The 143,345-nt window shown below is 45.8% G+C and overlaps 6 protein-coding genes across 12 annotated transcripts in view; 4 read left to right on the top strand and 2 right to left on the bottom strand.

Moving 5' to 3' along the window:
- Window positions 1-1,137: 1,137 nt before the first annotated feature.
- LOC103184186 (hexose-6-phosphate dehydrogenase (glucose 1-dehydrogenase)) lies at window positions 1,138-9,089 on the bottom strand. The gene is given in 6 exon segments (XM_042343744.1): window positions 1,138-1,372; window positions 1,375-2,586; window positions 2,723-2,992; window positions 5,713-5,830; window positions 6,766-7,458; window positions 8,981-9,089. Coding segments are annotated over 5 exon segments (2,397 nt in total). The 5' UTR covers window positions 7,402-7,458; window positions 8,981-9,089; the 3' UTR covers window positions 1,138-1,211.
- A 40,009-nt stretch (window positions 9,090-49,098) lies between these two features.
- gpr157 (G protein-coupled receptor 157) lies at window positions 49,099-54,270 on the top strand. The gene is made up of 4 exons (XM_007902057.2): window positions 49,099-49,522; window positions 50,751-50,964; window positions 51,901-52,095; window positions 53,295-54,270. Exons 1-4 carry the CDS (start codon window positions 49,149-49,151, stop codon window positions 53,490-53,492), a joined length of 981 nt encoding a protein of 326 aa, XP_007900248.1. The 5' UTR covers window positions 49,099-49,148; the 3' UTR covers window positions 53,493-54,270.
- A 4,563-nt stretch (window positions 54,271-58,833) lies between these two features.
- Window positions 58,834-66,919, top strand: slc2a1a (solute carrier family 2 member 1a). The gene is made up of 12 exons (XM_007902058.2): window positions 58,834-58,886; window positions 59,186-59,284; window positions 60,111-60,274; window positions 60,805-60,929; window positions 61,210-61,362; window positions 62,170-62,295; window positions 62,850-63,037; window positions 63,755-63,865; window positions 64,419-64,520; window positions 64,903-64,978; window positions 65,628-65,755; window positions 66,099-66,919. Exons 1-12 carry the CDS (start codon window positions 58,842-58,844, stop codon window positions 66,291-66,293), a joined length of 1,512 nt encoding a protein of 503 aa, XP_007900249.2. The 5' UTR covers window positions 58,834-58,841; the 3' UTR covers window positions 66,294-66,919.
- A 972-nt stretch (window positions 66,920-67,891) lies between these two features.
- On the bottom strand, window positions 67,892-83,996 carry ca6 (carbonic anhydrase VI). The gene is made up of 9 exons (XM_042343797.1): window positions 83,819-83,996; window positions 77,816-77,998; window positions 76,933-77,081; window positions 75,360-75,455; window positions 74,077-74,143; window positions 73,784-73,941; window positions 70,367-70,490; window positions 69,534-69,626; window positions 67,892-68,527 (listed from the first exon to the last, which is right to left on the bottom strand). The coding sequence occupies exons 1-9, from the start codon at window positions 83,994-83,996 to the stop codon at window positions 67,911-67,913; spliced, it is 1,665 nt and encodes a 554-aa protein (XP_042199731.1). The 3' UTR covers window positions 67,892-67,910.
- A 1,156-nt stretch (window positions 83,997-85,152) lies between these two features.
- On the top strand, window positions 85,153-108,304 carry eno1a (enolase 1a, (alpha)). Of its 6 annotated transcripts, none has more exons than XM_042343677.1 (12): window positions 85,153-85,178; window positions 88,615-88,706; window positions 94,499-94,594; window positions 95,751-95,809; window positions 98,423-98,492; window positions 99,150-99,283; window positions 100,126-100,348; window positions 103,506-103,703; window positions 104,260-104,461; window positions 106,922-107,030; window positions 107,502-107,560; window positions 107,985-108,304. In XM_042343677.1, the coding sequence occupies exons 2-12, from the start codon at window positions 88,622-88,624 to the stop codon at window positions 108,052-108,054; spliced, it is 1,305 nt and encodes a 434-aa protein (XP_042199611.1). In that variant the 5' UTR covers window positions 85,153-85,178; window positions 88,615-88,621; the 3' UTR covers window positions 108,055-108,304. The 6 variants fall into 6 exon arrangements, with proteins under 6 accessions (XP_042199611.1, XP_042199607.1, XP_042199608.1 ...); XM_042343673.1 differs by lacking the exon at window positions 85,153-85,178 and adding an exon at window positions 86,162-86,340; XM_042343674.1 differs by lacking the exon at window positions 85,153-85,178 and adding an exon at window positions 86,162-86,345.
- Window positions 108,305-120,512: 12,208 nt separating this feature from the next.
- rerea (arginine-glutamic acid dipeptide (RE) repeats a) overlaps window positions 120,513-143,345 on the top strand; it is a 167,114-nt gene continuing 144,281 nt past the window's right edge. Inside the window, exon 1 of one of the 2 annotated variants that reach the window (XM_042343579.1) lies at window positions 120,513-120,569. The gene's annotated coding sequence lies outside the window, so the exon portion shown is untranslated. The remainder of the gene's footprint in view (window positions 120,570-143,345) is intronic. The other variant, XM_042343580.1, reaches the window with a different exon arrangement.

Below are 143,345 nucleotides of genomic sequence, written 5' to 3'. Positions count from 1 at the left end.
AATCGTAATCGTGATTTCTGATACAAAATTTGCCACAGAAATCCCCGTTCGCTAACCCGCTTCAGCTTCTTAGAACCGCAGAGATACCGGAATGGAGTAAAAAAATAAATTTATCGATTGTTGAAAAGTATTCGCCTTTCACCTCTGCAGGGAGCGAAAAAAAATACACCTGCGCCTGTAGCCGTTAACAGTAGTTTACGCACCAGTTCCTCCACGAATCACGCAGAGAGTTTAGCGGTGTCAGACGGCAAGGCAGAGGTGTCGGGGCTAAAGGCTCGGCCCCCAAGGTAGTGGGACAGAGGGAGCGAGGACCAGCAGTAGTTTAGAGTCTGAAGAGCCCCGGGCACACACGTTGCAGGAGATTGCACAGTTTGAAGGAGACAAGGTCGTGGAGGGATTTGATGGGTGCTGAAGCCAGCTTGGTTGAGTTTGATTCTGTACGGTAGTTGCCTCTTTTATTTGTAAATGGTGGGGGGTGGGGAAGGGAGAAAGAGTTGAAAAACAATCCCCCCCCCCCACCAGCCCAAAAAAGCCGTGACATTATTATTGCCTGTCTTATTATCCCCCTACTTACCTGCCCGTACCCTCCGTTCCTCTGGCTCCGGTCTGCTCCACACCCCCCCGCCCAAACCGCCCTACCATCGGTGGTCGGGCCTTCAGCCTCTCATCCCCGAGGCTCTGCAACTCCATCCCCAGTGCCTTCGCCGCTTTCTCCCTTTCCTCCTTCAAGGCCGGTCTCAAGACCTTTCTCTTCAACTGTGCCTTCACCTCCCCTCTCAACTCTCTACCCCCTCCTCGCTCCCTCCCTTCCCTCCCCTCCCCCTGACCATCTCTCCCCCCAATGCTCGGGTCCCAACCCAACTGTCCAGGGCCTTGGGACGTCCTCCCGACGTGAAAGGCGCTCTATAAATGCAACCTTGTTGTTGTTGTCGGGCAGGAACATAACCTGCACTTGTTCTGTGCAACAAAAAAAATCTTATTTTCTAGGACCAGATGAAGGGTCTTTAGAGACAGATTGACGTACTTGGGTGGGGTGGGGGGGGGGTGAGAGGAGAGAGTAACGAGCGAGCGAGAGAGAGAGAGCAAGAGAGAGAGAGAGAGAGAGAGAGAGAGAGAAATCATTTGATACAAGGAGAGAGAGAGAGAAAAAAATATATTCCTGAATATTCCTAAATCAAGGCCACAAAAGGATTCCATCTGAACCTCTCGGCTTAACCGAGGAGAGCATCATAGTCAATGAACCAGGTGACCTGGCCCTGGGAAGGCTGGATTCCCGTAATGGGCCATTTCTGAGGCTCCGTCCCCACCCGGTTGATCTCGCTGACGATGGAACGCTTGCCCTTGCCGGTTATTAAGACCGCCACCTGTCTGGCCGGTTGATGACGCTCAGGGAGAGAGTCATCCTCTGGTGGGGTTTGACGGGGCTCTCGGAGAACAGGACCAGCTGGTTCTCGGAGGCCAAGGCCTGGCTGTTGGGGAAAAGCGAGGCTGTGTGCCCGTCCACGCCCGCACCCAGCAGCACAAAGTCAAAGCTGGTGCCGTTGACCATTACCTCGATGTCCTTGGCGTACAGACCAGGACCCCCGTCCTCCTCCACGCACAGTCTCTGGTTCAGCTGGACCGGCATGGGGTGCAGGTTGACATAGGGCACCCTGACCCGCTGGAGCAGGTGGTCGTGCAAGCTTCGGAAGTTTGACTCCGGGTCATCCAGGGGAACACAGCGCTCATCCACCAGCCAAACGTGGGTGCGTTTCCAGGGGAAGTCGGGGTGGTGCCTGGCCAGCCTGCGGAACAAAGCCACCGGGCTCGAGCCCCCTGACAGGGCCAGGTGGAATCGCCCGGTGGAGTCTTCTCCCACGGCGGCCCAGGCCGCCCCCTCCAGCCGAGAGGCCAGCTGGGAGACGAGCACCTCCGCCCTGGCCGACACCAGCTCTCCTCCCCTGAAACCCGCCGGCAGGGCCCGGTAGCTGTTCGCTCCTTGGCCGGCGGGGTGAGCCTCATCGGAAAGGACCAGGGCGGGTTCGGGGGTGATGAAGGACACCTCCCTCCCAGCCACCACGAAGTCCAACGACTCGCCGGACTGCACCCCACCGGGGTAAAGCCGAGGCTGTTCCCCGAAGATTTCCCCCAGCAGCGGGGTCCAGAACTTCCAGGAGGCCAGCAGGCCCTCGGTGTTGACGAAGGAATCCCGTTTGGCCCGCAGGATGTTGGGGATCAACACGGCGTAGGCGTCCTTCTGCACCACCGGCCTGAAGACGTGGAAGTCGGAGAGACGGAGACCGAAGAGGCGGACATCCGGAAGCTCAGTCGCCCGCTTCCAGGCCGCCGGGTCCATCGCCGGTTCGAAGAGGTTCCTGCTGACCAGGACAGCCGGGAAATTCAGGTCTCCGTGGCCCACGTAGAAGACGATCTGCCTGGGCTGACACTGGCTCGATTCGGTCCTCCTCACCGACTCGCTCTGAAGGCAGAAGGCTTGCTTCTTGAACAGGACCCGGGTGTAGCCCACCCTCTCGTCCAGCGCCTTGCCGGCGGTCAATATGAAGGGCACTCCGTCCCACCGCGAGCTCTCCACGTAAACCGCGACACCTGAAATGCACAGGGCTATTAAGAAACTACCAACAGGGGGGGGTCTAGTTTTCACGGTATATCACTTCCTTAATAAGCGGTGGAGGGGGGGGGGGGGGGGGGGGAGAGGAGGGAGTTGCGGGCCGATCTCTCTTACCAGCAAAGGTGGGAGTGGTGCTGACGGAGTGAGCCGGCCTTCCCAGCTCCTCCTGGACCTCGGAATTGTATGCCTGGTACTGCGCGATCACAGCGCTCTCCCTGCCCAGCTGCCCCAGGCTGCCGTACACCTTCATTTTGTTCCTGTGAATCTCCTCGGAGCTGCTGAGGTTCACCGGGGTCTCCATGGCCACGAAGGTCAGGATTTCCGTCAGGTGATTCTGAATGACGTCGCAAATGACTCCGTACTGCTCGTAGAAGCTTGTGCGACCTGGTTGTCGGGGTGGGGGTGGTTAGGGAGGGAGGTGGGGGAGAGGAGAGAAGGACACCATCGTGATTTGAAACAGCGATAATTAAAAAATTAGAAACACTTCCTTTTCACGGCCAGAGGGATCCAGCCTGACAGCTTTCGGTTGCGAATAAAAAACAATAATAATAATAAGTCTTCGAGACGTCTCAAAGCGCTTCACGGGATACACCGTGAAGAGAATTGACTATCGTCGAGACTGCAACAGATTCACAACCAAGTGCTTGGTGCCCACAGTCTGGGCTTACGCTCCAAACCAGTGGGACGCGGGAGAGGAGGGGAGATTGATACACCGACAGAGGTGCCCTCCTTCGGGGTGAGATGCTAACCCAAGAAGCTATCAGCCCATTCATTCGTTCGTTCATTCGTTAGCTGACTCTGGTCGAAAATAGAAATGAGTTTCTTCTGCCGAGCGGGCCAAACTAATCTCCGCATTAATTGGTCATTCAACTGAGAGAGAGCTGTTGATGGGACCTCACAGTACGCAAAATGGCTGTGACATTTTAACCTACAAAAAAAAGCAGACATTACATATACTTGACAGCAATTCCTGTGTGAACACTTGGTGATCTTTCAGATACGATGAGCTGCTATAAAAGTGCAAGTTCTACGCCCTAAACCCGAGGCCTGGAATTGTATTGCATTGCCACCTGCAGGCCCAAGAGCAACATGGCCATCGATGTGGCTGTTCCAAACAACTGGAACAGTTTACGTCGACACACACGCAGCCTTTAACCAATTGGGAGAATGGCTCAAAGCGCTCAATGAAGATGGAGTGGGAGCACAGGGACAGGTAAACAGGTGGATGTTCTGGAGTGGGGATGGGGGTGTTGGGAGGGGAACCACTAAACAAGAGAAACTCCTCTATTTTTCTGCCAATAGATTCCAACTGAACAGGAAGACAGGACCTCAGTTTAACCTCTCGCCTGAAAGACGGCACTCTGATGATGCAGCGTTCCCTCGTTACAGGATGGAGTGACCTTACAGTCTTTGATGTGGGAGCCTGAAACCTTGGGAGAGGGAGGAGGGAGGGAAGGGAGGTGACCGTAAGCATGACCAAAAAAGAAAGGTCTTTAGGTGGGTTTTAGGTGAGGGGTCAAGGCGGGGGGGGATGGGATTGAGGGAGAGAGTTCCAGAGTTTCGGGGCATAAGATCAAAGGGTAACAGACCACTCCGTGTGCACTGCCACTCAGTGCCAGGAATTCCTGTGAAACACTCACCTGGACCGTGAGAAGGTGAAGTGCCGAGATGGGGCTTGAACCCACAACCTCCTGACCAAAGGCAGGAGCGCATCCTGACAGAACCAGTGCCCCTGATACCAACACATTACTCATTTCCTTACACAACCGGTGAAAAATTACAGCGCACCTAAAGACCCATTTATATCTCCTCGCCCGCCCCGAGGTTGGCCATGAGGGCTGGTGCACTTCGCTTTGCGTGGAGCAAGTCCACGGAGCAGTTCATTTGACGGGAGAGCCCAGGGTCTGCAGCGATCTCACCCTGACGATTTACCGTCGCTCCGTCCAGCACAAACCTCTTCAAATTTGGAGTCAAAATCGTTTACTTCTGGCTCCAAGACCCTACCTCGTGTGTTGGTTGCTGCATGAAAGCTGTTGTTATGATCATCTTCGGAACGGAGCGCCTGATCACGTTGTTGAGACGTCCCAAAGGCACTCAATAGTAACAGTATGAGAGAGACTTAAGTAAGTCTCTTGACACAACCCAATACAACAACAGCTTGCATTTATATAGCGCCCTTCACACAGTCACTCCACTTTACAGTATATTCTGTGAAGCGCTTTGAGACGTCTCGGTCACGCGATAAAGGGCTATATCAAATGCAAGGATTACTATTATTTGTGCAGCCACTTCTCTTCGTTTGAAGAGAAGCACGGTGATGGCAGTTTCGAAGGGGTACAGTTGTAGACAGCAACATAGGCAGTGACCGAGGGGGAATCCTTTGCCTGAACCGATGGGACCACTTTCCTTCAGTGACTGAGACACAAAGTTGGACGTCCTCTGAAGGACGTGGCAGGAAACAGCGGGGTAATCAGAATCAATTCTGGTGAAGAGACCAATTACTTTGTTACAGATAATAACCTTGACCAGAAGCAAGCGGGAGGCTGGGGTGGGTGGGGGAGAGGGAGAGAGGAGAAAGGCTCACAGACTCCTGCAGAAAATATGAGTCAGTAAAACCATCTTGTCCCGAGTCCGCAGATTTCCTCGCTAGCGAGCCTGTTAAAGATTCTTTTTCTCTTTCACTGAATAAACAGAAAAAAATGCAGCTACCAAAAAAAAAACGATTTGTGCTGAATGTTTAATCATCTGCAGAGAGAGAGAGAGAGAGAGAGAGAGAGGTACATTGACCCCAGTCAGCATCATAGAGTTACAGCACAGAAGGAGGCCATTCGGCCCATTGTACTTGCGCCAACTCTTTGAAAGAGCTACCAACTATTCCTACTCCCCCGCTCTTACCACATAGTCCTGCAAACGTTTCCCTTTCAAGTAAATCTAGTCATGTAGACTACATTTCAATGCAACGAATATTATTATTATTCATCAAACGGGTCCGATGGCAATCGGTTGGGCCAAATGGCCCGTCTCTGTTACTCTACGACGTCTATTTGCTGAGCCCTGTATTCACCGGCCGCCTTTCTCTCTCTCTCTCTCCCCTCAGTCCATACCTTTAGAGTCGACAGTCTCTTTCATGACTATCTCCACCCTCTCGATGTGGTGCTGGTTCCAGATGGTGTCCAAGTGCTGCCGGTTATCGTGTCGGAACTTCAAGATGTGGCCGATCGCCTGAAACCGCGACAAGGGGGAAAAGAATCAAACATCAGAAGACAGGGAGATGCTTGGAGACTCACTGCTGCCTTGATATCGTTTAGATATTGTTGTTGTTCTTGTTGCTCTTCCCTGTGGCTGAGATGGCGAATGGAACGGGGGATTTCGCTTGTAATGCCAAGACCTGCCCACGGAGGGCGAAGGAGAGCGGCTTGGATTCATTCTCTTTCTCACCCAATGACCCCAAACGAGCCTTGGAATGCACCAACATTCCAAATGCCTCTCCGTTTAAGCTCCCGCTCTCCTGGCCAACAACCCTCCAGGCAAAAAAAATGGGTCATTCAACTAGTTAGCGGGACCTCGCTCCGTGCAAAAACGCCACGGTGCTCACCAGCGAAAACAGTCACTGAGCGAAAGATAATTCCTGCAAATCTCTTCGAGGCGTTTCAACGTTGGGAAAACGCAAGTCCTTTCTCGACACAGGGACAGTGCCCTTCTCAAGAGTCTACCGCACAGAGAGAATGACTTCGCTGTGTGGTAGCCGCTTGAGGTTTCAGGCGGGGACGGGCAGGAGGGCGGTCGTGGTCAAGCGAACTGGAGGAAAGGCTTGAACTGAGGGAGGAGCAAAATATTGAGATGAGCTACCAGCTCCATGGGATAGAGAGAGAGAGCAGCCGGGGGGGGGGGGAGGGGGTGAGTGGCCGAACACTCAGTCCTCTTCGACCGCGCCTTCGACCGAACCCTCCTACCCTTACCCTCCACCCCGCCTGATCCTAACCCCCAGCTCGGGTCCAAATCCCTGACTGTCCAGCGCCTTGGGATGTCCCCCCCGACGTGAAAGGCGTGGTGCGAATGTAACTTGCTGCTGTCGTCCTGGTTTGCGAGTGTACAGCTCCCTCCTCCCAACCCAACTCCCCTCACCCACATCTGTTCCCCCACCCGCCGTTCCTCACCTGCTTGCCGAGGTAGTGGTCGATCCTGTACATCTCGTCCTCCTGCAGGACCCTCTGCAGCTGCTCGGCCAGCTGCTGGGCTGAGGCCAGATCGTGGCCGAAGGGCTTCTCGAAGACCACCCTGAGCCAGGAGCCCGCGGGGGGCCGGGCGGTGCCGTTGATCTTCTCTGCGATGTCGGCGTAGGCGAAGGCGGGGACGGAGAGGTAAAAGAGGCGCCCGCTTTCCTCTAGCCCCTCCTGAGCCATCTCGTCCCGGATGCTCTTGCTCAGTGTCGTGTAGTCCTCCAGGGTGTCGAGCTGCTGGTAACGGGTCAGCTTCGTGAACTGGTCCTTGAGGAGCGAGCACCTGACAGAGGGCACGTTGTCTGGACAGGTCAGGCCTTTGAGGGCCTTGGCTATCACGGGAGTGGCCTCGGCCTTATCAAGCCTGGTCGTCCCGTAGAAGCAGAAACTTTCCTCGCTGCTGTGTTCGGTGTAGAGCTGGAACAAGGCCTGCCACAGGTACTTCCTGGACAGGTCACCCGTGGCCCCCACTAGCACCACCGTAACGTGGCCCTTGGAGCTGCCCACCGCCAGCGACATCATCAGCACAGCCCCGTAGAGAAATAGTCCCATCGCAGCCTGTCCCCGGGTCATTGCTCGCTCACTCTCTCTCGCTCTCTCTCTCTCTCCGCTCCCTGTCTTGTCTTCTTTCTTCAACAAAAAACACAAAGGAACAGTGGAAGTAGTTTCAGAGTCCGGTCACCTAATCAATATTATTCGTCAGTCAGTCAGTCAGCCAGTCAGTCAGTTTCCCTGCCCTCCCCACCATTGGGCCTTGATTAAAATAAACAGTCTCGCCACCCTCAGGGTAAAGAAATTCTTCCTGGTGTCCGTCCTTAACAAACTCCCCCTTCTCTTCTAAGTGACAAAAGCTCAGGCAGGTTTCCTTTCTCCACTGCCTCGGTTTGGCTGGCGATAAGTGGGAATCCGCTTGTTAGTCGATTGGCGGATGGCTTTTTCCCCGGGGGTAATAACCCCTTCGAAAAACAAAAATAATTAATGTGGTCACTCAATCCGCCACAGTTTGTGGGGACGCGGTTGTGCGCAATCGGCTGCCGCATTTCGGCCTCGAATAACAGTCAATCCACTTGACAGTATATTTTGTGAAGCGCTTTGGGACGTCTCAACGGTGTGCTGAGGTGCTGCATCAAATGCGAGGATTATTATTCAACCGTACTCCATTGCTGCATTACCCTCGTCTCCTCAACCTTGGCAGCATCCTGCATCACAAGCCTTGGCTGCTCTGATCAATAATGACCCAGAAATACATATAAATGAGCCACGTGATACCCTGCCAGAACCCGGCTTCTGTACAGTAATAAGCCCGATCTGGTCAGATGGCCCGAGACTGCCTCAACACATCAGGTAAGTTTCACTGTAACCCACACCCCTGCGTTGGTCTCAGACTGCGATGTTGCAAGGAGGTAGCTTCTCTCAGCCATCACCCCCCCCCCCACACCCCACCCCCACCCTACCTCCCCACCTCCCAAAAAAGGACCTTTTTGCAACGCTGTTATTCATAATTATAATTTTCATGTCTTCCGAGACGTCTCAAAGCGCTTCACAGAATAGGCTGGAAAGTGAATCGATCGTATATTTGTGGACGAAACGCGGCGGCCAATTGCGCACAGCAGCGTCCCCACAAACATTCTCTCCGTTGAGTGTGCAAGGGGGGCTTGTGGGTTTGGGTGTGGGGGGGGGGGGGGGGTGGAGGGGAGAAAAGAGGCAGAGGGACAGTTTCAGTTTCATGTCCTGTGGGCCCCTGATCCACAGCAGCAGCTCAGGCTGCAGAGGACCTCTACACCAGAGGACAGAACATTCCCTCTGACATTCCCCAAAACGTTGCACTGATGTTCATTTCAATGTGCCATATCTGCTTTGAACCCTTACTCCCTCCCTCTCTCCCTCCTTCTCTCTCTCTCTCTCTCTATCTCCCCCCCCCCCACCACCCCCAGCTCTCTATTCCCTCCTGTACCACCTCCACCAGCAAACAAGCAAAGCAGTAGCCCATGACTGATGTGGTCCTCAACACACCAGGTTACCCCACTCCATCCATCCATCCATCCATCCAATGCAACGCCAAGTGGCGCAGGGGGAGAGGAACGCGGATGATTTCATTCGAGCCTGAAATGATTATATATATATATATATATATACCCCCACACTCACTGACCTGCTCCAACAACACTGCACTTCCTGAGTCGTGAAATCTACCAGCGATTGGGGTTTCCAAGTCATCTGACTGCAGTTTCCGAAAACGTCCACACAATTTGCTTTGCGCTCCCACATTGCTCTGTGCGTTTTGTCTGCGTCTGTGCGTCTGTGTTACACAGAGCAACTCTCTCTCTCTCTCTCATTTCATTGCTGTACAAATTTATTGTTAGCTTCCTTTCCCCCCCCCCCCCCCCTCCCACCCCATCCCCTCTCCTGTTCTCTCTTGCCTGGGAAGCAAACCTATTAAACCCTGACTTGGGTTTCAAAAAAAGGACCAAAGTTTGTGAGCTCTCTTTATCTTTTCTCTCTCTCTCTCTCTCTCTGCTCACAAGGGCTGACTCTCTGAATCTGGGCAATGGTTTAAAGCTGACACACTCCCCTTTTCGGGGAAGGGGGGGGGGGGGGGGGGGAAGAAAAGACATATTTGTTTTTCTCGAGCGCTGTCCGCTCGCTTTAGTCGATTCCGTGAAGCGCTTTGAGAAGGTCCCCTAAGACGTGACAAGGGGCTATACAAATTTATATTCAAATATATATCAAACGCAAGGATTATTATTATTGTTTTGACGTCCACCTGTTCAGTTCGGATGTTAAAAGATCCCCCCCCACCCCCACCCCCCATCGCTTATGTGAAAATAGACAGGAGTTCCTCGCCGTGTCCTAGCCAACAATCTCGCCACAGGTAAAATTGGGTCGTTCACTTCAAGACTGTGCGCGGGACGTTGCCGTGTGCTGTGCAAATTGCCTGCGTTGTTCGCCTACGAATACTCAAGTTACCGCACGTCCAGAAAACCGTGAAGTGCTTTGAGAAATTTTGACGTCGTCGAAAGGTGCTTCATCGATAATGCACGCATTATTCTTTGACGCTTGTTCCAATTCCCCGCCCTGTCACTCTCTTCGAGGAAACCCGCAGCTGCGAGTAACCAGAATAATAGATCTTGCTATTGCATTGCATCTTATCACATCGAAAGCCCTCAAAGTGCATTAGAGCAATTATTATGACGTGCTCTGGTTTTTTTTTCTTATATAGGCAAACACGGCAGGTCATCATTGCCGGCGATGTCCAATAAATAAAAATGAGAGGAGTAGGCAATTAATTAGAGGGAGATTCGAATGGGGAGAAATGAGCCCTTCTACAGCGCCTGGGCTGAGATAAGTGTCATGGTGACCTTCGTAAGAACACTTTCCATTTGATATGCGACTAATGCACCAATTGTTCAGCCTCTCCGTGGTGACCTCTGGTTTATACCTTGAAAAACTTTTTCAACAAAACTTACAGAAGCTCCCTGCACATTACACTGTAGGTGACCTTATACACTGCATTACTAATCACTCGGATATAGATTCGGTGATTTTCCATCTCCCAACACCACCTTCTCTCGGAAGGACAGCCCTGTTCTGCCCTCAAGCCGTTGGAAGCTTATCCTGTGCTTTTCCATCCTCACGGGGAAGTCAAATCATCTAAACGTCGAAAGTCAAACACGCCAGCCTGGCTCAGGTAGTAGCACCCTTTCCTCTGGGTCAAACGGTTGTGGATTCAAGTCCCCACATGGGATCTTTGTGCTCATAATAGGCTGGAAGTATTGTGTCTTGTCAGAGTTGCCATCCATTGGAACGAGAGGTTAAAGCAAGCTCCCCGTCTGCCTGTTCAGCTGAACGTTAAAGTTCACCCGACACAATGGGAAGAATGGAGGATCTGCCCAAGAGGGCTTTGAAGACAGGGAGAGAAATTGAGAGTGAGAGTAAATTTAAGAAGAGGGTTCCTGTGGCTGAAATCTCGGGACTGAGCAAGGAGCCATAGGCTAGATTTGGAAGGCCTGAGGGCACGGGCAGAAGAATGGGGCTAGAGGAGCCTGCAGTGTATGGCGCAAGTAGGGAGGACGATTTAACAGCAGGACGAGGATTACAAACATAGGAACAGGAGTGGGCCATTCAGCCCCTCGAGCCTATTCCACCATTCTATTAGTTCGTAGCTGAACAGGCTCGAGGGGCTGAAGTTGATCTACTGTGTGTCAGTAAAGCCTGGGGATTTGGCATTACTCCGAGTCTCACGCTCATTTCAGACAAAGTGGGAGTCCTGGTGACCAGGAGAGCCATCCCCTTTGCTCCTTGCAAAACCCGGCGTCAACAGACAGCCCAAACCCTGGGCCTCATCCGCCTTTCCCAATTCGGCGATGTGACCCGCAAACCCAACGGTTTCACCGGGAAACTCGAGGGCGCTCTTCTGGGGTCTATTCATTTCACTGTAAATACTGTACTTCATTCAGCGTCGCGCGCATGGGAACAGGAGGCTATCGAGGCCATCAAACCTGTTCTGCCAATTGATTAGATCACGGCAGATGTTTCAATCCCTTTTAACCGCCATTTCCCCCTTAGCCTTTAACTTCCCGAGTTAGTTGAGCCCCGGTCTAGTATTCTATCCTGGCTGATCTGTACCTCAGCTCACGTTTTCTCCATATCCTTCGTTACCTGTACTCAACAAACATATTGATCTCAGCGGTGAAAATATGCTGCAAAGGACTGATGCACAGTATTTAGGACCGTCACGATATTTCTTGCGTGTGATATGTGTTTTAGGATGACACAATGCAAGTTCTTTCTTTCCTATTCCCTAGCCTGGGGAACCAAAAATCAAACACGGGGCCCCCTAACTACTGGCCAGACTGAGATCAGCTCACTCAGCACAGGGCTGGGATCTAACCTCGGACAATGACTGCTTCTGAAGTAAGAATAGACTGCGTTGCAAACAGGAAATAGACAAACGTTAATTTCTGAGAACAACTGAAATTTAACTGAACTCTCTTTGACATCAAGCGACGAGCTAAAGGTCTTTATCTGCATCGAATTTCTGCCGCAGGAGACTGTCCGTCCTTCAGCTGGGCTGTGCTGAGTTACCTGATCTCAGCGTATAGGGCGATGGCTGCAGTCAGTAGCTGAGGGATTTCAGAGGAGAAAAATCAATCAGGGGGTCTCACACTCCTGGTCACTTTTTACTGCCCCCCCCCCCCCCAAAGCTCACATGTGGGGCAATGCGAGACAAGCACCGTTATCAGTCGGTTTCAAAGCCTTGTGCGTTCTGACTCCGTGTTAGCGCTTGAGCTCATAGTCAAAGCTGACACTCCAGTACTTGGCTGGGGGTGGGCGAGATCGGACACTATATTATGGGGAGGGTGTTCTGCATCTTGAGATGGTTGCTGTCCAACCATCCAAAGATCCCCCGACACTGTTCGGAAAGAGAAAGGAGTTTCTCCTGAATAAGTGCCGGCCGAACAATCCTTCATCTTAATTGGTCAGTCACTCGGATGCAGTGATGGGGTGGGCAGTGCAGGCTGAGATGAAATGTCTCTTGCGATCGTGTGTGTGAGAGTGAATCCCAGCAAATACACAGTCACTACACTTGGCAGTAATTACCCGTGAGGCCTTTCAAGGGTGTATCCGACGCAAGGATGGTTACGGACATAGGCTCTGAGGCGCTTGCACAGGTTGACCTGCTTTTGTGCCTGTTGTGCCCTTCACGCACCCACCCGCTCCGGCGCTGAATCACTGAACAAGTAAAGGACCAGAGAGCCACAGATAACCTCAGCATCTTCAAGATCAGGAACAGAGGACAGGCAGAGGGGGAGATAACACCCACAGCAAACACACATCAACTGTGCATGTGTGTGTGTGTGTGTGTACCAGGAGGGGCTGCAAGTTTATACAGTATATCTAATTGCCAGAATTTGCAACAAAAGGTCGCCTAAGACCAGATTGACTGATTGGCAATGCTCTTTCCTCCCACACACAACCCCCCCACACCCCCACCCCCACCCCCTTGCAGCTCTGGACTTTGTCACAAGTTGCAACTTGTCCGCATTAAGTGGGACCCCCCCCCCCAGTCATTTGCAAAGGGAGAAGTGTGTGTGTGTGTGTGAGAGACTGTGTGTGAGACACAGACAGTGTGTGAGAGACAGACTGACTGTGTGTGAGAGACAGACAGTGTGTGTGTGTGAGAGAGACTGTGTGTGAGAGACAGACAGTGTGTGTGTGTGAGAGAGACTGTGTGTGAGAGATAGACTGAGTGTGTGTGTGAGAGAGAGACTGTGTGTGAGAGACAGACAGTGTGTGTGTGTGAGAGACTGTGTGAGAGACAGACAGACTGTGTGTGTGTGTGTGAGAGAGACTGTGTGTGAGAGACAGACAGACAGTGTGTGTGTGTGAGAGAGAGAGACTGTGTGTGAGAGACAGTGTGTGTGTGTGTGTGAGAGAGAGAGAGAGAAAGAGTGGGTGAGACTGACAGTGTGTGTGTGTGAGAGAGAGAGAGAGAGTCAGACAGACAGACAGACAGAGAGAGGAATCTATCCACATGCCCAGCACTGCAATGTGCTGTGCGTCTCATTCCCCCCTCTGTACTGTACTGTGCACTCGAGTGCGCAAAGATCTCTCTACTTATGAAATTGTTGCTCCGCTGTATATTTTTTTTTGCTGACATGTTAAACGTTCAACTGCCTGGGAGATTGCAGCAGGACTTTTTCTCCTCCCCCCCCTCCCCTCACCCCCCCCTCACCTTCTGTGTCTCTCTCTTTTTTGCCTCTCTGTCTCTCTCTCTCTCTCTCTCTGCTCCAATGTTCAGAATGATATCAGCCTCTTCTGGAGAGAGAGCCCAAGCAGATCCGAAGAGGTTTTATTTTTGTGCCTTGATACCTCTCGCCATCAGAAAGGTAACATATATATATATATATATTTTGGGGGGGGAATAGGGGGGAGGTGAGGGGGTGGTTGGTGTGTGTGTGTGTGAGGGGGGAAGAGGGAGAGAGAAAAAAAAGGAATTAGAAAAATGAATGCATTCTAATAGTGTATATATAAATATAAATATATATATCTGTGTGTGTGTGTGTGTGTGCAAAGGCTGTACAGTAAATAACCTGTGTTCAGATGCAGTGAAAGGTGTGATTTCTTCCCTACTTTTGACATTGTGTATTTTTATACGAACCCCAGAAAGTTGCCCTTTGCGAAGAAGGATTCAGGTCAGAAACGTTTGGTCCCCAACTTATCTGGAGGGGGGGGGGGGAAGCAAGACAGGTGCAATGGGGGGGGGGGGTGGAAGAGAGATATATTTGCAAGAGTTGTGTATTTTTTTCCCCCCCCACACACACACACACAAAAATAATTCCAGTGTGTTGCAGTACCAGGGTTGGCACATGGAATCATTTTATTTTAATTTAACTGGAGTTTATGTATTATTTGTCTTGACCTTTTTTTTTGTACACACAACACACACAACACACACACACACATGTTTGGGTTGGATGGTGATTGGGAAGGGTGGATGGTGCGTTAGAGTGCGAATTAATAGCGGTCGCTGGTAATTAATTGCGTGTTCACTGCGTGAAGAGAGGGGGAGAGAGGGGATGGGAGAAGTTCTCGTTGGTACATGAAGTGTCGTACTGCGAAATCCGGTCGCTTTTTGGGGGTGTTTTTTTTTGGGGGGGGGTGCCTGGGGTCAGGTCTGCACAGAGACACAGACACCATCAGAGGGGGGTACGAGCCACTGACTTGACTTGACTTGACTGACTGACCAAAGCAACAAAGCTAAACTTTGCATTATTTCTCAACTCTGCTTTGCAATTTGCACACAAAAAAAAAGGGGCAAAAAAAATAATTCAGACACTTTGAGCCTTTCTGCACTGACTGACTGATCATTACCTTGACGAAGGGAATGAACGCATGTGAGTATTGATTGATTGATTGATTGATTGATATGGTTACCCCCCAACCAAACAAAAAAAAGTACCACCATTTGATTATTTGATGCTTTGCACTGTGATTGATTTTTTTAAAAAAAAATGTTTGTGTGTGTGTGTGTATCCAAAATAAAATAGTTTATTTATCTTGAACCCCCCCCCCCCACCAACTCCACCACCAAAAAAAAACATTGAGATGTTTGATAACTTGCTCTGATCGTAAAGTTACAGCAGAAGAGGAGGAGGAGGAGACACAGTAAGTACATGGGGTGGACAAGGAATTGGATCCAAATTGACTGGGAAAGCTCTCTTTCAATCCCACTGCACTTCGAGCTCCCATCCATCCTGTCTTGTTTCTCCCCCCCCCTCCCACCTTTTTCTTTCCAAGGGTGTACAGTCCTACAGCATAATTGGCATTCAGCTAATTTGTTTGACTGCAAAAGAGGCAATGCCCCCCACAGTGGAGATTTCATGCAGAACTCCTTTGCAATCGACTAAAATAAGGCAATAGAGATACATATATATATATGTGTGTGTGTGTGTGGATATATATATATATATATATGACTGGAGCTCCCTCTGTTGGCTTGTCCCCTTTAAGATGGGTTTGCTCCTGCTCTGTATCACTGCAGTCCCAAGTCCTCAGCAGTGATCTGGGGATTGCTCACAAAAGGCTGTAAAGTTAACACAATCCTTGGCTGTTGCAATGCATTGCCCCATTTTTTTTAAGTGCGCAGAGTGGTTTGGGACCTGGTGGGCTTCATGATGTGTGTTTTTTTTCCCCCCAACCCCCAACCTCTCCTCTCATCTCTCTCTCTCTTCTCCCCAGATGATGCTGAGCTGGGTAGCAAAAGAGAGAAGGGGTAGGGTGGGGTGGGATAGGGAGGGAATGTGTGAGTACAGCTCCCTAGGTCATCTCAAAGTGATGTTGGTCTTAATGACCTTCAAAGCTTTTCCCCTGCCTTATTTTCCACGTTGCACCTAATTTATGTGCATCCTCTCTCTCTCTCTCTCCCCCCCCCCCCCCCCTCTCTCTCTTCCTCAACCCCCAACATGCGTCAAAATGTCCCCACTTTATTGGAGCAATTGTCATTGATTATTCGTTTAAAAAAAATCTGAATTTCAAACTTCCTAACCCTGCATTCTTTTTCAAGTCTGGTGGAAATTCTCCAAGTCTTTTAAGTCTTTCCCCCCCCCCCCCCTCCCCTCCCCAAAAAAAAACCCACCCATCAAATATAATCAAGTGAAGGTTTATCTTTTTCACAATTTATTTTATTTCAGCGATTTTTATCATTTCAATTATTATCATTTAAATTGTTTATAAAAAAATCAGCACCCAAAAAAATGGTAAGGTCCCGAGTAAACCTGGGTTAAATTAATGCGAAAGGGATCGTTGGTGTCTAACCTACTTCCTTGATTGACGCAGCAAATGCGAATGGTTTTATTGTGAGTTGTAGGAAGTGCCCAGAGCAGGTTGCGACCCAGATATCAGCAACTTGCAGCATATAAGCCCGTGGGCATCAATAGGTATTTATTTGACAGCCTCCACTTGCACTGTCTTAGCACCGCACCGCACCGTTTGATCAATAGGATCCTGAATAACGCCTCCTCGTACCAGGCCAGCAATATTCCTAATAGTCATTGATTAAAGGGTCATTAATATCCGCAAGATGTTGGCGCTAAATCTATATCTGTTTTTGTTGTGTGTGCCTGTTTTCTCCCTTCCTGCTGTTCCCAAAGGAGCTGATTCCCTGTGGGGTGTAAAGTGCGGCAAACAGCGCCCTTCATGTGGGGCAGTGTCCCATTAGCGCTTGACAGTGTCGGAGTCTGACAACGAGCCGCGGGGAGAGGGGAGGGAGGAGGTGACCGTAGATGCGATCGAAAAGGAAGGTCTTTATGCGGGTTTCGAAGGTGGGGAGGGAGGGGGGCACCTTCCCCCCCCCCCCCCCACACCACCCCCCACTACTTAACTTTTGCCCAAACGAGCGATCTCTGTGTGAAGAGTCTGGGCACCAAAAATACACACAAATGTACATACACACACACAGACACACACACACAAGGAAAATCACACTCCCACAGAGCGAAAGACACACACACACACACACACACATACACTTTCCAGCAGAGGACACTTCAAAGCAATCGGCCTCAGACACCCTGACTGACGGACTGGCTGAAATCAGCTGACTCAGCGCAGACCTACACAGACGGCACAGTCGATCGAAACACGTGACCTTGTGGTCTGCAAAATGGCTTTGTGCCGTGCCAGGTGATTCCTCTAACATCTGGCTCAGACGTGCGCGGGTGATAAAAGAGGGCGGTTTGGAAAACAGCGAAGTATTGCGGAGTGGCTCCATGGTGTGTGCACGGGTTTTGAGCGTGTAGGACTGGGTGCCTTTCCTCCTACCTGCAGCCTGACCCCCTCCCCCCCCCCCCACCACTACCATACGCAGCTCAGTCACCCGGCGCATTAATCCAGTGCTGTAATCCAGGCTCAGAGACTGATCAGATCTGCCCAGGTGAAATGCCTGGTGCCTGCAGACAGCACCGCTGACTCCCCCACACTCTCCGAAAACCCTCATACGTGAGATAAATAATCCTCGCATTTGACAGAACGCCCCCTGTACCATCGGAGCATCTCAAAAGTGCTTCACAAGTCGCGTAACTGTGTTTTCGCGGGTTATAGGAGCGCGGAAAGTGTCCCGTGTTTGGTTGGTGGGGGTACAGGAGAAATCGCGATTATTCCCGACAAGATACGTGAGTCCTCGTAATCTCTGAGACATCTTCTGAACCGGGCAGAGCAGGGGGTTTAAATGGTTGAAGGGGAGAGGATTTGTCCTGGCAAACAACCGCAGGCCAGTGTTAAAGAACCGTTCCAAAAGACGGCACCGCCCGGGCATTCGTGAATGCTGTGAAGTGTGGTGACTGTGTACTTTGTTCTCAAACTTAAGCTCAGATTCTGTTCGTTCAGTGCTTCGTTTCCAAGAATTATGAACAGGAAGTTTCAGGTCGATTTCTCTTAGAGTCTAAAAATACCATTGGGTGTCGGGTAGACCACAAGGTCAATTCCCTTCTTCTGTGGCGTTGGATTGGGGGAGGTGCTGGCTTTTGGAAGCGACTTTGAAGCGAGGTCCCATCTACCTGTTCGGGCGGACGTTAAAGATTCCGCGGCGCTGTTCGAAAAAGGAGAAGGGAGGTTCCTCCTGGCCTACACTCCTCCAGATAAAATTAGGTCATGGCTGTTTTGGGGACACTGCTCTGCGCAAATCGGTTGACATCTTCACCCACAAATGCGCAGTCACAACATTTTACAGTGACTCCTGTGAAGCGATTTGAGACGTGCTCCTGACACGAAAAGCGCTTTACGAAACGACACGGATTATTATTATTATTATTATTATTACTGGGGTTAAAAGCTTTCGCAGCAGCAGATCGAAATTCCACCCGAATGCAGCACTTTCGAACGTCCAGAATTTGGCCAACTGTGGAAAATTCAGTCTGAACTTCGAAGCCCTTTTCTCTGCAGCTCTTAAAATAAACTCGAGAGAAAAACGGGCTTCGGAATTAAGGCTGTGGTTTAAGAATTTGCCACATCAGTAGAGCAAATTCAGAGCCAGAAGTCTCTGGGTAGCAACCAGCTACCTCTCTTTGCAGCATAATCCTGCGATTTTTGCGACAATGTGATAAGGTGCTGATAATAAATGCAGTAATTATTGTTATTGCTGTGCGATTTGGACCAGTATGTTTTCGCGGCGAGGAGGGAAGTACTGTACAGGCAAGTGAGGTGAGATGTTTAAGACGATTCGCTAAAGGAATTAAAAGGGGAGGTTCAGACACAAATGTCCTTGCGGAGAGCGTGGATGGAATTTTCTGCCGCAAAATGGAGTGGAGGCGAGTCCGTGAGTTCTTTTGAAAGGGGAATTAGACAGACTCTCGGACTATTGAAGGGTGACGAGGAGCGAGCATTCGGGACTGAAATTCTTACTAGTCTGAGCCCAGCAGAGTATATTTCGCCTCGAAATTTAACATTTAAAATCACGCAGCGTAAAGGAAGTGAAGAAGACGTTTTATCAGGATGCAGAGATTGTTATCATTGTGGCTTTAATTTGGAAGCCCGGTTTTGCGTAGCTCTTAAAAGGAATGCTTGAACCGGCTTGGAGACGTTTCGACTAGCGGGGATATAAAGAGCTGTATCAAATGCACGGATTATTAACCGGCTTTTAAACAATTAAACTGCCTTCCGTGGGTTTAAATCGGATGGGAATCTCAGGCGAGGGAAGTGGGATGAGATGAGGTGGCTCACGTGGAGAGAGAGAGAGAGAGGGAGGGAGAGGGAGAGAGACCAGATGGATTGGTTGGCCTGTTTCTGTGCTGTCGCAGTTCTGTGGTGTGCTCCTGCTTGGTTTCAGCTTTGTTTGACCTTGCCAAATTCATTTCAACAGCAATGCGGCTCACCGTGGAGACACACAGCACAGAAGTACCATTTGCCTGCCAGATACGCAGTCACTACACTTTACAGTGAAGCAGTTTCAGACATTACCTGAAGTGAAAGGTGCTGTATTATTATTTATCATTTGACCCCCATTGTGCCTGTGATGGATCTGAGAGAGTTAAATATTTAGTCCCATTCCCCATACACCCTTTTATATTTCTCTTTATAATTATATTTTACATTTATATTCTATGCAATAAAATATTTACCATTTTTCTTTCCCCTTAAAAGCTTAACACAGACGCTGCCTCAGCCCCAGTCCCAGGTATTAATAGTAATAATAGTCTTCATCGCCGACTTCATTAACGACCGTTCGTGGGACACAGCTGTGTGCCATTGACTGCCGCGTTTCTCCCACAAAATACGCAGTCACTACACTTCTCAGAATATATACTTTGGGACGTCTCAGCGACGTGAATAAGGCGTTACATCAAACGCAATGATTATTATTTTACATTTGGCGTGGGAAAGTTTCAAAGCATAAACCGCAAAAGAGTGTAGTGACTGTGCGTTTTGTGAGGGTGAATGCCGCAGCCGGTTTTCAACAGGACATGCCACGCTCCGCCCCGCCGAGGCTCTTGTCTAACCAGCGCCCGCACTTATTTTGGGAGCCGATCTGGAAACGGCCACTCGAGCCGTGACTTTCGAGCCGCAATATTCAGCGAATATGGCCGGAGAAGAGTTAAAAATGGACGGCTGTAGAATAAAAAACTTTAAGAGGGTCAGATTTGGTCGGTTAACCTTGAGGCCCCCGATTGAATTTGACTCGGCGGTCGGTTTTATGCGACGGCTCGCCTCGATTTGCATTAATTCACCAGTAAATCACTCAGCGAGGCTGGGAAAAGGGGTCAGGTGCTGACGGAATGTGTGGCAGGCACTTTTTTTTTCTCATCAGCAGAAGTGGGTCGCTGCTGTGCGATTCCTGCAGCAAAGCTCAGCCTCGCAGCGTCCTGAACCACCTTCGGCTTCTGCAGCCACACGCCTGGATTGCGGGACAGGCTCGATGGGGCTGAATGGCCTCCTCCTGTTCCTAGGTGGGTGTGAAAAAAGCTCTGGGAGAGCCTCTGGCAGACTGGAATTCCTCTTTCAGCCGTTGTTTTTTTTAAAAAAAAGTCTTTGCAGTTAAAGGGGCAATGACTTTTCTGCAAATCCACCCCACCCCTCCTCTCCCCTTTTTTAATTGTAGGATTTTGCTGATTCAAACAACCGATGCCTTGCCTTGCGCCTTATCACCTCGTAACGCCCGCAAAGCACTTCACGTAATGAATTGCTCTGAAGTGCGGCAGACAGCTGTAAAGTTTTATTGATTGGCCCTTGGTTCCTCTGAAATCTCCTCCCCCAATCCTGCCGTCCTCTCTCTCTTTATTGGTGACTGAGCCTTTCCTTCTGGACCTGTGCTTGAGACTCTCTCTCTCTCTCTCTGGCTTCAGATACCACTTGGCTAACCTCTATTACCCCCCCCCACATCCGTGCTCCGTACACCCCATCACTGTCGTTGACCCTCATTCCACGTGAAAGGAGGCTCTACAAATGACAGATAGTGAATTGGTTGTGCACTTTGTGGCTGTTTGCGGGACACTGCTCTACATGCCCGTGTTTGCCTACAGTCACTACACTATAGCGATTACCTGTGAAGCGCTTTGAGATGTTTCGATGTTCCCGTGGTGCTACTCCCCTTGCTCACTCCCTTTTTCTCGCCAAACGATTGTGAGCTTTCAGCCACTGTAGCCCCCGATTAAAGACCTATCTCTCTTGACAGCGTCTTCAGTATCAGCCCCCATTACCCCCACTCCGTCTCGGCAAACCTCTGTCTCCGAGAAATCTCGATGCGGTGATGAGGATTATTAAAACCGTTCCTAGTCTGCGCCAGTAACATCCCACAAACAGGAAGGAGTTATAGGAAAACAAGTTATCTCACATGTGGGGGAACGGGGGTGGGTGGGTGGGAGGCCGGAGAGGGGGTTGGGGGGTGGGGGGGGGGAAGAGAGAAAACTCTTTTCTGTTCTTTGAAATCTACTCTTCGACTCAGTGTCTCGCGGGATCTTCTAACAGGACGCCGAACGGGAGCCGATTACAAGATGTAAAATCACGGGCGAGGTTTCGATGGAGAAGGGCGTTTCCGTGTAGAGTCCACCTCGGTAATGGAAATGGATTGCAGAGTTGCAGATCTGGTTTGATAGGATATGTGCATTGACTGCTGGAAAGGGCTTTTAGTGCGTAATGCTCAATCAGATAATACAACTGCTGGAGTCAGCTGTCTCCTTTGTTGAAGGGTATGTTGAGTCACTATTTTGTGCAATGCGTCTGAGGCCTTAAAGAAGCTGCATAAATTTCCCTCAAATAGACAGACCCGTTAGACCTGTGTTTCGTCGGCACAATTTGCTGAGTCCCTTTAATCCGTCTTCATGGCGTACACAGGAGCTTTTCACTTCGTTTTTACGGCTGAGCTGTCAGCCAGGCTCAGTCGATAGCACTCGGAGCGGGCGGGGGCTGGGGGGGGGGGGGAAGAAGGTCACTGGTTCAAGACCCCGAGCTGCAATTGAGCTCATATTCTAGGCTGATGCTCCATTGCATTACATTGCACTGCGTTGCCAGAGGTGTCCGAAATTTACTTTGGGTGAGACGTTAAACCGAGATCCTGTCAGGTAGACGTTAAAGAAATCGTCACAACGCTATTTAGAAAGAGTACTTTCTCCCGGTGTCCTGACCAACGATCTTCCAGGTATTGCAGGGAGTGGGAACAATAACCCGAGATCCCTTTATCCCAGGGGAAATGGGATTCGGCAATGTAACACCTGTACTTATTCTACCATTCGGGGTCTCACTGTATCGTTGACTATGTAGTGAATGATGCAGCGAGACCTCGAATGATAGGATGCTGTCGAATATTTGTACAGCAGATCTCTCCTCTCTTGAAGGCTGAAGAGCCTTAGCTTACCAGGTCATATCCCATCCTTCTGGCTGTGGGTATTATTTCGAATTAAGAATCAGCTTAAGAGCTGCTCGCTCCGAAATCGACAACAAACACCACAACAAATCACATCTGTATATCTATCGCCTCTCTCGTCGGGAGGACGTCCCAAGCCACTGGATTTAGATTCGGAAAAGAGTCCAAACTTGGTGGTTTCTCTGCCCCCTCTCCAGGCGCTGAGTAGGAACATCAGAAAACCAGTCTGACCACACGACGGCACAGCTTTTTTAGAAATGATCCACAAGGAAGTCGCAGGCGCAGTGGTTTCCACATGTGAATAGGGCAGAGAGAAGGTTCCAGTCGATTCCTTAAGAGTATGTCTCTCTCTCTCTCTTTCATTCTGCGCCCTGACACTATTAAGTGATGATCTTCGGAAAGGCAAGAAAGCTGCCTGAGTTTATGATGATCCCAGGCCAAAGCCCCGAGGTCACTGATGGGCGGGTTAAAACTATGTAAATTGTTCTGTGTTTTTTTATATGGTAAAAGATTAAAAGATCAGCCGTTGCGAACAATTATGGAGAACTTAAAATCTTGACCTTCACTTCCCTGCTTTTTTGGAAGTTTGTGGGCTTTATGGGTTTGTTTTGGGGGTATTTTTCTCGCACGGAATCTGATAATATCTTCAGAGCGATATCTCGGCTTCGCTGGGAAAGCTGTGTTAACCCCAGGAGCTACTTGTGTCAAGCCACAGTGCTTCCAGTCAGTACCCCGTTCTATTTTAAACATGAACTCAACCCTCAACCCCCCCCCCACCCACTACCCCCAGTGACTCTTACAGATCAGTTCCCCTGCCCCACCCACCCCCAACACTCCTACTGGATTCGTGGTAATTCAGAGATTCTAAGTAAGATACAGCACCTTAGCACACCGTCGAGACGTCTCAAAGCGCTTTGCGGGACATACTATGATGGGATTTGACTGCACTGTTGAAGGGCGAAACACGTGCAGCCAATCGCCCTTAAATTCTAAGGCACAATGGTCGCGCAGGCTAAGATTAGGTAGGACTTCGTTCGCAGCGCCGCAGTGAGGCTTGCGTTGCGGTCGGTTGGGCTGTAGCACTGAGCGCCCTTTCAGCCCGGTCTGTGCGTTGTGTGCTGTTTCGTGGCTCTCAGGGAAGGGACTGTGTGGCTGTGCGCACAACATGTTTCCTCTTCTCAACGCAGATGTGTGCGTTTGCACTCTTGTGTGTGGTCACCCTGTCTGTCAGACTGCACAATGCAGAAGATCAGAGCGGAGGAGATGGGATTCGTTTAGACTTGCCGGGACATGTTCAGGCCTGAGTCAGAGTCTGTCTGCTGGAGGTCAGTCGCTCATTATTCTCAGTGTGTGCCTCGATTTGACAGTAATCCTGTTGTTTTGCTCGTGTGTGTTTGCTGGGCTTGTCGACCACTGAATAAGTGAAGCATTCTACCGGCAGAGTTTCAAGCGGAGAGAGATGGAGTGAGGGGGGGGGGGGGGGGAAAGGTTAGTTTGCAAAACTTTTTCTTTCGCTCCTGCTAAGTGCTTCTTAACGCTGTTAACGCTTAACGAGCGACGGGTCGGGAGGGCACGTTTCGAACGGATTCTCGGGGCGGGGGGTGGGGTGGGGGGGGGGGCGGAATTATTCATTTCAAAAGCTTTTTGTGTATTTTTTTCTGGCGGAAGGGACATGTAAACGGCATCCCTTTTCCCCTAAAATTAATAAGTTTGGGGGCAAAGGTAAGAGGTGGGGTTGAGATGGGGGGGGGGGAGCGGGGGAGGGTGTTGAAATGAACCCTCGATTTCCTGACAGGAGGAATTCTATTTTCTTGCTCTGAGTGTGATTATTACTCTGTGTGTGTGTGTGTGTGCGATTGATTGATTGATTGATGACCGTCTCCCAAATCATGGTCTGAATATTAAACACCTTTGCTGCTGCCTTTATTCTATCCGGATCCACGATCATTATTTAGTTTTTTTTTTAATATAAATGTTGAGTTCAGCTGGTATTCCAGGGGATGAAATGCTGGGATGATAATTGATATTAATATTATAACCCTTGCATTTGACACAGAGCCTTATCGGGTCATTAGAACATCTCAGAGCGCCTCACGGGACAGCAATAATAATAATCCTTGCATTTTGACATAACGCCTTATTCGATCCTTGCCGAGACGTCTCAAAGGCTTCATGGAATATACTGTAGAGTAGTTTCGACTGTGTGTTTTGTGGGTAAAACGCGACATTGCTCAGCAATGTTCTGCAAACAGCCGTGAAGTGAGTGACCAATTTTATTCGAGGGATTTGACGGCGAGGACATCAGGAAAGAGAAACGCCTTTCTCTTTTAGAATAGATAGTGCCGGCGGTAGCTTTAACGTCCACCTGAACGGACAGTCGGGGTTCAGTGTCAAGGGTAGTGACTGCGTCATTTGCAGGCAAACGCAGCAGATTTTTTGGCGGAAGCAAATTTTATGAAGTCTGATGGTGGGGTGGGGGGTGGTGGCTGGGGTGTGCTGAGGGAGGGAGGGAGGGAGGGTGCGGTTGGCTTCTGGCCGGCTCAGCCTCTCAGTCACGAACCCAGATTATTGAAGTCACACAAACCAGCCACTGCTGACGGTTCTCTTCGTGTTCGACGCAGTTTCAAGAGTAACCAACACCTCCACAACATGCGCAGTTCCCCGTTTAGTTTCTTCCACAGAATTTCCTTTTTAAGAGAACAATTTCTTTTTTTAATGATCCCTTCTTTCCCTCTCCTCTTTCCCCCGCGCTCTCTCTCTCTCTCTCTCTCTGTTTCTCTCTGTGCCCTTCTTCTCACCACCCTCCTCCGCCATAAAACAAGCAAGGAAATACTTTACGCGTTTCTAATAATAATCCTTGCATTTGATATGGTGCCTTATCACATCTTCGAGACGTTTATGTGGTTTTATCATAGCGTACTGTCTCAAAGCGCTTTATAGATGAAAATAATAATAATAATCTTCGCACTTGATATCTAGCGCCTTTCATGGTAAAAAAGGCTCTTGTCAAAGCATCTCCCTCCCTACGGGTGCCTGAATCGATGCCTAATTGTGGGCTGTGTTCCAGTTCTGACAGTGTGGGTGTGCGCGTGTGGGCTGAGGGGGACGGGTGGGGGTTGTGGTGGTTGGGAACCAGGGTGGGTCTGAATTCCGAGGGTGCGGGGGAAGAGAGCAGAGTGGGAACAGCTCTCCACACAGCACTTCAAAGGTTGCGCTGTATAACGTACTCAGTGCTGTGGGCAGTATGGGTGACACAAGGTTGTAACGTAGGTTATAACACACACTGCCAACCTTTGGTGCTTTATTTCTGGTGTTTTATTCCAGTGCTCGTAACATTATACAGGCTTATTCCTCTGCTCATTTTTGTTCACTGACTGTATCGTAAAGCATGTTGTTTTACCCCATAATTCAGCAAAAGTCTTTAATTGTAGCCCCATGTTCCTCCTCTCCTTCCCCACCCCCCCCACCACCCCACCGCACCCCAATGAGACCAGGAAAAAGTGCTCAGATGGAAAAACCATAGCGTGAACTTGTCAGTGCTTTGATTTTCTGGGTTGATTTGAGGACTTGTCTCCAGTCTTAAATTGAAGAGTAATTGTTAGTAATAATCCTAGCATTTGGTACAACGCCTATAATGCCAAGATGTCACAAAGCACTTCACAGCTAATCGCTGTTACACAGTGTCTTGTCTAATAATAATAATCCCTCCAAAAACAAAAACAATAATAACTCGGTCATTTTCAATCCACGGCTGTTTGTGGAGGCGCTGCTGTGCGTCATTGGCTGCTGCGTTTCGCCCACAAATATACTGTCAATTCATTTTACAGCATATTCTGTGAAGCGCTTTGAGACGTCGAGAAGAAGTGAAAAGCGTTATATCAAATGCGAGTATTATTATTGTTGTGTATTTAGAGCAAAAAACGCGGCAGTCAATTTGCGTTCAGGAATGTCCCTTGGAGTGACCAATTTTATCTGGAGCATTGTAGGCCAAAACACGGTGGTGTAGCCTCTCTTCTCCTTCCCGGTATTGCAATGGGATCTTTAACGTCCACCTGAATAGCCGGATGTTGTTTCGGTTTAACGTCATCTCCAAACGACGGCGTCTCTGACAATACAGCACTCCCTCTCCCCCCAGTACTGCACTGGACTGTGAGCACTTACGATGTGCCGTGCGATATTTCCACATGTTGTGCGTGTCCCCCGCTCCCCCCCCCCCCCCCTCCACCCCTAACCACCACCACAAACCCTCCTTGAAAGGGTTAAATAAAATTCTGAGCCACCAAAGTCCTGAACTTTGTCATCGGAAAAGCCTTAAAACTGAAAATAGTGGAAAATTTGGGAAGATATTTATGGCATGAACCCACCTCCCTCTGACGAGAGGTAGCAACTGAACCTTCATGTCCACCTGCTTGGGATCAGTGGTGGATGTGAGTATATCGGTGTTAGAGCTGCTCCTGTGCTCCCCTCCCTCCCTCCCCACCGCTTGGCACCTTTCGTACTTACTCCAGTCAGGTGATCCACGTCATAATCGGGACTTGGTCAAGGGATCTGTATGGCAGCTTAGTGCTTCCGAAAATCCCATTTAATGAGCCTTAGCTGGCGCCCAGCCTTCAGTCCTGCAAGCAAAGCCACAAACAACTGGTTTCCACACTCATAATTGGAGCTCTTTTTCCCAAATGCAGCAATAGGGCTGAACTGCTACACCCAAAGCACAGTGTTGTCTGCTGGAGGTGGAGTACATACGGCCCTTGATGGCTTTGATGGGTGTCCGCCTTGGCTCCACTGTCCCAATCCTGTGGAGTCCTCCAGCTCAGGGGTTAAAGCACTCGCCTCGAAAGCGAGAGGACCTGTGTTCGATTCCCAACAGGACGAAACGTTGGGCAGGTTTCCTTACTCCACAAATACGCCCCTGTTGACCAGCAGTAAGTAGGAACCCGGTTGTTAGTCGATTGGCCGATCGCTTTTCCGGGGGGTAACACTTCCTTTTAAAAAAAAATGTAAAAATTGGTCACTCAATCTGCTGTGCGCAGTTGTCTGCCGCATTTCATCCCCAAAATATACAGTCAATTCACCTCACGGCATATTCTGTGAAGCGCTTTGAGACGTCTCGAAAACGTGATCAGGTGCTGTGTCAATCGCAAGTAACATTCTCACCATTTAGTGTCTCCCGTCTCCTGAGCTCACAGTCCAGCCTGACGCTGCAGTGCAGTGCCGGGGGACGTGCTACATTGTCGGGGCTGCTGTCCTTTGGATGAGGTCCACTCTGCCTGCTCAGGTAGACCTTAAGGGTGATCAGGAGCTTATTGTCTCCTCCCTAGCCCAGCAACATTGAGGACAATTGCCAGTGCCTTGGGACGTTCTCCTGGCGTGAAAGGCGTTTTATCACCAATAATAATAATAATAATCCTTGCATTTGATATAGCGCTTTTCACGTCGGGAGGACATCCCAAAGCTCTTCACAGAACACACTGTAAAGTGAATTGACTGTATATTTGTGGGCGAATGGGCAGCCAATTGCGCACAGCAATGTCCCACAAACAGTCGTGGATTGAAAATGACCAATTTATTATTATTGTTTTGGTTTTGGAGGGATTATTATTAGGCTCTGTGTGGAGTAAGGAAACTTGCCCAAGGTTTCGCTCTGTCTGGAATTGAACTCAGGTCTCTCGCTTGCAAAGCGAGTGCCCTAACCACTGAGCTACAGAACTCCATAATGTAATTTTGTTGTTGTCGGTGGTCTTCCCGACATTAAAGGCGTTGTATGCATGTAAATTTGTAATTGTAAGATCACCCAACTCAGCAAAGTCTGGGATTCGAACCCTTAACCAGCTGGTCTGTCTGATTTTATTGCCTCACTGGGTGGTGCTACAGGGCCAACAAAGCAGATTGTACTTTCCAAAGGCCAATGTCATGTTATAACAGAACCAGAAAAAAAGAGTCGAGGGAAATGGAATTAATTCCTCGCGCTCTGATCTTTGGAATCCTTGATGGCTGCACCGTTTAAGCTCTCAATTGGTTTGAGATCTGTGTACGGGAATCAATTAAAAAGGAACTAGAATGGCTTCCCCTGATGTTTGTAGCGGGTTTACTCAATGAGGATCTTGAGACATCCACTTGAGACAAAGAATCAGTAGCATTTTTATGGCATGTTTAACTACGAGATGTTGCAAAGCCCCTTACGGTCATTGCTGTTGGCTGTGCAGATGGTGTGTTTGAAACTAGTGGTTGTTTTGTTCACAGGAAAGTCCCAGGTATAGCCGTGAGATGAATAACAACAATGATAATAATATTATTTCTTGCATTTGATATCGCGCCTTATCACGTCTTCGAAACAGCTAAAAGCACTTCACGGAATAAACTGTAAATTGAATTGACTGCGTATTTTGTGGGCGAAACACGGCAGCCAATTGCGCGCAGCAGCGTCCCCACAAACAGTCGTGGATTAAGTGACCCGATTATTGTTTTATTATTAGATTATTATTATGAACAATGTATAATTGAAAGACTTGGAATGATTTAAGGGCAGAACTCTGCACTGGAGATGGAGTGTCATTGTCACACCAGGAGGTAACAAATCAGTGTGACATGGTGCATTGATCTGTCCACTCACACTCTAGGAAAACCATGAGAATAGATAGACCAAGGCAGGAGATTAAGAGGGCTCAGACTCGGAGGAATTTTAGGACAGGCACCAGGAAGTATTTCTTCTTTTCTTGACCCGTCTGCTGAACAAAACAAACGGGAAGACGTCTGAAATCCCAGTGCGGTCTTCGACATAGCGGTAAACCTTCCAGACATAGTTATTCCGAGGGGGTTCGAACCAGCTGCACACAGTCGCCTTCAGCAAGTCAGACTGATTCAGACTGCGCTGTTGCGGTGCGGAAAGCAGATCCTCTTCTATTAATGAGCAGTTCCCGACATTCCTGCAAGCCTGACTCATCGTTGTCTTGAGCCCTTGTGTTTGGACAGCCTGTGTGTGGATTCCCAATGGAATAGCACACCAGGGGTGTGGTCAGCCACAAAGCCCATTTTCGGGCTGGTCGGAATCTCTTGAGGAATTGAGGATTTTTTTTGTGTTTCTCACACGAACGCGCCGGGGGTCCGAAGATGAGACACGTTGAGGGGATCGCGCCCCGCGCGCCTTGCTCCCACCTTCCCGTTAAGGCATCGAATGCCACCAGCGCCTTTTGGGAGGTCCTCCTGACGTGTTGTTGTGGCTGACGGTTCAGGTGTCAGCCTGGGTCAGTCGGTACCACTCTTGCCTCTGTCTTAGAAGGTTGTGGGTTCAAATCCTCACCTCAAGTGGGATGAGAGACTAATTCTTCTAGGATATCAGCTGATTCCGTGTGAGTCTCGCCTGATCAACAGCACATTCCTTGACTGAGAAGCTTCTCCTGCACGCACTCGATCGCTCAGACTCGGACCGAATTGCCAGATGTGGCTGGAATGGGATTTCAGTCGATGCGTAGGTTTTAAGTGAGCATTAGGGAGCCTGATAGCGGCGGGCGGGCGGGCACACTCTTACGGTCTCGCTTTTTTAAAATTCCCTGGCGCCGAAAGAATTAAAAGCCGACGATGGCAACAAAAAGAACCCACCCTCCCTCCCCTTTTTCTCACGACCACCTGAAAGGAATGGAGAATAAATAGCAGCTCGAGACGCCTTTCGCGTCAGGACATCTCAAAGCACTCCACCGGATTTGCTGCGAATTGTAGTGGCCGTATATTTGCAGGTGAAAGCGACAGCTAATTTACGCACATCAATGCCTCACAGACAGCCGCAAAGTTAATAGCCACTTTTTATCTGGGGGATTGTCGGGGCAGGACACCGGGACAGAGAAACTCCCTTCTCTTTTTCGAACAACGTCGCGGGATCCTGAACAGGCACAGACGGGACCTCGGTTTGTAGCTGAAGGATGAGACGTCGTAAACCAAGAAATGTCCCGGCGTGGGGCTTGAACCCTCAAGAGTCAAAGGTGCGACCGACAGAACCAGGCTGACACCTGGGGTTTGAAGCCATAGCCTCTTGTACTCAGAGGCAAGAGTGCTCTGACTTGTCCAAGCCGACAGTTCTCCAAGGTAGTGCTCTTCAGGATGCGGAGGGGGGGGGGATATGATTTGCTTCACTTACGCTGATGGAGTCACTACTGTTCCTGGTTTGGCCACCAGGAGGTACTGCGTGGAACTCGTCTCCTTTTCTATTTATTTGCCCCCTTTTTACTGCACCTCTCCCAACGCCTCCTTCGCCATTCCCCTCTCTCCCCCACACATAGCCCCCCCCCCCGGGCCCTAGCGCACCACCCCCCCTCCCACCTCCACCCTGCATTACGCTGGTCAGACCTGTGCCGTGTTTTTGTGGCCGAGAAACTGACCTCCAAAGAAACATTTGTGTGGACGGTTAAAAAGAAACAGAAGTTTTGGCACAGTATCAGAGAACAGAGAGTTCCTGCGAGATACACACTCCCTCCGACTGTAACTTATCCCGGGGCCCCCCTTCAGCTGAAGGAATCACTGAATGTGGCCAAATTCCAGCACCGAGTTCATCGTTTCTCAGCGATTTGCTGTGTCAACCCTTTAAAGTCTCAGTCATGGAAATTTGATATGTTCTTTGAGGAGGGGAGTGGTGGTGGGGGGTTGGTGGGGGTGGGGGGGGGGGACGGTCGGTTTTGTGAACCCGAAATTTCTCAGGATCTTCGGCTCAGCTTAAATCACCGTTATCTCAAAGCGTAAAGAGAGCGCAGAAGCTTTGCATCACAGCCTTAAACCCGGTCTTGATTTGGAAGCCGTGCCATTCGTTCCGCAGTTTTTTTTAACTTGGACTTCAGTCAACACTTACCCGCTATAAAATGGAACCCCTCTGCGGTCCACTCTCGGTTCTCGCACAGACGCTTTTCACGCACGCTCGGCTCGCGTGCGAACAGCACCTCGTTTCGTTTGACGGTGACACCTCGGAGCTCCTCGCAAAGCTGCCGTTCATCGCCCGCGAGTTGTTGGGGGGGGGGCAACGAAGACAGGAAGGTCACGGAATAGTAACTGAGTCGAGGCTCAGAAATTTGAAATTTCGATGCAGAATTATCCCTCACTCCCACCCTCTCAACGGATCTGTGTTTTTTTTTGGCAGCGGAAGGAAATTTTGAGGGGAGATTTTCACCCTTGCTTACGGAAATCACGGAGAAACACGGAGCTCTTCAAAACATGAATTCTATTCACAACAGCAACAACAATGGCAACAACAAAATCACATTTGTAGAGCGCCCTTCACGTCGGGAGGATGTCCCAAGGCGTTGGACGGACAGGGGTCAGGACCCGGGCATGTGGGGTGGGTAGGGGTGAGGGAAGGCAGAGAGGTGAGAGGGTGATCGAAGGCACGATGGAAGAGAAGGGTCGTGAGACGAAGGCGAAAGCGAGGCGAAGGGGTCGTGGGATGGAATTCCAGAGTGTGGGGGCAGAGAGGCTGAAGGCCTGGCCACCGATGGTTGGGTGGGAGACATGGAGCAGACTGGAGCCCGCTGAACGGAGGGAGCGGGCAGGTTGGTACAACACAAGTAACCCTGAGATATTTAGTCCGATGGGGGTCGTCAGCCTGGCTCAGTTGGAAGCTTCCTTTGTTGCTGAGTTAGAAGGCCACAGCTTCAAACCCACGTTATGGTGGGGGGGGAGGGGTTGAGCTCATAATCAATACCAACAACAACTTGTACTTACACAGCGCCCTTCACGCGGAGTAGCGTCTCGGAGCGCTTCACGGTGGCGGAGTCTGACAACAAGCTGGGAGGAGGGGAGGGGGGAGGTGGCTGTAAGCACGATCGAAAAGGAAGGTCGTTAGGCGGGGAACGAGGGAGGGAGGAAGGGAGGGATTCAAGGAGAGGGTTCCAGAGTTTCAGGGTGTAGTGACTGAAGGCACGGCCACCAAATCCAGACTGATGCTCCAGTACAATACTTGGCGGAGAGGGGGGGGAAGCTGCATTGTCGGAGGCACCATCCTTTGGGCCTCGCCTTAACCTGCGTAGGTGGCCGTTAAAAGGTCCCACAACACACTGGGAAGGGAGTTTCTCCTGGTACCACAGTCAACAATCTCCTCCTTCACTTGGTTGGGAGAAATTGGCTGCCTACGATAGAACAGTCACTGCACGTTTGCCGGCCAACTCGCTGCGATGCTCCTTGAGGTAATTGGATGTCTTGGGTGTGCATTAAATGAGAGGATTAACACACACGAAAGGAAATAGGGCGGAGGAGTTGGTGTTTACCATCATTACTCATAATCCCTTTCACATTGGATCGTGGAGAGATCAGTGTCTCATCTGAAGGACGGCACCTCCAACACTGTAGCCCTCCCCCAGCACTGCATTGAAGCAGCTATCAGTTAAATCCCGACGTGGGGCTTGAACCCACAGCATCCTGGCTCAGAATGGGTGAGAGTGCTGTGCTCTCCGGCGAGCCAGGCTGGAACCATGAGATGGTGGCACTCTGTTGTGGGACCCACTGGGATCGTCGAGGTCTCATTTCCTTTTTAAGTGTTAAAAAACAAGTATCTGCGAGTAAAACCCCATTCATAATTAATTTGAACAATGTTGTAATGCTTGAGGGTAATAAAGCTCTGTCTCTGCACATCCCCTGCGCTTGTTTGGTAAGTGATCCTTCTCTCTCATCTTTTTTTTTAACCTGCGATGCCAGATCTTTTATAAATCACTTAACCCTGAACATTTAAATCCTCGCTGTTTATTCAAGCTAACGAGTAGGTCGATGTGATCCTGGCAGCCAACACTCTCACACACGTGAACGAGAGATATAATAGCCGATAAATCTACAGGCTTCCATCTGGTGAAATATTAGTAGACTGAGTGGGATACAGTGAAATAATCATACGATGGGATTAGCCTCAGGCAAACAAACTGGTCACCAGAAGGTAGCCAAGAGGCTTGGGAAGGAAGGAATACATCTCTCTTTGCCAAGTGGAACAGAAGGATTTTGTGGGTCCCAGAGAGAGAGAGAGAGAGAGATGGAAATTAGCTTTGTTTTACAATGCGTTCAATGTGGTAATTATTATCTGAATGCCTTGTGAAAATCGCTGATTTCACTCCGTAGCCACTTGGGGCACAGCCTATTTTACACTGATCGTAAAAAGCTAAGGTTTGTTGTAAAAGTTTTTTTTTAACATCGTAAAGAGATAGGCTTAAGAGACTGATATCGGTGTTGGTTACGGACCGACCCCGTGTTCTTTTGCAGCTACTCTCCTCCAAACACACAGTCGCTCCACTTTACTCTAAAATCCTGTGGAAGTGCTTTGGGACGTCCTCCCGACCTGAAAGGCACTGTAGCAAAAGTAAGCATTATTATTATTATTATTGTTATGAACTGCAAAATAGCAGCCTATTTTACACCTGTTGGCCTGTTCAGGTGGACGTTGAGGATTCCGTGGCCGTCAATACCCCATGTAAAATTGGTAATGAATTGTGAGCGACGTTTCGAATGTAGACACAGTACGCGCAAGAGGGAGAAAAGAATAGAACTGTACGGGAGGAGTGTTAAGGTGTACGTGGAAACTCCCGGGCGGTATGTAACGCTGGCGTGGAAAGGTCGGGACGAATGGTCTGTTTCCGCGCTATACATTCGGCGTAATGTAAAGCCGTGTGAATCGAAAGTGAGGATTACTGCTCTCTCCTGTGCTGAAAACTTTGATGTATTTCGTGGGAGCGTTCCCTGAGTGTGTGGGAGTGCATCCTTTCCCTGTAAAAGGTATGCTTTGCCCTTAATGGAGCTGACCCTTCAAGCTGCGTATATCTGTGCGGCGGTGGGTGAGCTGACAGATATGGAAAGCGAAAGACAGTAGCTCTTTCTGCAATGCTGAGATGCAGTTTTATTCAGAGCAGCGCAGTGCATCACACAGCACAGCGCAGCACTGCAAGGCCTTGAGCAAATGTCCTTCTCTCTGAAGATAAAGTGTTGCCCTGACTGCTGCTTCTGGTCCTCCGGCTCCTCCGTCATTGACCCTTTCTGCTGACTCGAGCGGTTTCTGATCAGCTGCCGACCTTGGCTCTATCTGTCGATCCTCTGGGCTCAGCAAAGCGGCCTCACTGTCCTGACCTGCGACCTCTCGCCCATTATACTGGCAGAATACCAGTCAATCACAAGATGCCGCACAGCAGATCTGCACCCGCACTTCACACTGTGCAACGCACTGCAGTGTCCGGGCCCCGCCAAGGGGTTCTCCGTTGCGAACGGCAAAGGGGAACGACTTCAGCCCAGGATCCTGGCGCGATCCACTTTTCAACGGCGGCCAAAAGAAAGCGAGTGAAAGCGAGACGAGGCTTTTGCTGAATCGTGTGGTGTGTATTGGGAGTGTGGGATTTCTGCGATAGTGCTTGGCTTCCAGCAGAATTGCATCGCGGTGATTTCTGAAGCGAAATGACACAGCGAAGGGGTAAGCGGATGATATCTGGCTCTCGGCAATTTTGCTGTGCAATGGAATGAGTGGGCTTTGATGTGCCTTTCTGTGTTCATCGCTTTCACGAAGGTTTTTCTGTCCTGTGCGTCCATTTGCCTTTAAATATAAGAATGGACAGAATTTCAGTAAATTGTAAAATCCATTCTTGGTTCGGAAGCTGTTGTTTGTTTCGTAAAGACACCGAAAGTCTCGACGCAGGAATTTTCCAAAATTCTGCACAGCCTTAAATTTTAAGGCAATGGTTTTAAGGCTAAGACCGTAAGGAGTTTGTGATCTCAAAGATAAGCGAAAGCTATTGTATAGTGAGCAAGCCTGAGAGACAGAGAGACATACATACATACACACACACACACACACACACAGGTACGTACACAGACAGAGATTGAGACTCAGATGCGTAGAGAGACAAAGAGAGGCAAATAGATAAGACACACACGCTGACGGACAGTAACATAGAAACACCAACATACACATACAGAGAGAAAGGAAGACAAGGAGAGAGAGACCGATGGGGGGAAGTTCAGTGAGACGAGACTTTTGTTGAATTGTGAGGTGTGTATTGGGAGCGTGTGATTTCTGTGATATCAGCACTTTTGCAACACTCACGGTGATGGGGAGATGCAGGGCTCGATTTTGAGCGATTTCGAACAGATTTCCTGAACTCGGCACGTGGGAATGAATGCCACTCGGCCACTGTCTATTTTCGGAGCAGGATTCCCTCCGATCGGATCGGTAAGTGAGTGGCAAGGCTGGGGACACACACTAAAAGGAGTCAGTGGAGGGTGCGAACCTGATGCGAAAGATGCTAAATACATGAAATTTGTTGTGATTTCTCGAATAAGAAATGACGCAAAATCGACACACAGACAGACAGACACACTAAACATACGCCAATAGCATTTTGCTGTCGATGAGAAGCACATTGAGAGAGAGAGAGAAAAGTGTGTAAAAAGTCATAGGATCTGAGGGAGTCCATATATTATATATATATATCCTTGAATTTGATACTGCGCCTTATCATGTCGTTGAGACGTCTCAAAGCGCTTCGCAGGGTATAGTGTAAAGTGGAGTGACTGTGTATTTTGTTGGCAAAACTCGGCAGCCAGTTGTGATTTATCTCATGTTGGCGCTGCTGGGTGGGATGACTCAGTCCTTGCCCAGTAACAGTTAGACTGAGGCAGAGTCCCTCAGCTGACGATATGATGTAATGAGAAAAAAGGCTGGGGCGGGGAGGGAGGGAGGGAGGGTTGTGGTAGACACGCACACAGCAGCTGTCACATGCCTGCAAATAGTGGATGAGTGTGCAAGCATCAAGCTTTCCCCTGAAATCCGAGCTGTTGCAATCACCTCTTGAGGTTGACCTGCCCGACAACGAGGCAGACTGCTTCGAAAAGGACAACAGCCACAAACAAATTACTTTTGTATAACCCTCTTTCACGTCAGGAGGACGTCCCAAGACTCTGGACAGTCAGTGGGGCCACTCGAACTCGTGTTTGGGATCAGGAGGGGTGAAGGGTGAAGGAATTTCATCTTAAGGCCCTTCCTTGCCTTAAAATACAGGATAATAACCAGCGTCATCGAGACGCCTCAAAGTGCTTCACAGGATCTACTGTGAAGTGTAGTGACTGTGTGTTTTTGTAGGCAAACCCGGCTGCTAATTTGCACACAAACAGTTGCGATGTGAAAGAGCGATTGTGTCTGGGGGAATTGTTGCCTGGATATATAAAAAACCAGTCACCCCTGGACAGGAATGACTGTAAAAGCACCCTGCGATAAAACAAAGGGGCACGGAGAAACATCTGCCGAGATCGCAAGGGGCCGGCCGAGATTGTCCCCGATATCGTGACCTGATTCCACCTCACGGAAGAGCAGTGAAGGAATGTGTTAAAACGCCTGATGACCTGCTATCGCGTCTTGTCTGCAGTGCGCAAGGGGAGGAATGTCTCCTGCATAATGGGCACAGTCGTCTGCACTTGTCTTGCTTGTTTGTTCGAGCTGGTCTGGCCGGTTTGGATACCTGCAATATTTTGCCGAGGTTACACCTGTAAGTTAAAGGAGGCGTGGTATCATTCAGTGCAAGGTGAAGAGCTACTACATTCTGTTACTCTCACGTCCCCAAAAGTAGTACTCAAGCTGGATGGAGCTGTGATCAGGCCCCATCTGGGGCACTGCGTACAAATATTTTGCCCACCAAATACACAGTCACTACACTTTACAGTGTATCCTGCGAAGCGCTTTGAGACGTCTCGAAGACGTGATAAGGTGCTGCATCAAACGCAAGGATTATTATTATTACAAACATGGATCGCACAACATAAGGGGTGGCGGGGTGGGTGGGGGCTGACCAGTCTCCAGAGGTTATTGCAGAGGAGAGCAAATAGAGAGTGTCCCCGGTCTTTGAGGAATGAGCTGCGAATGACGAATTGGATTATAAATGGGATTGAGAAAGTTAATGGAGGGACTGTGATGCGCAAAGTTTTCTGGTGTGCAAAGTTTGTGCGCGTGTCTGGGTGTGTGTGTGTGAGGTAGTAAAAGCCTGGGTTAGGGAAGGAAAGGGAGACAAAGTGAGAGAAAGAGAGAGAAGGAACTTCTCTTTGTACTTGCTCCTTACAGAGAGCACGTGTCTCATAGAAACTGGTCTTCCTCATATCTGTCTCCTTCTGACATTGTGTGTGTGTGTGTTGGCAAGCGAGTGGAGGAATTAGACCGAGTTCCCAAATGAACAGCACAAAGGGGAATTAACAGCTGATTGATTTGGAGTCTGGTCTTTTCATATTGAGTTCCTTGGCCTTATGCAGGAGACATTCCTCCCCTCCCCCCCCCCCCCGCCCCCCCCTCAGCTCTCTTTGTGGCTCATTATCTGACTCACGCTCTTTCGTTTTTGCAATCTCCTCATCACACACGTTCGCTTCTCTCTTCCTCCCCCCAATTTTTTTAAAAATATTATTTTAATATGAGATTCCAACAGGACTAGGAGGCGGGAGTGGGCAGAGAACACATTCTGCAGTCAATCAGGTTGAGAGGGTGGCAGTGATTCAGTGTTAGGTGTGTCTGTTTATTGCCTGAAGGGAATTGTCGCGAGTACATTAAGTTAGAATGAGGTGGCCACCAGAACATCCATTTCCGGAGCAATCGAATCCAGAGAGCTTCTTGGTACTGCTCAGACCATACAGTCGCAAGTTCCTGTTGGGTCCACAAGCCAACTTTTGTGGTCTCTGAAACCCAAGTCGCTGGGAACCGCGGCGTTCGAAGTTTCAAGCCCAGGTACGGACTGTTCCTCTTCGAGTTGCGTAGTGATAATTGCTTAAAACACTTCACGCCGGAAGCAACTTTTATTCGTGCGTTTGAAATTCTTCTTGAAGGTCTTCCTGCCTGTCTCGGTTGGTAGTTCTCTGGATAAGAAGGGGCTGTCACAGCCACAACCCCTTCTTATCCAGGGTCGGGGTCTTTCGAGCGTGCAATCTAGACTGCGTTAGTGAGTGGGGGTGTGTGCATTGCTATATTGTCAAGAGTTGCTGTTGTTTGGACGAGATGTTAAACTGGCGCTGTGTGAAAAGAGAAGGGTGTGTGTGTGTACGCTTCTTTGCTAATGCCGTCAGTTATGTGAAAAATACCGCAGACTCAGCGAGATTGTTCACTAAGTGGCTGAGCCAGTCCCTGAAGGAAGGACAGTGAGTGGTTCGATCGCTGAGCTCTGTAACTGAAATTGCCTTCGACATCCTCACAAGCGATTGATTTTCATTGGGCCGAGGAAGTCTGTGGAATTCCACCCAAGGAAGGAAGGAAGGAAGGAAGGTTAGGGGAGACAGCCCTCAGGCCCATCCACTGGGATAAACATCTAAATTATATCAAAATGCTTCGAGACATTAGCCTAAGTGAAAGGCGTTTGTATAAGTGCGAATTGTTGTAAATTTACGGTTAAATTGCGGTTAAATTGCGGTTGCAGTTAAAAATCATCCGTGTAATGACTTTGAACTTGGGAAAGGTTCCATCCAGGAACTTATGTTCTATTGCAGAACACGTGTTTGCAGATCTCAGGGCAACCCTGCAATAAGACCAGCCAGAGCGCTGACACTAACCCTCCCTATAACTAAATATACAGTGCGAGTTGCTTCAGTGAAGTGACATACTTGTTCTGCATTGTGGACGTCAAAACGTTTGCAAGGTCAAAAGTTTTTTTTTGTTTCATCCCAAGTAGCTTGTTCTGAAATTCCAGGCAAAAGCCTCCATCCCTTTTCGGACAAACACTCCTTGGGCGGAGGAGCGAAGACCGTTGATCAATTATAAAGTCAAGTTTTAAGGTGAAGATTAAACTGATGGATTATTAGAAGACCTTAAAGATCCACTGTGTTCTGTTAGGCAGTCTGCGAGAGGGAAGACAATTACAGGAAGAATCTTAACAGCTTGCATTTGTACAGCGCACTTCACTTAAGAGTAATGTCTCAGGGGGGTTCATCACAGCCGTGTTCAAAGAGGTAGGACTTGAGCAGGCACTTGAAGACAGACAGAGAAGGAGCGAGATGAAGTGAGGGAGGGAGGGAAAGAGAGAGGGAAGAAAGAAAGAGTGAAAGAAGGAGGATGAGATGATAGGGATCAAAGGGTGTTATTCAGTCGAACCTCTCTTGTGATTGTGTGATTTTTTTTTTCGACATTTTAAGGTGCTCTGAAAATGAAAGCAAATGTCCGTTCTTTCATTCTTTCTTTCAGATTCTACAAAGTGAAGCATTGGTTTTGTTCAGGTGTGGCAGGGCCCCGGCCGTTTTGAACCAATTACAAGACTCTTGTTGGCCCAGTTGAACAAGGTGGCAATTCAAAGGGAATCAGACCCGCTGAACCCCTGGAAGAAAGGCTCGGGGGGGGGGGGGGGAATGAGCAGTGATTCAGATGTTTTTATTTACGGAGGTCTTGATCACGTCTCTAAGATTACCTCTCGCAGTCTTTGCCTCGCTGTTCTGACCTGGAGGCCTTGGGAAGAAAGCCAGCGAGTTACTTCAACAAAGACTGCAGAGGAAAGGAAGAGGAACAAGAGGAAATCCTCCTTTGGAAGTCCTGGCCACCTGTGTGTGTTTCTCTGGCAGTGTCTTAGCTGGTTGTTGTGTGCAGTCAGAAAAAGCAATCAGCAAGTATACTGCCGCAGAAATGCTGCACCTCAACAGGCCTTGCCTTCTCCATCCAGTCCACACGTTCAGCACCATTTGCGGTCAACCGTCCGGACTGACACTCAAAGGGGCGCTGCTTTGTCGAAGGTGCTGGCCTTCGGAAGAGTTGTTAAATTTAGGTCCCTTCTCCCCGTTTAGGTAGACGTTAAAGTTCCCTTGTGACGCTATTCCCGACACTTGACAGCGATCACTTGTGAAGCGCTTTGAGATGTTTCAACTTTATTGGCGCTGCATCAAGTCTAAAGGTTATCATTAAAATATCTGCCGTTGTTGCCGACACCCACAATAAAAAAAACACGTCCGATTTCTGGGATGACAGCAGCAGTAACTCGATGACTCGGGAGGTGGAGGGCGGTCAGTTTGCTGCACCTGGTCAGCACCAGAAATTGGCTGGACTGCACTTTGGGTTTACAGAAGGCCCCTGCGCTGCATGTTAATCCAATCCAATAAATGATCAGTTAGTGGGGACTCTATTCCTGTGTGATGAGCGCCATATATATATATTATATATATATATATATAAGCGCAAGTTATCCTTGTTCGTGCATTAACAGGACATCAGTGTCTCTGGAAGGCTTTAAAACCTGTGACTCCTCTTTGGCTCCAGGATTCGGGGTCTGACTCAAGAATGACAAGGTAAGAGGGGTTGGCATGGAGGTAAGTCCCACTTCTCACTGACATGATCCCAATCCCTCTCGGAGTCGTTCCTTTGACGGTGGGGTCTGTCTGGGAGCTGCCTCCGCCCTGGGCTGGATGATTTTTGTCGCACTGAATCACATTGAAATGAAGACTGCGTTATGTAGTTGTAACGATTACAAGGGGAGTTGTTTGGTGGAGCCTCCTTAAAGAGGGAGGGGAGGATTAATGCATGAGGTATCCGCTTGCATCCTGCCCTTGTTACAGCATCTCAGACTAGCTGAAGGGGTAAATGGAGTTGTTATTTTTCTAGACGAAAGGAATTTGTAAGCTTCAGAACGCCAATGCTGGGGAATTTTCACTGTCAGTCCATTATTTTGCCCACAAAATATGCAGTCAATTCACTTTTATAAGGCATATTCTGTGAAGCGCTTTGAGATGTCTCGAAGACGTGTTAAGGTGCTGTATCAAATACAGTGATTATTAAAATTATTATTATTTATCTTTGGGCAAAAGCTTCTCTCCCATTCCCTCCCTCCCTCCCTCCTTCCCCTAAAAAACAGGTCATAACTTTGTGGATTCCATCTCAGGATTTGAGCTCATCACCTAGCGACCTTACAAGCGGTGTAGGAAATTTTAGGTTGAGGCCATGACACTGGGACTCATTTAAAAAACAGCTTGATGCTGTGACGAGGAGGGTGGGGGGAAATGGAAATGTGGGTGCATCCGCAGACTTATTCCTAGTGTGCTGTAATTGCTAGGATTTTATTGCTCGGACCTCACCAACAAAAAAATGCGCCAACAATGATGGTGTTTACTTATTCCCTGCAGATTCATTTTATACGATTTAAGTTCACGCTGAAAGGTTAGGTCTGAGAATCTGACTGAGAATGTTTTTCCGTCTTCTCCAAGTTCCTGTTTTCAGTACGCAGCCACATTTCTTGTTATTAGTTTGTTCGCCCAGCTGTGTTTGACGGAAGATTCCCACCTGCAGTCTGTGAACGCAATGCAATTTGTATTTATATGAGCGTCTTTCACGTCGGTAGGATGTGTCAAAGTGCCTCGCACTGCTTGTTGGGCATCTGAGCCGGGTTGGGAGACTGGACGTTATTCAAAAGGTGGGCTTTAAAAGTGCGGAGGGAGGGGGTAAGCTTGAGGGAACTCGGGGATGGAGTTCCCTAGGACAGCGTCTTTCAGAGCAGTCAACTTCACTTCCGACCTCTGATCATCTGCATTTAGATAGATGTGCAACCATTTCATACAAAAAAAATTGTTCACGGCAAAGCACTGTGCAAACCAGAGAAATCTGGGTGTCTTTAGCACGGCTAAAGACAGCGCTGGTGACAGCCTGGCTCAGTGGTCATCCTATTGCCTCCAAGCCAGAAAGTTGTGGGTTTAAGCACCACAGACCTCGTGCTTTGGTGGGAGGGGTGGAGAGCCCTGCTTTGTCAGGCGCCATCCAGTTAAACAAAGGTCGTCTTCCTATTCAGATGTTGAGGATCCCGTGGCATTATTCTCCCAGCATCTTGGCCAACAGGGTCAGATGACATTGGTCATTAATTTCATGGCTGTTTGTGGGACTTTGTTATATGCAAATTGGCTGCCGTGTTCGCCCGCCTGTGAAGCACTTTGAGACACGCTCCCGATGTAAAAGGCGCTATATAAAATATAAGGATTGTTATTACTTTACACATGTGGAGTTCTATAGCTCAGTGGTTAGAGCACTCGCTTTGCAAGTGAGAGACCTGAGTTCAATTCCAGGCAGAGAGCGAAACCTTGGGCAAGTTTCCTTACTCCACACAGAGCCTAATAATCCTCCAAAACCAAAAACTATAATAAATTGGTCATTTTCAATCTACGACTGTTTGTGGGACATTGCTGTGCACAATTGGCTGCCGCGTTCACCCACAAATATACAGTCAATTCACTTTACAGTGTGTTCTGTGAAGCGCTTTGGGACGTCCTCCCGACGTGAAAAGCGCTATATCAAATGCAAGGATTATTATTATTTTTATACAATTTACATTTATGAAGCATGTGTCATACTGGGAGGATGTCTAGGTGCTAGGTGTGCCCCTGAGCTGGAGCTGGGAGCCGGGGAGGGGTGGGGCAGTGAAAGTTGACCGTCAAAAAGACGTTTTGAGGTGTATTAGTCAGATGTATTAATTGGAAATGAAGTGAGGCAACGGAGGCGAAAAGGGCAGCTGGTTGATGTTAGGTGAGGACGCGTCGGAGCTCGGCTGTGACGATCCCTCACAGTCGTGCCGCCCTCCAACACTAACTGTCACAGCCCACTCCTGGAGAATGGGCTCGGTCCGGCCAGAGGACAGATGATGATGCTTGTGGAGCCAGAGCCAGCCAGTGTCTGAAAGAAGTTCACATTCCTGCAGAGTCTGCGTAGGTTAACACAGCACAGTGCCCTGTTGTTCCCTGCTTCAAATGGAAAAAATGTTGCATGAAAAAACAGTATTGTTCGCATTCAAACCGCCAGATCTTACCACAATATGGAAATTTGCGCGTTTGATTCTGCGCAGTCTTTTTTTTCATGCGGATCCCTTAACCAGCGTGGCTCCAACTCAACTTATTCTCAGAGCCAGTTCCCTCCACCCAAGAGTGACATTACAGGAAGGAGTCCACACTTGATTCAAGAATCACAATTACCTTTCCCCACCCTCTATGTTATGTTAGAATACATTAGAATATACAGCACAGAAATAGGCCGTTCGGCCCAACTGGTCTATGCCGGTGTTTATGCTCCACATGAGCCTCCTGCCCTTCGTCAACTAAGCCTTCAAGCGTAACCTTCTATTCCTTTCTCCCTCATGTACCTATCTAGCTTCCCCTTAAATACATCTATGCCATTTGCCACAAGAACTCCTTGTGGTAGCAAGTTCCACATTCCCACTACTCTCTGCGTGAAGAAATTTCTTCTAACTTCCCTATTTGCTCTATTTGTGACTATTTTGTATTGATGGCCCCTGGTTTCGGTCTCCCCCACAAGTGGAAACACCTTCCCTATGTCGACCCTATCAAAACCTTTCATCTTTTTAAAGACCTCTATCAGGTCACCCCTTACCCCCCTCGAGAAGAGTCCAAGCATATTCAGCATTTCCTAATAGGTATAACCTCTCAGTTCTGGGACCATCCTTGTGAATCTCCTTTGCACCCTCTCCAGTGCCTCTACATCCCTTCTATAATATGGGGACCAGAACTGCTCATAGTATTCTAAGTGTTCTGATCAAGTTTCCATAGAAGATTACCATAACTTCCCTGCTTTTCATTTCTATTCCTCTATACATTAATCCCAATGCCTAGTTTTTTTTTAATGGTCTTTTTAACCTGGGTTGCTACTGTTGGTGATTTGTGTATGTGTACCCCTAGGTCCGTTTGCTCCTCTACCCCACTTGGGTTTTTATTTTCTGGGATGTATGTGACTTCCTTATTCCTTCTTCCAAAATGTACCACCTCACACTTTTCTACATGTTGTAACACAGTGAGGTACATCTGATATATTTTGCATCAGACGTACATGGACCCCTCTTATCCACAATGTTCTCAATGACAACATCCGTGAAGCTGAAGCGCTAAGTAACTGAACTTCTGGCTCACACAACAGTTGTCCATTACTGGTTAGCAGAATACTGGCTACAACTTGCATTTATACAAGGCCCTTCACGCCGGGTGCTGTTGAGTGCTTATTCATTAACAAAGACCGGCTAACGGGCAGTCTTATCACTACAATCCACATGGGACGTCTTTCCGACCTGAAAAGCACTATGCGAATGTAACTTGTTGTTCACGCTGGTATCGCGAACATTACTGTTAAGAATGTTGTTGCTCTTTGTGTGTGTGTGTGTGTGTGTGTGTGTGGTGGGGGGGGGTGGGGGGTGGAATTCTACAGCATTTCCTGGCACAGATGATCTGCTGAATATCGAGACTGTCATTAAATTGACCTCCGTTAAAACTATGGGAATATCATTTGGAATGCCACCTGCCTCGTTTATGCGAGATGTGTCATGGCATACGGGCAAAGGAGATCGCAAGCAAGTGATGACCATTTATAGGGACTGTGAAAGAATCTTAATGGGAATTCTCCCACCATCACTCCACACACACACACACACACAGGGCGAGCAAACGGTTCTTTCAATGCGGTTTAAACCAGAGGAGTTGCTAATTAATGGCTAAATAAGCGCTGACCAAAAGAAATGCCGTTTGAGGCAGGGGAAGGGGATATAATAGGCTTGGGCTGCAGAAAGAAAAATACATACAGGCGTGCAAATAAAACGATTTATATGACAAACAGTACAGAGCAGCCGCACACCTCGGGTCGCTTCTGCAGCAAAGCAATTACACTCAGCCTTACGGCATATAAATCACTAAACACTGGAGCTGCCAAACATAGCTATAATTAGCATCGAGAGACCTTCCTATCCTAATACCCACACACACACACACACCCAACGAGAACGTAGGAATAGGAGGCCATTCAGTTCCACCATTTTATTATATCATGGCAGAGATCTTTCAATCCCATTTCCCTATCTTTTCACCTCCCTCCTTAACACTCTTGCTTCCCAGGTATCTTATTAGTCCTCCGTTTTGAAATATCACAACCGATTCTGTATCTACAACCTCCTGCAGCAGATAGAGAGACATTCGGAGTCACTACCACCATTTAAAGAGGTAAGAAAAAAGGGCAAATGTGCAAAAAAAAGCAAGACATCCCATTCTTCTAAGCGACCGAGTAAACCCAGGCTTTTCAGTCTCGATAAGAGACAACAAATTACATTTGTATTGCGCCTTTCATGTCAGGAGGGCCTTATACCGGTGTACAAAGGATATGGGGTAAGAGCGGGTAATTGGAGTTGAGGTACAGATCAGCCACAATCTTGTAGAATGGCAGAACAGGCTCGAGGGGCTGAATGGCCTCCTCCTGTTTCTATGTTTCTGCAACAAACTAAATGGGATGGAGAAAGGAAACTGAAAAAAACATTACTCATATACTCCCCGGCAGCGGGTGGGATGAGGGCACCGGTCGGTTTAAGGGTGGCGAACGGGCAATTTCAGGACAAACACAACATCCAGAAAGAACTGCAATTGGGTTACCAGAAAGAGTGTTTGAGGTCAGGAAGCTCAACTTGATTGTGCGATAACAACAACAAATTGCATTCATGTAGCGCCTCTCACGCAGAGTAGCGTCCCAGAGCTAGGAGGTGGGTAGGGTAGGTGTCCCGGAAGGTTGAGATCAAATGGGCCAAAGGTCCTCTTTGCACCTCGCATGACCTGCTCATTAATGATAAGTAGTGCCCCCAATAGGGGAAATCTTGGCTGTGCAGTCTCTCTCTCTCACCGTCTGAGCTGGAATTATATGGGAATCAGCAGTTCCATATCACCCTCTGCAGGTCAGTCATATTCCTGATAGTCTGATTGGGAAAGTATTCGGGCAGTTTCCTTCTGCTCCGAATGAACAATATAATAATAACAATCCTCGCATTTGATGTAGCGCCTTATCACGTCTCCTGGACGTCTCAAAGCACCTCACAGAATACACTGTAAAGTGAGTTGACTGTTTTGTGGGCGAATAATGCAGCAAGGTCCTGTACGCTTCCTTCAACAATGTGGTGTTTTATAACAAATTTAGTGATTTGGCGTCACTATTCCCCGGCCACCTCACTCTCTCTCTCTCTCTCTCTCTCATTCACCCACACCTGCACAGAGGATAATTAATGAAGAGGAAGAGTAGTAGAGGCGAGAGCACTGGACTCGTGCAAGAATCAGTTTGTTGTTGAAGTGGGTTATGAAATATCGCATTTTTCCATGTATTTTCTGGAGTCCTGTAGCTCAGTGGTTAGAGCACTCACTTTGCAAGTGAGAGACCTGAGTTCAATTCCAGGCAGAGGGCGAAACCTCGGGCAAGTTTCCGTACTCCACACAGAGCCTAATAATAATCCCTCCAAAAAAACAAAAAAAAACAATAATAAATTGGTCATTTTCAATCTACGACTGTTTGTGGGACATTGCTGTGCGCAATTGGCTGCCGCGTTCGCCCACAAATATACAGTCAATTCACTTTACAGTGTTCTGTGAAGCGCTTTGGGACGTTCTCCCGACGTGAAAAGCGCTATATCAAATGCAAGGATTATTATTATTATTAAAGCCTGGAATGTGAGGGTGATGTCTCTCTGGATTTGTTGATTTGTTGCATTTCGGTCAGCGCCACAACCGTCCAGCTTTAAATCCCGTCAGCATAAGCGACTTCAAGCCCTTGAAGACTCTACCCCACCGTAAAGGGGCGTGAAATAAAATGCAAGTTGTTGTTTCCCATGTTGTGGCAGAAACACCGGTTCCGGAACTCAAACTTCGGAACAGTAGCAGTAATAAATAAAATAATAACAACAATAATCCTCCCATTTCCTTACTCCACACAGAGCCTAATAATAATCCCTCCAAAACCAAAAAAAACAATAATAAATTGGTCATTTTCAATCTATGACTGTTTGTGGGACATTGCTGTGCGCAATTGGCTGCCGCGTTCGCCCACGAATATACAGTCAATTCACTTTACAGTGTGTTCTGTGAAGCGCTTTGGGACGTCTCGAAGACGTGAAAAGCGGTATATCAAATGCAAGGATTATTATTATTATTAATATCTTCGAGACGTCTCGAATGGATTGACTTGACTGTATTTTGGGGGCGAAAACAAAGGCAGCCAATTGCGCACAGCAGCGTCCCACAGACAGTCGTGGATTGAGTGACCAAATTATTATTAGTTATTTATTATAGAGAGAGAGATAAGAGAGGGAGATGCCGACCAGTAAAGATTTTTTCAGCGGTAAGGATGGAAAATACAAATTTCTGTACATTTTAACATTTTTTTAAAAAAAATGAACAAAGAAAGAACTTTTTTTTGTTCTTTATTGTTCCGGGTCCGGTACCGGGATTGTGCCAAAAAGAGCCAACCAGCCATCCCGGAAAAGAGGGGGGAGAAAGAGAGGAGAGAGGAAAAGAAAAAGAAGGGGGAAGGGGGAAAAGAAAAGAAAAAGAGGGGGAAAGAGGGGAGAGAAAGAAAGGAGAGGAAAAGAGAGAAGAGAAGAGGGAGGGAAGGGGGGAGAGAAAGAGAGGAGAGAGGAAAAGAGGGGGAGGGAGGGGAAAAGAGGGGAGAAAAGAGAAAAGGGGGCGAAGGGAGGGAGAGGAGTCGCGTCGCAGCGACGAAGAAAGGAGCTGAGATTTTGCCCTGGGGGGGGGGGTGGGGGGAGGGAGGGGGGGAACCCGGGGGATACATGTTTCCTTTTAGGGGGTGGGGGGGAAGGGGGGGGGAGAGACAGAGAGGGGGAGAGGTGCGACTTTGTAACACTCCCCATTACGACCAGAGAAGGGTTTCGTTTCCCCCAAAGAATTGGTTACATTCGCGGTGTCAGTGCAACGATGTATCGAGTCTTACGTTCCCCCTTTTCCCCCCTCCACCTCCTCCCTCTTTCTCTTTCTTTCCTTCCTCTCTCTCTCTCTCTCTCTCTCTCTTTCCCTCCCTCCCCTCCGATAATTTGCACGACAGCGCTTTGACAAGAATTCCCCGACTTCTATGTGCAATAAGTAATAATAAGAAGAAGAATATAAGATTGTGGCGTCTCGAACTGCGCCCCTATTTGGTCTCTGAACAAGTAAGTCATTGAGCAAAGTTTGGAGGGTTTCTTCAGAACTTTAGGGTCAACACAAACACACACTCACACTCACTCTCACAAACACACTCACTCTCACACACTCACTGACTCTCTCACACACTCTCACTCACACACACTCATTCACTCTCACAAACACACTCACTCACTGACTCTCTCACACACTCTCACTCACACACACTCACTCTCACTCACACATACACTCACACACACTCACTCTCACACACACTCACACACACTCACACTCACTCACACACTCACACAAAAAAAAGAAGTTACAGAGAGAGAGCGAGAGGAGACTACCTTCTGTTTTTGTGGTCAGGACAGCTGGTGGGTTTGTTTTAAGTTTTCTCTATTTTTTTAAATTAAAAAAAGTTTTTTAAACCCCAGAGACTTAGCCAGAAACTTGCTGCGTTTTGTAATTTATTTCCACACCCCCCCTCCCCCCCCCCCCCCCCCCCCCCCAAAGCGTTGTTGATCTTCTAAGGAATTTGGAGGGTGAATGTTTCCTCCCGACCTGAAAGGCGCTCTGCAAATGTAATTTTGTTGTTGTTGTTTCCAACCCCTCCCCTCTCCCCCCCCCCCCCCCCCCTCCTCCCCTCCCCCCCAACTCCCTTCCCTTTCCTCCTACTTTCAAATTTGTTTCTGCGTTTCGAACTTTGTGTCTCGGTTCCCCATTTTAAATCAAAGTGCCTGAGTCGCAGTCTTTTTTTTTAAGAGACAGAGACAGAGTTAAGAGAACATAGAGAAGGAGAGAGAGAGAGAGTTAAGAGAAGAGACAGAGTTAAGAGAACATAGAGAAGGAGAGAGAGAGAGTTAAGAGAAGAGACAGAATTAAGAGAACATAGAGGAGAGAGAGAGAGTTAAGAGAAGAGACAGAGAGAGTGAGTTAAGAACAGAGAGAGAGAGTTAAGAGAGTTAGATTTGGAGAATCTACTTAGTTAAATGTGCTCTTGAGAATTGTGTGTTATTTTTTTTCTCTCATCATTTTACTTTAAGGCGGGGGGGTGGGGTGGGGAGGGGAGGGGGGGTGAAAGAAGATTGCAATCGTCATGCCAGTCCCAGAGACCGAGGTCTACTTGTACGAGAAGGTGATCATATCCATTTCTTGCTGCTGCTCGTTCCTGGGCTCGACCCTGATCATCGCCACTCACGGTCTGTGGCCTGATTTAAGGACCAAACCTCGGCAGCTACTCGTTTATCTCTCGGTGGCTGACTTGCTCTCGGCGGTGTCCTATCTGTACGGGGTGTTGAGGGACTTTGACAGCTCCTCTTGGGACTGCGTCTTGCAAGGCGCCTTGTCCACCTTCGCCAACACCAGCTCCTTTTTCTGGACTGTGGCCATCGCCATTTACTTGTACATCATCATTGTGAGGTCTGACCAGCACCTGGCCGGGAGCTTGTGTGTGTTGTTCCACGCCGTTAGGTAAGCTTTCTTTTAAGAAGCGACGCTTGCTTTTTGACCCGAGTGTTGTTACGTACGAGTCGTCTTGCCGCCGTTTGTGTCGCTACGTTTTTACTTTCATTTAACCCCACGTCGCAATAATAATCCTCGCATTTGATACAGCGCCTTATCACGTCTTCGAGATGTCTCAAAGCGCTTCACAGGATACAGTGTAAAGTGAATTGACTGTACATTTTGTGGGCGAAACTGTATAAGCGTTCACAGGAAGGGTGTGAAGGCCGTTCACCCTAGCCAGGATTCGAACCTGCACTTGTCGAGGTGTCTGATGACCAATTTGTGACTATCCTAGGGGCTGGGGATGCCTGGCTATGGAATATCAATCTTCAGTAGTCGCGGTTCCTGAGCTAAGGCAGGTCTGCAGGACACCAAGGCTTTGCTAATGACAGGCCAACTAGTTAGGTCACTGGAACTAATGACTCTTCCCACTCAGCTCCTGTCGGTCCTGTAAGCAAAAGCCCTAACAGCGAGGGTGGGCCAAGTTGGACAAGCAAAAAGTAGCTCGTCAGACAGTGCTCTCAATGGGAAGCTATTTGGTTTTAGCTGGTCTTATGTAAGCAAGGTGTTTCCCTCTGAGGAGAGTAAAGCGCTCTGAGACGCCGTCCGGCGTGGAGGGCGCTATATAAATCCAAGTTGTTGTTGTTGTTGAGAGTGCGCATTCCATTTCAGACAACTCGAAACTTCCATGCATAGGTGACATTTGTGCGAAACTCCAGTCTTGTTTGGATTCCCAGTGTGAAGGGTTTCTACACATGAATAATTGAATAAATATTAAAGGATATGGGGGAGTGGGTTCGGTTAGTGTGAAGAAAAACACCAGCGCAGGCTTAATGAGCCGTATCAATCAAAGATAGCTGTGGACAGTTGGAATTGCTCAGATGAAACTTTTCTGCTCCGTCATTGCCTCTCTCTCTGAAGGCAGTGATATGGTGGGGGATGGGTTGACAGGGCCTGCAGGGAAATTTCACAACCTCTTCCCACACACACTGTGCCAACCTCAGCTCCATCCTGAGAATCCCCTTTGAAGTCAGGGTCAATCGAGTTTGTGTGACTCAGTGGGATTCCCTGCAGGAAAGGCAAATCGCCAAACTTGTTCTATTAGCCAGACACCAGCAATGCCATCACTTTGCTAGAAAAACTATTTTGTCAACCCAAATAACTGATGAACGTCAACCTTTTTGTGTGTTGGCAGTTGGTCGGTGCCTCTCGTCATCACTGTTGCTGCCGTCAGCCTGAGGAAGATAGGTTACGATGCATCCGATGTGTCCGTGGGCTGGTGTTGGGTCAGTATCCTGGCAGAAGACCACTTCTTGTGGATGTTGCTGACAGGCAAAATCTGGGAGTTCATTGCCTACATCACCCTGCCAATTCTATACATCCGCATTAAGAAACACATCAACCGAGCGGTAAGGGAAAATCTCTCGTGATCAAGGCCTATTGTGATTGACGAGGTTGAGCTCATACAAGTCAGTGTCACAGGAGCGTTCCATGAGACAAGCTGTTTCCTGTCTGTTCAAGTGGATATTTAATAATAATAATACTTACATTTGATATAGCGTCTTATCACGTCTTCGAGACGTCTCAAAGGCCTTGAAAGAGAAGGGTGTTGATCCAGGTGTCCTGGCCAACAATCCTCCAGATGCATCAGTCGTTCACTTCATGGCTGTTTGTGCATGTCAAGTGCAAGGATTATTGGTGTTACCTGTGGAGTCCTGTAGCTCAGTGGTTAGAGCACTCGCTTTGCAAGCGAGAGACCTGAGTTCAATTCCAGGAAGGGCGAAACCTTGGGCAAGTTTCCTTACTCCACACGCCTAATAATAATCCCTCCAAAACCCAAAACAATAATAAATTGGTCATTTTCAATCTACGACTGTTTGTGGGACATTGCTGTGCGCAATTGGCTGCCGCGTTCGCCCACAAATATACAGTCAATTCACTTTACAGTATATTCTGTGAAGCGCTTTGGGACGTCCTCCCGACGTGAAAAGCGCTATATCAAATGCAAGGATTATTATTATTATTATTATTAATTTGCTTGCTGGGCTTGCTTATAAGTAGTTGTGCTAACTAACCCATGGGAACACACTTAATGAAGAGTAGAGTTCCCACATGGTTGACATCATGTGCCATTCGAGATCTCTCTTGACCGTGGGAAGCAGAATGGCTTTTCAAAGCAATCTGAATAGTTGGGAAAATAAAATATAAGATGCGAGGGAGGGTGAAAGGGGGGTGGAACTAAACAGAGATCTTTCAGGCACAGACACCTCGGACTGAATGGCCCGCTAACGTGCTGAAAAAAATCATTTGATTGTATAATTGTGTGAATATTTTTTCTCATCCAGCACGAAGCTTTATCGGAGTATCGCCCCATCTTATCCAGCAGTTCCAGCTACCACAGCAGATCTTCAAGCGCAGACCTTAAGCTCACCCTCATCCCCATCATATTCATCTTGCTGCGGATATGGAGTACTGTGAGGTTCATCCTGACCTTGTGTGGCTCTCCTGTCGTGGAGAATAGATTGCTGGTGACGCTACACGTGAGTACACTGATTTTACCAATTGGAATGGGAAAAGACGCAAGAAAACAGATCTGTAGCTCAGTAGTTAGAGCACACACCTTGCAAGCGAGAGACCTGGGTTCGATTCCCAGGCAGGGCGAAACGTTGTGCAAGTTTCCTTACTCCACAGTGGGAACCAGGTTGTTAATCGATTGGCGAATCACTTATAATAATTTCTTTTAAAAATATATATAATTGGTCACTCAATCCACGACTGTGTAGGACACTGCTGTGCGCAATTGTCTGCTGCGTTTCACCCACAAAATATAGCCAATTCACTTTACAGTATATTCTGTGAAGCCCTTTGAGACGTCTGAAAGACCCGATAAGGCGCTGTATCAAATGCAAGGATCATTATCATTATTGATGGGAACTCACCCACTCGTGAATGAGTAGTATCTAGCAGCCAGTGCAAGACACTCACTCAATCCATTTGCCCAAGGTTATATTTCACCACATGTTGTTTGTTTGAATGCACCTTCAGTTATGGTGAAGTATCAGTCGTGTCTAATTTTAGATACTTTAGAGAGTTACTGCTCACAGAAAGGAATGGAAACAAAGTGTGCTTAATAGATAAGCACAAGGCTTTCTTGTGTTTACAAACAATAAATGTTAGTTTGTTATTTTGTGTTAGCTTTGGCTATTTACAGGAAAACACGAGCTCTAATAGCCATGTTTTGGCAGGGAAATAAATATTATTGTACAGTGTCTATTTTGTGTTTATAACTTTTTCTACTCTCCCTCAAGTTCTTGAATGTCTATTGCCTGCATTTCTGCCACCGTTTCAGGGTAACCCACAGGTTCATCAGTTCTTAGGCATTATGATGTTCGATGTTGTCAGCTTGGCTCAGTTTGTAATACTTTACGCTTATTATTCCCTCCTCATTCAAATTGATTTCCAAATTCTAATAATTTTGACCAATCATTGCTGTTTGCAAGTTAGCTGCCATGTTGGCCTTCATAATATGTTCATCTCTAATTTTCTCTCATTCTGTAACATGCCCCAATACATTTCTTTCATGCGAAGGGTGTTAAATAAATGCAAGTTGCTGCTGAAATGGCACAAGGGATTAGTGCAGTGCAAAGATCTGGGGCAGATAAACGCTTTATTACTTCAGGCTAACATCCTTTCTGCAGTTAGCTTATTGATGTTTAATTTTTTTGCTGTAACTTCACAGGGAGTCGGAAACACCTTCCAAGGAGCTGCAAACTGTATCATGTTCATACTTTGCACCAAGCCCATTCGCCTGCGCCTGATCTCCTCTCTGTGCAGCTTCTGCAGGAACGAGGATGACAAGAGCATGGAAAGCGAGTCTAAGATCACCAGCCGTCAGGCGAGCACCTCACTGCCTTCACCCTTTGTAACTGAAGAATAACTAGTCCTTGAACCACAGAGAGACAGCTTCAAACCAGTGTCAAGTGATATGAACGTGCCTGAAGCAGCAGTTCTTGAACTTTGTTTTTTGTTTGGTAATCGAAACTTGTTTTATTGAGTGGTTGGTTCTGGTATAAAGTGAAGATAAGGGAGTTTCAGCGATTTTGATCCCATCCCGCTTTCTGCTGTACCACCTGGAGAGCAATTTAAATGAACATCCTTTTACAGCCAAAGTCGGGGACGGAGGGAGGCGGATGTTTCTAAGATGTGTGTTCTGTAATGTATTGCTACACGTAGTGCCTTCTATAAATGGTGCAGCTGTTTCTTTCCTGATGGGGTGCAAATCACAACGCAGTGTGAAATTTGGATCATGGTCAATCCAGGTCTTTATTTCTTGACTGGTCCACGCGTATGAGCCCTCCCTCAACACACTATATATTGTTACAGTGACTGGTCCCACACCTGCTATGTTACCCATTAGTTTTGCCAACTCAGCTGTGCGAGTTAGTAGGATACATGGTACTCTTATTTGTTTCTTTAGCTAATCAGCTTTTCTGCTAACCAGCCTGAGGGCCAGAAGGCTAACTAACGGGGATGTCAGACCTAACCATGATAAGTGGCCCAATCAGACAAATGTATTTGAAAGTCTGCATTTTTCTTTTAACATCAACAGGTTGGAATTTTCACCTTGTATTCCATTCTGTTTAGAAACCTCTTCCAAAAGACACAGAATTTTAATAATAATAATCCTTGGATTTAGTATAGTGCCTTATCACGACGGAAAGATGTCTCAAAGCGCTTCACAGGAATTACTGTAATGTGGAGTTATGGAGTGACTGTGTATTTTGTAGGCAAATGCAGCACCACAATTGCACACAGCAATGTCCCACAAACTACCATGAGCCGAATGAACAATTTTATTTAGGGGATTATTGGCCAGGACACCGGGAGAAACTCTTCTCTTTTCGAATAGTGTCACGGGATCTTTAACTTCCACCTGAACAGGCAGGCGGGACCTCAATTTAACGTCTCATCCGAAAGGCGGCATTCCTGACCGTGCAATACCACCCCAGCACTGCAATGGAGTGTTACCTTTACCCCCTGAAATGAATGTAGTTAAAAGGTTCATGAATTTTTTTTTAAAAAAAAATCCTTTTACCTTTTTGTTTACAAAATCGCTGTGAGGTACAAATTGTGAATATGTTCTGCCTTTTACTCTTCAGGTGAGAGCAGGTGGCTCTTAGTAGCATTTTATTTATAACGTGGAAACATTGCAGCGTCCTGAAACTGTAATAAAGTATATTTTGCTTTATTAATTTTATTTGAGGCCGAGCCGGAGGGACGGGGGGAGGTGACCTGACCGTAGGGCACGGTCGAAGAGGAAGGTCTTCAGGTGTGGCCTGATGATGGGGAAGGAGAGCAGGTGGTGGGGGGGGGGGGGGCGGGGTCGTGGGCAAAGGTGAGAGATGATAAGAGTGTTGCAGAGCTTCGAGGCGCAGTGGCTGAAAGCGCGACCGCCGACGGTGGAACGGAGGGCACGAGGGACGAGTAGAGAGACAGTCGAGCGGAAGCGACGGACGGGTTGTGGGTTGGTGAGTTAGCAGGTCGGGGAGGGGGAGGGGGGGGGTCGGTGTCAGTCAGGGCCTGACCAGATTTGAAGACGAGCGCGAAGATCTTGAAAACATCTCCTTCGCTCCCTCCCTCCTTTCTTTCCCTCTCTCCTTTCCCTCCTTCCTTCCTTCCTTCCTTTCCCTCCCTCTCCTGTCCCCCCCCCTTTTCCCTCCCTCCATTACCTTCAGAGGGACGGACGTCGGTCTTCGAATCACTGTGGACTGAACCCAGTTGAACCGCAGTGGGTTACCCCCCCCCCCAAAAAAAGCAGCCGCCGCCATTTTGTTGGGGTTACTTTTCCCGCGCTTTTCCTGCACTTCCTCCACCGCCGCCACGCGGACGGCAACGGCGCCATTTCCGGTCACGTGACGCCCCTGTGACGCTCCCCGCACGTGCTCACCCACCCTGCTGTGATGACGACGATGGCCGCCGCCGCCATCCCTCTTGTGTGGGCCACGAAACGTGAGGCTCAGGTGATGTCGGCTCCGCCGCTGGTCTCCAAACCAACCCCCGGCCTCCTCCTCCTGCACGTGATGGTCCCGCTCTTCCGCCGCCGCCATGTGGATAACGAGGAACCCGATGAACCAACCGGTGAGGGGGCGAGCGAGCGAGCGCCCGCGCGCGGCGACTTCCGGTGACGTCGGTCGAACCCCGCCCCCTGCTCGCGCCGCGCATGCGCATTCCCTCCCCCTCCCCTTCAACCCCCTCCATGTGGTTCCCCAGCACGTGCACGTGGTCCACCCACCACGTGGTCCACCCACCACGTGGTCTGCCCTTTAAATCCCATCAAAACACAAATAGACATATTTTAATGGCAGTAATTTGGTGACGTCCGTCGGCGGCTGCTTTGTTTGTGGCGAGGACGGGGGGGGGGGGGGGGGCGGGGGGTGACGCCGCCGCCTCTCGCGCTCCCACACAACGCGCGCGCGCACAGTCACTACGCTTCAGCGGCCCAGCCCCGCCATGAATTATTGTTGTTGTGGTGGTGGTGGTGGTGGTGGCGGCTCTTCGACTGATGACGTGGGGGCTGTTAAAAGTCCCGGCGTTTTCTAAGGGGCTCCTTGTGTGTCAAATCAATCCAAAAGGGACGTCGTTACGGACCGCCACAAGATTTCATTCCTTAATTTCGGACGCTGGCCTGAGACGCCGTCCGGCGTGGAGGGCGCTACATAAATCCAAGTTGTTGTTGTTGTTGGTGGTTTAGTGCCGTTCGCTGTCAAGCCCCCACCCCCCTCCCACCCCCACCCCAGCACAACCTTGAATATTCGCCAACCTCCTATCTCCCCCGCCGTGTGCCGCTGTTGAAGCACGTCTTCAGTGAAAAGAATATTTCGGGGGGGGGGAACTTATTTCATTTGTTCGGTCTCCTGATCTGCATTTGAAATGACAAATTGAGGTCTTCAAAAAAAAAACGAATCGAAATTGTCCATTCACTTGGACTCCACCATCGTGCCGACCTGCTAACTAACTCACCAACCCGCTGGCGAGGGAGGAACTCTCCTCTTAATCTTTCCCTCTTAACTCGCCGAATGACAACCCTTGAGTTTACAGCCCCCTCTCTGAAGGGAGTGCGAACTCAGTCCCACTGTTTCACCGACCAGTGGGAATAATCCGTTTCTGTTTGATCTCTGAAGACCTTGTGCAAACCTCATTCCAGATTCCATTATTGTTTTCTCTTGTTCCTTGGTAACTCATTAAAGGTGATAGGAGGTATCTAAATTGCAATAGTATGTTAATCAGGAGCAATTTATTCTCAGCAATAACTAAGTCACGTGGATGGGCAGCAATTTATATTTCAATAGCTCCTTTCACATTAAAGAAACATCTCAAGGCACTTAACAGGATGAGATTAATTAGAAATAACTCTGATTAATTTGTGCCAACACTATCCGACAAATAACAATGACGTGAATAGGAAATTAGTTCGATTTTTGTTTGGGGGGAGAAACTGGATGACGAGGAAATATAACCAGAAAAGGTTACTTTTCTTTGAAATAACAGCAGCAGGAAGGAATTTTCATATGGATCACGAGGTAAGTTGGACCAAATTAATGACTCAATTAAAATAGGAATAGTGATCTGGAAATAAATGCAAAAGTTTGCTGTTAAATATTGTTATGCAGGCAAACGCGGCAGCCAAAGACAATTTTATTTACAGCACACAAGACAGCCATTCGGCCCATCGTGTCAAACAACAAGATACACAGTCAGGTTAAATTGATGTTTTTTGCCAGTGATTTAGGGAGGAACATTGGCCAAGAAATGACATAGATAACACTTGATATTTCAGGGAAGAAAAAGGCAGTTTCGAAAATTGAAAGGGAGGGGGAAGCAAAGAGTGAAAGTGAAGGGGAAAAAATAGACGTAAAATGAATGCCTTTCAGCTACATTGGCTATACTGCAGTTGTATTGATTTCTTTAAAAATGCCTGCAACGGTAGCCTCCAAAAACGCTTCAAAATTGTTGAGAAACGTATAAGCACGCAATGAGGCATCACATCCAAGTTGGGGCTGAAACTGCAGTGTCTGCAATCACTGCACTGATAGCATATTTCACTTTATGAATGAAATTACCGCATCTGCTGCAAATAATACATGCTCCGCATCACAGGACAAAGTTGGGTCTGTGTCTGCAACACATTTTTGAGCGGCAAACAAAGGAAACTTATCAAGTAATAATAATAATAATCCTTGCATTAGATAGAGCGCCTTTCACGTCTTCTAGACGTCTCAAAACGCTTCACAGAATATACTGTAAAGTGAATTGACTGTGAAACGTGGCAGTCAATTGCGCGCAGCAGCGTCCCCACCCAATTATTATTATTTTTTTTGTTTGGTATTATTATCATCCCCGGAAAAGCGATCGACCGAACGACTAACAAGCAGGTTATCTAATACTCAGTAAACAGGGGCGTGTGGAGTAAGGAAACTTTCACAACATTTTGCATTGCCGGGAATAGAACCCAGATCTCTCACTTGCGAGGCGAGTGCTCTAACCACTGAGCTACAGGACTCCGATGCGTTCAAATTCTCATTTTTATATTAAAATATGTGTTTTGTATATGACCCTGTATCAGAACTCAAAAGAAAAAAAACACTTGAAAGCGATTGTAGATTAGGCCAAGTTTTACAAATTACAAATGGATCCTCAGGCAATTTGGCACCACTTTTAGAGGCTGAACAAGACATCTTGTCCTTTCCAGTCCTGAAACATGCAAATTTATTTCTAAATGCCTTCCTAGCTATTAAGAACAATTTCTGCTGGCAGATTGTGTTCACTGGCAGGACACAGGAAAAGATAAAGTCCGTAAAACAAAAATCATAATCTACTATAATTGTTAATCTGTCATAAATTTGAGCTCAACTTTGAAAAAGGCCCTTCTCTGCCTTACACAACATTTCATTGCGCACACAAGCCATCCCCTCTAATGTGATCAAATTTGCAGTATTCCTTAATGGGATTCCTTAACGAAGAAATAATTGTGTCCAGTTAAGCAAAGGAGTCCTCTATTCGTATAATTCAGATTGCATATTAAGGAATATTGTTAAGAAATACTGCAAATTTTACCCGAGGTACAGTATTTGTTCTTAAACGCAATGTTATCGGATGAGTACAAGGATTGGAATCGCTTATCAAAAGGGTCTAAGAGTAATAGTCCTGCCTTTTTGGTAATGGGTCCAAAGTACAAAGTCCCGAATCTCAGTCCTTTTTGGATTTCCCACAACACCAGCAAGAAATCATGGCAATCACACAGGTGCTCGAACATTTCGCTGAAGTTAAGAAGGTGAGTTTAGCTATTCCATGCTGATCACCAATGTTGATGCATCAGAAATAATAATAATAATAATCCTTGCATTTGATACAGCACCTTATCAAGCCTTCAAAGTGCTTCACAGAATACTCTGTAAAGTGAATTGACTGGATGTTTTACACTGTGTTGCTAGTGATGCCTGAATTTTAACATCGTGGGTTGCTATTTCACCCCATGACTTTACAATGTCACCTTGTCCCAAAAGCCCACATTGGTCTCTGTGGACTAGTTTTAACTCGCAAATGGAAACCTGTTTTTATTGTTCTCCGCAGGGTTTGACCGTTGTACTTGTTTCAGCGACTCTTATATCTGCATTTGGCTCTTCTTTCCAGTATGGGTACAACGTCGCTGTTGTCAACCCTCCGTCTAAGGTAAGTTGCTAAAATACTTAACGTTCATTACACTGTAGTTTCCTGGCTGTGCAGATGCAACAGGAGAGACAAATACATTCCTTCTGCCTCTCTTAAAAAAAGTTATTCATTAGTGAATAATAATAATACAGTAAACTGATAACTCGACCCTGGCTTAACTTGTCACGACTACTTAAGTCATCATCATCATCATTCTTGCATTTGCATTTGATACAGCACTTTATCAAGTCTTTGAGACGTCTCAAAGCGCTTCACAGAATATACTGTAAAGTGAATTGACTGTATATTTTGTGGGCGAAATGCGGCAGCCAATTGCGCACAGCAGCGTCCCACAAAAAGTCGTGGATTAAAGTGACCAATTTTTTTTTTGAAGGGATTATTACCACCGGAAAAGCGATCTACCAATCGACTTACATCCGGGTTCCTACTTACTGCTAGGTAAGCAGAGGCATGTGGAGTAAGGAAACTTGCCCGAACTTTCGCCCTGCCCAGGAATCAAAACCCAGTCTCCCGCTCGTGAGGGGAGCGCTCTAACCACTGAGCTACAGGACTCCACACACGTATTTATACATGTGCCTAACCTGCCACCCCTTATAACTCATCAGTGAGCCAATTTCCCTCGGAGCGACAAGTGATCAGGAACTTACTATATTTCCAGAATCTTTTAATAAAGAAATTGTCTTCAGATTAAAAAAGATTGGTTTCTCAGTGAATATTCAAGTGGAAATGTAATGTATAGAATGTAAAGAGTCGCAGAATAAAGATGTCATTATAAAGTAGAATGTTCTTTTAACTATGTGATGAATGTTTGTTTTGTATCTCACAGTTCATGCAGAGTTTTTACAACCAGACCTACATAGATCGTAATAATCAGCCCATGAATGAAAATTTACTCACTGTGTCATGGTCCCTGACTGTGTCCCTGTTTCCATTGGGTGGCCTGTTTGGATCACTTCTGATTGTTCCTCTCTTGGTAGATAAATTGGGCAGGTGAGTCGATTGAACTTAATAGATGTAAGGGGTGAATCTTTGGGGAGGATACATTTGCAGGGCTAAGGGGAGAGAGCGGAGGAGTGGGATTAATTTGGATAGCTCTTTCAAAGAGCCAGCACAGACACGATGAGCCGAGTGATCTCCTTCTGTGCTGTATAATTCTATGATTCTATGAAGTCAGTAAATGTACTGACCTTGTTTGGAGTGCTTAGCAGTGGTGGAGTCTGACCCCCAACATTAGCACATGAACTTTGAGAGAAAAGGCCTCTGGAGGGCATTTGTATTAGGGAGGAGGAGAGTGGGGGGTGAAATGAAAGAAGGTTTGCAATGGAATCTTCATGGAAACAAGCAGTGCATCATGGCGGTGGGATCATTGATCCAAAGTGAAGATCTTTAACACTCACATCAGGTCCATTCAATTTGCACGTTATCAGATGTAACGGTAAATTCACTTAATTACATGAAAGCTGTGTAACCAATGCATTTTCTGGCCTAAACGTAAGACAATCAACGATCCCTTGTTGCAGGAAGGGCATTCTGCTGGTGAACAATATATTCTCCATCGTGCCAGCTATACTGATGGGAACCAGCAAACAATCAAAATCTTTTGAAATCATTATGATCAGTCGATTTATTGTTGGGTTATGTGCAGGTACGTAAACCCAGGCAGTCTGAACTAAACGTTACCCTGTCATTCCCACACTCCACTACTGTGCTATGCCTGACCAATCTCCCTTTATAAATTGGTCTCTTCAATCCATGACACTGCTGTGCGCAATTTACAGCCATGTTTCACCCACAAATATACAGTCAATTCATTTTACAATCTATTTTGTGAAGCACTTTGAGACCTCTCAAAGACGTGATGAGGCGCTGTATCAAATGCAAGGATTATTGTTATTTATTATAATTTCTGTCTTTTATGCGTCTAGGCGTCGCTGCCAATGTTGTCCCAATGTACGTGGGGGAAATTGCACCAAAGAGGCTTCGAGGAGGAATTGGTGTGGTTCCTCAGTTGTTCATTACAATTGGAATTCTGTTTGCTCAGATCCTCGGATTAAGATTCTTGCTCGCCAACGATGATGGTATGGAATATTCTCAGTATATTTAGACTGTGTGTCAGCCTAGTTCAATTGGTGGCAGTATGATCAACTCCTTCCTCTCCCTTGCTCGGATCCAACTGTGCAGCATTCCAAGCCTATTTTTCCTTTCCCGGGTGGGGCAAAATCTTAAGGAAATCTCCTGACTCCACACGCCTCTGTTTACCTAGCAGTAAGTAGGAACAGGAGTCAATTGGCGGATAGCTTTTCCGGGAATAATAATCCCTCAAAGAAAAATGTTGGTCACTCAATCCGCAACTGTTTGTGGGACACTGCTGTGTGCAATTGGCCACAAAATATACAGTGAGTTCGCTTTACAATATTTTCTGTGAAGCGCTTTGAGACGTCTCAACGACGTGATAAGGCACTATATCAAATGCAAGGATTATTATTATTATATAAATGCAAGCTGTTGTCATTTAACCCCATCCAGGGCAGTGACAGGAATATACGATTGATCTCACTGACTCTGTTTTAATGTTAAAGCCTCTATATCATAGGGAATGATTGGGATCAGATTAATTATAATTCACTTTCTTCGCCCCCCCCACCCACCGCATTGCTTCACTGTCAAACAAGTTGCTTGACAGTCACCCACACAACCCCGTGCAAAAACAGAACGGCTGCTTGGGGTGAGGTGTATTTTCTATGACCGTAAATACTAATATTTGACCGTAAATCCTAATACCAGAATATTAACTCTCCCGCCACCTTCCTCCCCTCCCAATTCAGATGTTTGAGAATGACTCAGTTTCCCACAAAGGATTCTTAATGCTTCTGTTTTGTTGGCAGGTTGGCCGCTGATGCTGGCAATGACAGGGATTCCTGCCATCCTGCAGGTCATCCTATTGCCTCTTTTGCCTGAGAGTCCAAGATTCCTGTTGATTCAGAAAGGCAGCGTAGATAAAGCCAGGGCAGGTAAACCACACGGAGGGTTTAAATGAAAGGATCGCTGCAGGTGATTGCAAGGAACCTGCTGAATTCTCTGCCACCAACCGTTGCGGAAGCAACAATAACAGCAACAACAACCACAACAACACATTACATTTACACACAGCGCCTTTCACGTCAGGAGGACGTCCCAAGATGCTGGACAGGCAGGGATCCACACCTGAGCTGGTGGTTGGGATCTACGGTTGGGATTTAAGGAGAAACCTCACACTTATTTTAAAAGGGAATTGGATAGATGATTGAAATAGAGGAATATTAGAGGGTTTAGGGTGCAAGCAGGTGGATGGGGGGACTATTTAGATTATTTGGCCACCTGGAATCCTGGCCAACAATCGCCCAGACAAATTGTTTGTGAATTCTCGCTGTTCGCAAAATGTCTGCTGTGTTTCCCCTGCAAACGCACAGTCACCGCACTTGAAAGCAATTTGCTGCGAAGCGCTTTTGCGACGTTATAGTGCGTCGGGTCAAAGGCAAAGTGAGCAATATTATAACCAGCGTTGTTTGATTTTATCGCCGTGAAGCCTTACAAAGACTGAGAGGCTACGACAATGTGGAGAATGAAATAGAGGAAATGCAATTGGAAGATCAATCTGAGAAGGCAGACGGGCTTTTGACAGTGAAGAATCTGTTCACACTTAAGGCATTGCGTTGGCAGCTGATTACAGTCATTATGCTGAACATGGGACAGCAGCTTTCGGGCGTCAATGCGGTAAGTCACGAAAATGACGCAAAGATACAGGGCAAGAGAATGAGGCACTCATTCCTCATGGGTGGGTAAAGAATACACCAGTAACTGTTGATGCTCCTTTTGAGTCACTCCTCGCAAGAGCAATCTTTGTTCCTTCGAGTCATTGTCTCATCTGTCCAGTCAAAACTCTTAGTCGATTCGCTGTATTTTCAAAGACGGTCTAAAGAAAGAGCGAGAGAGAGAGAGAGAAAGTATTTTTATACAACATCAAAGCATCTCACGGCATTTCACCTGGTCGTAAGGCGTTTCGCCCACAAAACACACAGTCAATCCACTTCGCAGTACTTTGTGTGAAGCGCTTTGAGACGTCTCAATGACGTGATAAGGTGCTGTATCAAATGCAAGGGTTATTCATCTTCTTGTAGACATAAACGGGGAGCTGGTTTGGCCACAGCAAGGTTCCACAAACAGCCACAAACGGGAGGACTATTGACCATTGACCGAGACGCTAGGTGATGCTCCATTCACAGTTTGCAGGCAGTTGGGTTCTTATTTAATGCCATTCAAAAGATGGTACCTTTGACAGTGAAGTGCACCACCACGCTACCACCGATAAATTCTGCACGGCTAATTTATCAAGGTAGCGAAAATAATAACCTTGCAAAATCTTGCGGGAGTGAAAGGCCTTTCTCTCTATTAGTTTTTCATCTGCCGTTGATACTGCGATTGTGTTCCTAGATATATTACTACGCAGACTCTATATTTCGAACAGCTGGAGTCTACGAAAATAGCATTCAGTTTATCACTGTCGGAACGGGCACCATCAATGTCATCATGACCATAGCAGCAGTAAGTTGTCAAATATACAGTCAATTCACTTTACAGTATATTCTGTGAAGCGCTTTGGGACATCCTCCCGACGTGAAAAGCGCTATAACAAATGCAAGGATTATTATTATTATTATTATTATGTTAGCGTTATTATTAATAAGAATAAAACAATAGTAGTAATGGTAAATGTTTAATCATAGATTATTGTAGCTCAGAAGGAGGCCATTCGGCCCATCGTGCTGGTGTTGGCTCTATGGAAGAACTACCCAATCAGTCCCTCTCCCCGACTCTTTCCCCATTATCCTTGCAAATTTTTCCTTGTCAAGTAACTCTCCAATTCCCTTTTGAAAGTTGTTATTGAATCCGTTTCCACCGCCTTTTCAGACAGTGCATTCCAGAGGCCTTAGGGGTTCATTTTCCCCCTATTTCTTAACTAATTTAATTAAGAAATCCACTACAGCAAATACCGTACTGGAAACGTGACTCTGCTTTTTTGTGCATTCACTTGCTATTCCGGGTTGAGTCTTGCGCGAATTTCACCAAGATATACCTCAATCTTTGTTGTACGCAGATCTTCATTGTGGATGCAGCCGGCCGTAAGATTCTTCTGCTGATTGGGTTCGCTATTTGCGGCTTGTTTTCTGCAGTACTGACAGTGGCTCTAAAACTTCAGGTTCGTATTTTTCCGCTATTGAAAGACAGAACTCGGGTTGTCACAGAAACCCGATTGTGTCACGATGTCACACGGAGCTTTAGGGAAATTACTCCCGTAGGTGACTATCTTTGCCGTGAATGCAGCAGTCATTTTGCTTATAGCAAAGTTCCACAAAAAGCCATGAGGCAAACGATCTGTTAATATCGAGGCTGTTTTTTTTGTACAATACTCTGTCTAAATTGCCTGCCGTGTTTGCCTACAAATACACAGTCACTACATCTTGCATTAAATCACTGTGACGCGCTTTGAGACATTTTGACGACTTGATCAGGCGCTAGATGAAATGCAAGGATTATTATTATTGTCATGAAATAACTTTTTTTTTCTCTTTTCTCTTTAGAATATGATTCACTGGATGCCTGCTATAAGCATACTCAGCATTATCGTTTATATCATTGGACACGCGATAGGACCCAGTAAGTGTATTTTATTGGCAGAATTTATGTTCCCCTTTCAAACCAAGAACGTACACCCCGAAGTTAACTTGTAATATCGCGGCTCTCGAAGATGCGTGAGGCGCTGTATCAAATGCAAGGTTATTATTATTATTGCTGCCGATTTTGGGGGAGTTCAACTCGTTCAAGAACCGATCCTTTGGCAAGAGTGAGTTCTGGAATAGAGGATATGTGCCGTGAGGGGAAGCTGGTTTGCTGAGGTTGGACAAACAGGACAGTTAGCAGAAGTCTGAGCCCAAATTGGTTGTATGTCAAGGCAGAATCAATCGGAGCCTTTAAAAGTAGGTACGTATGTATGTAAATAATTAGCAAATGCCATATGGAAGCATAGGTGTCCAACACAGCAACAACAACTTGCCCTTCACGTGGGGTAGCGTCCCAGAGTGCTTGACAGCGGCGAGGGAGGGGGTGGGGGGGGGTGCACGGAGGTGACCGTAAGCATGATCGAAAAGCAAGGTCTTTAGGGAGGGAGGGGGCAAGGCGGAGGGATTGAGGGAGAGAGAGCTCCAGAGCTTTAGTACAATTGTTTGTCTCCTTAATGAACAACTTCACCAAGTGGGTTGATTTTTTTTTGCAATGGACTAACTTGTTGTCTTTCTCTGCGTTCGAGGTCCGATACCTTACGTGGTGACCACAGAGCTGTTTCGTCAGAGTTCCAGACCAGCAGCCTTCATGGTGGCAGGATCAGTGCACTGGTTCTGTAACTTTCTTGTGGGCATCATCTTTCCTTTCCTGGTGGTGGGTGGCCTTTTGATTTCTGAGTTTGCTTTAAATGTTTGACTTATTGATACCAAGAAAAGGATGTGGGGAAACGGCGGGGAACGAACACATAGCTCTTTCTACACTACACTTGACGACAATTCACCTATATTACACGATAAGCGTTGTAATAAACACAGTTAATTACTATTATTACTCTTATCTTAATAATAACTGGTGATAATGATCACGTGCAAATTTTGATTCCAGTAATGGTTCAAGGTGGATTTTGCAGTGAAATCTTAAGAGTTTGGCAAAATTGATGCTCACCTATTGAAGACATTTGTTAGATTTTGTTTTTTTGTTTGTATTTTACTTTCAGCAAGGATTCGGCCCCTACTGTTTCGTCATTTTCAGCAGCATCTGCTTCCTGACATTCGCTTACATCTTCATCTTCGTTCCCGAGACAAAGAATAAAACATTCCAGGAAATCAGTCAGACTATGGCAAAGAGGAACAAAGTTGAGGTTGAGGAGGAATTGGATATGAGTCAAGCGGAGGTCAAGGAAAAACAATAGGAGCAGAAAAGCACCGAGACTTAACATCCTTTGTGGTACAATGGGTGAAAGTTGGGAGGTTTGATGGAATAGTTAGGATCAATAATAATTATCACTTTATTGTAAATTGTGGACAGGGTCAGGGTGTATGTAATCACTGTTGTGCTCACGTGATCACACAGCCCTCTCCTGGCTTGTCAGTAATTATTGACTTGCTCCGAATGCAATTTTTGACAATGTGCTAGCATTACTGGACCCCACTGTTTTCACCCCAACAGTCTGGCTCCATTGAAAGTCTAGGCTTGCGGCCTGGGCAAGAGTGGAACTGTTAAATCTGCTGGTCCATACAATTTGACAAAGCCAACCCTATACTGATAAGATAAAGCCTACAATAAAAAAAACTGATTTTTGTCAATTCTTTTGGGTTAGGTGAACTTCACATCCTTCAAAGCTTGCTTTGGCCTTGAGAAAATTCTCCTGAAATTTGAGAAGGAACTTGTGGTTCTATCTGCCTGTTAAGTTGGGTGTCAAAGATCTCATGGCATCACACAGAAGGAGAAGGGAAGTCTCTCACCTTGCCTACCTTGTTGGTCTTTCAGTCGGTTGTGCGACATTGTTATGCACAAATTGGCTGCTGCATTTGCTTATAAATATACAGTCACAACAATCAAATAATAATAAGACTTACATTTGATAAAGCGCCTTATCAAGTCTTCGAGACGTCTCAGAGACCTCCATGGAACAGACTGTAAAGTGAATTGACTGTATATTTGTGGGCGAAACGCAGCAGCCAATTGCCCACAGTAACGTCCCCACAAACAGCCGTGGATTAAATCCAAGGATTATTATTTATAACCTGTGCCTCATAATAATGTAGCCCATCCAAAGATACATTGCTGTACATTGCTTTTTATTGGCATTTTCCATCAGTGAAACCTATTTTATTCAGAGACTTTAGAAATCATTTAGAACCACAGAAATTTAGGGCACAGAAGAAGGCCATTTGGCCCTGTGCCAACTCCAAGAACAATCCTTTATTTGTTAAATAAAGATATAGATTACTATAGCGCGGGGCTAAGCATATGTTTGGGACTGTTTGGGTGAATCGAATCAATGGTTTAGATAAACTACAACTCTTTTATTCAATGTGTTATCAATGGAATCATTGTTAATCAGTATTGAGGTCAGCTTCACACTGATGCAGAATGGCTGGCAGAAATTGTACCATAAACTGAACTGAGATTTTTTTTGCCTAGATTAATACGCAGTACATGCTGTTGGAAAAAAAAAGAAGTGCTTTGAGACATTGTGATGAGGCATTCTACATGAAACGCAACGATTGTAATGATCGTTCATAAAATGTGTAGGTTTTTGACACCCGAAGGAGTTGATTTTATGGCATTTCTTACGTAAGGAAATTTCCTTACAATTCCCGTCCGGGTTTGTTGGGCCTTGTGGAATGTTGCTGCTCTACATGTATGTGTGTGTGTATATATATAAAAGAAAGATTACTAGCGAAGAAGTTGCAAAATATCAGTCTGCCCCCCCCCACCCACTCCTCTCTCTCTCTCTCCCCCCCTCACCTCCTTCAATCCTGGTAGATATCCAATACTGCTCTGCGCACTGGGTGTGAATAGATCACCCAAGACAACTGTTATCATCTTCAACCCTCACTCCACCGAAAAGGGTCACAGCACTCTTCCCCCAAGCTATAACATTCCCCTTTTTCCACCGGTGTTTACACTCCATTAACTCTCGGATCTCTGCGGGGCGGAGTACATAATCCCACATGTTAACGGCAGTCATGTCGCCGACAAAGACGTCGGAGAAAATGCCCTCGAAACCATCCTGGTCTTTACCAAGTAAGAGCGTCCCACCCTTCCTGAGGACGTGCCCTCTCTTGATCCGCTTCTCCTTTCCCGACAATCCGTTAATCCACATTTCCGCAGATCCGGATTGAGATCTCCAGGTCAGGCAGTAGTGGACCCAGTCTTTGGAGTTGAAGTGAAACCCGATGTTCACAAAGTGGCCTCCGATCCATAGCCCCCAATCCAGACCCACAGAGATCACCAGTTCATTGTCACTGCCCTTGGTGGCGTAGGACAGAAGTATCTTTGACCGGGAATCCTTTATCCTGATCCACATGCACACGCTGAAGGAACGCAGATCCATACTGCGAAGGGCTCGGATTTCAACGTAGCTTTCTCGTCTGCCCTCCGAGAAGTGGAAGGCGGGGTGCGAAGCCAACTCGATGCCTTTCGGAAACCATCAAGAAAATACATCATCAATGGCCAACTTGTAACCGATTTGTTCTCTTTTCAAAAAAAATGTACAAGTCAATTCACTTTACCGCGTATTCTGCGAAGCGCTTTGAGACGTCTCGAAGAGGTCTCAAAGGCACTATATCAAATGCAAGAATTATTGCTATTATTTACCGTAAAGTGTAGTGACTGTATTTGGTAGGGGGAACGTGGCAGCCAATTTGTGCATAGCAACTTGCCCCAAACAGCTGCGACGCATATGACCAACAACAAGAACTTCTACCGCTGGGTAGATTCCAGGACAATTTTTACTTGAGGGGAAAACTTTTACATGCGGTGAATGTGGATGATTTTCCTGATGAAGGGTGACTTGTTTGACTGCCACCTTAAGGAGGAAGCAAGGAACGGCATTAAATTACACCAACGGCCGCCAGGTCTGATTTGTCTCTCTCTCTCTCTCTCTCTAGCTCTCTCCTATGAGTTACATCACAGGCTAATTCTAGTGGCTGACTGGTTCCCGGAGTGTGCATTTCAATAATAATAATAATAATAATAATAGCACTTGCATTTGATAGAGCGCCTTACCATGTCGCCGAGATGTCTCGAAGCGCTTCGCGGGATACATACAACGCCTTAAGCCCTCCGAGACCCCGTCCGGCATGAAGGTTTGCTAGCGCCACCTACATATATATGGATCTAAATGCAAGTTGTTGCTGTTGATTTAGTAGATTTCAGTGCGGGTGTCCTTTACGTCAGTTGTGGCACTTTCTGCTTTGGGCACTGACCACACAACTTCCCATGCGAAAATAGTGGCTGATTTCCAGCTCAGCAGCTTCACTACTGAGGTCACTTACTGTGGATCACAAGCTGCCTGCATAAAGTATCACTACCTTAAACCTAGTATGGTGAAGCCAGTCCACGACCTTCTGCAGAGAAACCTTGAGACCTCTGGCTGCGAAAATCGTCTGAGATGGTTAGGAAATCCTGCCGTATATCTCACCTGCCTGGCCAGCTTCCGCGTTTAGTTGGAACTTGTGCAAAATCGTTTCAATTTTTTCCAGCTTCTCATTGATTTCGTCCAGGTGGCAGGAACCTAAGTCACGGAATTGGAGGACACAGAGGCACATTCTAAATGAGTCCATTTCACACTGACAAGAAGCAATTTCAGGACAGACACCAGGAAGTTTTTCTTGACACGGAAGGTAACGACCGGAACAGAGTTGCCAGGAAGGGTGGCTGAGTCCACGACATTGGGACTCATGTAAGCAAAATATCTTGACGCCGTGATGGGAGAATGGTTGGGTGGGTATCCTGGAAGGATGAGATCAGATGTGTCGAAGGATTTCCTTCATCTAAACTAATTCTTTTGTTCTTATTATAGAATTTGGGACACCCCATGTGCAAGCGACTGCCAGGATAGTGAAAGGTGAACTGGATGGACCTTGGTCTTCTTTCGCCTAGCTAATTCTTATGTTCTCATGAGACCTGCATGGCAGCAGGTTTGCTAGCGCCACGTACTGGCCCAATGGATCCCAATATTTTGGGGGCAAAACTGTTTCAGCAACAGCAGCAAGTTGTATTTATGTTGCGCCATTCACAAGGGACGGCATCTCAGAGCGCTGGAGTTGGAAGCTCAGCAAAGGAGATGTCAAACCCAGTAGGTCTCCCCCTCATTAGCCCACCTCCCAGCCCCCCAACCCCAGCCCCCTGCCCCCCCCATCTCACTACTATAATCAAATAGGACATCTCCACGATACCAACTCTGTCTCGCAATGTGTCAGCACATCATACAGTACATTTTTCACTCTGCAGTATTATATGTTATTACCGCACCTCTCACCAGATCTGTTTGGAAACTTGCTTCTATGGTTCTGTCGTTCACGAGCTGGGCATGACGGTAATCGTTTCTCAGAGTCTTGTTCTCCCAATCCAGCACAGAGTTTTCCAACAGTCGGATCTGTAAAACACAACAAGAAAAAGGAAATGCACTTTACCGATCAATATCGGCCACCGACGGCTCGTTTGGTGGACATACGGACATGTGAACATTTCACCCACAAAATATACAGGTAATAAATTCTGTGAAGCACTTTGAGACGTCTCAATGACGCAATAAGATGGTATATCAATTATTATTATTATCATACAGCCTGGTGCGTGACCGAGTCACACAAACCAGAACTGATCCTAGGCTTGAGCTCTGCTTTACTCTAGGGTGACCATACGTCCCTGATTTTTGGGGCAATGAGGTATTGTGTTACTGGGGCCAAATTTGCCCCGTCTTGAGTTCAGCCACAAACTGACCAAGAACAACAACAGCATTCTAAAGCACATACACTTATTAATCAGAGAAACACAGGCATTAATCCAACACACTTCTCCAAGTAACTGTACTGCCAGCATCAGGAATTGTGGTGAGTTAAATTTTTTGTATGTCTCTGCGTCCCCGGATTTGGTTTACAAAATCTAGTCACCCGAGTCTACACTGAGTTGAAACTAGGGTTGTTCCAAAGCTTCTCTCAGTCTCCCGAACTGCAACGTGTGCAAGTTGTTGTAATAATGTAGGAGAGTCCGAACTGGCACTGTGGAAGGCAACTACATTGGATCCATGTACCGGAGAGGGGAGGTGTAGGTTTCTTGTTCTGGGATGGCATCACTAGGAGGTTCTGCTTCCTGGAGGGGAGGTAAGATAAGCCGCCTGGTGCAAAGTAGACAGGCCGATTGAGAGCAGGAATGAGTACTGTGGGCCTGAGCTGGATGGAAGAATTGAGGGTTCGAGAGTATGATAATAATCTTCGCATTAAACCGACTATAGACAGGGTCCAACACTGGTAAACGCTCCCAAGACTCTGCCCTGTGTGAAGCGAGCTATACAACCGCAAGTGGTTGTCGTTGCAGTGGTAAAATCAAACCTAAGCAAAAATGTTTCACGGGCAATTACTGACGTGTGTAGTGACTGTATTTCTAGGCAAACACGGGAACTTTACACACGGCACAGTCTCACAAATAGTGAAAAGACCCAATTATTCTGGAAGATTGACAGACCCCACTCTCTGGGACTCCATCCCTGAGTCCCGTCAACTCATCTCTTCCCTCACCTTCAAGGTCTACCTCTTTGAACGTGGCTTCAGTCATCCTTCCACCCCTACACCGCCACCCCTCCCGAATCCAGCCGCCAGCACCTCAAGACATCCTCCTGATGTTAGAGGCGCTATAGAAATACGATTTGTTGTTGTTGTGACCCCGGTCACTGTGGAAAACTTAGATAGTTAAATAGTGTTGTAGGATTGGTAACAGGAACTGGCAGGCAGGGGGGAATCTTACAGGTGGTTGCAGAGAACACTCCATTCAAAAGAATTTTGTTCTGCTTTGCGTGCATGCAACCACTTAAGAGGGGCACAGAGAGAGGGGTGGGGGGAAACAGAGCCTAGAAACTATTTGCATTCTTTATGTAATTCCGTTTAAGTGCATTTAAAAAAAAAGAAACCAACATTAAATTATAGTATTTATACCAGTTTAAAAAAAGGCCACACTTTTTTTTAACCTGAAACACTGAGTGTTTTTTTTATGCAATCGTTACCACCAGTGGAGTAAATTGCTCTGTGGAAAACGGAAGAGATTTGTGGCCATTGCTAACTCCGCCTGTTGTCTGGTGCTAAATCTGGGCCAAGATCTCCCGGTTTCCCGGCCAACAATCCTCCAGAAAAAAATTGATTCCCTTCATGGCTGTTTGTGGGACATTGCTGCGTGTAGTAAACTGGCTGCCACACTCGCCCTCAAAAGCACAGTCGCTACCCTTTAGAGTAATAATAATCCTTGCATTTGATATAGCGTCTTATCGCGTTGTTGAGACGTCTCAAATCGCTTCGCAGGATATACTGTAAAGTCGACTGACTGTATATTTGTTGGGTGAAATGCAGCAGCCGGTTGCACGCAGCAACGTCCAACGAACAGCCGTGGAGTGTGTGCGACCAATCTATTTGGGGGGATCGTTGGCCCTGACACCGGGAGAGAGAAAAAACTCCCTTCTCTTTACGCCACGGGATCTTTAACATCCACCTGAACGGGCAGATGGGGCTTCGATTTAACGTCTCACCCGAGACATGTCAGCTTAGACGACGTGATTGCAAATCCCGACGTGGGGGCTTGAACCCAACAACAACAACAACAACAGCCACAGCAACTTGGATTTTTATAGCGCCCCTCCACGCCGGATAGCGTCTCGGAGCGCTCCGACTCAGAGGCGAGCGGCCTGACGCTGCGGCCGGGCTGACGCACGGAGTAAGATCCTGTGAAGCGATGGAGGACAACTCAACCGTATCGGGCCCATCCCTTGTCATGACGTGACTTGCTCAAGATGGTCAGAACTGCTCAATGTCCACCTGGCGGCGCTGTAAGCAACACTGACCGCTGACAACGGGCAACAGCTGGGAGCTCAGCTCGGCAGCGCCTCCAGCAGCGAGGCAACGGTATTACAATTCATTTCAACGCCTGCTGTCGTAAAGCGGGTCAACAGCCGATTCCCTCTTATCTCCTGAGGACCTTATCTTTCATTTTATTTTTTTTTGCGAAAAAAACAGACAAAGAGAGGCGGAGAACGGCCATAGCTTTTCCCACCGTTGGAGTCATCCACTGTAATTCCCACTCAACTTTGCTCCAGGTGTCTCCTGGTCGGAAGGTAGTGGGTTGTGAAAATTCTATTAAAATATATATATATATGTGTATGTATGTGGGAATTTGAATATATAACACGTATAACATTAAAAAAGGCCTTCAGAGGTCATTTCCGGTATTTGAAGCAACCATTTTGCTCATAGCAAGAGCCCACGACAGCATTGAAATAAATGATCAGTTGCATTGGGGGAGATTTAGAAGACAAGAGAGGAATTCCCTTCTCTTTTCAAGCAGCTTCACGGGATCTTTAACTTCCACCTGAACAGGCAGATGGGGATCTTAGTTCATTCTCTCGTCTGAAGGCCCCGTCCTCCAAGAGCGCGATGTTTTCCCCCAGTACTGCACTGAAGTATCAGACTGAACTTTGAACGAAAGCCAACTTTCTAACCCATATTTCGCCCACAAAATATACAGTCAATTCACTTTGCAGTGTGTCCTGCAAAGCGCTTTGAGACGACTCGAAGACATGATAAGGCGTTGTATCAAACGCAAGGATTATTATTGTTATTATTGGTAAGACTGCTACCAACTGAGATTTTACAGATTTTACATACAAACAATTCAGATCATATTTACCTGATTATGGGATAGCTTGATCGGCGTGTCAAAGACTGTCCAAGTTATAGACTCAAAGCAAGGCGGTGTGGTTAAAGATCCCTTGTATCTGTAGAACTGCGAGAGGTCATCCGAGAGCATGGTGCTGATATCTAAGTGATGCATTTGAGTCGTCTGCCCTGAAATGGAAGAGGAAAAGAGACACAGTGCTTCTGAATTCTACGGTTGCAGGAAAATAAAGCACCCTGGGACATTACCCAACACAATATATATATATATATATGTGTGTGTGTGTAAGTTGTTGTTTCACCTACCTGCGTATCGGACTTTGCCTAAGCTGGAGATAAAGTCGCTGTAGTAGGTATTTTCAAAATGACCATCCTGCAACAAAGCCACCCAAGAATCAGTCCGAAAGTATCATCAGGTTTCCACAGCACAGAGAGATGGTAAGTACACACCATGAACTCTTTGTCGCCCGTCTCAATAATAATAATCCTTGCATTTGATATAGCGCTTTTCACGTCGGGAGGACGTCCCAAAGTGCTTCACAGAATATACTGTAAAGTGAATTGACTGTATATTTGTGGGCGAACGCGGCAGCCAATTGCGCACAGCAATGTCCCACAAACAGTCATGGATTGAAAATGACCAATTTATTATTGTTTTTGGTTTTGGAGGGAATATTATTAGGCTCTGTGTGGAGTAAGGAAACTTGCCCAAGGTTTCGCCCTCTGCCGGGAATTGAACTCAAGTCTCTCACTTACAAAGCGAGTGCTCTAACCACTGAGCTACAGGACTCCTCAATGATCGTTGTCCCAATTTGCTGTGTAGCTAAGCTGGATTCCTTCACGCGTGATCCCTTTAGAATCCCCTTCGACCACTCTGCTCTGGGTGTGAACTGCGTTTGGAGTGGAAGGGCAGACTAACCACTGGGGGGTGGGTGGGGGCGGGGGTGGTGTCACAGGGATCTTTCCCAATCGACTCCTGTTAACTCTTCAGCAGGTTCAGAATCTAATTGTACCATGAGCCAGGGATCAGCTTGTCCCGAAATGACTTCATTGTAATCCATATCAAACCCGTGTGGAATCTTGATCCAGATTCCATGCAGGAATTACTGACCCATGATCCATCTTGTAAATTGCAAGCGAGGCCCACAATGCTTTACAATGCGACGTACAGACACATCCCCGTGGGTCTCTCCTAATCAGACTTAACTGTTTGGTGTAATGTGCAGGTCAATGAAATATGTCAGTTCAGATTTCAATCCAAATGCAGTCCCAGCTTGGCTTTAAATGGGAAGATTATTTTTTTTCCTTATGCCCTCATCATTTCCGATGCTCTGTATTACACACTGTGTTTTCTTGTAAAACATGATACCAGCCAGAGGAGGACAGTTTGGCCGAGTGGGAACTCCCAGTGAGCAACTGGCTGGCAGGAAGAATACTCATTAGTGGGGTTAAGGAGCCATGTTAATTGATGTGCCAAGGTTGGTCTTTGTGAAGGACGCTGTGTAAATGCTAGTCGTTGTTGCTTTGGGTCAGATCACCGTCTCATCATCGGAGACTTTTATATCACTCCTGGACGCCTGGAGACCCACCTCATAGAAAAATGCAAGGACAGCCAATCCATCTTCTTTGTCATGCGCTTCCTCAAAGGTCTTGTACTTCTCCGAATTATAGTGAACAATGTGCAGCTGAGAAGACAACCAAAGAGAAAGTGTCAGGGAATGATTTTATTACCTGGGCTTGTGAGCTACCCTTTTAGGTAAAGCGCCCATGTTTCCTGCATCTTACTTTGGCGAAAGGGGATGGAAGCATCCAGGGAACCTGCTCCTGATCACTATCCGTGTTTTCGAACCGTTCGAGTTGTGGGGGTTGGGTGAGAATGATCTTTGTGGTGACTATCTGGTCACAGACCGGAATAATGGCCATTGAGCAAAGTCGTTACTGCTTGGGCAAAAACATGAGCTGCTGCCTTCAAGAAAACATGGGCGTAAAATTGGAGGAGAAATGTTTTGAATACAACTAGCAGTGTGCTAACCCGGTAAAATACTAATGCCTTTAGGAAAATAAATGATTTATTCCTTGCACTCTAGCATTGCTGCCCGTCGAGGTTTATTGATGAAGGTCACAGATTGCCTGTTCCAAACAGGGAGCAGTCAATTAACTCGCAATTTCTATTCGTCTATAGACAATAATAATGCCAGCAGCGATGTAACCAAAATGGGTGGTTGGTAAAGGTCAGGGGAGAAGGAGTCATGTAATGTCAAGGACAAACTAAGGCTCGCTCTCTTTCATTAAATGGCCCGGTGATGTTATTTCATTCCTTAGTGATGATGGGCTGACTACCTTCGCTGATGACAAGTGCTGACAATCCATCAGGCGACATTGATAACAAGTTATCGAGAGGAGTGTTCATTCCCCCACAGTGGTACCTTTTCCCTTTGAGAAACACAAGGTAACTTCCTCGATGGTGAGTAATTCCTTACTGTTGGAATCGGAACTGGCTTGTGGTTCATAATCCAAGCTCAATGGGGTTAAACCTCCGCAAAACAGTAGCATCCTGTGCAATCCTGGAGGAAGACATTGCGTTTCGGTCTGGGTTTAGCCTTTTTTTTGTTCTCGTGTATCAGAGCAGGCAAGTTTGGGGCTATTCCTACAATGCTGTCTGTCTGGGTCTTGACACTCAATCCAGGGTCTTTTAAGAACTACGGAAAATCCCAGTTTTGAAAATTAAGACCGGGTTTAAGAACTCTCTGAAGCTTGTACGCTCTAAACGTTTCAAGTCTAGACCCAGATGGAATTTCTCCCCTCCACAACAACAACAACTTGCTTTTACACCGCGCCCCTCATGCAGGGTAACGTCCTAGAGCACTTGACCGTGGCGGAGCACGACTCAGCCTTGGGGGAGGAGAAGGAGGAGGAGAGGTGGGGGAGGTGACCGAAGGCACGGTCAAAGAGGAAGGTCTTCAGCTGTGACCTGAAGATGAGGAAGGTTGGTGGGGGTGGGGGGTGGGATAGGGATAGCAAAGTGGAGGGATAGAGGAAGAGTGTTCCAGAGTTTCGGGGCTTAGTGGCTCAAAGCCCGACTGCGATGGTGGAACGGAGGTTATTATTTAAAATTACAATATAATTCTCCTCCCGGGTAGGCATTGAAGGGGTTTCTGTTACCTCTGCAATATATCGCATCCCATCCACTGTGTGCTCAGAACCACTGCTCTCCAGGTCCAGACCACCCCAGTGAAAGTGCATTTGAACCGCTGTGAATTTATTCTGTAGCCCGTGGCTGATAAAGAGATTGGGCGGCACACCTAAAGCAACTGCGAGAGCAAAACACACACACAAACAGTTAATGGTTAAGAGCAAAAATACTGTAACATCGTTTTCACTTAGATATCCACGTGTCATTTTAATACTAAACAATTTCTGAATGGGTAACAGCTCGTATCAACTCCCCCACCCCCCCCCCCGCCTTTGGAAATATAGGACACCTAGAAATGTTCGACATCAACAGCAACAACTTGTATTTACGCAGAGCCCCTCAGGCAGGGTTGCATCCCAGAGGGTGGAGCACGACACCGGTCCGGGAGGGGTGGTGGGGGGGTAGGGGGTGGAAGTGGCCATAGGCACGGTCGAAGAAGAAGGTCTTCCGACGCGACCTGAAAATGGGTTTTCAAAAAAATATATATGTCAGCCCCAAAACAGGCCATTTTAATATTTAATAATCATCATTTCCTCCCTACTTCCACCCATGTTTAAAAAAAATTGCCCCTCAATTATACTCCCACTTTCCCTTTATTATCCTTTTAATGTCGGCTCAGTTCCCTTCGACTCAATTCCCTTTTGAACGATTTCTGTTCAAAGAGACACTTGTGGGAGTGAATTCCTCAACGCCTCTGAATGAAAACATTCCTTCTCTCTCGTTTGTTCTGTGAACAATCCTCAGACTGTGCCCTCCTCCTCGTCACCAATTTCCCAAGTAAAAGAAATATTTTTTCCCCCTTTTTTTTACCTTATGTTTTCCCTTAAGAATTTCAGAGACCAGATACAGTACCTGAATGTCCGTTGTTGGTTAATCTCAAGGGTTCCTCATAATGTGCATCGTAACCACTTAGTTGTATTTGGGGAAGATGAGGGTTGTACTTGGTTTTTTTCCTCTGGATATCGATGGGAGACTGATGCTTACCAGCACAGGCTGGGTACTGTGATTCCCAATGTTCTTCATCCATGTCGCCCTCTAATAAACAATAACACTCAGGAGAACATGTTGGCAATGGTTAAGTGAAAGCAGGTCAGAACCATTTAGTTGTGACAATCTTCATTTGCCCGCCACATTCTTTCACCCGTTCTCACAGCGAAATGTTGAAATTCATTTTCCAAAGCACAATGATTCCTCCTGATTAATACTGATTATTACAGTAACAAAATTAATGCTGAAACACTACTTCAGTGAGTGAGTCGTAAATGTATGGAACGGGCTCCCTCGGGAGACGATGAAAGCAGAAAGTGTGGATTCTTTCAAGAACAAATTAGATAGATTTCTGTTAGATAGAAATAATATCTCGGGATTCAATATATAGTTTCGGATATAACGTGCAATGCGACTGCAAGGATGGTGGAAGACAAACTGGATGGACCTTGGTTTTCTTTTGCCCAGCAAATTCTTCTGTTCTTATGATTAGCATGTTAAAGAATGCCCAGACAATTTGCGTGAAGGCTCGGGCACGTTTTGACTTTTATCGTCATTATTATAGTATTATTTTACTACTATTAATAATTTTGATTTTAAAAACAATACCCGCATTTGATACTTGCAACTTTCACGTCGAGAGGACGTCTCGAAGTGCAGCGATTGAGTATTTTTGTAGGCGATTCTTAAGCCGCTTTAAAAATGCAAGTTTGCTCATCTCTTCCAACTAAGCTTTTGTACAGAATTAAATCATTAAAATAAAATGAACAGTTGTTTTACCTTGGTAAGTCCAGTGTCCTTGTGTGAACTGGAACATGCAGAGGAGAATTAACGCTCTTCCCGCAAGTGATTTCAAACACAAACGTTCCATATTAACAGAATAAAGGGATTAGCACACGCCAGACTGTTTTTGTTGCTGTACACTGACTGACAGTGAGCAGGAAGGGTATGAGTCCCAGATAGAGTATAGGATTGATAGGTCAATTAAAGTAACAGTATCTACTCTCGGGTGTGGCAGATTGTTTATTCAAGTACTACTTTTGCTCCCGCAAATTCGATAGAAATGGTTATGGAAACTGTCATTTCTGGATTTTTTTTAGCTGCGCTAACCAAATTACAGCTTTGCCTAAAAAGAGTAAGAATTCAAATGCGTAAGTGTTATTTCGCGACGCTCTGTGGGATACAGTTTCAAGGTGAGTGGAGTGTAGATTTAAGCCTTTATCGCCGCAAAGCCAGGATGCCATTATTAGATTAATAATAATATTAATCCTTGCATTTCATTATTGGGGCCTCATCGCGTTGTCAAAATGTCTCAAAGCGCTTCACAAGGATAGCATCAGGTCCATGTATTTGTAGGTGAAAGTGGCAGTCAGTTTGCACAGCCAGGTTTTCTCTCTGGGGGATTGTTGGCCAAGACATTGGTCGGAACTCCTTTCTCTTTTCGAAGATTGACAAGGGATCTTTAACGTCCACCCGACCAGGCAGACGGGACCTCGGTTTAATGTCTGGTCCGAAAGGTGGTACCTCCAACAATGCAGCGCTCCCCCAGTGTCAACCTGCAGTCTGAGTTCAAAGACCCAAAAATTGAGTTGGCTGCAGAAAGTCAAGGTCAGTGAGGCTCTTGAGGTTCCAAAATTCCTCATGGTCTTAGCCCTAGCCTTAAGACTATTGTCTTCAAATGTAAGATCATGCAGAAATTCGGATAATTTGTTTGAAGAACAGCGGAAATAATACTTCCAAATCGAGAATGAACTTCCCCCAATTTTTACACTTAAAGACAATGGCCTCAAGACCCCTGAGAAATTTCGGGCACCGGTTTCTTACAGTTTTTAATCCAGGTGGTTAAAGTGTAATAATTGACTCAGGTTATCGAACAGGTATTTTATTCAGCGTTCCCTCAAATGGTCACAAGCCCCCAAATGTTTGGGAAATAGCAAATGTGTGTTTTTCAGTTGAGTACCTACAGAAAGGCCTGAAACTCATATTGTCACCAAAGTGGAAAAGAGTTGTGCAGAAACCGTACACCAGTTGTCCAGGCCAGTTGGCAGCGCTCTCGCCTCTGGGTCTGGAGGCTATGGACTCTTACTAGACATTGAGACAAGAATTTGTGTCCAGGCTGACATTACCAGTATAATACTGGGGGAACGCTGCTTTGTCAGAGGTGCCGTGCTTTGGATGAGATAACAAACTGGAGGTTCTGTGTCCTTCACTTCAGGCAGACGCTAAAGATCCCGTGACATGATTTGGAAATAGAAGCGAGTTTCTCCTTGGCATCCTGGCCAGCAATCTTCCAACATCATGGTTGTTCAGGGGAACCTTGCTGCCTCAAGTGGCTGCCAGATTTGCCGAGAAACAAAATTATCACTGCACGTAACAAGCAAGTCCCTACGAAGACTTTGAGATGTTTTGACATGTTAAAGTGGAGTTAAAATGCATGTTCTTCCTTCCTATACTTTTTGATATAGGCCCAGAGAGAAGGCATTACAGGTTTAAATAGAGATTATTCATTCTTGTGAAACCGAGGACAATAGCACAGTGATTTACAGTCAGTCAATCCATTCCTGCCCTCTGCGCCTCTGTTTTGTGCAGAAAATCAATACCGTTTCTCACTGCTGTGAGGCTGTTTACCCCAGGGCTGGAACGTACTGTCTGTGGAGATAATGATTTGTAAGTGTAAAATTCCATCGCAGAGAAAACAACCTTGGATAAAAGGCATTCAATACCAGGGCGGAACTTATTGTGTAAATGCAAAGTGTATCAAACCACAGAAGGCATGAAATTCCATCTAGTTTCGAGTAAAAAATGACTATTTTGCCTCAAAATGTAAGATGCCCAGGATTGTACAAAATTCTTAACTTTACTGTTCATTGTAGGAACATCGAGACTGTTCCTCCATTCTATTGGATCATAATTAGTCTGTACTTCAACTCCAATTATTATTAAATATTAAGTTATTAAAAATGGAAGCGATTCTCTTTACGAACTGCAATGTCCAAATTAACACTACATTTGAAAATCTTCCAGAATTCTGTGTGATCTACATTTTAAGATAAAATGCCTTACAGGCTGAGAATAGCTGGAATTTTTGTGCTTATTATATTCTCGGAATATAATGACTGCTTGTCTTAAAACACAATCTATTTTTTATCAGTTTGAACAGTAGGGAAAGAACTTGCATTGAAATATCTCAAAGCACATGACAGAAACCATTGCCAAGTGTAGTGACTATTTGTTGTTAGGCAAACACGGTGACCATTTTGCATACAGCAATGTCCCACAATCAGCCATGAGGTGAATAATCTGGCGGATTTTCAGACAAGAGGAAATTGCTTTCTCTTTCCAAAGACTGTCACAGGGTCACTGACATCCACCTGCACAGGTAAATAGGACCTTGGATAATTGTCTCATCTGAGTCATAGCAAACCTCTGATACTACAGTGTGTTCCTTCCCCCCCAGTACTGTATTGGTGAATCAGCTTGGATTGTGAGCTCAAGTCCCAATGATGACCTTGAACTCACAACCCTACCAACAGGGTCATGATAGCCCACACATAACATCAATTCTCTGCATTTCTAATGGCACAAATAACAATTGGCAGATGGTTGTGCAATTGATTACCTTGGATTATTGATGCCATATAAATGAAAGCTGTTGTTTCAAGTCAGCAATTTTTATTGTTTTAATTTATCAACCAAGCTGGAGACTATTTGACAGGTTCCGTGATCCGGGTGATTAATCAGCCGCAAATCACTCTCTGATTGTATAATGCAATTCATTCAAATAAATGGTGGAGACAAACAATCTCGTTTGTACTGATTCAGGCAAGTTTCAGCAACTTCACTGAAAATGCTCGCAAATAATTGAGCAGCTGATTAAACTGCTGTGTGAAACTCAGTAATTGCTGTAAGGCTGGAGAAAAATCACACAAGGAAGCATTTATTATTATAATAATAATAATCCTAGTGTTTGATATAATGCCTTATCGTGTCGTTGAGACGGCTCATAGAGCTTCACAGAATAAATATATTGTTGAGTGAATTGACTGTGGTAGAGGACATCTGGAACAGGCTCCCAGGTGACTCTGTTTGTGCAGATAACATCCACTCAATCAGGAGAAAGCTGGGCAGATTTATTAAGGAAGAGAGGTTTCAGCAGTGACAGACTGGGAAGCCTAATCTGCCGTGTGACATGAACAGCAGTGCAGCAAGGTATTAAGCAGGAGATATTGAGCAATGCTTTTCTGTTAGTGGTATCTTGGTAATCTCCTGGAGCTTACTTGACTGCTGTCGGAAGTTGGAGGAATTTTCCCATTTTCCAGTTAACTCTTTCCCCCTTCCCTCCCCAAGTGGCCTTGAGGTTTTTATTGCGTGGGGGGGGGGGGAAGGGGTTTCTCTGTCTTTTTTTCCCTACGAGTAGACTGAGTAGCTGGCACCAAGAGAGATGATCAGGTGAATGTTATAACAACAATAATCCTTGCATTTGATGTAGTGCCTTATCATGTCATCTCAAAGTGCTTTGCAGAATATATTATTGAAGTGAATTGACTGGACTGTATATTTTGGGGGACATTCTCAGGCGGTAATGGTCAGAGAACGCTCGGAGGTCAGTTTGTGGCTGGACCAGACAGGGGCGAGCACCTTCCTACAGACCGATTGGACAAATGTAGTCGAGTGGATTCTGTTCCTTCTTGCTCTATCGGTGTGGAGAGCGAAGGGTTACTTTGTGCCTTTCGGAGGTGTTTCTTCCTGATGTGCAGATCGATGCACGCGCCCCCCCCCCCCCGCAACCTGCCGTGGGTGAAACGCGGCAGCCAATTGCGCACAGAGGCATCCCACAAACAGTTGTGGATTGAGTGACCAAATTACATTCTGTATCCCACTGTATTATTTTCTAAAATAAATCTATCTCATGTAGCCTCCTGACTCCGGGATGGCTCACTGCCCAGCAGGTGTGGTGGGGCGGTCTTGACCAGTTGCTGATGATACACAGTACATGTCTATATCCTCGGGGTGCATAAGGGAGGCAGGTGGTGGGGTCCTGTAGCTTGGAGGTTAGAGAGAAGACCCAGGCTCGATTCCCGGCCGGGTGAAACATTAGGCAAGTCTCCTCGCTTCTCACACCTCAACCCCTTGGGACGTCCTCCCGACGTGAAAGGCGCTTTACTAATGTAACGTTGTTGTATTCTCTTTGACCGTGCCTTCAGCTCCCCTCTCGACTCTCTTCCCCCTCCTCGCTCCCTCCCTTCCCTCCCCTCACCATTTCCCCCCTCCTCGCTCCCTCCCTTCCCTCCCCTCACCATTTCCCCACTCCTCGCTCCCTCCCTTCCCTCCCCCTGACCATTTCCCCCCCCTCGCTCCCTCCCTTCCCTCACCCTGACCATTTCCCCCCTCCTCGCTCACTCCCTCCCTTCCCTCACCCTGACCATTTCCCCCCTCCTCACTCCCTCCCTTCCCTCCCCTCGACCATTTCCCCCCTGCTCGGGTCATGACCCAACTGTGCAGCGCCTTGGGACGTCCTCCTGACGTGAAAGGCGCTTTATAAATGGAATCTTGTTGTTGTTGTTGTTGTTGTTTGCCTTGCAGTAAGGAGGAACCCGGTCGTTAGTCGATTGGCGGATTGCTTTCCGGGTGGATAATAATAATAATTGTTTTTGTTTGTTTGGCGCGTTCGCGGGCGCGAAGTCGCTCAAATCCATGACCGTTTGCCGTGGGGGGTTGGGGGGGGGGGGAGACGCCGCCGCCTCACGGCAATCGGCTGCCGGGTTTCGTCCACGGGGGGGAAAAAAAAAAGCACGGTCACTCCGCTTTACAGTGCAGCTCCCTCTCCTTCTCTCCCCCCACCCCCCCACTGAGAAGCGCTTCGGGAACGTCTGGAAGACCCGGCGAGACGGACGGCTGTATCAAATGCTGCCGCCACCACCGTCATCACCACCATCATCACCACCATCATCATCACCACCGTCATCACCACCGTCATCACCACCGTCATCACCACCATCATCACCACCGTCATCACCACCGTCATCACCACCGTCATCACCACCATCATCACCACCACCATCACCACCGTCATCACCACCACCATCACCACCGTCATCACCACCATCATCACCACCGTCATCATCACCACCATTATAATAGTAATAATAATTATAATAATAATAATTATTATTATGATGGGAAGTGGTCTTTGGGGGTGTGAGCCAATGATGTCCCGCCAGGTTGGCCCCGCCCCCAGGAAGTAGGTGTCAGTGTATCACAAGCGTGTCCATGGCGACCAACTGCTACATGTCCGGTCCCGACCAATAAGAGCCCGAGCTCGGCCTGACCGCCTGGACAGCGGAGTGTTGGTTCCCGCGCCGACCGGTCCAGAGGTTCAGGTCCTGTCTCTCCCCCCCACCACCATCACCACCATCACCCCCACCACCATCATCATCATCACCACCACCACCCCCTCCCCGCTCTGCACACAGGTAAGCATCACCCTCAGACCTGTGCTCCCTCTCTCTCACCTGTGCAATATATTCCCCCCCTCCTCTCTCACCTGTGTAATATATTCCCCCCCTCCTCTCTCACCTGTGTAATATATTCCCCCCCTCCTCGCTCACCTGTGCAATATATCCCCCCCCCTCCTCTCTCACCTGTGTAATATATTCCCCCCCTCCTCTCTCACCTGTGTAATATATTCCCCCCCCCCTCTGCTCCAACTAACTTCACCTGCGCCTCGCCCCTCTTGACCTGCACTCCCCTTCCCCCCCCCCCCCCCCCCAGTGCAGTAAGGCGTTGCATTAAAAGCCGGAGACAGTGACCTCACCTGTGCACACACTTCCCCGGCGCTCTCTCCTCCACCTGTGCACACGACATCTCCTCGCCCCCTCCCCCTCCCCACCCCAAACTACCACAGACACCTGTGCGCATCCCTCGAGCTCCTCGTCTGACCTGTGCGCAATTCTAAGCGCTTCTTCCAAAAGGCGAGTTATTTGTTTTATTTGTTGGGAGTGAGTGAGTGTGTGTGTGTGGGGGGGGGGGGGACAAGTGTTTCCTTAAAGCTTCTCTGATCTGTGGACACCCCCCCCCCCCCCCACACACACACACACACTGTTCCTTACCTGTGCACATTCCCTCCCCCCCAGACTCTCCCTCTCACCTGTGTGCAGCCCTCCTCTACAGGTTAGACTCCCCCCTCCCCAAAGGCAGTCAGTTGGCAGCTGTGATACCCAACGCACAGGTTCCTCTCTTCCACCGGATCACCTCCTGCTGTGCCCCCCCCCCTCCTGCTGTGCCCCCCCCCCTCCTGCTGTGCCCCCCCTCCTGCTGTGCCCCCCCCCCCTCCTGCTGTGCCCCCCCCTCCTGCTGTGCCCCCCCTCCTGCTGTGCCCCCCCCCTCCTGCTGTGCCCCCCCCCTCCTGCTGTGCCCCCCCCTCCTGCTGTGCCCCCCCCCTCCTGCTGTGCCCCCCCCCTCCTGCTGTGCCCCCCCCTCCTGCTGTGCCCCCCCCCCCCCTCTGCTGGTGTACGGTTCGGTTTGTATTAGGGTTAACGTTCCGTTGCCACCGTTTTGCGGCGTGAAGTCATTTGTAATTATTCTTAAAAGCGTCTCGAAACGCAGCGTTTTATTTGCGTGTGTGTGTGTGTGTGGGGGGGGGGGTGTTTGGGGAGGGGGGTGTTTGGGGGGGGTGTTTGGGGGGGGGGTGTGTGTGGGGTGTTTGGGGGTGGGGGGGTGTTGCCTTTAAACGCATCTCTAGGGGGAATTTGCAAAGCTTAGGGTTGTTTTATTTTGCAGGGGGTGGGGGGTGGGGGGGGAGGTCGGTGTTTGCTTTGAGACTGAATCCCGTATATTGTGCAATTTATTAAAAAACTGTGACGTTGTATATTATATATATTAAACACTGCACACGGTGATCAGACCCCCCCCCCCACCCACCCATTTTTGTAATCCTTAACCTGGATTTATATACTTTATTTTGTTTTTAAAAGCAAATCCACCAAAATACGTTTGTGATATATATATCATATATAATGTACAAAATATGTATATTATATATAATATACAATATATGTATATTATATATAATATATCTAATTTCTCTCTCCCCCTCTCTTGCTTTTAATATGTCGACCCGGAATAGAAGAAGTTTAGGAGTTGTACCCAATATGGATTTGGAAGGGTCGGTGCAAATATAGCCCCGGGGGCTAAAAATAGGGAAATTTTCTCTGCCAACCACCGGCTGGACAGTGATCTCTCCACTTTCCTGTGGTTTGTGTCGCCCTTCTTTGTCAGAAGTATGGAACCGTTTGCATCCCACGTCTGTGTGTTTCTTCTGGAGGATCAAATCAATCGCTGTGGCTCGTTTTGAACTGGAATCCTTTGTGGCTTTACTTCGTTAAACCTGTGTTAAGTAATACATTAAGTGGGGAGGGGGGGGGGTGGGGTGGGGTGGGCTGGGGGGTGGATGAGATGGGGTGGGGGGGGGGGGAAACAGGAGAACTCATTTGTTGGATCTCAAATGGCTCAAGAACTTGAATTCGAAGTCGATTGATTTATTTTAATCTTTAATATTTAATCTGGCTGTGGTGTTGGAGTGACTTGATGTGATGAGTTAGTTAGTGAATGGAACCAGCTAATCAGGCAAGGTGACTTAACCCCCTCTTAACCCCCTTTTACCCCCCCCCCCCCCACCTGTCACACACGCGCTTCGGAATGACTGAAAAGGTTTTGTGATTTCTTTTCTTTTTTTAAAAAAAAGTGAAGGTTAAAATCGATGCATTCACTGAAACCTTAAAGTTGAAATGAAGTTCACGATTGAATCTCCCGCCGCGCCGAATTTCGTCGTAAATGCGCGTCTTTGATTAGATGACGCTGATAAGAATCCTTCTGATAGAGCGCCTCGTCACATTGTTGAGACGTCTCCAAGCGCTTCGCAGAATATACTGTAAAGTGAATTGACTGTGCATTTTGTGGGTGAAACGCGGCAGCCAATTGCATGCAGCAGCGTCCCCACAAACATCCTGCGGATTGAGTGACCAAATTATTATTTTTTTGCTCTGCTGTGTCTACTCTTAGTTGATCTACGCGGTGCATTATTTTGTTTCCTCAGTGAAAATGGAAGTTTCACAATCCTCTCTTTTATATTAAAACAAACTGGCACTTTCTAGTCTTGAAATTTTACAGTTGGGGACAGATGCCACAGTAGCGTATTATGTAATACGTGAGTGTATTATGTAAAGTGTGTGTGTATTTCACAAGGAAATGTAGAGAGAGAGAGAGGCTGTGTTAATAATGTGTGTCATTTTCTTTTGGAAGAAAAAGTAATCTGAACTTGTTTTTTTAACCTTAAAATTTCAAAGCCATCCAACTACAGTAATGTATTGGACTGAAGAAATATAACTCTGGGTTATAATCTCTGAACGCTGGGGTTCAATTCAATGCTACTGTATTATTGAATCATCATTCATTCAGCACAGGTACCTGGAAGTGATTCTAAATATATCCAAGGAGGTTCAGATGGCATCGCGGCCCGGCAATCTGAGCCTTCGTCAGATCACTTCCTAATTGCTCTGCTTTATTTGTTTTAAAATAGCTTTAGAGTGTTTGGAGGTAGGAGTACTTGCTCTCTCTGCTTTCGATGAAGTCGGTGACTTGTCAAGTTTGAGTTGCGTGTTTCATGGGATGGGTCAGCAAAAGAATTAACGGTTTGATTGTTGGTGCGTTTAAGCTCTCAAATGCTGTTCCACACACATGTAGGGTACAATATAGTTGCTGCCTAAAGCATGTTGTTGTGGTACTGCCACACTAATTCATAAATGTGTGGTTGATGGTGATCAAAATTGTCTGGTGTCGTAAAACTGCATGTGGGTGTTTCGAGTCCAAAACGAGACGTTGCCAGATTCCGTCAATATACCTTACAATATGCCTAGAAACCGAACCAGGAGAGGCTATATTTTTCAGTTTCTGACGTTTTATTAATTGTGGCCAATTTTTTTTCTCAACAATCCCCCCCCATTACTTTGCTTCCAAGTATCCGTCTCCTCTGAAAATATATGCTCAACCCCTTTAAATATCCCAGTTTATTTCTGGGGACAGGGCATTCCGCGTGCTCGTGCTGTTGTGTGAAGACATTTTCTGATCACGCTTGACCGGCTTATCTCTATTTGATGACCGCCCCTCTTACCAGAGTTAAGAATCCTCCTCTGTTTAACTTAATCATAGCTGTGTGCAGGACATTGCTAAGTGCAAATTGGCTGTCGTATTGCCAAGTCCTGACGTGAAAGGTGCTGTATCAAACGCGAGATATTTTGGTATTTAACAGTTCTCTTTCCCGCACCACAATTATTTAAAATTCCTCGGTCAGATTATCCTTTACCTTCCTCAGACGGAGAATATAGTGCAATTTCACCTAGCCTCCCATCATTGCTAAACCAAGTCACTCCATTAATTTAATCCATCAATGCTGCATTCCTTCCCAGGACAGCATATGCTTCAGGCTGGTATCTGGTGGGGGGGGGAATCAATAAATCTCTTAATGTGCGCTTTTAGGATATTGATTAATTTTGTGGGGATTTTCTGGGTTATCGATCCCAGCTGTGTTCTTTTTAAGGCTGTGTGTTTAGCAGGTGAGAGAGAGGAATAGGAATATTAACTCGAACGCTTGTTTTCTTCCTTCACAGAAGCATCATGTCTATCCTGAGGATCCATGCCCGTGAAATTCTGGATTCACGTGGGAACCCCACTGTGGAAGTAGACTTGTACACTGGTAAAGGTCAGTTGTTTTACTTTTACTTTATACTGCGGAGTCCTGTAGCTCAGTGGTCAGAGCACTCGCCTCGCAAACGAGAAACCTGGGTTTGATTCCTGGCAGGGTGAAATGTTGGGTGAGGTTTCTTACTCCACACATATACCTCGGTTTACCCAGCAATAAGTAGGAACCCGGTTGTTAGTCGATTGGCGGATCGCTTTTCCAGGGGTAATAATCCCTTCAAAAAAAAATAATAATGATAAACTGGTCACTCAATCCATATCTGCCTGTGGGACGCTGCTGTGTGCAATTGGCTGCCACGTTTTGCCCACCAAACATTCTGTCAATTCACTTTACAGTATATTCTGAAGCGCTTTGAGTCGTCTCGTAGACATGAAAAGGCACTACATGAAATGCAAAAAGTATTATTTCCTGTAAGTGTGGTGATGATTTGATGGCAAATGCAGTTGCAAGCTTGCACAGCAAGGTTCCACAAACAGCCATTGAAGTAAATTGCTATTTTTTCCGTGGAATTTTGGCCAGGAAGCCGGGAGCAACTCCCTTCTCTTAATGAATAGTATCAAAGGTTTGGTAGCTTTAATGCTCACTTGAGGGGAACCTTGAAGTCTCACCTGACAAACGGGGACTCTAACTCAGGTCGTGCCCTGGGGTGTTGGCTAAGGTTTTGGGCTTGGAGTCTCAATTTGGGACTGGAACCCACAACCTTCTGACCTAAGAGTTGAGCGGGCTACCAACTGAGCCAATCTGCCAGATGGATGTATTATGCAACGTACCAGACTTTATAACCTTTGCACAAATGTGTGGAGCAATTGCTTAATCTGCAAGTAGAGTAGTCATTTTTTTAAGGCATGGATTTGCTCGCAAACCTCCCAGCTTTGAATGGAATTTCGGACTTCTCATTTGAATAAGTCGTTCCTTCGACATATTATCCACTCTCGAGAGTTGAGAGCGAACACAGTTTGACAAGTGCTGTCCCTCTGAAGCACAACCTCCCACCATTCGTTTATAGCAATTGCGTTCCCTGGGTCCACACTCCCACCTGCCCGTAAGTGAGTGTAGGAATCTAAATGAGGCATGTTTATTTTTATTGCAGCTGATTAATACATTTGCTCGGACTGATGTCAACGCCGGGGAATGAATGCACAGGCTTGTAGCTTGGTTATGGAGATAAGTATAGCTAGCTGCCTGTCCTAGAACATGACCTGCTTTACTGGAGGTCCCGGAGGGTGGCCTTCGACATTTTTAATTCTCTGGGTATACTGTAACGTTTGGTTAGTGCTAACCAGCACTTGGAATTTTTTCTTTGTCCTCCAAAAGAAATTCTGTGGCTGAGTTTCTTAATAAAACAACGACAATGCAAGTTGTTTAAGAAACTCCACTGCAGTGTATGTCCTACCTCTGCTCAATGAAACAAACACATCCTTGTTTGTTGAGAATTGGATCCAAATCAGCCCCGAGCAATCCACTCTCTTTACAAATCCCTGCTCTGGGATTAATTTGTGGGTTTTGAACTGTGATATTACCTCAGGATAATGCGGTGTTTTCAAAACGCAGAGATTGTGCGCAGATGGCTCAGGGTAGGCCCTCTCACCTTCTGAGACCCAGTTTCATTTTGAATGCAGTGCAAACAGGCTGACAGCTGATGTAAGAAGCCCTTCGCAGGAAAGGGCCAAATGCAACAGCGGGAACGCTCTCAAAGTCCTTCACCTGCTAACTTTATCACAAATCCAGCTGTGGAGTTAGTTAGGTCGAGCTGAAACCAGCAAGTGACTGCGATGAAAATTAGATCGAATGCCAGTGTGAAGCATCAATTTGCTTATGCAAATTAGTTAAATCCTTGCATTTTGATAGCACGTCGAATGTTGAAACCGACTCAAAGTGCTTCCCAAGTAATTCCTGTGAATTGACTGTGAAACACAGCAACCACTTTGCACAAAAGGAGCCGTGAGTCAATGACCAATTAATCTGGATGATTTGGGCCAGGAGAAACTCCCTTCTCTTGTTGATTATCGTGAGCATCTACCTGAAGTGGCAGATTGGTTTAACATCTTGTACCAAGTACATGTCTATTGCTCCCCCAGCACAACTGATTGATTGGGCTGGAGTATGAACCAGTCCCAATAGGAGACTGGAACTCACAACCTTTAGATATTGAGATGAAAGCTACCAACTGAGGAACATTTATGCCCAATTGAGGATCAGCCAATTTGTGTTAACCCAACATCTGCATGTGGGTTTTATTGGGCAAATTACATTATTTAGTCTTTAGACTGCCGGTGTTGCATTCATTGATTGTGTGGACTTGCTGCTCCAGAAAGTTCTGCTCCTTAAACTTGGGCATGTCATGAACTTGGAGTAGCAGAGGTTGTAAACCTTTTTCGTCTGGGGAAAAATGTATGCAAGGGGGAAAGAGCGGGCGAGTAGGACTAATTGGAAAGCTCTTTCAAAGAGCCAACATAGGCACAATGGACCGAATGATCTCCTTCTTTCATTGCTGTAGGATTCGATGATTCAACCTAGAGTGCTATTAAGAAGCACCAATACATTGAAGACAAGGTCGTGTTCTCGCAAACTTTGTTGCTTCATTTCATTTTAATTTTGCTGGAACTGTTTGACTAGGACAAGAGAGGTAGTCTATCAGCTCGTAGGAATTAGTTTGCTTCAATGTTCCACTCGAGGCAACCTCGTACTTGTCGAGAGAAAAATTGGCGGCTGGATTCGCAGTGTTCCTGTTGATTGCACTTATGAAAAGATTGAATTATTTGGGCCACTAGTTCACTTAATGCACCTAATTTGGTATTGTGCTTGTCCAGTCATATTCCTTTTGCCCATGGAAGTTGGCTGGAGATCTTAGGAAAGAATCTGCATGTCCACATGGGAACATTAAATGTGAAATTTTATGAATGTAGCATTTGTTGAGCTGCTAATAGTGAGTTTCCTGCCCCCGATTATTCAGACCCACTTTGCACAATCAGCAAAAAAATCATTATCTTGTTCTTGTATTACTGGGAACTGGCAACGTTCTTGGAAACGGCAACTGCTCAATTTGCCTAAATTTGCCTTAATTAAAAAAAATCAAAACATTAAGGTTTCCTGAGAAGATTTGCGTAGTGATTTTTTTTGTAGATTACTGTAGCAGTACTGTGTGCCAGACAGTAAGGTCCTACGATTGATCTGGTGTTTGTTTCCTAGGACACTGGGAGAACCTTTCTTTTCGAGTAGTGTCATGGGATCTTTAACAACCTACAAAAACTTCTGACCCAGAGGATAGGTAGGCGCGGAGGGAGACGTATGATCTTTGCCATACCTTGGGGCGTCCTCCTGACTTGAAAGGTGTTATACAAATGTAATTTGTTGTTCCTTGTCTCCCTTTTCAATGGTTGTTCAGGGAAGCACTTGTGAAAATTAACTTTAAAAGATGCCAGGAAAGTAACGCTACAGACTTTTTAGACTGGGATGTGACATATCTGTAGCTTAACAGAGCTGGTATGATTGGGGCTAAATGCTCGATGGAATTGGGAGGGGTGGGGTGGAGAGAAGAAAAGGCCCGAGTGGTTGAATTGCATTGCAAGTCAGTTAGCATCCAAAAGAGAAAGATGGGTTAGTAATCTGCAAGGCAAACCCTGTGTCGTGAGAGGTTAGAACCTGTTTTGCTCTTTCAAATCTTGATTGACCTGCTGCTCTGCTCATCTCAGTGTTTTACCTTATTCTGGACTAAATTGCACACTTTTTCAAGCATTTCACTCGATCAGCAGTTTTGTGCGGAACACGTGCGGTGGTTACAATGCAAGTTTGTCTTGGCAGGTTCCTGCGCATTTTTGCAGTGAATTGCTTTCTGAAACTGGAGGGCAACCAGCATGGACAGATGAGTCGCTTGATGGGTTTTATTCAATTGACCCGTTTGATGTGGACTCTGCCTTGAAAGAGCTTGCTGAACTTTCTGAAAGACTTCAGAAAAGGGCAATGATGCACATTGACGGGTTATTGTCTAACCGTCGTAGCAGAGGAAATGGGTTGAGTGGGTAATGGAGGTTCAGCTGTTTCCACAATGGAAATTGGGTGATGCAAGACTTGGCAATATTTTTACGCAATTAGCACTTGTGGTGTCTTAATGGGGCTGCAGGCACCAAGGCACGGTTTGCATGAATGGACCCGGGATTGTTAGGAATCAAACTTGATGTGGAGCAGTAAATAGGGCAAATGTGAGCAGTATTTGATTGCAATCTTTAGTGGAAGGAAGAACCAAAAGAGCTGACATTTGGATACAGTGCTTCCCAGTATTGTTCAATTTGTCTTGCGCTCAAGCAATCAGACTCGTGAGGTTTTATTTTTTTGCTCAGGGCTACGTCCGCCAAAAACTTGAGTGTTTGTTTTTCTCTCTCTGTTAAATCCAAATTCTCTAAGCATAGTGTAGTGTCTCGCAAGCAAGAGGACCTGGGTTCAATTCCCCAGGCAAGGCGAAACGAGTACCGAGTTTCTTTACTCCACACTCATAACCAAATGTAGGAACACAATAGTTAGTTGATTGGCGGATCGCTTTCTGGGAGTAATAATCCCTCCAAAAGCAAATCTGGTCACTCAAGCCACGAATGTTTGTGGACACTGATGTGTGCAATTGGTTGCCACGTTTCGCCCACAACATACAGTCAATCCGCTTTACAATCTATTCTGTGAAGCGCTTTGAGACGTCTCAATGACGTGACAAGGGGCTGTATCAAATGCAAGGATTATTATTTGTAACTTTGAAAAAGGAGGTGAAGTGCACACTTGAAGGAAACATTTAAAAAAAACTCCAGCAAAGATGTGCTTAAGCTGGTGTCCTAGGGGTAGCTTGCATAAGTAGGTCCCTTAAGCACTTCAGTTGTGGATTCAAGCTGATGAAAACCTTCCTGCTTGGGTTTCAAGACTTTCTGTCTCCTCTTCAGCGTTTCCACTTGATATAGTACCTCATGTTGATGTCTCAAAAGTGCTTAACAGTATTTTACTGTAACGTGTAGTGACTATTTTAGGCAGACATCCATTATACTGTAGTATCTTAGTGGCCTTATATCAAACAGCTTTAAACACAGTCGGATATCTTGCCAGCAATTAACTGAATCGCTTTGAGACATTTTGACTTTAAAGTTTTAATATCAATTGCTATGTTTTTACAGTGCCTTTCTTAAGGCAATTTCCAGATTAATTGGAAAGAATGAAATGGAACAGAGACAAGTGCAGCAGCTAATCTGCACCCATCAATGTCCCAGATACAGTAATGGAATGAGTAGTTAATTTGGATTGGGTGATGGAGGGGGCAAGTTTGGACAAGGAGGGAATATAAAGTAAGATTACTTTTTTCCCTCCCCCCCCTTGGGAGGAGGTGTCAAAGAGGCCCATGTCCACCTGAATCAAGGTTGAAAGGCCCTGAATTAATTATTCAAATCAAAAATCTGGAAATGAGCTGAAATGACCCAGAACTAGTTTTAGAATTCTTCGTACAGTAGGTTTTGATGTTCACTGCCCTAAATCCACTTCCTCTGGAGTGCAGAGTCTAGTCTGAGCTTATAATTCCTAACGTGACTGTCAGTTATGTGTCATTTCAGCCTAGTTCTAGATTTTTGATTTAAATTATTACCTTGAATTATCTACCTTGATGCCACTTAAAGTCTTTGTGGAATAAATTTGTAACGGTAAGATGTACAAGACAAAAATCTCGTATTTTCCAAACCCTGCAATTTTCCAACCTTTCCCTCCGCCCAACCCCTGCTAATAGTAGTTATGTTGCATTTTTGCAAACTTGTTCTTTTTTTCTTTAGGGCTCTTCAGAGCGGCCGTTCCTAGTGGTGCCTCCACAGGCATTTACGAAGCTTTGGAACTTCGTGATGGTGACAAGACCCGTTACTTGGGCAAAGGTAAGCAACTTTTTTTTTCTCTCTCTCTCTCCCTACCTCCTATCTCGTATAAACCTGGGTCCTTTGGTTCATTTTATTCAGCAAAGTTTGCAGTAGAAGTTTCTGAAGAAAGTTCATGCCTGAAACTTTAACTCGTTTCTTTCAGATATTCATTGGAACTCCGCAATTTGTCACTTGCAGAACTTTGAGTAATGGATCGACTATAGATGTATCATACAACAACAATTTACATTTATATAGCGCCCTTCGCCCTGGAGTGCTTAACAGTAGCAGAGTCTGTCCCCAAGCCAGAGGGAAGGGGTAGGGTGGCCATAAGCAGGATCAAAAAGGAAGGTCTTTAGGTGGGTTTTGAAAGTGGGAAGGGGGCAAGGCGGAGGGATTGGGGGCGAGAGAGTTCCAGAGGTTCAGGGTGCAGTGACTGAAATCATATTGTGATCGCTCTTCATCTGTGCTTTGGGCTCCTGCTATTTCCTTTCTTTAACTCTAGACTGTTGGTATTCTGTGTTATTTTACCTTTTTCCCCCCCAATGTTTCTTCTATTTAATTCAACCACCTGTCTCGTTTCCCTTTCTGGCAGGTGTGTCGAGGGCTGTTAAGTATATTAACATGTTCATTGGACCTGCTTTATGTAATCAGGTAACGAGTGCATCTGTGGTGACCTTAACCTGCAGAGCATGTGTTTTACAGACTAATTTGTGGAGTTGGGTATCAGTAGACTTTGTTCATTCCCAATGTGATCTTTCAAATATTGCTTTTTTTTCCTATTGATAACGCCAAATGCATTTATCTCACCCACAAGCCTATTGGGCCAAACACACTTTCTGAATTGGTTGACCTCAGCTGAGGATAAAAGTTGGGGCACTATATTGGAGTTGGTTTAGTGGAAGAAATTGGCTCATTGCTATCTCCACTGGAAGTTTGGATGCATCAGGACAGGATCTTTTTGTTACCTCCACTTGTGAATCATGGCCAATTTGGGACCTTCACTGAAGACTGCTTGGCCTTCTGTACCCAAGCTGGATGGAAAAATTAATAACTCAAGCAATATGGGAAAAATTGGCAAAGATAATTGCAACAATTTGGGCCGGATGTCTACTGGTGCCTACAGAGCATGTGTGTGAGAATGCACAATGATTGGTTTGCTCGTTTGTTCCAGGTGTGTTAAAAGCTGTTGACCACATCAATACAACGATAGCACCTGGCCTGTTAAAGAAGGTAGGTGTTTCAAAGCCTCAAATTAGTTTGTCCACATTGAGGCCTTGATGTAGAAACTAGCCTTACGGAACTGGAATGTACTCCTCCGGGTGTGCAATTGGTAGTCCCTCAATACAGAGCGTTTTCACTTGCTTCTTAGAGACTTTTAACCGTTCCTGTTGACTTTGAAGAAATAACTCAGTCCAGGTAACAATGTGGATGATAGCACCTGACCCAGGGTGCTGTTTGGCAGCCAGTCAACTTGTGATGGGATACGGAGCGGGTGGGTGTTTTCGGCAGAAAAGTATCGTCACTCCCTCTCGTGGTTGCTCCAAAAGTTTTTCTCTGGAGGCCGACACAAGTCGGAGATGCAACTTTGAAACCGCAGCTCACACCTCGAGCTCGCACCTCGAATTCCAGTCTGGAAAGCAAGCGTGTCGAATTCCAGGCACCAGCTGCCTCGGGCGACTTGCCTCTCGAGTAGTTTGTAAGTTAAATGCAGCATTAATATTACAGCGTTACACTCGACTGTGTCAGAATCTGTATTGTCAAAAGACGAGCCCCAGATTAATTTGCCCAATGTGGATATGTAAAGCAGGCAATATATATTTTTTAAAAAAATTTCATTGTTCAGTTTGGGGAATTTTTGGGGAGGAGGGTGGGGGAAGAGATTTGGGTGGGTGAGTTAATAAGATTAATTCAGTAGGGAAACTGAGCCCAGGGTTATTTTGGCACCTGTGGTACTTGGGAATGGAGATTCAATTGCATCCAATCTTGGCTCTAATCTGCCGCAGTTTATCAGGGTCACTGAACACAGCAGAACCCAAAGGACTCCCAGCTGTGCAAAGTAGCTCTGAGCGTCAAGATAAATTGGTGATTGAAACAACTTTCTTCAGGATAGTTTAGTTCACAATATTAACACGTCAAGTGCATTAGCTCATCTCAAATGTACAGAGCCAATTGCATAGCTATTCTGAAGAGAGGCTGCATTTAGCTGTACTAAATTCTTTTTCTGACCCAACATTGTGTTGCTGTAGAATAAGGTAAAGGCATGCTAATGCGTTTTCAATGTCTTTGACCCACATGGGCCATGTTCATTAATTCCTGCTTGTGAATGCTCTCGAGTCGCCTGACCTTTCCCGAGTGAACATGCTTGTCTGACTTCAGTCATGGGTATACTCAGCAGGCAGCTGCCCGGAAGGAATAAGATCTGCCCATCATTGAGGGATTCATGTTTGCCCAGAGACGTTAATGACTAAACATAACCCTTGAGTTGGGGGGGTGGGGGAGGGAAGAGAAGAAAAGGCATTGTCAAGCCACTATCTCTAAATCTTGTCAACCTCTTCAAATATTCTAACGCACTTGAAATATTTTTGCTGCCAGATTCTCGCTGCTAAAAGAGAAAACAAAAATTGTCATTAGCTCAGTTGGGTGCTAAAGATCCTTTCGAGGAGCGTTTTCTACACAAGCACATTCCTGGCCGCTTAATGTAATGGAATTTGCTTTGGCGGTCTTACTTTGCTCCGCTCCCCAATCCGTCAATTGTTTGAGTTCTATTTTTGGTTGTGGCCTCTTGCAGACTCATTCCTCTCTGGAACTAAACCGAGTTTGTATATTTGCAGCAGGGAATGCTTGCTCCCTTCCCCTCCCTCGTCCCGAATCGCCTACCCTTCATGTTAATGCATGGCTTTCTATTCGGATTTATTCTTGGCTTGTTTTGATGAGTTACAGAAGTGATGCACTTGTGCAGCGTCTTTTGTGAATGGCAATGTTTCAGAAGTGGTTTACACGGATGATTGTAGATGGAACGGGTGCTTAACTATTGCCATAAATCTGTTCAATCAACTATGATTGGGACATTTTGTTGCGACATCTGCGAAAGTTTGCCTACCTCCCAGCTGCAGGCTGTTACCACTGTGAAATTGGGCATCATGAGGGTCCAAATTCCTCAGAGTAAAATTGAGGCTATATTTTTTAAAAAAAGTTGGTTGGAACGATGCATTCTCTGACACAAACTGTTGTTGAGGCAGCCCATAAATTCTTAAAGGGAATTTGACAGATATATATATGAGAGGAATGTCAAGGATAGGGTGAGGGCGAAGTGGAGCCAGCATGAGTTGAATTACATTGGACGGCTGGTGGAGAGGACAAAATACCATCGTAAAATTAATGGGCTGGGTGCCCTTTCTTCTGGATTGTAATATTATGTGATCCAGCTGATAAAATTTGTCGGCGACTGAACTTTTAAGTACTTTTAGTTGATTAAAACTGCACAAAGTGTGGTCCAAATTGGACAGATCCAAACAGCAAATGAGGTTGCTGAGTATTGGAATTCAGCACTTTGCACGTGCTTTAAGATAATTAATAACAAAACAATAATAAATTGGTCACTTCAAACCATGACTGTTTGTGGGGACGCTGCTGTGCGCAATTGGCTGCCGCGTTTTGCCCACAAAATACACAGTCAATTCACTTTACAGTCTGTTCTGTGAACTGCTTTGAGACGTCGAGAAGACATGAAAAGCGCTCTATCAAATGCAAGGATTATTATTATAATTGGGCTGTTTAAGCTGTCACGGACTATGTACTTTGTAGTTGTGTTTCATGTGCTTGATGTCATCTCTTTCCTCGTAGAATGTAAATGTCGTCGAACAGCAGAAGATTGACAACCTGATGTTGTGTATGGATGCAACTCCAAACAAATGTAGGTGTGCGGTCTTATCTATCTCCCCTCACTGATATTCTCCCCTCCCCCAATGGGTTTTGACAACTTCATCTGCATAGCGTTGATTTGCGAGTGACTGCTACAAAGCTATGAGGCTACAGGTCACTTCACTTTACAGTACATTCTGTGAAGCGCTTTGAGACGTCTCGAAGACGTGATAAGGCGCTATATGAAATGCGAGGATTATTATTTTATTATAGCTGAGCCCAATTCAGTCATCAGAATACCAGGGGTTCAGTTTGGCTTGCTGGGTGGAGTGTGATCATCTGGTTGTGCCAGCAATTTTTTTAATATACATTATAAGCACTTTACCATGTTGAATATCTCCATGCACTTCACAGTAATGTCATGGGTAGTGCCTTTTTGTAAACTGAACATTAGAAAAAAATCTCTAACAGACCCTGCGTTTAGATAGAATACAGAATTACATTTTTATAGCGCCTTTCATGTTGGGAGGACGTCCTAAGGCGCTGGACAGTCAGGGATTTGGATATCAATTTTAAATGGAAATATTCTTAATGAGCACGTTATTCTCTCTCTCTCTCTCTCTCTCTCTCTCTCTCTCATTCTCTCCTTTTTCTCCTTCCCCGCAGTTTTAAGGTGAGAATTAATTTATTGTTTTTATTTGCGTTCCAGCTAAGTACGGCGCCAATGCGATTCTTGGCGTTTCCCTGGCTGTTTGTAAGGCTGGTGCTGCAGAGAAAGGGGTCCCTCTCTATCGTCATATTGCTGATCTGGCTGAGAATCAAGAACTCATCTTGCCAGTCCCCGTAAGCTTTTATTCCAAGCGAGCTTCATTATACCCATGAGCGTAATCCAGGGCATTGATGTTCAGCTGGGGCTTTGTCAATAGCGGTTGTTGGTTTCTTGCCTCAATGATGTCTCTCGCTGAAAGTTTGCTTCACTGTGTTTGTTCGACTGCCAGCTGCAGATTGCGGTGTGAATTAGTGGCGGGGGGTGGTGGTAAGGGGAGAAATGAGCAACGAAGAAACAGCTGAGGCTGCAAAGAACAAGATCTGTAACTCGTTAATCTGCCTCTTGCTGTTGAAGAAATCATTTCAAAAGGAAATGCCTTTCAATTTGTTTTGAGTTTCTCCCAATCAAATTGTCTGACTCTTTCCATGCAAAACAAATACACTAAATTTGGTCACTTCGATCCACGACTGTTTGTGGGACACCTGCTGTGCGCAATTGGCTGCCGGGTTTTGCCCACAAAATAGTCAACTCACTTTACAGTGTAATCCTGTGAAGCGCTTTGAGACATCTCAATGAGGTGATCAGGGGCTACATCAAACACGGGGATTATTATTGTTTTACTTCGGAAGTGCGTGCGCTCTTGTTAGGTCCTCAGTAACTTCTCACAGGCGGTTGGGACCTTGGTCTCATCTGAAGGACTGCACCTACAACAACCTCAGGACTGCAGTGGAGTGTCTGCCTGGACTGAGATTAGTTGAGTGATGCAAATGGGACGAGTTGGTTGGTTGGCAGTGTCCCTGTGCGAGAGAGACGTTTCGCACAACGAACAAGCTTTTAACATCTTAGAATACGAGGTTTGCAGTCATGAATCTGAGCTGTGGGTTGGCAGTCACTGAAACATTCTTTTCATGTTTAGGCCTTCAACGTGATTAACGGTGGCTCTCACGCTGGGAACAAGTTAGCTATGCAGGAGTTCATGATCCTGCCTGTTGGTGCTGCCAACTTCAAGGATGCCCTCCGCATTGGTGCTGAGGTGTACCACAACCTGAAAGCTGTCATCAAGGATAAATACGGGCAGGATGCCATCAATGTCGGTGACGAAGGGGGATTTGCACCCAATATTTTGGAGAACCACGAAGGTAATTTGGGGGTTCAAGGGCGTCTCCCGCAAACCGACGTGAAATGTGTGTGTGTGTGGTCAATTTTATCTGGAGGATTGTCGGCTAGGATCTTTAACATCTCATCTGAGCAGACAGACGTAACCTTGGTTTAAGTTCTAATCTTCTTTTAAATTTTTTTTTAAAAAAATGCAAAGATTCCCCAGCATTGCATTGGTGTGTCAATCTAGGCTGAGCTCAGAGTCCTGACGTGGGGCTTGAACCCAACTCCTGTCTCAGAGGAGGGAGTGTTACAAACTGACCCAGGCTGGTGCCTACAATATTGCTCTTATGTATTGAAACTCAGATTCATAGAAAAATTGATTTCCCTTTTTTTGGGATCCTAAATCCCACGGTTCGCTTTTAGAAATGCCAGTGCAGTATTTGCCTTCCGCTGGTTAAGAGTTTAACATGTTTAAAGCTTCACTAAGCTTGCCTGGGTTACATTTTATTGAGGTCTTGTTCTGCGTACCATGTTTAGGGGTCACTTTGTTGAGCCATTAGATCGTAACGCAAAGTGGCCCTTTTTTCACATCTCCGGATTTGGTATTTTATGGTCGACATCCTTCAAAAAGATTAGTGCGAAGCCTTTTTAATAGACTGGACGTGCTGCTGTGAAGCTGCCATGGTGGCAGGGCACTGAACCTTGTTGTCTCAGTTGCTTCTCTTAAAATGCTGAATCTACAAAACTAGAAAAACAGCTGTCAGACTAATTCTAGCTGACTGCAGCTCTCCATTTTTCAGATCACGCCTGAAGACTTTCCTATTTGACTGTCCTTACGGTCACCTCTCTTTCCACACACACCCCCCCACCCCCCACCACCACCCCCGTCTCAAACTCCCCCAGCTCGGTATCAGGCTCCACCACTGTTCAGCACTCGGACTCTACCCTGAGTGAAGGGCGCTATGTAAATGCAAATTGTTGCCGCTGCTTGGGACATAGGACGCGTAGCAAATGCAATTTGTTTCCCGGGCTGTGGAGTGCGATTCTTTTGAGTTTTATCTGCACTAAATCGAGTGTCCCATTTTAGGAAAGAGGGCAAGTTCGTTCATGTGGGTGAGACCAGGGATGTAGGTTATACAGTGGAGCTCGCTTTTGTTATAAGGCATGCGTGGATCCTATATAGTGGAGTCTGATAAAGTGTGTACAATCCTGCCTCCTGCACCGGGGGGAGGGGGGAGAAAAACCTCACGATCAGGACACTTGTCATGTTGCTTCCCGTGTGCTGTGAATAGGCGACACAGCCAGTGACATTGGAGGGCAATCTGGTGACCTGCAAGTCAGCTATTAATAGCATTAGCACCAACCAGCTGGGTGCATGCACACAGGAGAGATCTTCTCCCATTTCCCCCCCCACCCCCACCCTCAGCCCTGTGGTTTCTCTGCTGAATATAGTGTCGGCGGAGATGACTGCTGCCAGCCAATTAAAGCCCATTCCATACACTAACGTAAAATTTGAGAAAAATGCAATGGTGAATTTTGTGAGGTGCTCCCTTGCCTCCTTCAAGGCACGTCTCAAGATCCTCCACTTTGACCACACCTTTCCGGGACTCTCCCACACCTACCCTCCCCACCCTCCACCCTTCCTCATCTCAACCCCCAGCTCGGGTCCAAATCCCTTACTGTCCAGCGCCTTGGGACGTCCTCCCCGATGTGAAAGGCATTTATTGTTGTTAGCGCAACATGGTTAGAAGAAGGAAATCCTGGAGTGGGGTAAGCAAGGTCGCAGGCAACTTGGGTGCTTTATTGCAGACTAGTTTGAAGCAAATACCCTGCCAAAATGCTACATAGTACGAGAGTAAACTCGAGAATTAATGTCAAGCTGCCAATGGGAGCTCCTCGCCAATGGAGGGGAACAAGAACGCATAATCGCGGGCCACTTGCCAACTAGGGAATTGTCCCCCTTTTTCCTTCACCCTGTCTACATTTGTTTTGATATGCATCAGACGTCGTTCTCCCTTTTTACACTGTTTACCGTTCATTTAAACGGGGCTGAATCTTGTAGGTAGTAATCCTTGCATTTGATGCAGCGCCTTATCACGTTTTTGAGACGTCTCAAAGCGCTTCACAGAATATACTGTGAAGTGGATTGACTGTATATTTTGTGGATGAAATGGGGCAACCAATTTCGCACAGCAGCGTCCCACAAATAATTGTGGACTGAGCGATTATTTTTTTTTGAAGTGTAAGGGATGATTCATGCAAACGTGACCTTGTTCTTGTCCAACTCCGTCATACAGATTGCATTATGATCTCCGTGTCATGTGCTTCTTCCTGCTTAAAAATTCTCTCTCTTTGTCTACGCCTACCTCATTTCTAGATTTTTAAAAACTCTAACGATGAAATGAATGGTTCGGAAAAGCCTGTGTCCTTTTTTTAGGCTCTGAATTTTTAGCTCAGCATTGATTTGCATAAAATGCAGTTGGATTGATTTTTAAAATTAAGCTTCGATATTTATCATGAACTCATTCATAAGAGGCTTATCTCTGCACAAGGCAAATCATGTCACGTTCAGCTTAGTGCGCAAGGCAAGTGGTGTTGTGTGTTGAGCTTTGCGTGTTTGCCTAAAATTGAAAAGTGGGAGGTCGGTTATGAAATTGATCTGATTTTATATTAAATGTGGGTGTAGAAGTTTGGTGCAAGACGTAGTGAGTAATTCCTCTGACTGGCATTTTTAATGCGACATGTAATCCATTTATTTTGCTATCTCTCTCTCTCTCTCTCTCTCCCCTCCTCCTCCCTCCCTCCCCCCTTTGTATCCTTGTGCTGCTGCATCTACTCTGCATAATTGCATCCAATAAAATTAGCTGACGTTGTATTCATTAACTGATTCTGTTTGTGGACAGCTTCCAAGAGTATTCTCTGAGCATCATGATTAACGTTGAGCTCATGTACCCCCGTCCACACACACATTTGAAGGGGGAAAAAAAACTTTTTTTTGGTGGCGGTGGGGTGGGCTATCTCCTCTCCAGCTCAAATATTCTGCCTGTTTTAGTGTCCTAACTCAGGAGCTTGAGCTGCACTCGACAACCCAAATTGGATTCTGAAACCCTAACGATGAATGCAAGAGCTCAGGACTGCCTACGCTTTGACAATACCTGTCTTATCGATGCAACCTTTTTTGTTTTAAATCTGTAGCTTTGGATTTATTGAAGAACGCCATCAGCAAGGCTGGCTACACCGACAAGGTTGTCATCGGTATGGATATAGCCGCTTCCGAGTTCTTCCGCAGTGGGAAATACGATCTGGATTTCAAGTCCCCGGACGATCCCAGCCGCTACATCAATGCCCATGAGCTGGGTGAACTCTACATGGGTTTTATTCAGGATTGCCCTGGTGTGTAAATCCTCGTATTCTTTGGTTGTCTCCGAGCCCCTTTGGTTTGAAGAATCCCTGACTGTCCCGCACCTATGACTCGATTCTCTGCATTGAGCACGGTCCATTCGATAGCGCATTAAAACCGTAAACTCGTCAAACTCACCGGCTTTCGGAGAAAATCGAATCGCTCACCAAAAATGAACCATCCGTAAACGGTTCAAACGTCACGTGCTTCAAATGGGCATTTGTAAAAAAAAAAAAATGCTTTTTAGCACCCATCATGTCCTGAGTCGATCTCCTCTGCTGGGTGAGTTGGCTGACGACAACTCTTTGCACAAGTTCATGGCGCAAGAGGGGCTTTGCAGAAAGCTCTTGGGACAGGGTGGCAAGGAGGGTCGTAAGAGCCCAGTGATGGAGAAGGACTTCAATTCTGGCATGTCCTCATGCATGTCTGACTCTCTCCTTTCCCCCCCCGCACCACCACCACCCCTCGAGTTGCATCAAGTTATATTAAGCAAACTATGGCGAATGGGCGGGGGGGGAAGTTGCTCTTATGTGTGCTCTTACTTTCCAGTGGTCTCCATTGAGGATCCTTTTGACCAGGATGACTGGCCAGCCTGGGCAGCATTCACAGCTCAAGCGGGAATCCAGGTGGTTGGAGATGATTTGACCGTGACCAACCCCAAGCGCATTGCTCAAGCCATAGAGAAGAAGGCCTGCAACTGCCTGTTGCTGAAAGTGAACCAGATTGGCAGCGTTACCGAGTCGCTTCAGGCGTAAGTCTTTATTTCTCCCCCACTCCCAGTTGTCCACGTTCACATCTCTCTTCAACTACACCCCCTCACTGTTTCTGCGACCGTCTCGGCCGTTGCTTCCGTTCAGCAAACTCAATCCACAATTGTCTGGGGTGGGGGAACGCTGCTGTGCGCAATTGGCTGCTGCATTTCACTCACAAAATATGCAGTCAATTCACTTGACACTGCGTCCTGTGAAGCGCTTTGAGACGTCTCGAAGACGTGATAAGGCACTGTATCAAATGCGAGGATTATTATTAATATTGACCTGCTTCATGTCCCCAACCTTGTCTGCCCCCCTGCTTCAGTGGGTGAGCTTTCAGTCATTCTGCCCCCACTTTGGAACTCTCACAGACTCCCTTACTTTCAAAGCTTGCCTTAAGACTGCACTTTCGATATATAGTCTCTCCCCACTCTCTTCCGCTCCCCCTTCTCCCTTAAACTGCATTTTTTTTGTCCGAATTGTCATTTAACTCCCCTATACGGTAGTAACTAATAATAATCTTTGCATTTGATAGAATGCCTTATCGCGTATCAAAACGTTTCCAATTTTCGCTGGGTTTGCTGTGAAGTCTAGTGACTGTTTGTTTGGAGGCAGACCTAAACCATGCATAACAAGTCAGCCGTGGACATCTGACTTGAACAAAAGTCCTTGAGTTAAACAGGAATGTCCCCTTGTGCCTGCTCGGTGGACCAGTTATGTGTTTGCCAGATGGATTTTAAATGAATATACAAAGGGAAGCCATCAATGATGCCCTTCAGGCAAGTTCAGCATTTCAGCTTCTTAATAAAATGCACGTGGATTTGCAGTGTGACTCCTGTACAGTCCACATGGCAAGTATCTCAATCATTGTGCTAATTCACGTGACGGTGATCAAAAGTTGAGCAATTTCAGTGCCTTTATTTGGCACGTTAGTCCCAGAAAGAGAAGGCAAAAAATATATTGAACCTTTTCTCTTGAAAAGAGGGGGGGGTAAGGGGTGACCTGACAGAGGTCTTCAAAATGATGAAAGGTTTTGATAGGGTCGACATAGGGAAGATGTTTCCACTTGTGGGGGAGACCGAAACCAGGGGCCATCAATACAAAATAGTCACAGATAGATCAAATCGGGAAGCTGGAAGAAATTTCATCGCACACCGAGTAGTGGGAATGTGGAACTTGCTACCACAAGGAGTTGTTGAGGCAAATAGCATAGATGTATTTAAGGGGAAGATAGAGAGGTACATGAGGGAGAAAGGAATAGAAGGTTACGCTTGAAGGCTTAGTTGAGGAAGGGCAGGAGGAGGCTCATGTGGAGCATAAACACTGGCATAGACCAGTTGGGCCGAATGGCCTGCTTCTGTGCTATATATTCTAATGTAATATACTTCATGTGCTCCTTGTAAGTTGTGCTTACCATTACAACTTCAAATATTTATTATGAAATATTGTATTCTAGTAAGATGCAACTTTTATACATAGACCATTTTTAATTTCATTTTAATGAGGGGGCGGGAATTGGATGGTCTCTCCCTCAGCTCCAATCTAAAGCATTTAAGCCCATAATAATAATTTGGTCACTTCAATCCACCACTGGTTGTCGGACACTACTGTGCGCAATTGGCTGCCGTGTTTCGTCCACAAAACATGCAGTCAATTCACTTTACAGTATATTCTGTGAAGCGCTTTGAGACGTCTAGAAGACGTGATAACGCGCTATATCAAATGCGAGTATTATTATTAAACATGTTTTTTTAAATCAAACTGCAGTTTTGCGGTGCAAAATTTTGATCTCTAGCGCTGTTAATGCATTGTCCATTACATATTTGAACTGACATCATTTACTCAGCCTATTCGCTTACCGTTCCTCAAGGGGGGCTATGTTACAATTTAAAGATATGCATAGTGTGAGGCTGCTTTACCTCTATTGCTATCATGGCTGGAAATAAACCTTTCAGGCATGATCCAGAGAGATTAGATGTTAAGTATTAAATAGACTGTCAGAGTTCTGTCTGCTCCATAAATTGCTACACTATTTAAATCAGAAAGCAGTGCATCGGTAGGAGATGCAAAGATATATTGAGATTAGTTTAATGTCTATCTAATCAACTGGCTGGGTTGGTCACCCTCCTGCCCCTACCCTCCCTGCACTCCACCCCTCCTGATTCCAACCCTCAGCTCGGGTCCAAATCCCTAACTTTCCAGCGCCTTGGGACGTCCTCCTGATGTTAGAGCCTCTATACAAATGTAAGTTGTATGGTTTTCTCAATTTTTCGTCTCGTGAAAACCAGTATGAACTGCAATGCGATCAATCTCTGGTCTGATCTACCATTGGGGATGACTTTACTTGCCTAACTTAATCAAAGTGACACCACAATTGGTGTCGACCTCCTACACCAAGAGAGGGACCGACCAGAGGCTGAACCTTTGTTCTGACAATGGCTTATGATTTGACTTTCCAGCTGCAAATTGGCCCAGAGCAATGGATGGGGTGTGATGGTCAGCCACAGGTCTGGAGAAACTGAAGATACCTTCATCGCTGACCTCGTTGTTGGCCTTTGCACTGGTCAGGTGAGTGGCTGATGTTTGCCTAGATTGTGCATTGCAAATTCTTCACGGGCATATTGGTGCTCAACTTCATTTGGGTTTGATGGTTGAAATAGCGTCTAAATTGCTCAGAATAAAAAGGAGCAGAATAAGTGTTTATTCTTTGGGACTCTTTGGGACTTTATTCTTTCCCACGCTTTGGGAATTGCTTCTCCGATTCCCTGCATTTAAAACTCTGAAAGTACATCTCGTTGACCTTTTGTCTTTCGGCTAAATTCCTCGCAATTTCCCCCAAAGTCATTTTCGTGAAGCGCTTCGAGAAATTCATCTGAGACATGAAAGGTACAACTTTTTATATTGAGGACACTCGATAATCCGACCCTTTGGGAGCCCAATGCAATGACGTCCTAATTTTTAGGAGCAAAGAAGAATCCAACTCAACGGTGATCAGCACCCAACCAATGCTCTGAGATGATCCTTCTTGTTTGCTTTCAGATTAAGACTGGAGCTCCATGTAGATCAGAACGTCTGGCTAAATACAACCAGCTCCTGAGGTAAGCAATCAACGCTACTTTTCAACTCTCCCCCCCCCCCCCCATGGAAATCTATTAAAATCTAAATACTCAAGTGGGGACTCTTGTTCCAATACTAGAATCCTACATGGTCAGTAGCTAATCAATTGAATGATCTATAATTCATAAGATCCAGGAGATGGGGGCAAGACAAATGCTCAGAGTTAATAATGGAACTGACGAGGCCCAAGAGGAGTCCTTGTTCAATGTAGAAAATGGATAGTTTAGATGCACAAAAATACCAAATGTAGAAAATGTAAGTTTTAATAGTGAGCACGGAATTCTCTGAAAATCTGGAACGAAGAGATCAACTGGGCTTATTAATCTCTTTACATGACCAGCTGACTACGTGGAATCTACCTTTCTTCTTAATGTCTTTTCCCCTCTAATTGAATCTTTTCAACAGGATTGAAGAGGAACTTGGGGACAAGGCTAAATTTGCGGGGAGAAACTTCCGGAACCCACGTGCCAAGTAAACTACACAAAAAAAAAAAAGTTTTTTCTTCTTCTCTCAACAAACCCATTCTTTAGAGAACTTCACCTTAAATTGGTCAGGACGCTTGGCTTTTCCCTCCCTCGAGTACAGGGAAAATTAGATTTCACCATTGGCGTCTTTGTACGGTGATGTTTGAATTTGCGGTTCTTGTTGAGATGCAAATGTGTAGCTCCAAGCCTGTGATGCATGCTGTCGATTTCCGGGAAAATAAAAGGAACACTGAAACAAGCCATCACACGCCAGCGGTATCTTGTGTTTCAACCGTCTTAAGTGTCTCCCACCTCACCTTCCAATCCCACCGAAAGACCTTCCCTTTTAATCGCACTCACGGTCAACCTCCCCCTGGACACTACCCTGCGAGATGGGCGCTATATAAATGCAATTTGCTGTTGTCTATTGCTGCAGCAACGCCGCATGGACCTCTGGTTCTACATGGAACACAGTTGAACAAGACCAGAGGAGAGCAGCCACCCCCCCCCCCCCCAATCCTCGAATTGGATTCCACTTTGCAGTTGACTCAAGTGTCGACTACTGTAATTGGTGTGAGAGTGCCCTCCAGTGGCTGCAGACTGTTCATTAGCAAGCCGTGTGCAATTGGCGACGAGGGCCGAGGCATTCATAGTTGATTCGTATTAATTAATCCGTTGAGTTATTCGGCATTGCAGAAATATAGATCAAATTTGTTTCTTGCATAGAGAGAGGAAGAACAAGCACTCTGCAGTGTGGAGTAAAACTTGCTTCACGTGTAGCGTGTGCGTGTGTTGTAACTTGAATGATTTTAGTGGTGTCAGCCCCTTTTTTTTTCTCTTCTTCCCCCCCCCTCCCTCCCCAACCCCAAGCCAGTCTTTCTCCAGTACTGACCTACATCCTGACTGGTGCGACGTCTCTGTGCAAACTTGATTCTTGGGGCACAATTCTTTTTATATCCCAAAAAAATTTAAAATGCAAATTTAATCCATCTCGTGCCAACCACGACTCTGTAGCATTGGAGGAACCTCAATTTGAATTTCGTGTCTCGACTTTCCCTGAAGTCTCGCCTCTCGGCGGTTAAGTCACCACCCAGTTTAGCACTAATTTTTTCCTCCCTGCTCAGTGACTTTCCTTTTTTTTTTCTCCGCGCCCCCCCCATTGTCTTTGTGAAGCCCTTTTGAGACGTTCTGTGCAATGGATTAATTTGCGTTTTGAATTTTAATATTCATGCCCAGAGAAATGCATGTTTGCACAGTGTCTACACGAAGGTGTTATGCCAACACTGACTTTTCGATTGCTTGAACCAATTGCACTGGCAATAACCACGATAGAATTTGACTGTTCCACTCAACTTCTTTAACTGAATGACACATAATTTGTGAGCCTCAAAAAAAAATCGGTGCAGATTAACTGACCTCAATATGGGCAACCAGTTGTATTTTGTGGGGGGCTTTTTGTAAGTGAGATAATGAATTTTGTGCAGATATTTACTTACTACAGCTTGGTTTAAAGTCCAGTATTGAAAGGACGCACTTTCAACAAATAGCAAGCGATAACTTGTACTTCTAGAGTGCAAGACCACTTGTGGTGGTGCTTGACAGACGTAAGAGAACGCCAAGCAGGGAAACGGGAGATTCATGGATATTGACCAAAAGCGTGGCTGAAGAGGTAAGTTGGGAGTGTTTTGAAATTGAGGGAGGAAGGTGACATGTTAACGCTAGTACAGTAATAACCTCATCATCTTTGCATTTGATAAAACACCTTAACACGTCATTGAGACTTCTCAAAGAGCTTCATAGAATAAAGTGAGTTGACTGTGGATTGTGTGGGTGCAGCCAATTGCGACAGCAGTGTCCCATGGCAGTCAGAGATTGAAGTGAACAATTTATTTTTTTTTTTTGAAAGAACTATTACCCCTGGAAAAGTGATCCATCAATTGACTACTTACTGCTAGGTAAACCGAGGCGTGTGGAGTAAGGAAACTTGCCCAACGTTTCGCCCTGCCGGGAATGAAACCCAGATCTCTCGCTTGCGAGGCGAGTGCTCTAACCACTAAGCTACAGGACTCGACGACATTAATTAAATCAAAGTGGTTTGTATTAGCATCTTTTCTGCGCACCCAAATGGCACGAGGCTGGCAGCTGGTTCCGACATGCCACTTCTCAGCGAGAACTGATTGAAGCCAGAAAAAAACAAAACGGTGGGTTTGTCAAAAAGTAGCAGCAAGTTGTTTAAAATAGAGGCTGTGAGCAGCCTGCACCCAGTGGAATTTTACAGCGACGGAACTGGCATTTTTATGGCTCATTTTTATCATCCGTCTCCAAGCACTCTACAATATTCAGGGTAGGGTGATTTTTTTTCTTGTGCGAGCGTGAAAGCAAACGTTGCAGCTATTCTGCACTCAAAATTCTCACAAACGGCCGTGGGCTGAGGAACCAATCTGAACGCTTTTGGTTCAGACTCTGGGAGAAATGCCCTTCTCTTTTCTAAATGCTAGTTGTGTCACCCAATCCACCCAAATGAGCCCTTAGTTTGATGTCTTGTCCAAGTGATAACACCTCTGTTGATGTAGTGGAAGCTCCCTCCAGTACTGTACGGTATTGTTGGCCTGGCCTGTGAACTCAAGTCCTGACGTGAGGCTTGAACCTACAACCTTGTGGCCTGAGGCAAGTGTTGTGAACTAAGATGGCCTGAGGATGATTTAGACAGTGGTGGCCAACCTTGGCCGTGGCCCATAAGGCCATCAAGAAGTGCCCCTTCTTCCCCTGTTCCCTCCCCGCTGAATATTCGCACGAGTCTAGGTAAGTGGTGTGTTTTCATTTTCTTTGAGTATTGGTTGATTTATGCCATAAATCAAGAAAAATGTATTTTGTTGGTTGACCATAAAGGTTGGAGACCATTGATTTTGGCATTTGCTTGTTACACGTTTCAGATTTTTTTTTGATTTTTTTTTTGCAGTGTTCAGTTATCAGCCGAGTCCCCACAATAAAATACACTGATAACCAACCGCAATATCTGTGATCGAAACAAAAATAAATTAATTGGAAAAAAAAAACTGAACCTTGTAACCAAGGAGGCTTCAGAGGTGGTGTGTGGTGCTGATATTCCAATGGTGACTCCTGCAAACAACTGTGCTCGTAAACGCTGAGAATTTGATCGAGATTTTAACCCTTAAGTTTTTAAAAAGCCTTAAAACAAAATAAAATGTGAAAGGCCGTGTTCATTCAGGAATTCTTGTTTTCATAGCTGAAGTGATTGGGAGTTTTGTTATGGTGTTTTGAGTGCACCTCAGCGATGGTTCAGATTGCTTTAAACTTTCCAGTGAGTGTAATCCACGTGCAGGAAGCACAGCGAACCGTCCAAAGCAAAGCTCAACCGCACAGCTCTAATGATATCAATCATTGTGCTTGCCTTGGCACGTCAATATCACAGAATTGTTGCACAGTCGCCCTCTTTGTAGCTGAGGGTTCAAATGATTTTATTCACAATGTTTTTAGTTTTTTATTTATTCAGTGTTTTTAGTTTTTTCTTCAGAGAGCAATCGAATGAGTGTGGAGAATTTAGTTGCAATGCAACAAGTTAATGTCCAGTTTCTTCCACCACCGCCTCCACATTTTAAAAAAAAATTGAAGTGAAAAATTATGTGATAATTATCACAGATGATCGTTGCAAGGTTAACACTTTTGAGGTTGAAACTGACTTATTTATTTAAGAATTTTTTTTAAGTGCAGTTTATAAATCTTTCTCTCTCTCTCCCCCCCCCTCTTGTAACATTTCTAAGCAAAATCATTAAGAGTTCACCATTATATAGTGGTACTGTTACCTGCTACAGTTTGGTTTGCTTTTCTTGAGTTTGTGCCTCAAGGCTGATTGCTTTACGCTACGAGTTAAGAGTGGGTGGAGGCGAGGGTTCAATGATTCACAACGAGACCTATCAATAACTGCCACCATGGGAACACAGATTGTATAGTAAACTTAGAAGGTGGTCTTTTAAATGCTCTGGATCGTCAAAAAGCTTTGAGCCCTTGTCGTCAAGACAGCATCACTACAGACCGAGATGTCTCGCTACATTAGGTGGTCGTCGGGATGAGATTGACTGTAACGTTCGATTAAAACTATGCTCATTGAGGAGGTACTTTTCTCCGCTTTAACACGGCCCCCCTGTCATTTTGTTGCATTGGTTTATTACAAATAATGGTTTGGATCACAAAATAAAGAGGGGTCGGGGGGGCTCAGCTGCGCTGTGTGCAATGATCCTGGAGTCCTGTTGCTCAGTGGTTAGCGCACTCGCTCTGCAAGTGAGAGACCTGAGTTCAATTCCAGGCAGAGGGCGAAACCTCGGGCAAGTTTCCTAACTCCACACAGAGCCTAATAATAATCCCTCCAAAAAAAACAATAATAAATTGGTCATTTTCAATCCACGACTGTCTGTGGGACATTGCTGTGCGCAATTGGCTGCTGCGTTCGCCCACAAATATACAGTCAATTCACTTTACAGCGTATTCTGTGAAGCGCTTTGGGACGTCTAGAAGACGTGAAAAGCGCTATATCAAATGCAACGATTATTATTATTATCCTAGTGGGGAAAACTAATCTACCTCGTTGCAAATGAATCAGTAGTTTGTTAATTCTTATTTAATTGAAAATGCCTGCCACGTGAAAACTCTTAGAGGGACTAAAGACAGCCAAACCAGCGCAGCGATGCCCTAAGATGCTGCTGTGATGAAGGATGTCTGCGTAAAATAACAACAACTAATCCTTGTGCTTGATCTAGCTCCTTGGTACGTCGAAACACCTCAAAGCACTCAAGAGTTGTAGCTTTTTTTTCTTCTCCTTCTTCGGTGAAGCGTAGTGACTGTGCGTTTCCGTGGGCGAGCGCTGCAGCCGATTTGAAAAGCTCCTCAAACAAGGGGACACGCATTGGGACAGGTCGATACTTTCATTCGGAGAGGATTGCTAAATTCAATGATTTATTTATTTTTTTTAATTTCAGTGTTGATTGGCACATCGCAAACGGTGCAATCTTCACCCCATCGCTCGGAGTCGAGGGCTGGCGTTTCAAATTATTGACCTGTGATTTGCGGGGAGCCCCAGAGATTTGGCTGCAGGCATTAACGTACACCAGAGAATACTTGTGCAGCCCGAGTCAAATTTACCAATTCCAGCTAAAATACATTTAATATTTGTTCTATTACAGCTTCAGACTGAACTTATTTAAAGCCGTGTAACCTTGTGCAACGTGATATCGGTGCAAAGTGTGATCCCTGGTCAATTTGTTGTCAGTAGTTGTCAGTCGTTGACTATAGTTTTTATATATTTAAAAAAAAGAAACACAATGTCATAATTCAAGAGCATTCTTCAGCCAATTATATGGGTCTAATGCACACTGTTCACTGACTTTTTTTTGTTCTGGGCTTATCATGGGATTTCCTATTCCAAGCACAGAATGAAGCAGTTTGGTAAATTTAGTAAACAGCATGTGTCGAACCACAATGTTAGTGTTTCAGTCAAGGGTATCACTTTCTTTTAAAACAACAGCTACTGAGTCTCCAATAAGCATAATCAACCACATTAAGACCTTTCAGAAATGATTGCCGTAATGAGAATAAATAAACGCCCAGCAAACAAACAGTTTCAATTTTACAGTCCTGATTAAACAAATCAACTGAATTTTTAATTTTTTTAAAAAAAAAACATTTGAAACTAAAGCTAGAGCCTGATATTAGCTTTTTAATGAGCTTTCACCAGCTGAGCAACTTCTGTCTCCAGACATCCTCAGCACCCCGCAGCGTGCAATGTTGCCGCCTTTGTTAGCAATTGATTTTATCGTTTTATGTGCTTAAGAAAAACCATAGTTGTGTAGTGATGTGAGGAGAGTATGTCCAAGAATATCAGTGAATGTAACGGTCTCTCAAATTGTTTTTTTTTCACATTTACTACATTATGTCGATGAAGGATTTTCTTCTTTGCCTTTCCTGTGGGAACACGTTGTCTGCAGGTTGCTAAAGGTGCCTTAAGGCCAACTCGCTCAATTGTGCTCATTGTAAGCCTCCCAAGTGAATAATGTTTAACTGCTATCGCTGTTTGGTCTAAGTAGAAAGCTTGACACTGTACTCGATGTGTTTGATACAGCACCTTATCATGTCGTCGAGACGTCTCAAAACACTTCACTGGTATTCAACCACAGCAACTCTTATTGCTGAAATGGTACAACATTTAGTCTGTGATGATCAAGTGAGGTTTAAGTTCAAGGATGGCTTTGCAGTGGCCTGTAATTGGAAATTAATACACTCTACTGTATTAATTGTCCTGTTGTACTCTGGTTGATGGATCAATTGGTGACAGTATTTCCCGGTGTACAATTATTTAGAACTTAACTATTCAGATTAGGTTCCGGGTTGGATCCCTGGTTTGCGACCCCGCAACAAATAACTTGCATTTATTTACACAGCGACTGTCACGAAGAGGAAATGCCGCAAAGCGTTTTCAGGGAGATGGTGCGGTCAGCAAGCAGCGACAACCACAACAACAAAAAATTACATTTGAATAGCGCCTTTCAGGTGGGAGGACATCCAAAGAGGGGAAGGGGAGGTGACCGCAGGCACGGTTGAAAAGGTAGTATTTTTAGGTGGCACTTGAAGATGAATTGAGAGGGAAGATGAGATGAAGGGCTTGAGGGAGGAGTTCCAAAGGTTGGGGGTGGGAGAGGGTAAATGCTCGTACACCCATGAGGGGGCACACCTCAATGTAGTGAATTTGTCGCTTGTCGCTTTTAGGAATTTGCACCCCCCGCTGCTGCCGCCGCTGCCCCCGGTGCACTTGGAAGTCACTATCATGTCATCTTAAATTATTAATAACTTGACATTATAAATGCAAAACTAAATGATGCATACAAAATTGTGCAGCGGGTTCATCTGTTCGGTTGCTAAGTTGAGCAGAATATTTTTTTCTGTTCCGCACAGCAGTAAGGTTGTGCTTTTCTTTCACCTTTTAGTGAGAAGGGAATTTTTCTCCTGGTGTCTTGGCCGAAGTTTCCTCCCACCCCCCCCCCCCTCCCCTCCCCCCGATAAAACTGGTCATTCACTGCATGGCTGTTTGGTGGGATGTGGTGTGAGGCGCCATCCTTCGGATGAGATGACTGTTCCGATGAGCACTACTCTCAAAGTTTCTCCCTGTCGTTCCTGGCCAACAGCCCCCCAGTTTACAAATTGGTCATTTATTTCATGGATGTTTGCGGAGAAAAAATGCTGTGTGGGGTTTGGCTGCCACTTTTGCCTACGATTACAGTCGCTACATGACTGAATCCTGTAAAACACTGATGCTACATCAAATTGAAATTATTAGCACCGTTAAGAATTTTTATAAATATTTATCAATTCCAGAAAATTCTTCCGTCGCAATCATTCTGAATCCAATGCCAAAAAATAATTTGTGTCAACCAAAATGAGCTAGAATGATCTATATGGACATAAAATAAAGGCACTGAGTTATTTTAAGAAGTGGTTTTACTTTATATTTTTTCATTTCATACCATCTGGAACAAAGCTGTCACATTAAATAAAACGCAATGTTCTCAACTATTCGTACCATCCTGTCTCGATCACCGCGAAAATAATAGGAAAATGAATAAGAAGTAATAAACACGCAACTGATTGCAGACTTTTTGTTGCTAAGATTTCACTTGAATTTGCTGAAGGATTCGGATGGTCAGTGTCTCATTCACGGTGGGGGAAGAAACAGACTGAGGAAATAATAAGGATTTAATTTTACGTTTCAACAAAAAAATATCTAATTGAAGCAAAATTCACGAGATTATTTTAAAAGGGAATTGGATGGATGCTTGACGAGAACTGATTTTAAGAGCTAGTGGGAGATCAGATAAAATGGTATACTGTATGCGGAGAAAACCACGAGCGCACACTTGACAAGTCAAATGACCAGTATCTGTACAGTAGCAAAAGAAAGTGCAATATATTGCTGTCTTGGTACACTTATATTGCTGTATAGGTGAGGATCTTCAGTTTTTTTTAAATAAAAAACATTTTCACCATTAATTCTCCTTTTTTTGGTGAGTTGAACAGAATTTTTTTAAAATCCTGTCTCCCAAATTTGCTTTTATGAAAATTAAAGCATCTTTTGGTCTTTTTGGGATGCGTGCATTGCAGATTGTTGCAAATCGTATTATCCCAGATGTCCTCTGAACCTGTCAAATAACCTCCAACAATGCACGGACGACCTCTGACAGTGCACAGATGAGTGCGAAGAAAGTTCTGCACTCTAACAAAAATAAAATGTATTAATAATAATCATCATAATCCTAGCATTTGAATATAGTGCCTTATCGGGTCTCTAGACGTCTCAAAGCGCTTCGCAGAATATACTATGCAGTGAATTGACTTATCTGTCTTATTTTTCAGCCAAGACTGTGAAAAAGCCATCACATTTTTATTTGATAACGGTCAGATTTAGAATTTTCACAGAATCTATCTGTCCCCCTGTCCCAAAGATGGATGTGTGGAAGTTTAAATCTGAAAGGGATAATTCAGTACTCAAAGGAGTCGGGATAAAATTCCAGTCTTATTTAAGAAATATATAATCGTAATTCTTACAGACCTCAAAACATTGCATGTTAATCCCTCAAGATGAGAAACTGCTGAATATATTGCAACACTCCCAGAATGTACTGTAAGGATTAGCGAGATGAAGAAAAGGCAAATATGGCAACGTGGGAGCAAAAGAAAGCCTGAAAAGGGAAATCATAAATAAAGTAGGATTTTTTTTTCTTATTGAAAGAGAAATGCCATTCAAATCATCAAACCCACTTAATGTCAGCTGTGCATTTTATCAACGTGAAGCGCTGGTAAGGTTCATGCTGCTTTGTTCGAACCATCCTACCTATTAGGACTGTTGCACAGCGTTGAGAACATGTCCACCCTTCATATCTTATTGATTGGCCAAGACAGGCTGGTCAACCATGAACAACACCTTGCATTACTATGGATCTGTCTAGCGTTGACTTGCGCGTCTTATCAAAACCATTCCAACCCCAGAGAGAATGCTCACTCTGCTCAAGAATGCTTTTTTTTTTCAAAAAAAAATATGATTCGACCTCGAGAGAGTGCGCCCGAGGATCGGCATCCAGTGGATTCCGTCCCACGTCTGCGTAAAAACCTCCAACCTTCATACCCAGAAGCGAGCACTCTTGGGTCTGTGACTGAAGGTCATGGGTTGAAAGCCATTGTTGGGACATGAACACATAGTCCAAGCTCACACCCTGATGCGGTACTGGGGGTGTGTGCTGTGTATCTCTCTCTGGGGGGGTGTGCTGTGTGTCTGTCAGTGTATCTCTCTCTGGGGGTGTGTGTACAGGTGGGGGGGTGGTCTCTTTTTCTCTCGTTCCCTCTGTGTGTGAGTCTCTGTCTCCTCTCCCTGCATCTTTGTGTGGAGATAAGTGTGTGCGAGGCTCCATCTCCTCTCCCTGTGTGTGAAGACGTGTGTGTGTGTGTATGACAGTGTCTGTGTGACAGTGACTCTGTGTGTGTGTGTGTATGACAATGTCTCTGAGTGTGTGTGTCCCCTGTGTGTGTGTGTGTGTGTCTCTTGTAAGTGTGAATGTGTGTGTGTGTGTTCACTGTAAGTGTGACTGTGTGTGTGTGTCCCCCCTGCGTGTGTGTCCCGTGTGTGTGTATGTGTCCCGTGTGTGTCCGTCCCCTGTGTATGTGTCCCGTGTGTGTGTTTCCCTTGTGTGCGTGTCCGTCTCCCCCGTGTGTGTGTGTGTGCGTCCCCCGTGTGTGTGTGTCCCGTGTGTGTGTGTCCCCTGTGTGTGTGTGTGTGTGTCCCCTGTGTGTGTGTGTCCGTGTCCCCTGTGTGTGTGTGTGTGTGTGTCCCCTGTGTGTGTGTCCGTCCCCCCTGTGTGTGTGTCCGTGTCCCCTGTGTGTGTGTGTGTGTCCCATGTGTGTGTGTCCGTCCCCCCTGTGTGTGTGTGCGTCCCCCCTGTGTGTGTGCGTCCCCTGTGTGTGTGTCCGTCCCCTGTGTGTGTGTGTGTGTCCCCTGTGGTGTGTGTGTGTGTGTCCCCTGTGGTGTGTGTGTGTGTGTGTCCCCTGTGTGTGTGTGTGTGTATATGAGGGGGCGGGGCTGAGGTGTTTAAATCAATGCAGACCCCGCCCTCTCCCTCTCCTTGCCGCGGATTGGTGGGCGAGGGTGAAGGGGCGGGGCTAAGAGGATGGGCGGGGCTGGTGTGTGGGGGCGGGGCTGTCGGGGACCAATGGGAGCGCGGCTTGTTGCGCGGTGCCGTGTCCTGTGGTTACCTCAGTTGTGTTGGCGGCTCCGATCCTCTGTGTGTCCCCATTCCCCCCTCACACACACCCTCACACACACCCTCACACAGACACCCCCACCCCCCCTCACACACTCTCACACAGACACCCCCACACCCCCTCACACACACTCACACAGACACCCCCCCACTCACACACACCTCACACAGACACCCCCACCCCCTCACACACACACTCACACAGACACCCCCACCCCCCCTCACACACTCTCACACAGACACCCTCACACACACCCTCACACAGACACCCCCACCCCCCCTCACACCCCCCCTCACACACACCCTCACACAGACACCCCCACCCCCTCACACACACCCTCACACAGACCCTAACACCCCCCCTCACACACACCCTCACACAGACAGCCCACCCCTCACACACACTCTCACACAGATACCCCCACACCCTCACACACACCCTCACACAGACACCCCCACCCCCTCACCACACCCTCACACAGACACCCCCCCCCCCTCACACACTCTCACACAGACACCCCCACACCCACACCCTCACACAGACACCCCACCCCCCTCACACACACCCTCACACAGACATCCCTACCCCCCCCTCACACACTCTCACACAGACACCCCCCTCACACACACCCTCACACACACCCTCACACACACAGCCCACCCCTCACACACACCCTCACACAGACAGCCCACCCCTCACACACACCCTCACACAGACAGCCCACCCCTCACACACACCCTCACACAGACAGCCCACCCCTCACACACACCCTCACACAGACAGCCCACCCCTCACACACACCCTCACACAGACAGTCCACCCCTCACACACACCCTCACACAGATACCCCACACACCCTCACACACACCCTCACACAGATAGCCCCACACCCTCACACACACCCTCACACAGATACCCCCACACACACCCTCACACAGACCCCCACCCCTCACACACACCCTCACACAGATACCCTCACACACACCCTCACACAGATACCCCCACCCCCCTCACACAGACTCCCCCACCTTCCCTCACACACACCCTCACACAGACACCCCCACCTTCCCTCACACACACCCTCACACAGCACCCCCTCACACACCCCTCACACACACCTCACACAGACACCCCTCACACCCCTCACACAGACACCCCCACACCCCCTCACACAGACACCCCCTCACACAGACACCCCCACACCCCCTCACACAGACACGCCCCCCACACACACCCTCACAGACAAGTCCCCCCTCACACACACCCTCAGACACCCCCCTCACACACACCCACACAGACACCCCTACCCCCCCTCACACACACTCTCACACAGATACCCCCTCACACAGACCCCCCACACACACATACAGACCCCCCCATTCACAGACGCAACCCCCACATACACACCCTCCCCCCACACATACAAACACAGACCCCCCCTACACACACAGAACCCCCCTCACACACACATACACACACAGACCCCCCGACACACACATCTACACAGACTCCCCCCCCCCACACACACAGATACACACCCTCCCCACACACATACAAACACACAGACGCCCCCCCCCCCTACACACACAGAACCCCCCTCACACACACATACACACACAGAAACCCCCTCAAACACACATACACACACAGAACCCCCCCCTCACACACACACAGACTCCCCCCCCCACACACACAGACTCCCCCCCCCCCCACACACAGACTCCCCCCCCCCACACACACACACTCCCCCCCCCCACACACACATACTCCCCCCCCCCCAACACACAGACTCCCCCCCCCCCCACACACACAGACCCCCCCTCCCCCCCCCACACACACATAGTCCCCCCCCCCCCCCCCCCCCCCCACACCGCCCCCCCCCACACACACATAGTCCCCCCCACACACAGACCCCCCCCAAACAACAACACTCTTTGTCCTCACCTTTTATCTTCCCGAACATCCCAAATAATAATTTTTATTTCTAACAACATCCCCCCCCTCCCCTCCCTCTCCCCCCCCCCCCCACCCCAACTATTTCATTGACTCTCTCTCCTCCCCCTCCCCTCCCCCTACACCCCCCCCCCCCCCACACACACACACATTCTTTCCTCTCCTTCCCCTATTCTCCTCCCCCACCAAACACACACAACAGACAGACACACACACACACACACAGAGGCGCTCATGAGGTGAAAGGGGAAGGCAGGTAAGGTTCCTTGAGGCTTGGGCAGAGAGTGTTGATGGGGGGGGGGGGGGGTGGTCTTTGTGTGTGTGTGTGTATGGGGGGGGGAGAGAGGGGGGGCTTTGTTTGTGTTTTATTCTGGAGAGGGGGAAATGTTGGTGGTGTTTTGTGTGTGTATTTTCTCCCCCCCCCCTCTCTCTCTCTCTCTCTCGTTTGACCAAGACTCCAGGACACACGCACACACACACACTCTCACTCTTATTTTCATATCTTTTTTTCTCTCTCTCTCTCTGTGTGTCTCTTTCTGTCTCCCTTTCCCCTATTCCCCTTCTCCTTCTTCCCAACCCCCCCCCCCCCCCCACACACACACACACACACCCCCACCCCCACACACACACACACACTTTCAGACAGGCCCTCTTGCAAGAGAGATTTCCTTGTCTCTTTCTTTCTCTCTCTCTCTCTCTCACACACACACCTTCCCTCCTTCTTCCACCATCAGCTCCTTTCATTTCTCTCTCTCTCTCTCTCTCTTTGTTAATATTGATCACCAGCATCAGTGTTGCTGTTATGTCTCTCTCTCTCTCTCTCTGTGGGTCTCTCTCTCTCTCTCTCTCTGTGTGTGTGTATGTGTCTCTGTCTGTGTGTAAGTGTCTGTATGTTTAAAAAAAATGGGATACATGTGAGTGAGAAGATTTTTTTTTGTTCCCACCTTCACTCGTGCACCACGCTGACGATTTATTATTTTGTAATTCTCTTATTTCCTCTGATATATATATCTCCCCCCAACCCAATACCCTCAATCAACACCACCCCTCTTCTCTCCCCCCCCCCCCCCCACCACCACCAACCCACCCTTTCATTGCCTGAGAAAGTCCTATTTCGTGTTCTTTCTCAGCAGAGTCGTGTTTTAAAATGTTTTATTCAATATTCTTTATTACAGTCGAGCAATGAGTAGGTGTGTGTGTGTGTGTGGGGGGGGGGGGGTTGGTACGTGTGGTTTGTTGGGGGTGGGCAGCAGATCTGCTGTGTTTGGGTGAAAAAAAAGGTCTTAAATGGATTGTTGGAAACCCCTCCACTCATTATGTTTTGAACTTTTTTTAAAAAAAAAGTAGAGCCCGATGTTTGAGTTGCTTTAACATGTAATGTTGTGAACGCGACATGTGTTTTTCATTAGAGAACGATCATGTATTTTTTTGTGGTGTGTGTGGGTTGGAATTTAAATGGTATTGTTTTCAAGCTGCAGTAAAGGACAGGAGCTTTGATATATATATATATATATATGTGTGTGTGTGTGTGTGTAGAGAGAGAGAGAGGGAGAATATACAAAAACACAAAAAGACTTTTTCTAAATAAAGTGATTGGGCAAAGTCTTGGGAAAAAAAGGGATTGGGCACTGTAGTTTCTCCCACTCTCCAAATCAAGTCAATCAATCAATAAATAAATACATGTTTTAAATGGCAGAAATCCCTCGGTGTGTGTTGCTGTGGTTCTTTGTTACAGTTCTGATCTTAATTAGATCTTCACCAGGCGCAGCCTCTGATTACATTATTCTGCATTTATATATATATGTATGTGTGTGTGTGTGTGTGTGTGTATATAAAGAGAACAATTAGTCTTTCGTGCAGTGTGGGTTTACACAGAGCAACGATTTAAACGAAATATGGGCGCAAAACTGCCTGCCTTTTGAAAAGGGGGTCATCGAACAGGTTTTTTTCTCTCTCTCTCTCTCTCTCTCTTTATTGTTACAATGCAAATGTGCTTGTTTACTAAGATGGAGGTTTTGATCCTCGTGTATCGGGGGGAGGATTTGCATACATCAAAGTGGCAGCGACCTGTGCTGTGGCACATATGCACCAAAATGCAAGTTAAACAAAAACGACCGAAAGGGCCAAACCTGCTGTAAAGTTGTACGCCTCACATTGCTTTGCTTCTTTCAAGTGACTAAACCGAATGGGCTGCAGCACCTTCTTTTATTTTTGGGTGATTAACATTTTTTTAAATTTAAACCAACCCCCAGCCCCCACCCAAGCCCCCTCCCTCCTGCCCTACTGAATAAATAGAAATGGCATATGGCAACAGTGACCAAACACTGTGGCGAGTGCTTTTGAGATTTAATGCTGAAATTGAATGCTATCAATTTGGGTAAACAAAGGGTTTTACATATTTCAAGATGTGGACTGGAAGGGAGGGGGTGGGGGTGGTGGTGGGGGGTGGGGGGTGGTGGGGGGGAGCTGCAAAAAAACACTGTTGGTGTGGTACTGGGATGTAATACAATCAAAGGGTTCAGATTTCATGAACTGGGAGAGCAAAGCTTGAGTGGTTTGTAAACGTCAATTGAGCTCTCTCTCTCTCTCTCTCTCCTCCCCCCCCTCCCCCCTAAAAGATTGTGTTACCTCCTGTAACTTACTCAAACACAGCTGTTGTAGTGATGGTTATGTTCTTTTCTTCTCTGCCCCACACACTGGCTAGTGGTTACAGCGCTCGATGCGGGTTTATTCTCCACCGTGCGAAATAAAGTCCGGAAAAATTGCTGTGAGATGGGGGCTTACAACAGTTGGTATGGTCTGGTATGGTTAGGAGCAGCTAACTCATGTCCCTCCCACACCAAAAACAATCATAAATTGGTCATTTTCAATCCACGTCTGTTTGTGGGACACTGCTGTGCGCAATTGGCTGCCGCGTTCGCCCACAAATATACAGTCAATTCACTTTACAGTGTGTTCCGTGAAGCGCTTTGGGGACGTCCTCCCGACGTGAAAAGCGCTACATCAAATGCAAGGATTATTATTGTTATTATTATTATTATGCGTATATATTTCCTGTTATGCGGTAGGAAGGCAGAGTGATTCTTTGATGTGTTCGGTAGTGTTGCCATTGCATGGCCGATGTATATCAAGAGTAAATCACTTCAGTGGGATTGGAGTGCACAACTCGGCGTGTGAGAAGTTTGAATTGCAGAAAGTACCCACAATTAGACCAAGGTGTTGGATACTTTTTGAGGACGTGGTCAGAACTGTGGGATGTCATTGCCAATGAAACACACTTGCTTGTGCAAGCGTATTTATAAGTAAACAAGTAACGTTTTGTTTAGAAAACATTTTTTTTAAATAAAAAATATGTGGATTTAGAGGAAGTTACGATGAGCAATTATTACAGATTTGTTATTTAAACATCGTATCGATACAGTTGGGATTTCAAAGTGAAATAATCGGAGGCGGTGTTTGTCGTCTGCACCAATGTACGAGTTCGGTGCTATTCCAGATCTTAACAAGACACATGTTTAACAAGTCTTGTGAATGTTTTCTCAGCTGATGATTGCTATGTAGCGTTTTCTCTCATCACCCTGTTGCTAAGTTTTGTTATACTTTCAGGGTAGGAAGCATTGCTGTTTTAAGGCACTTTTAATAGTGCAGTGGGGCTTGTGAAGCTGAGCTAGTCAGCGTGACCACTGACTGTTGGTGGGGTTTTTTAAAAAAAAAATTATCTTGGAAGTATAAAATCGTAAAAATCTGACGAACGGAAAACGAGTTTGCATTCCAAAAATAGAACGTTTATGGTACAGAAGGAAGCCATTGAGTTTATCCCCTGCTGGAGCGATCTGTTCCAATTCCCCCTTTCCCACACCCTTTCATAGTATTTATCCAATTCCCTTTTAAAGGCCACAACGAACTTTTGGATGAACTACTGGATCTCTACTAAACCAACCTGGACCCTCTCCATGGCTGTGATGCCCTTTCTTCTACGAGGAGCCCAACTTGGATGCAATACTCCAGCTGTGGCCTATCCGGTGTCTTTTACAAATGTAGCTTTGCTTCCTTGCTCTTTTATTCAGTGCTCCTACGTATTTAAAATCTAGTCTTTCATTTGCTTTTTCAATGGTCGTCTATGTATTTTGACTTTTGGTCAGCGATCTTAAGTTGCCATTCGCTGTACAGGGAGGAGATGAAACGGAAGGTTAAGGATGTCAACCAGGATCGGTTATGCCTGAAGACTTTCCTCTTGGAACGTGGCTACTGTCCCCTCCTCCTGGAATGGCAATGTGCTCTGCCACTGTCAAGCGCTCTGGGCTTCTACCTTGCGTTAGGGGCACTATATAAATGCCGTTGTTGAGATGCAGGAAATGGATGTTGGGAGAGAGTTCCAGGATCCAGGGTACAGCTAGCAATGGTTGGATGGACGGGCGTAGGGAGAAATGAATAGTTAACCATAATCAGAAGAGAGTTAACGTACAATCCTCCGTGTTCATCAGACTTTTGAAACTTTAAACTGAAAACTCACTAGCAGGCGTGATTATTTCGGGTGAACATTCTGTCCTTCCATATCTTGTTCAGTTTACAATTCCCATCCAAGGCCAATGCCTTTTTGTTTTTACATTTAATAAACCTTGGCAGCCTGAAGTGATAATGAAACCCAAGTTTTTATAGCACTCTACTTGTTCCAAATCGATGCCATTTAATTTAATCTCTACAAGGTTTTCGATACAGTTAGAAGTGCAGAGTGGGTATATAAGCATGTTTTAGTCTTTGCAGCGATATCCACATTGAGTTCTTTGCAGGATTGGTTTAGTTTTTGGCAGCAAATTCCGCCGTTTGTACAATTCATCCACTGGCACAATATCGTAAGAAAATCTCAAGTATGTCAACAGATGAACATTAATTCCTCTAAGGTAGCTGCTGCCTCAAGCACAATGTGTTCTTGGAATAAAGTTGAAATGTAAAGGAGCCAAACATGCCACAGACCAAAGTATGTTCTTAGCCTTATCCATCAGCTCGCCATTGAACTTTGCAGCATTGCAAGGCTTAATTATTGATCGTTTCAGGTTCTATTGATTTAAATTTATGAAGCGATGACACCGTTAGAGCACCAAAGTTTTAAAGAGGCCTTTTGGGTCAGATGTAGAAACGTGTGGACGTAGATGGGCTCCATCTACCCCCTGCAGTGTAGTATCTACATTTATGGACAATGCAAATGTTTAAAAGTAAGACACCAATGTAGTTGATTGTAGAGCATTCAACAACAACACATTACATTTGTATAGCGCCTTTCGCGTCAAGGGGGCGTCTCGAGGTGCTGGACAGTCAGGAATCTGCACCCGAGCTGGTGGTTGGGATTCAGATCACTTACAACCGGTCAGTCTACGAATGCAGCGGTTTGGGCTGAACTGGTAGAGAGATGTGCCAGGAAAGGTCTGGTCTGGAGGAAGAATCTCAATGTGATCATTTCGCCACTTCTTCATTCTTGACTCTGAGCCGCATTAGACTTTGAGGTGGAAGCATACTTTCTCAATTAAAGTTGCAAGACACCAGGGAAAAAGGGAAAGTGGTAAGATGAGACTGGTCCGTTCTCTGGTGCCTACCAGATGAAACCATTTCCCTCAATTTCATGCATTTTAGTTGTAATAGATTACCATTCGTGTGGATGAAATATAGTGTCAGAGAGGTAACAGGAATGTCTGTTAACCGTGTGCTCTTAAGAGCAATATAACCCACTTTGTATTGAAATCCAAGGATGCATAAAAGCTGCCGAAGTTGATTCTCCAGCTTGTTTTCTCTCTCTCTCTCTCTCTCTCTCTCTCTCTCTCTCTTTCTAAAAGAGCATATCTCCTAATCAAGATGGTAAACAGACATGGCGGTGGGCACCTAGAAATCCTGGATTCCATCGCTTTGAGGCACACTTGAGTTTTGACGATTGGTGTGTGTATGTGCCCGTGTGTGTATATATGTACATTTGTGTGGGTAGGTGTTGCAAGTGTGAATTTTTTGAGTGTTGTGTTGGCAAGACCGTATTTGGAAAATCTTACCTTCAAAGAGATGTAGATGCATTACAAAAAGTCAGATTCTAATGATTATTCCTGGACTTTGACCACAATGCAGTGAGGGGAATCTCAAAATACTCAGATTATTTTGTTTAGCAAACAGAAGATTAAGGAGATATGCGTCATGTTAGTCTTGAATTGACATCTGTGTATGTTTTCTTTGAACTGCTTCAAGAAAGTTTAATGAAGATCTGCTTTCAACAAATTACCGACCAAAAAGTTTAGAAGGAACTTCTTGCTTACGGTGATAAGAAGTTGCCGATTCGTCCCACAATAGATAGTCTGAATGTCAACAATCCCTAAATCAACATTGGTCATTAAGCGCTCCGAGACGCTGCCTGGCGTGAAGGGCGTTATATAAATGGAAGTTGTTGTTGTCATTCACTTCATGACTGTTTGTAGGATTTCGCTGGGCGCAGATTGGCTGCTGTTTGTCTAAATTATTATTGCCACTGCTGAACGGGCTGTATGGTTTATTTTGTTTGTTACATCCGTGTTCTGAAGATAATTTTGGGGCATTTGTTCTTTCCCGTTTTCATTAACTTCTCAGTACGCCTTTTCAAGTTTTTCATTTTGAAGGTGTGTGTTTTCATCCTAATTAGGGCGAATGGTTAAGTGTGTTGCTTTGCATTGCTGTTTTATTCTTAAAGGGAAATCGCTTGATGATGATGTTGAGACTAAGTGTAAAGCAGCTAAGAATCTTATACTACTCTGACAGTGCTAATGAAGGTTCACAGGGGGTTATATTCTCATTATTACCAGTATTGCCTCTATCATAGCTTTGTACTTATACTATATGATAGAAGTGTAACTACGGTGAACATGGTATACAGTAAATAAAGCCTTTGATGAAAATCTCAAATGGGGAAATGGCTTTCAACACGTTTTTAAATCTATAAATATAATGAAAGGTGCATCAGTTTTATGAAGGGTGAGACTTGGATCTAGATTAATTGGCTTTTTGGTAGCCACCTGGCATAACACTGAAACCTGTTGTGTGACGAAAACACGTGCATTTATCAGAAACTGAGGAGACCAGGCTAGTTTTTTTTTATCATGCTATAAGTATGAGAACTTGGTATTTCTTTTCTATTTATTACAAAAATTACAATTTATTTCAATTTGGAAAGTTTTTCAGCTGTGGCACCCGTTCAGAAATCTGGCTTTGTGCAGTATGACTAGTATCTAAACTTCTCTTTATTTTTAAAGGGATGAGCTCATGCCTCTTATTCCCTGCCCCGCACCATCTCAGAGCCTCCTGGTTATTATCTGAAAGAGGTTTATGGATCAGCCAGGTGATATATATTGACTATTTTCTCAATTGTGCCTTTTCCCAAGTGTGATTTGAGAGTACCTTTTCCTTTTCTCTGCATGTGAACAATTTTCTCTTTTCATTTTCTCAGTGAAGATAAAACGCTGAATAATTTATGTTTGGACGAAGCACGACAGTGTTGTATGTGTCCCGTGTTGTTGTTTTTTCAAGCTGAGGTGTGTGCATGAGTTGCTGTGGCGTTTGTGTACAAGCCTAAAGCCAATCTGGGACCACACACATTGTAGGAATCTGTTCCTGACCATCTGTTATTTCATATAAAATATATCTTGACTTCAAGTCTTGCTCGAGTGTGCAGACAAGGTTTGAAATTCCTATTGTTTATGCGCCCAAAGGCATGCAGATAATATGTAGGGTACATAAAATCAAATGTACCTGCTGTGAGGCTTGTAAAAAGAATGAATAAGTAAAGCTGCAGCTGCCTGGATAATATTTTTTATATTAGGAATCCTGGATTGTTTGCGAATGAGGTTTCGTAATGCTGACTAGTCTTTTAAAGCTTCTAAAGTACAAAACTGTTTTGTTGTTCCAATAACACCAGCACACATCAGTCGCCAATTGAATGTTCTGTTCACATGTAGTACGTGGTTCGGGACGTAGAAATAAAAGACTTTTGTTGAAGTGCCCAGGATATTTTTAAACTAAGTACAAGAGGCCACTTGCCCATTGAGCTGCGGGTAACTTTTAAGTTTCATCAACCAAGATGACAGATATAAATTGAGTCATTTGATGCAGTGATTGCGGCCTTTTGTTGGTTTTCCTGATATGCATGGATCTAAAAGAACACAACAACAACTTGCATTTATATAGCGCCCTTCATACCACACGACATCTCAGAGACTGATCTCTTGCAAACAGATCCCTTTATTTAGTGATTATAGTCCAATTGCAAGACTCATTCATGTCAACTTTATGCATTAAATGTTTACAAGAGAAGCATTTATTATTTTTTATTTTGTACTTTATGTACTGTTTAAAAATGAGACTTTGCCCACAGCAGTGATGGCACCTTTGCTGTGCACTTGACTTCACTGGCACTAAAGCTATCTTACGTGTTGCTAACACTGTTATGTTCAGACCCAAAGCTGGAATTTGGAAGCACTGCCTCTTGTTTGTGTAACTGCTCATTTTCTATGCTGTGCAGATGAAAGGAAATCCTGGCTTGCAATCCAGCCCACCTCAATGATTTGTATTATATTACCATTTGTCAGGCTTCTTGTGTTATAGTTAGTTGGCACGCTGTGCTTTTTTTTTAAAAAAAGAAGAGAAATCTGTGTTTGTGCCAACAGATGACGTGCTGTTATATGTATAGTTCGAATAAACACACCGTTTTTTTTTAGCTGTTTTAATGTAAAAGAGGTCATGTGTTTCAAAGTAAGCCCTACTAAATTGGAGGGAGGTAGCCAACAACTACAAGAAATTACATTTGTATAGCGCCTTTCACTTCGGGAGGATGTCCCAAGGTGCTGATTATATCAGCCAGGCTGGTGGAAGCCAAGTTTCTTGATGAGTGCGATGCCCGCTCAGGAACCTACCCGTCTCCTGTTATGGCAGGAGGTCTACATTTAGTTCGTATGCAATATATGAACCCTCCAGAAATTGTTTTGATTTGTGCCAAATGTTTACGTCATTTTCGTTCCGAGGTTTTTTAAAAAAAATAAAAGTTCTTATTTACTGGTGTAAGACCAGATGACACCGAACAACTACTGTATTTGAGCGTGCAGATAAAATGCTGCTTGAGCAGATTCCTACATGTGCATTGCAGACCTTCAGAATGAAGTATTGTTGGAACATTACTCCATCCAAAACGATTACAGCAATATTGCATACGTTTGATTTACATACGCGCTCTCCCATGCCCATCCTTCCTTCAAGGTTGGGTTTCTAAGGAGGCTGTCTGCATCAGTTACTCAAGTGTTTACAAGCTTCTCACAGCCGTGAAAGCTGTAGGATTGAACTTGATTGTGATGGTTCCTTCTCTTTCGCTCTCTCTCTCTCTCTCTTTCCCTCCCCCAAGCCTTCCCCCACTCCAAATAATACTAATATTAATAATCCTTTCATAAGCGACTTATGTGAGTCTGGGAGAAGTTCAAGGTAGGATCGTTCTGGTTGTAAGACAGTATGCCAGTGAGCTGCCAGGGGCTGACCTTGACTGTACATTGCTCTTGCTCTGATTGGCATTTTTCTTCCATAACTGTTACTACTCTTCAAATTAACTCATAGAGAGATTTTGATGTGTTTAGGCACTAATATCAAGTATTGCAATGTATTTTATTGTAAGCTGGGACACGGGTCAACATTACGAACATCTGTGTAATACATTGGCTTGTGCTTAATGGCCCTTTCTCTCCCATTCTTGTTTACATTTTTGCCTTTTGCCACTTGAGGTCTCCCACCACCATGTGCCATTCTCTGGGTAAATGGCTCGTTCTTAAACTTTCACCAGCGACTGTCATGAGACTCAATAGGAGATGATTGAGTGCAAGTTAGGATGACGTGGACACTTTTTGTGCCTTTGTGGAATAGTTTAGTTGCTCTCATCTGATGCCACAGTGTAGGTCAGGCTTCCTATTGTACTTGTAAGAATTTCAGGCATCCACTTGGGCTAAGGGAGGATAATCAAACTTGGTGCCTTTGTCCTGGTAATTGTATTTCAAGTCCTTTTTACTAATAAAATTTCCAGTTATGCTTTTGTCCTTCTGAATCTTTACTGCATGGATTTTTTTTGAAAAGTAAATGTAGCGTGCGCATGCATTGAAGCACACAATGTATTTCTCTGCAGATAAGTAAGCCTTGAAAATGAACTGAATCGAAAATTCTTTCTGTTTTTTTTGCAGAATTCAGTTTAAATGCCTTATTTTCAAAGTAATTTTGTACTAATTTGTGCCTTTGCGACATTGTGCAGGGAGAATGAACCCGCAGTCCCAAAGTCTTCTTTTCATACTTCAGAGAATTGTACGACTGCACTGTTTTTTAAAATCTTTTGTGGACTTTTGTTTCATGCTCATCAAAGAGAGGGACGTAAGTGATGAAATTGGGCGAAAGAACAATTTTGAGTCATTTCTGCTGAAAGGGAACTTGGTTTAATCACTCTGAGACGCTACCCTGCATGGAGGGCGTTGTAAAGTGCAAATTGTTGTTGTTGTGGAGGCAAACAAACTGCATGCTGAACCTTGCTCTCCTGATTCTTTTACATTTTTGGTAAGATTTTAACTTTGAGTGAACGATGCCAAGACTATCAAAGATAATTTTTTATTCGGAATCTGATTTTGGGTCAGTCGTCTCAAAGATCAGGTGATAGGTCAGATGCAGTGTAAAATTCTACCCAGTACTGTGTCCCCACAAAAATACGCAGTCAACTCACTTTACAGTATATTCTGTGAAGCGCTTCGATACGTATCGAAGACGTGATGAGGCGCTATATCAAATGATTATTATTTCTACCGAACAGTTCAGTGCATTGAAGAATAAGTGCTTCTGCTGAAGCAGAATTCATAATTTCTTTTAAAATCCCCCCCCCTCCCCCAAAAAGGAATATTGAAAGCGAGCAGGAGATACTGAAATGCCCATGCCTAACATGGATGGATTGGTAACCAGGCCCTCACCAACAGCTACCAATGCATAGCACCTCTTTATCTCCGATTGTCTCCTACTGCTTGCTCTCTCCATTCAGCTTACTCCAATTTTATTTGTTGTCTCCCCCACCCCCCCCCCCAACCCTATGCGCCTAACCTCTGGAACTCCCTAAGTCTCTGTCTTAAAGTCTCACTTCAAAACCTACCTCTTTGAATGTGCTTAAGGCCAACTCTTTCCTCTCCCTTGCTCTGCATCCAACCCTGTATCTGTAAAGTACTCAGATGTTGCCCTACGTGAAAGGCATTATATAAATGCGAGTTGTTGTTGGGATTGGAGTAAAATGCTGCATGGACCCGGTGGTCAGAATAGTCTTTCTGTGCTGCATCATTCTGTGATTCCATGACCTCAGCCTGAATTCCAAAGAGTATTTACCACTGGAGTCTGTTAGCCACAGTAACTGTTCATGTGAGTGAGTCTGCCAGATAATGGGCAGTTTTGTGCTGTGGGCTTATGGGCACCAGGAAATGGGTTAACTGGGTTAAGACCGCTCAGATTTAATTTACTTATAACTCTTACAGCTGGCAGAGGGGAGAGAGAAGTCTTTCATCTCATCAGTCTGGCCTCGAGTTGAACCCTAGTCTCAGATGAATGGACCGTATTTTAATTCCCTGTGGTGCAAAGTCCCCACCCTTTCCTTTTTAGAAAGAAAAACTTCCCCTGGGTGTATTGTGGCTCATGTAATTCCAGTGGGCTTGTTTTCGTTTAAACTGTCCTGAGGAAGAAGTGACTTTTTCTTTGTAGTGTAAAATCTCCATTTCGGTTGATTTGAAATCGTTCTGGGATTTACGTTACAGAGATGAGAGGTGATTCTGCAATGTCCTGAGTGCCCAATGCCGTGGATTTTCCCGATTTACCTTCCGGGGTGGATTCCACAGCACTGGTGCAACACGGATGAGCAACTGTGCGCGTGCAGTTATTTCAACATTGTCTTTGTGACTTGTTTTCTGACTATCTTTCCCATGGAGCAGAGTGTAGTTTGAACTTTGGGAGCTCCTGATTTTTTTTTCCGGGGGTGGGATGGGTCGAGTGGAGAAAACTTGAGAAACATTGGAGGTAATTTATTCTGAACGTGTTCCAGTTGGCAATGCTGGGTCCGGACACAATGATGTGCAAGATCGGAAAATACCATTAACGTCCATCTAGTTGCTTCAGGTGGGTGGGGGGGAGGGAGCAAATGAAGTGCTTATTTCAAGACAAAGTCACAATGACTAATACAAACCTGTGGATAATTGCATTGGAATTGGAAGAAGACGTGCAGGTCAGTTTTCCCATTGTGAAATGTCTATTCGTGGCTTACTCATTTTGTAATAAATTGCAGGATAAGGCTGGATGGATACAGGCAGAAATTGCAAAGAGGTGAAGGAAGATCAACAAAGTGGTGGTGTATTTTTCCATGAAAACAAGAATTGATGGATGTTGTCAAAAACGTACGAAACATGCAGTGCTTTAAAATTGCTTAAAATATTTCTGATAATAGTTACGCAGTCAGGGGCATATTTTTCTTCTCTCTCCTTCCCTTCTTTCATTGAGGCCGCTGACTCAGGCTTACTTACTGTTCCACAGTCATCATTCACCCAATGGTGTAGTGCCCAAATGAGCATTCATCTTCATAACTTTTTTTTTGGTCAGCTGGGTGTCCTGACACGTATGGAAATCAAACCCATTACCATGCTTAAGTTAAGAGTATCCAAACTAAACTGAGAATTCCGTGCATCCCGCCTACACAAGGAACTCCCAGAGATAGATTGTTGGGATGGAATGCGCACTCTCTGCCGGGAGGGACACATCCTGTTTACCTTATTCAGGAAAGTATTAGACACAGGTTGGCAAGAGCCAAGGATCGACGACCCCAAAGAATGTCTTGGGGTGCTGCTAAAACCAGCTAAAACCGCATAGCTTGCCTGCTGCTTGTCCAGCAGGCAAGCTATGGTAGGGTAGGGCCACCCTACCCTTTGGCTTTCATGGTTAACAGGAACTGAGTGGGAGGATTCCTTGCCCTACCCTTCGAAGTCCTGCCAATAAGCCAGGCTGACATGAGCCCTGGAGTACTGCTACTCACCTACTGAGACTGCCACAGAGGGTTGTCTCTGTCCTAACATTCCCTTGCCAAACATGTCACCTTGGAGCCCTCTCAGCTTCAAGGAGACTCCGCTTATAAAAAAATAAAACATACTTCACATTATCCCCTCGATGTAACGCCAAGTAGAACGCTCAGTCATGCTGTAGAAGTCAAAGATTCATCTCTAAGCTTCTCTGAGTGTAGAGTGTATATAACGGATTGGAAGGCTGCAGTACATTTGAAATGTTCAGACAACATAAATCACGAATGCCAACACAGAGTTTATGTTGCATGTTTTTTTTTAAACCCCTTTCATTTCCTTCCCCCTTCCCTAGTCCTGGATGTGGTTCCACACGTGGCTGATGCCCTCCATTATCTTGCTAAAAGAAGCCCAACAACTGCATGTGTGAGCCTGGACTCAATGGCAGCCAATTCAACCTTCCCAGCCGGGTCTGTGTGTGCACTTCCAACAGGGGCCACTGGATTATGTTCTTGGTTATGCACTTATTGACTGAGATATTGCATGAGCTGGAATTGGTGAATTTCTATTTATGTAAAATGTAAATAAAGGATAGTAGATAACTTGACATCTTTCGACAGTAATCTTCTTATTAATAATCCTTGCATTTGATACAGTGCCTGATCAAGTCTTCAAGACTTCTCAAAGCGCTTTCCACAATATACTGTAAAGTGAATTGACTGTATATTTTGTGGGCAAAATGCAGCAACCAATTGAGCACCGCAGTGTTTCACACGGTCCCACAACAGTCGTTGACTGAGTGACCAAATTCTTATCATTTATTTTATTTTTTGGGGAGGGATTATCACCCCCGGGAAAAGCGATCCGCGAATCGACTAACAACCAAGCTCCTACTTACTGCTCAGTAAACAGAGGCATATGGTATAACGAAAGTTTTGGTATTGAGGGTTTTTCAATGACTTTGTAAACCACAGGAACAAAGCTTGAATGGTTTAGGGTGGTCAAAACTGAGTTTGAGATGGGATTACGTCTTCAAACTGTTCCCACGTATCAATTTTCTAAAGTAAAGTTGGGATTCCTGGAGCCAGTTTCATTCCATTTTGGCCGATTTGATTTATATATAAAAAAAGCAATAATGGGTAAAATAGCAGCTGGTGTGCGAGTAGTGGCGTCTGCATAAAAAAATGAATCGGGAGTGTGATGTAATCACCACATGTTCAAGGTGATAATTAAAAACCGATTCACCAGAAAATGACACTGTGCGTATATATGCTAAGATTATGCATTTTTGGATTAATTAGCACAGCAGACTAAGGAAATAATGGGTAAAAATACAGAAAGAAAAGACTTTATTGACTAATTAGGAATGAACGATTTTGGAGCCTTGAGGGGAAGCAGAGCTCTTGTAATTAAGAACTTTCTAAACTACTTGAATTTTTTTGATGCTTTTTAACTTTTTGTATTAAGTCCTTTGATTTCCTGTACAATTACTTAATTTGACTTTGCAATATTGATTTAATGGATCTTGTGGGAAAAGCAGCAGATGATTATGTGGGTAATATGATCATTTGACTTTCATATAGTCTGTTCGTGCATTGATTACAAATCAATTTTTTTAAATAGAATTTTTATATCTCAATAGACTTATCTTAAGTTGCACACTTTTAACTTTGCTGTTCCTTTCAGAAACCTTAATTATAAGCATTTCTGTCTGAAAATACTACATCAATTCTTTTAGGTTTAATTTGCAGCCTATTGAACGCATAGGCTGTGTATTTTAAGCGGCAATGACAAATTAATTTGAGCATGAACTCTCTTGACTTATTTTCCTCCCTTCCCGGTCAATGTTTTCCGCTCCTTTCCTCACCATGAATTCATTCAAATTTTTTTGGGGGGATGGGGGGGGGGACACGACAGAGGTCGATTGATGGAGCGGGGAGTGGGGCAAGCCTATATACTCACTCTGAAAGTTTCAATACCCCAGCAGAGCTTATTGGATAACGGTTATAATTGGGCAGCTAATTCTCCTCTGCAACTGAGGGATGCTGAGGTCCATTGTTAGCCATTCTTCTCCCCAGTTCGCCCCCACCTCCTGCCCCACACCCACTGCTGGACTAACTGAGAGCCACTGGTCAAAGTGTTCTTTGCCTACTTCTGGTGACACGTCACCTTTTAGCTTCTGCCAACCATTCCCCAACTGCCAAAAACAAAGTCCCTTCAACGAGAGAGAGAGATTGGTGTACTCAGTAAAGACCTTATTTTCCATTCTCTCTTTGTGGACTGTTTAATCTCCTCTCCTGCTTTATCTGCCCCAGTCCTAGCTTTGCAGCTGTTTCTCAGCTACTCGCCAAATCGGGTTATTTTTGCGATAAATGTAATTTGTTCTATTTGTGCTGTGCAAGAATTTGAGGATATTTTGAAGCTTAGGAAGCAGCCCATATTATATATAAGAATTAGTAAGACCCCAATAACATTTGAAGCGTGTTTCTGCTCATGCTTTTATTTGGTTATTTCAATGGCTTTGTGATTTTCTGAGTTTCAGCCAGAACCTGAGCTCCTGGATGGAACTCCATTCCCGGAGTCATGGAGCACCACTTAGCTTCATTATTTTGAAGTATTGCTGAGATTATTGTTGACAACCGTGTGTAACGGCACACAAGTCCCTCTGATGCAGAGTAGAGTCAGGTACAGTGCAAAGTAGACTCCCACGCAAAGGTTCTGAAGGAAGCTGAGCGAGGGATTGTGTTAATTGTCTTAAAAACGTATGTAAATCCTCAATGTCCTCAATGCGTGCATGAATTGTGTACAAATCGGATTTCATAGGATTGTCGAATGTTGCAGCAGCTTTGGACCATCGGATGGATCTGAGCTGGTGTCATTCTCCACACAAGCCAGCTATTGTATTCCCACACCTTTACTTGCTTCCTACACTCGTTAATATTCCAGCATCTATCTAATTGCCCTGTAAAATATGGGCTTCACTTCAAAATTTATGGGCTTCACTTCAACGATTTGTGGCAGAAATGTTCACCTCCTGTGTGAAGATTTTGTTCCGTACCTTTCCCTTTAATTCCTTTTGTGATTACCTTAAATCTATAGGCACCCTTATTCCTGACTCGCTGACCAACGGAAATAATCCATTACTATTTATTCTAGCATAAACTCTTTGTAATATTGAAGATTTCAATTAGGTCGTCCGTACCACCACCTTCAACATCATCTTCTATAATTTCTTCCCTGTATTTTCCAAAAGAGGGCTGAATTAGCTTTATTTTAATGCTGCTTCCTTCCACGAACTGGCTGAATTTGGTGTGGATGGTGATGGCAGAAAGTTTGATTAAAAGCAATCTGTACTTTGACTGTAAACTAGTACACATAGTGGTGAATATTACAATGCTTACTGAGTGCTGGTCGAGTTGAACTGAGCTTCACTTTTTCTGAGTAAAATACTGCACTTTGGTGCAGTTATATTCCAGGCAACTCTCTGTTTCTAAACTTAGCAGTGGAAATTTGCTCCACGGTACTTAAATCGGATAATCGAAGTCTTCAAATCTCAGTTGGGTTTTCCTTTTCAGCACTGCACTTTACACAGATCATTGAACTTGAAAAGCAAAGTGTAAGATTTAAAGACTGCATTCAGCTGTAGGACACTTTGGTAAATGAATTCCTTGTTATTAACAGTGTGGCAAGAGCGTGACAGCAGCATTGTAAAAGGGTTAGGACCCAACTTCCCACCTGTGCTCCCCTCGACAATACCACTTTGGTCTTCATTTGACAACCAGGGCCTCGCACAATGTCTCCTGGAACTATGCAGTGCACAAATGTGCGTTTGCTTCGCCCACCACCTCCCTGTTAATATTGATCTCCTGATGCAAAGCATAATTTCCTGCTGAGAAGGTGGTAATGTGTCCTGCTCCCAGGCCTCTGTAGACCATCTTGATTTGGATGGCTGGGAGCCATGGAAAAGCCAACCAGCCAGTCCCAACTTGTTAGCATTGATAAATTAGTTTCCCTGTTTGTGTGGAATTTTGTGGCTACTGCGTAAAAGAAAGAACTTGTCATTTGTATAGCTCAAATCATAGCAGGGGCTCTTTAACATCCACCTAAACAGGCAGACAGGACATTGGTTTAATATCTTGTCAAGGAAAGGCATCTCCAATAATTCAGCACTGCTCCAGCATTGTAGTGCACTGCAGTGTTTGCCGACCTAGTCTGTGAGCTGAAAGTCCTGACCTGGCAATACCAACCGAGCCAAGCTGACATCTGGTGATTTTTAACAAGCGACTTAAAAATGATTGAGACTTTCTATTCGTCCATTCTGACAAAATCCCTGATGGAATCGTGTTTAATTTTGACATTGCTGTCAACGCTGTGAGCTTTTGTGTTGGTTGAGATGGCGGGTGGTAGAGGTGGGGAATGGAATACATCCCCTCAATGGGCATTACTGTCTGTATCTGAGCAATTCCGAATATCTTGTGCATCAACTAAAGCTTCCTTTCAGGTCACCTGTCACTGTACCATCACACGTGCACCAGCCATCCTTACAGCCTGTCTGAATTGGGTTGCCAATTTATGTGAATTTTTCTGTGCTTTTGATCTATGCACCTCAGCGTAAGGTCGAGAGTGCACAAGCCCTTTTCATGTTAGAAAGTTTCATTGTAAAGTCGCTGATTCATGGTTTAATTTCCAATTCAAACAGTTATTGGACACAGCCGCTGTACACTCGGTTAACCGTGCATGCATTTCAAAGAGGTCCACTATTCTATTCCCCACGAACACACCAATTTCCACTCGCACCGCACCTTTCGTGTTAAAGAGAACACCTGAAAGCCCTTTACAAGGACTGAGCAGGAGCCCGAGCTGAAAGGAGGATAACGGGTGGCTGGCGTGAGGAAGGTGGCTGAAACCAACGACCAAGACGATCATCTGTTTTCTATTTGGCTTGGGTGCAAGGTGGATAATGAACTCGAAGAGCCTTATTCCAGCATCCTGCTTGCGCCAAGTTCACTCACTGAGATCAGGCCAAAATCATGTTGCGGTTTTGGACTGTTTTTTTCCTTAGCTAGAAATGGAACTTGATCACATTACGAATGCAGATAAATATTAAACGACAATATAGCGATTCCTTCCTGGAGAAGTATGTTTTAATGGCAATAAAGTAGATGCTTGAGTGCCCCCCTCTCCCCCCCACCGCCTTCGTGATGAAGAATTACACACAAATTCTTTGAGGGGAAGACTCCATCAGAGTGATATCAAAACCATGAATCATTTATATTGACCTGGAGCTAAAGCAATGCTTGCATTTTTAATTGGGGATAATTATATTTCATAAACACTTTATAAAGAATCAATCTTAAGTGTTTAGTGTAGCATCAATGTTTTTCTTGCTACTTTTGAAAATAATGCTTTTGCGTTGGTTTGTTCCTGGTGCTCGAGGACAGTACTGCATATTGAAGATTTGTCTTCTTACTTTCCCTACAATTTCTCCCCTCTGGATGAGATAAAAGTAAGAAAACTAACGCAAAAGCATTATTTTTAAAAGTGTTTTAGGCAACCAATCAACATTCTAAAATATAAACTATTTTGAATTGTGTTCCACTATATAGCTTCTCTTCTGCACTGGTTAGTGAGAGCTAAAATTACATTTGTATAGCGCCTTTCACGTCGGGAGGATGTCCCTAGGCTATGGACAGTCAGAGTTTTGAAAGCAGCGATTTTAACTGTTAAGTAAATAAAAAATAGTTTTCAGAATTGTGTTTTCCTTGGAAGTTTCTGTGGACATATGTTTTTGTAAATAGTGTAATTATGATCATTATCTGCAGCCGTTTCCCCATGCTGTGCATATGACATTTTGTGCCTTAAGTTTGAAAATCTTCTGAAGTCTCATGTTTATTGTAAAGCCTTCTGAAATTAAACCATTTAATGCATTTTCATTGTCTAGTTACTGCAACAGTAAGGGATGCATTAATTATAGATTGACAGATACTTCCTGGATAAATTATCTGCTCAAATAGTGCAAATCTTTTGAAAGTCTAATCATTTTTGTACATGCTTCCTCTCGGTGACGTGATTTGCAGACATGGGGGAGTCAAATTCCATCCTATTACCCCCTCGCCCCGCTCCCCATCCCCAAGAGGATAGAGTTCAAAATTCTCGTCCTCGCCTTCAAACCTCTTCAAGGCCTTGCTCCTTTCTACCTCTGATCTGCTGATGCCATGTCAATCTGTCCGGTCCCTCTGCTCAGCAGGCTCTGGCCCGCCCCACCATTGACGGTCAGGTTTCAGCCTCTCTGCCCCCACCCTTTGGAACTCCATCCCACGATCCCTTCGCCTTGTTTCCTCCGTTGCTTCCTTCAAGGCACGTCTCAAGACTCTCCTCTTCGATTGCGCCTTCGGCCACATTCCTACCCTCCCGACTGCCCTCCTACTGTCCAGCGCCTTGGGACATCCTCCCGACGTGAAAGACGCTATACAAATGTAATTTGTTGTGGTACACAGTATGTTTTTAAGATTGCACCACATTACTTATTTTATGGCAAACAATAGCATTCACTGGGAATTCCAGATTTGAAGTGGTTCAGTTACCTTCGGGATTATCTGGTAATACTGCTAGACATTGTAGAGCCTGCAAAGTTGCATCAATTCTCCATGTAAACGCGCCCAAGAAAGTGTATTGAATTATAGCGGTTGACCTCAACTATGTACTTTAGAAGTATGGTGGGGGAGGGTGGAGCTGGGGAAGGAATATTGTTGCAATAAAACATCACTTAAATCAGCATTTGTTGGATAGATTTTGTCCTGTCCTCGTAAAAGACTGCACCGATCGGGTTGATCCCGGCATTAAGAAAACATTTGAGTAATTGGTTGTGACAGATGCCCAGAGATCTCTGGAGTGCAGTGTGACTGTTACGGAAGGTGCACAGTATAGCCCAATCCTAGCAGGAGTTAATTCCCTTGAGTAATTGGCTTTGATGGATACTGGTTGCTGCAATAATACTGATGTGCGAGCTTGTGTGAGCTGAATAATGCCATCTAATGCCGTAAGGATTCTGTGGCTATCAATATATTTTGAGCTTTCGTTCACTTGTGCTGTCTTTCCCTTCCTCTTCTCTTCTCTTTCCCCAACTATGGCTTGACTAAAGCGAATGGCTTTTGCAAATAATTGAAAGTCCACTGACACACGAAGAAGGAAGTACTTTTTTTCATTTCTATAATTCTTTATATGTTGAATGTTTCGAAACCTTTTCAATAGCAAGTGAATAGTTTTTGGGTGGGTGGTGGGGGGGGGTTTGTAGGCAAATCTGACAGCAATCTTTTCTAAGCAAAGTCCTAGTTTATTGTTGCATAAGATCGCTGATGTATTGGGTGCAATTTTTAAAAGTCATGGGCAGGAGCACAGATAGAGCATAATATTTTCCCATCTAAAATACATAAAATACAATTCATAGAATCGTAGAATCATAGAATGTTACGGCACAGAAGGAGGCCATTCGGCCCATCGAGTCTGTGCGGCTCTTTGACAGACTGACTTTTATTAACCCCACTCACCAGCTTTCTCCCCATAACCCTGCAAACCTGTCTTCTCCAGATACCTATCCAGTTCTCTCTTAAAAGCTGTTATCGAATCGGACTTCACTGCCCTTTCGGGCGGATCATTCCAAATTCTAACAACTCGCTGAGTGAAAAAATGTCTTCTAACCTCCCCTCTGCTTCTTTTGGTAGATATCTTAAGACTGTGACCACGAGTCACAGACACACCTACCAGCGGAAACAGCTTTTCCCTATCTCGCCTGTCGAAACCTTTCATGATCTTGAAGACCTCTATCAGGTCCCCGCGTAACCTTCTCTGCTCTAATGGGAAAAGTCCTAACTTCTCCAGCCTGTCCTCATAGCTAAGGTTCGTCATTCCTGGTATCATTCTCGTGAATCTCCTCTGCACCCTTTCCAGTGCCTTAATGTTCTTCCTGAAGTAAGGTGTCCAGAACTGGACGCAGTACTCCAGCTGAGGCCTAACCAGTGTTTTGTACAGATTAAACATAACCCCTACTCTTATACTCTATGCCCCTACTAATGAAGCTCAGTACACCAAATGCCCTTTGTCCTATCTACCTGCTCTGCCACCTTCAATGAATCGCTTACTTGAACGCCCAGATCTCTCTGTACGTTCACCCCTCTTAAGATTGAGCTCCCAAGCCTATATTGCCTCCTATCATTTTTCCTCCCTAAGTGTATCACCTCGCACTTATCTACATTGAAATCCATCTGCCACATGTCAGCCCATTCCACCATTCTGTGTGTGTCTGCCTGCAGTCCGTCACAATCTTCTTCACTATTTACTACCCGACCTAACTTGGTATCATCTGCAAACTTGGAAATAGTGCTCCCTATGCCCAAGTCCAGATCATTAATATATATTAGAAAGAGCAGTGGTCCCAATACCGATCTCTGGGGGACACCGCTGCACACCTCCTTCCATTGCGAGAAACACCCATTAACCACCACCCTCTGCATTCTGTCACTCAGACAGTTCCTAATCCAAACGGCTACTGTCCCCTTAATACCGTGGGCCTCCAGTTTTTTTTATTAACCTCTTAATTAACATTGCTATTAGCATCTTTCATGTTGGGAGGATCAGAGAATCATAGAATCTTACAGCCTGTGCCAGCTCTTTGGTTGCCTCAAAGTGGATGAAAAATGCCAGATGGCCCTCGAACTGGGTGATTTTGTTTACCGAAATACATGATTTGCCTTCTTGAAGTTGACAAGAATTATCTGTACCATAGGAGGAGGAGTTATTTGTTCCCCTCATAAACAGATTGAAATTATCAATATTTGATATTGATATCAAATGTTGCAAATGAGAGGGTTGCTGATGTGCTGGAAGATATACTGCCGATTTTAATACTGATAGCATTACATTTCAAATGATGGGGGGTAGGAGATAAACCTACAGCTGTTCTCCTGTGGTTCTGAGTGAGTTGGCCGCAAAGGGTGGCACATACAAGCTGAACAGCAGTTCTTGTTAAATGTGTGCGAGTTTAGTCACTGTTTCTGAATTTGCCACACTTCCTAAATTTGTTTCATTGAGCACAGAAATTGGTCTTTCTGTGCCCATGTTTATATCGCTAATTAGAGCAATACAGGTTGTAGCACAGATCCCTCAGATACACCACTAACTACATCAACCCAATTCATGAAACGTCCTTTTACCGCCTACTGGCTGTCTTCTACATTTCAGCTAACTCTCTATCTGTGTAAACAATTTGCCTTTGTTAGCATCTGCCTTAATTTTCTTAACCAGTCTCTTATGAGACATCTTGTCAAGCACCTTCTGATAATCTATATGTACAGCAACTGTATTCCCTTTATATCCATATTCTGTGACATCCTCAGATTTTAATTAGATTAGTCAAGCATGACCTACTCTTTATAAATCCACGATGACACTCCCATATCGATTTCTTGCCTTTCTACCAGTTCACAAATTCCATCCCTTATTCTGGTCTCACATTTACCCACGACTGGAATAACACTAATTGTCCCAGAATTTCCAGGATTATCCATTTTTAGAACGGTTGTAATATTTTAATCAGGTGTAACATTTAACGCACTTTAAGCATAATTCCTGCTTCCAGTGATTGTTCAAAGATTGTGGCCATTTTCTCGGGTATCAATATTCAGGGATGGATACCTGGTGACTTTTCTACTTTATAGATCCACAAAAACTTTCTCAATATAATAATAATTATCCTTGCATTTGATATAGCGCCTTACAACGTCATTGAGACATCTCAAAGCACTTCATAGAATATACTGTAAAGTGATGAGGTCTCAGCAAAAACTGTTCCCGAGTGCATACAGCATTCATGAAATATCGTCTGTTTACTTGAAGACGCTTATTACTATTAATTATTATTAATAAATGAATAGCATGTTCTTGCCAATCATTTTTTCTGGCTTCACTGTGCTTGCATGGAG

This window comes from Callorhinchus milii, unplaced genomic scaffold, assembly GCF_018977255.1.
Source record: "Callorhinchus milii isolate IMCB2004 unplaced genomic scaffold, IMCB_Cmil_1.0 Scaffold24, whole genome shotgun sequence".
Classification (NCBI taxonomy): Eukaryota; Metazoa; Chordata; class Chondrichthyes; order Chimaeriformes; family Callorhinchidae; genus Callorhinchus; species Callorhinchus milii.
Note: the sequence above shows the minus strand (reverse complement) of the source record. Positions and strands in the feature narration are given on the sequence as shown.

Bases quoted from the DNA above. Each gene is read 5' to 3' on its own strand.
- ca6 (XM_042343797.1), bottom strand. From the start codon at position 83,996: ATGGTGGTGATGACGGTGGTGATGACGGTGGTGATGACGGTGGTGATG. The intron at 77,999-83,818 runs GTTCCCGAAGCG...ATTGTTTATTAG, and splicing joins TCTCGCCGGGTCTTCCAGAC to AGGGCGACATGGATGAAGAA. The intron at 68,528-69,533 runs GTGAGATATACG...GGTTTCCGAAAG, and splicing joins CGCGGAAGCTGGCCAGGCAG to GCATCGAGTTGGCTTCGCAC.
- slc2a1a (XM_007902058.2), top strand. From the start codon at position 58,842: ATGGCAATCACACAGGTGCTCGAACATTTCGCTGAAGTTAAGAAG. The intron at 60,275-60,804 runs GTGAGTCGATTG...CCCTTGTTGCAG, and splicing joins TTGGTAGATAAATTGGGCAG to GAAGGGCATTCTGCTGGTGA. The intron at 63,038-63,754 runs GTAAGTCACGAA...TTGTGTTCCTAG, and splicing joins AGCTTTCGGGCGTCAATGCG to ATATATTACTACGCAGACTC.
- gpr157 (XM_007902057.2), top strand. From the start codon at position 49,149: ATGCCAGTCCCAGAGACCGAGGTCTACTTGTACGAGAAGGTGATCATA. The intron at 50,965-51,900 runs GTAAGGGAAAAT...TTTCTCATCCAG, and splicing joins AGAAACACATCAACCGAGCG to CACGAAGCTTTATCGGAGTA. The intron at 52,096-53,294 runs GTGAGTACACTG...GTAACTTCACAG, and splicing joins GATTGCTGGTGACGCTACAC to GGAGTCGGAAACACCTTCCA.
- eno1a (XM_042343677.1), top strand. From the start codon at position 88,622: ATGTCTATCCTGAGGATCCATGCCCGTGAAATTCTGGATTCACGTGGG. The intron at 98,493-99,149 runs GTAGGTGTGCGG...TTTGCGTTCCAG, and splicing joins GGATGCAACTCCAAACAAAT to CTAAGTACGGCGCCAATGCG. The intron at 103,704-104,259 runs GTGTGTAAATCC...CTTACTTTCCAG, and splicing joins TTTTATTCAGGATTGCCCTG to TGGTCTCCATTGAGGATCCT.